Source organism: Oryzias latipes, chromosome 9 (assembly GCF_002234675.1).
Source record: "Oryzias latipes chromosome 9, ASM223467v1".
NCBI lineage: Eukaryota > Metazoa > Chordata > Actinopteri > Beloniformes > Adrianichthyidae > Oryzias > Oryzias latipes.
The window spans coordinates 19,396,452-19,540,630 of NC_019867.2; the positions used below are offsets into that span (position 1 = coordinate 19,396,452).

The following is a 144,179-nucleotide window of genomic DNA, read 5'->3' on the forward strand; positions in this document are numbered from 1 at the left end:
TAGGACAGCAGTAGAAGTTGTATTTGCAGACTCTGTCCAGCAGAGGAGGATGTTGTTTTTCTCAAAGCTGCTTTTTTCTTGCCTCCGAATGCATCCGTACTCATGGGGCAGATATCACAGGAAAACAGACCATCAGATGAACCTTTAAAAGGAAAAAAAAAGTGCTGCATAATGACTAAGACAACAATACAACAAGCAAGTGGAGCGTATAGCTAGCGTATATATATATATATATATATATATATATATATATATATATATATATAATCTCGTTATTTGTGCAGCTGGTGTGGTTATTCTGCCAGGCATCTTTATTTATTTTTTTATGTCTTTGCCTGTCAGAGCGTTTTAAGCAATATTATTCAACGAAATATATATATATTGAGTTTTCAATCTTTACTCAACAATTTTACCATTAAGTGGTATTATTTCACACTCTTTGCTTCTGCTATTTATTCATTTTATTTGCATTATAAACATTTTCTGTTCATTTTAAAACGTGATAAATAATTACATATCAGTTGTACTGAAACAAAAACAAATGAGTCAATAAATGATGTTGCGATCCCATTTTATGCCATATTCATCTGTTGCACTTTTTTTTGGTACATAAGAGCTGCACACGAACACTTTAAAGACTATTTGAAGCGTGTGTGTCAGCGTGCCCGTCACACCGTGTCCTGTCAGGCCATTTGTCAAGAACTCAATAAATTTGACAGGGGAGATGAGGAGGGGAAAAATCCGAATTCAATAAATCATAACGTAAACAAATCTAGCCATGAGTTGACAGTGCTGTATTATACTTTGCTCTAATCCTCTGGGAGCTGGGATTATCCTGCAGTATCATTTTTTTTTTCTGGCTGCCTGGGGAAAAAAAGAAGAGTCGTGTGCAGGGCTGAGGCTGCATGAGTGAGAGCAGAGGGAGATGCAAATAACTGCTCTGTTTGTCTTCCTCTTTTTGCATCAAAACTTCACTGAGCCTCCAATATTATGCTGCTGAAAAGCCTTAAAAATACCGGTGATCCCTGAAAAGCAAATGGAGCCAGTTGGCGACACCGATGATAATTTAGAATCAAAGCTGCCATGCACTGCGGGGCCCGCAGGCCTAAAAGGGCCCCGGGCAAATCTCGGAGTTTTCCATTGCGTCTGCGCGCGCTGCGTGCGTAAAAAATCACAGCATTTTTGTAAGGAAAAAGAAAATCCAAAGATACAGGAAATGCCAAGACTCAGCGATATCAGATTAAATGGCATCTGATTGGTTGGAAATGTCGATAAGTCTTTCAATACTGCATTAATTATGGACAAGGAAACTTCAAAAAGTTTTTTTTTAATTATCAAAAAGAAAAAAGAAAGAAATATATTAAATGTTTTTACGGGAGATAATGTCATTTTCATGACAAGCTGGGCAATTCAAACTACTGTTTTTTTTATGCTTCAAACAAAAATTGTTCTTAAAATATCTTTGACAAACTAAAAACGAAACTTATTTTTGGCTTGCTCGAGGATGCGGGTTTTATATATAAATACATATATATATATATATATATATATATATATATATATATATATATATATATATATATATATATATATATATATATATATATATATATATATATATATATATATATACACAACTATAAAGTTGTATAAATGTATAAAGTTGTGCAGGCCTGACCTTGTTCCATGTCTGCTCATAGACCACGCGTGGGTTGCATACGATGTAAATGTTGTCACAACTCACAAATAACTGCATGAAAATACACACTTTCAAAGAATTATCACAAGCTGAGGAAACTGCATAGATGCTGACTTCTCTGTATGTAAAAACAGACTCGTTGTTTTTACCCCTCCCCCAGAAGATAATATAATTAGATACAGATTACACTTTCGTTTTTTTATATATATATTTTGTGCCAAAATTTTGCACTACCCCAGTCTTCTTTATTTATTCTTTTTCTCATCGCTCTAATTTCATCCTTGAAGTTTCTGCAGAGGCCTGTGGCGTCTTTTCCTCCTAAAACTCGCATCTTTGCAATGATCTCTTACCTTTCCGATGGATGCAACAGCTCTGCTTACTTTAAAGTCACTTTGCTTTCTGTGCTGCACACCTGCTTTGGGGTTTTGTTCTTTTTAGTGTGTTTTTTTTTTTACTCCGCCATGCTGAAGGTGAGGGAGGTGCGGTTATGCAGCGGCTCATTAAAACACCACAGGCTGAAAGTTGGCGGATTGATTTATTGGATGAATGTTTGATGTTCTCCCTCCGCAGAGCGACCTGACCGATGGCTCCTCAATGAGAGGAGAGGGATGGATGGATGGATAGAGGGATGGTGGGGGGTGCAGATGTTTGTGCGTTCTTTAAAACAATCAATCGATTATATTCCATCGATGGCGTTCAGCTCATAATGCTGCTTAGTGGTAAAATAATCCAATGAGGAGGTGATTGACCCCGCGCTGATGGACGGAGGAAGAAACGACGCAAACTACGGGGGAGTCGCCACAAGGGTGGCGCTGATTTTGTTGTAACAGAGGAGTAAAAATGCAGGGTTTGGGTTTTAGGACATATATTTCTACAATAGCAAGATCCATTTCGAGATTTCCTTTTTTTTCTAACCAACTTCATGCTCACGCATGCCATTCTTTATTTGACCAGCAGAGGGCGACGGCAACAATCTGCTCTCTGTTTTCTGAGTGGACTACAGGTCAAAGCCTCCATGCCGCTCAGAGACCTGAACACGAAAGTAAACGTTACTCACGGATTCTGCACCACTTCTCAAGTTTGACTATTGCATCTATTTATTTTTTCTTTTATTATTGAATCACTTTGAAATTGTGCGCCTTTCATGTAAAAACTACATTACAATTATTATTATTATTATTATTATTATTATTATTATTATTATTATTATTATTATTATTATTATTATTATTATTATTATTATTATTATTATTATCAGTTACTTTTTTTTAAATATCACATGAAAAAAAAAGTATTGAAAACAGGCAATCTTTACGCAGACGCGTTCTATCCATGCGTCCCCAATCTTTGGCCTCCATTATTTTCCAGACACGGGGCGAACATCCGCCGCTTGTGCAGCGTGCCACGAACAGATACGCACAACACAAGAGCATTTGAAGACAGGCCTTGGTGCGATGTGCAACCTGACTAAATCATATTTATAGGGAAAAAAACTTTTTTTTTTTCATGCGTCAAGTTCATAAAAAAATCTGTATTTGAGTGAAGTGTATTTGGGAAAACGTCAGGATTTTATTCTTTGCAGTTTTGAGTTATTTCTAAAAAATGAAAAATAAAATAACCGATGCTTAAATAAAAAAACTCATTTATTATTATTATTATTATTATTATTATTATTATTATTATTATTATTATTATTATTATTATTATTATTATTATTATTATTATTATTATTATTATAGACTATTTACTTTCCTGGTGGAAAGCTGGACATCCGTGTCCGGAGGAGGCCTCCTCAGAGCCGGCCTGGGCCTGAGTCCTTTAGCTTCCAGCGGAGACGGAGCACAAAAGGAGCGGTGATGCTCCAGGAGATACACAACACTTCAGTGCTTCTCCCCTCTCATGCAAATTATCGCAGCGCGACAACACACCTCAGTGCGCATTTCCCACAAATCATGACACTGCGCAAGCTCATTATTAATATTAACACTATTGTTGTTTTTGTTGTGATGGTTGTCAATGTTTAGGCTGATGTAAAGTATCACGTTCCCACACAGTCTGCTGTGGTGTCGTGGTTTGAGTGAGCAGCTCACACACTCTTCTCCAATAGCATCCCAGTGGCGGTGAATGGGGCGGGGGTGCAGTCATCCGTGCAGCAGTAGGAGGATCTACTCGCTTCAATCTTGATCTATTTTTTTTTTTTTCGTTTTTTTTGCAGCGACAGGGGCACAGGCAGCCAACCATCTCTTTTACATGCACAGAGTTACTGGCGGGACATCTGCATCCCTTCTCTCCAATCTGTGGATTTCTTGTCAACTTTTTTCCTCGTTCGGTTTCATCGCCGAGCAAGAAGAACTCGGATTCTTTCCCTCCTCCTCCTCCCGTCTTTCTCTCTTTCTTTCACTTTTTCCCGGGGAGGAGAAGAAGATCCCGTGCGTCCTCGCTCGTCTAATCATAGCAGGTGACTGTTCCGAGACTTTTCCACCTTTAATGTCTGCGCCTTGTTTACGCACCGCTTCTCTTCCCCTCCTCTCAGTCAGTCTTTCCACCTCCGCGTCTTTAAGCACGTTTCCAACAGGTCTCCCCTCCCTCCCTCCCTTCTCCCCTCCTAGCGCCTCAGCTTCAGCTCCGTGTGCCGGGGATCTTCCTGCCGGCTCTGACTGTATATGTTCTTATGGATATCGCAACAGGTCTGGTGTCACTGCAGCGTCTCTCTGCGGGAGAACAGACCGACACGCGCATCATGCTGGACGGCATTAAAATTGAGGACCATCCGCTGCGCTCTGGGCAGGCCACTCTTGGAGTCATGCTCGGTGAGTTTACGCGCAGGTTTGGCGCACATGTGGATACATATTCTTACATTATATTATATAATATCAGTGAACATTTAAAATCGGGCTTATATAGGAGCACAGGAAGATTGATATGTGGAATTTTCCGAAGAAATGTTGATAAAACACAATAGTAAATATATATATTTTTTAAATTCATTAGTATCCCAGGCAACATGATGTGGTTGTGGGCCTCCCCCCGCTGCCGCTGACCCATCTCCTCTGCCACTCCACAGGCTCTGACTGTCACCACAGATCCGTGTGTGAAGGATGCCAGCGGCCCATCTCCGACCGCTTCCTGATGAGAGTCAACGATTCCTCGTGGCACGAAGAGTGTTTGCAGTGCGCCGTGTGTCAACAGCCTCTCACCACCAGCTGTTACTTAAGAGAAAGGAAACTTTACTGCAAACACGACTACCAACAGTAAGCAGGGCGCTCACATGCGCGCACGGGGGAGTCTGCGCCCTTCCTTTCACACCCTTTTCTGCACTTTATAGTGTTTCAGGTCGTGCGTAACTTTTAGAGGAAAGGGGGACAAGTAGGGTCTTTGTTGTTCCTAATTTTTGTGTTGGTTTGGAGTTCTTCGAGTGCGAAAAAAACATCGAAAAAATGTCATTTGGATGGATTTAGAAAACAAACATAAATAAGATAAAATATATTATATTTCTGAGTAAATATGTAACATAAAAAACGTAACATCTTTTGATTTTTTTCATTCAAAATAGATATAGAAAAGGGCGACATACATTTAAATATTAGGGCAAAGGATAGTCTAATGATAAAAGACGATTTAGGGCTGGCTTGGGGACCCGAGCGCCTCATAGGCTCTATCCTCCTTGGGCGCAGAGGCCCACGGTGTTTCCGAGGCTTGCCTCCGCGCCGTGCTGCCGCAGAGAGGACGTTATCCCGCACAGGCCTGAGAAAGTGTGGGCGAGCTGTGTCAGCTTCATGTTTTCTGGTTGAATCAAGTGGCATTCCCCCCCATGGTAGTGCAGAAACTCAGAAAGGATGGAACAATCTGTGTAGGTTGAAAAAACAACCAAATCACTTTTAGCGCGTGATGGATTTATTTGCCAATGAACGTTTTTTTTTCTTTCTTTTCTTCGTTTGTTCAGTAATCACTCCGCTTAATAAACCTTTTATGTGATCACGTGATTTTTTTAATCCCGCAAGCTTCGGATTTTTAAAAACTTTAAAAAATATTATTTAAATTGAAATATTACACATTCAGTATTTTATTTTATCCATTTCTTTTTGAATAATTATTTGCAGTGACATGAAATAACGGTGACATAAAATCACGGTGACTAATCAACCGCTCAATTACTAGTGACATTTTGCTCCAAGACAATAATATTAACCGCTGAGGCTTCACTGAAAAATGCAGACGCACACAACACAACATGTTTCAAAACCCCAACAATATTTATTTTTTGACTGCTGTCAAAATTATTCCTGCACTTTTAAAATGTAAAATATTTATTGTGTTTGACTTTTGGCAAAATATTCTTGCAGTTTCAAACTGTTATTTATTTAGTCAGATTGCTGCATCAGACAAACATTAAATAAGATTTACTAAAATGATTTTTATTCTCTGGATAAGCATTTAAAAATAAAATAAAAAACGTCATTTTTCAGAATTTCAGAAAAGTACTTTAGTGAATTTAAAATTAACTTTTGTTTTTTAAAAAAAAGTGTTTATTTATCACATTATTATAAATTCCCTCCCCCTTTCCTTTATGTTTAAGTGTTTAAAGTGTTAATTCAATTTAGGAGGTTTAATTTCCCTGTTAAAATAATTTTAGCTCTTCTAATATTCACCACAGGGAGAGATGATTTAGTGAATTGAATTAGTAAATTATCACATAAACCAAGCGGAGATGGCAGATAAAGCAAGCGCTGAGGCTAAGTAAGCATCACAGGGCTCCTGTTTGGCCTGTGAGCACCCCGGGGTGCCTTGTGTTTCTCCTCACATGAGCGCTTTTCATGCTTGTCACCGAATTTTCAGCTTCTTGTGTCCGCTCTTTTTACCAATTCTACTTCGATTACCGGGACATTATGGCTCTCTGCTAGATATCTTGCAAGTAACAAAGAGTTACATCCACTGCCGTGCGTGCCATTCATCCAGCTTTGTGACAGCAGTGTAGTAGGTCTGTAACAATGGCAAATTCATAGCAGTAACTAGGGGATACCAGAGTCACGGCGTCACGGTTCAGAAGAACCCAGACCATCAGGCAAAAATAGAAGGGTGTCTTTGCTGCCCCTCTTGCTCCACTGTCTTTTTTCCATTTTCATTGTTACGTCTTTTGAGTCAAAAAGTGACGACAAAGATCTGCATGCAAAGGAAGGCTATAGATGTGGCAGCCAAATGTGTATTTTCATTCTTTGCTCTTGGACATCCATATTTGGAGCACAAGTGACCAGTTGCCTGCTTTTTAAAGTCTCCGCTTGCTCCTTTGAATGCCAAAAGTTCCAGATCAGCTAAGCATAACAAACTGCTGGGCACTATCCTGCCCTCGCACACCATTATTCCTCACATCTTTTAATTCTTTTCCTCAGCACCTCCCAGGCTGAATTAGCTGGTGGCTCCCTGCATCACACCTACATAACTGCCCCTCTCCTCTTTTTTTTCTCCTCCTTAAATTGTTTATTCCATTTTCATTGATGGGATACTTAAAGATGTAATTGGCACCTTTTTGACTTTTATGACATCCATTTAAGATGCATTTGTCAGCCCACAAACTGCTTTGGGCTGGGAGGAGAGCGCCAACCCTTACAGAGATCTTCTTGCCTAATTACATTCCTACAGTACTTGATTCATACCCCGTAATCAGCTCTCTCTACCTATAATAAATCAAAGAATTGGAAAGCTACATTTTTTTCCCACAAGTTTGAAAAAGGGTAAAAGGCAGGTGTGTGTGTGTGTGAGAAGGGGGGGGGGGTATTAGTGTTGTGTTGTTAAAACTCCCAACAGCAAGTTGCAAAAAAACACTTAGCAGGAGGGATTTTTGCATTGTTTCTTAGCTTTTTTTGTTTGCTCTATCTATTCTGAAACAAATCTAAATTCCCAGATGTTTGTTTTAAAGAGATCAAATGCAAAAAAAAAAAGATTTTAGAAAAACATTGCCGATTTTTGTAAGAATCTTTCACGCACTTAAAAAAAAATTCTCTAAAGGTGAATAGGTGGAGGTGTCAGCTGGATAACAGCCGTATAGCCGTAGAGGGGGGACAAGCTCGAACGAGACGGGCGGCATGTAAGAGCCAGAGTGGAATTACACCATTCCGAGAGAGTTTGTTGTGCCCTGGTGTTTGGAGGTCAATTATACATCATTAGAAAGAGGGAGATCTATTCCCCACAGGGACCTTTCCTTTAACCAAGCAGATGCTTTGAAGGCAGCCATGTAATAAGGCCTATCATTCGACCGAAGTGTTAGACAACACCCCTGTAATGGACTGCCTTGTTAGAAACTGCCACAGGCTCCAAGCACAAAACATAACAATTACTAACAATATTTCACAGCTCGCTGTCTGTTTTTGGCTTTTATTGCATTCCAAAATGTTTCTTTTTTTTCTTTTTCATTATATCACTGCAAATGTCATTTTGGAAGATTTTATTTTGAAATGTATACAGGAAATACAAGATTTTAAATTGAAATAAATGTAGTTTTTACTTTTTAAAAAAAAATATTTTATTGTAATTCTACAAGCCTGGGTGCACAAAAAAAAACAGAGCAAAAAATCCCAGCAGTGATGAAGCCGTAAAAGGAGAGCTCTGAGAGTGCGCCTCACCTTCCATGCATCCTGCAGGATCCCCCAGTGTGCTGAGAGGTGCTTTTTAGAACTGTTTGGAGTACCCTCCTGTGAAATTGTTGTTTTTTAATTAGCTGGGCTCGGGACGCTGCAGCTCTGTGTGCAGGATAGATGCTGACGGCTGGGTTTCTGCTTTGGTTCAGGCGGTCATAAGTGTGTGTGTGTGTGTTCACTACAGGACACTCGTAAGGCCTGGTGCTGTTTGAACATTTACATGCCCGCTGACAGTAAAAAAAAAAAAAAAAAAAAAGCAAAGATTGAGCAGGGACTTTTAAAGTTAATTAAAGACTGTCCTGAATTCTGCTCAAGAATTTCAAAGGCAGCTCTGACGATGAAGCTCTTTGTTGTCCTAGTTTCTCACCATCAGCCATACGTTCTTTTTAAAAAAAAATTTTTTTTTTCCTTTTTAATCTTTCTAAAAATAATAAGCAGATGTCTTCAGCCACTGTTCTTAAGCATAAAAACAGGAACTCTGCTGAGAGATAAATGTAACTTTAGAAACACAAGCCAGATAATGTTGCGCCTGCTCACTGGGTTCTTTAGTGCTCTGGAGGAGCTAGCTGAATCTGGCCGTGCTCCTCTGTAAGGAAGTATTGGGTTTTATGTCAACATGGCTTGGCCTGTCCCTGCAGCATACTAGGATGGATCATCTGTCATCTCACGGTTTGTTAACTGTGCAGATCCCCCTCATCCCAATACATAAAAAAGAAAAAGAACTTTAAACTTGATTTTTTAAACCATTTCTCATTTCTTGCTTTTGCAACAAATGTTGACTTTGACATAAAGTCTGCGGGAAGCTTTGTCCACTAGTTTGGAATGCTTATTTGTGGTTTTAGCAAATGGCTAGTGTCCTTTGCTGGTTCCGGTGTTGGTGTTTACTGTGTGGTGGGAGTGTGGCATCAGTTGGGGCACAGTGCACACGGGACTACACAGGAGGCCGCAGAGGCCCAGGCGCAGCGATGCCCATTGCCAGACTGTTGGCGAGGGATGTGGAGAGAGGTCTCTGTGGTCTTTGTGTGGGGGAGCTGTTGTGCAGGGGAAGGCTCTGCAAAGGGATCTGCCTGGTGTGCTCACATTACGCTGGATGATAGCAGAGGAACTCAAGCATGCAATTTGTTGGTAGCCACAATTTAACCTCATCTCTTAAAGCCGGCTGTTAGGCAGCCAGTGGGACATGTCAGTCAATCGGGAATGCTAATCAGTGAAGAGAAAGCTCAGCAATGCACCGATTTTGTGTGCTGGCTCCACATCCTTGGGCTCACAGGTTTATTTTTGCAGCATGACAGCTCTTCATAACAAGAAGCAAAGCAACCACTGACTATTAAACTCAATTTACATGTTGGTCAATGGGTAAAATGGTCAAATATTTTGCAGGCTTACAGGAATCAAGCTCAGCAAAGACTTTTAATAAAGAATTTCCCTGGTTATATGTTGGAAATAACAGTAAATTTGCATGCAAAAATCCTTTCGAGATCATATCTTAGTTTTGATTCATGGTGTGTAGTTCCTAATTTATTTCTTTATATGAGTATTTTTTGGGAAAAAAACCATCCCTGATATGTCACATTCCTATGTCATTTGGAAATCTGCCACACTTGTTTCTTCGGCAGCTCGGTCGAATGTGCATGAGAAATTGAGACATGGCCTCTGCTGCTGGCTCGCAGTGTGGCTGCTGGCCCCAACTGTGTATATGTGATCCCACTCTGGAATGTTTTTCCAACACGTAGGCTTTTCACAGATACACTAGAGAGGACTGGCATCATAGTGGCAAGTGCTGCACTCAAACTGCTGTGTGCCCAAGGCTTACTCTCACACCCAAGTCACACATTCTAGCTCTGCATGCGAATGTGACGGGCAGCGTGTTTATCTTCATACACCCCGAGTTCCTGGGAGGGTGTGGGCTGATGCACACTTGCCTCTCCTTGTTGTCTCTATTCTAAATGCATGCTCTTTAGTATAGTTGTGATCTGATGTTTTCTGATTTAAATTGCAGAGGTGCATTTTTTTCTTTTTTATTTCTTGCAGAATGAGTCAAAACACATTTTTTTGCCCCCTTTTCTCCCCAACCCTTTAATCTCCGTCAAATGAGATTAGCTACCAAGTACCGTTTTTTCTGCCCAAAGTGACTGACAGAGATTTGCACTTTTATCATTAAGTGTGACACTAAGCTGGCCGGAGCTTTGTCTTCAATGGAGGGTCTGACGGAAACAGGGGCTCCTAATCCTTTTATTTGTGTCGGGCCCAGAAAGAGGGAAGAATGGTGCCGGGGTGGGTTGGGTCTGCAGAATGTCGTGGCCCGCGGTTCCCCTGAGGCCCGGCCTCCACAGCCAAGTAAGCATGAGTCCCCCGTCTTATGTGGTCCATCCAGTCCAGCACACATGCAAAGTCTTGCATCACAAAGATATGTTTATAGACAGTAACAAAGACATTCATATTCATTTCAGCACGTGCACGGTCGTTTCTGAGTGTGTACCTGCACACAGTCGTGGCAGAGCGAGTGCGGTGGCAGGAGGCTCAGTCTAGGATGGGATTAATAAAGTTTGCCGGTTCCCTGGTCGTGGTCCAACATGAGCCTTTTGTCTGCGGCTCACACCGGGTTGCAGGGTTCCAGCTCCTTTTGTGTGTGCCCCCTCGTGGTAATCCAGCTCCAGCGGGAGTCCCCTGGGGCACTTTATTTACTCATTCAACGGTTTGGAAGTCTGTTAGACTGCAGATCAGATGCAGTGAGACCAATGTGATTACTTCAACCAGCACTTGCAGATTCCTGCCCAGCACCTCCTCTCATCCTGAGCCGCTAGGCTCGGCAGGTGGGATGGAAGGTCCACTCAGACTCATCTTCTCAACCTGACCTGCAATGTGATTCTTTCTTTTTAAACGCCTATATATTTTTTGGTTTGCTATAACAGAGAAATCTCCCATTAAACCTGCGACTTCTTGATCTTTCGCTACGTCGTAATTCACCACCATCGAGGATCGGTCCTCTCCATGTAAAAACCAATATGTTTTATTGCAAACAGTGAGAAGGATTTGGTTATCCATCCATCAATATAAACCCAGAACTATGTATTTGGGACTAGCCCCTATGTTAAACCACTGCAGGCTGTCAGGCTTTCTGAATTTACTCTCCATCCCTGTTCCTTGGTGAGGCTGGGGAATAGGGCTGAGATCTGCGGCCAGGACCGGCATGTACAGCAGGAGCTGCCTCAGCTCACTGCTCAGAGCTAACCGCTGACTGGTGAAGGCTGTCTTGGCAAGAAAAGTAACTCTGAACGAAAACAGCGCAGATTCGGTTTCTGTGCGTCTGACTCACTCCCGTCCTCTTTGTCCAGCCCCCCCACTGCAGGCCAGCATGATTTGTGCATGAGGTCTCCTGACCCATGGAAGCTTCAAAAAGCAGCGAGGGGAAATATTTGGATGATCCTGATGGGGGAGTGGAGACGTGGGAGGAAAGAAGAGATGACGGGGGGCTCGGTCAGAAACTAAGCTGTGGGGTGTAAAACAAGGCAGATGTGGAGAGTCTGCAGCTCTGATGACAGCAGAGTGTTTGTGGGGATGACTGTCCGCTGCCTCCCACCTGGGCACCACCACCCGTGGTGTGTCCCCTCAAAAATGAAACAAAAAAACGCCTGCATCATGTGAAAGGAGCTGAGGTTGTCGTGCACTGCTAGTTGGAAAGAATGGCAATCGGGGAGACATTTTATCATCAGGTGCCATGCCTTGATAGTGATCGTCTGAACCAACCCCCCCCCCCCCCGCTGCACACCACCAATCCCCTCTCCTCTCCCTTTACCTTTCCTCTGCAGCCTGGATATTAATATTTCCCAGAAAGCTGCCCCAATATGTCTTCTCTGGAAATTCCATGTCTCATGAACACTGGAAAATGATCTGGTGTCTATGAAGAGGATGGATAAGGGGATGAAGCAGAAAATCTTTTTTTCGTTTTTGTATTGTTTGAAGGGAAGCATCTACCGGCATTGATAAGAAACCAAATTCCCTCTGCACGTGAAGTTTACTGTACTATTTGAATTGTTCCCTTAACCCCAAACTCTGAGGTTAAAGGCAGAAAATCTGTGGAATGAGGCAAACCCAATCAGTCTTTGGTTTCAATGCTTGTCGCTTCCTCCCTCTGAGAGTGGGTGGGTCGGCTGACCCCCTGAGTGTCTGTCTGCCTCAGCGTCGGCCCTCCGAACTCAGCCTCAGAGGGGAGTGCTGTCCCAGCCCCAGGCTGGAGTTGTGCTCTGAAACCAGAGCTCCATGGTTGCGTTGTGATCCCAGCTGGAAAGGCAGCTCTGGCTCTTAGAAGAGCCCTTTCGCAGCGGGCAGTCAGGGTCAGCGCTGGCCTCTCAGGCTTCAGCATTCATCACTCTTCTGAGCTTCTTTGGCAGCTCAGACTAAGATTAGATTATTTATATGTTGTTAGTTTGTGGCTTTCTAAAGCACTGCCTCCCAACAGAAACCAAGGAACCCGACTCTTAATTATGACATCTTAGCTAAGTCTCCACATGTTAAACCCAACATGTGAGGTCTGTTAAATATAATTTTTTTGGTTCATGTTGCATGATGACACTCTTTGTATTTTTTCATTCATTTCTTTGTGAAATGGTTTTGTACACATGCAGACAGTCACCTGCCCAAACATTGCAGGAGTAGGACGCACAAACAGTGACGTGCATGCCACTCAAACCACCAGCCACTCGCCCCCTTTGCTCTGTCATCAGTTGTTCAGCTCTCCTAATGCTCTCCCTGCTCTTCTATTGCTGCACCCCAGAGTGTGGGCTGTGGCCTATGGATGAGTGCTACATCCTGGCTGTCAGCACAGGGTTTAGCTGGGGATTGCCCTATGGTGGAAGTGCAGTATCAGGCCCTGTCTGTCAGCTCCTCATTCTATTTCCTCCTCAGCGCGCGTTGCAGTCAGTGACATGAACATACGCGGAGCCCCCTAGACTGAGTCAAATCTCTGACTTTAAAATGAAAGAACCACCCCTTAGAATAGGCATATTCATTGCTTTAGCAGTGAAAAAGGGGCTGTTTAAGTGCTGCAGTGTTGTGTTTTTAAACAGACCGCAAAAGCTTTGACAGACGGTTTTCTGTTTCACCCCGTATTTCATTTCACGTTCTTCTAACCGTTGCTTTCCAACTTCTGAGGAAACTCCTTTATAAATCACTGCTTTTAGAAAATGCTCTTTTCATTGATAACTTTACGAATGCCTTCCATTTTCTGCCCAGAAACTCTGTTTTTTGTGCACCGAGGTGGAGTCATACCTTCGGCTGATCACATCTACACACAGGTACATAATTGTTCACACACACATGGATGTGCATCTGCGCGGCACATGGTTTCGGACAGCCAACACATGTCAAAGGATTTGAGTCTATAATCAGATTAATTGGTCCATCTCTCCTTGGAAACATCACATATACACATGAAGGCCTCTGGTAGCTTTCAGCTGGATGAGGCTTACACTAACCAGAAGACAGGCAGCAGGCGTGAGGTCGGAGGGGTCACAGCACACTCCCTGGCGTCAGCGATTCTTCATGGCTTGCACTCATTACAGCACCTATAACCCTTTTTCTTTCTGTTTTTCAAAGTGTTCTAAAATACTCTGCATTTTTTGAAACCTTTTTTTTTTCTTCTTTTTCCTTAAAATTCCACCCCCAAAAAAAAAAAATCATCTTTGTCCCAAAGCAAACACGAGCGTCAGTGTTGCTTGGCAAAAACCTCGACCTCTTCAAAGATGGTGGCTAAACACACTTTGGCCTTTGCAAGGAATATTAGAAGCACATTAACCATAATCCTAATAACTTTCCCCAAGCTGCATGCAAGGTCACTGCCCCAAAATGCTGTGTTTTTATTGTTGCCCACAAGTATGTCTATGTGAGGGACTATCTACACACACACTAATGTGTATGATTTTATTATAGCTTTTAGCCTCACCACAATTTATACATGAATAAAAAAAGTAGTGCCCACTGTCTCTTGCTTTTTTGGTTGGCTCCAAACTACAGACACTCTACTCGGAGTGCTTTTAAGCTTTTATTATGTCTCGTGGGAAGCTGTGGGTCATCATTATTGGCAGAGAACACAAACATGCAGTGCTGTGGGGCAGTGGCACTCAGTCGGTGAGCAGACGCAGATTGGAAGATTGGCAAAGTCATTTGAAAACATGGAAATTCTAATATAATTAAAAATATGCACATATTCAGCGTGAAAACAGACAGCTCAAAGGGTTCGTCTGTGATTGAAAGTGCTAATAGTTCATACGTGATAAATGGTCAAAATAGCTTCAAGTTGCCCGCGAAGCACGGAGTGAAACGCTGTCAGCTAATGCATTTTTATGCAAGTGTGGACTCATCCCCCTACCTCCTGCTCACACCAAAACAAGGCCTGCTTTGATTGGCAGTTTTAACAAAGAACTTCTGTCCATCTCATCTTTTGTTGCAATTTCTATTTGAAGTCAAATTAAAAGAACAGGTATCTGATTAGTTAAATTACTGACAAAAAATCTCATTTATACCTTTTGAAAAAATCAACTTTGGACAGTTTCTGAAGGAAACAGGTGACAAGCAGATTTTTTTTTCAAACCTTTTTTTAAAAGCATAAAAATATATCATGGACCTTTTAAATTGAATAAAACGTTATGTATATGGGATAAAATTGCCTAAAGACAGTTGCAAAAATCTGCCTGTTATAGATTTTCATCTTTTATTATACAAAGTAAAGAAATTAATAAGGCAAAAAATAGAGTTGCAATGAAAAATAAGGTCTATCTAACACATTTTTCAGGTCATTAAACCTGAAGGTTATGAAACTAGTCTTCAGCAAGCAGAAATTTGATATTTATGCACACCAGCACTTACTTCCATCAAAATGTAATGGCCGATCAGAATGGTTGTATACATTTTTCTATGTAATTTATATAATCCAGCTTCAAATATCAATATGTTGAGGTTTATGGAATCACAAAAAGTCATGAAACTTTGATTTTGTTATTGTCCACGTTTTTTTACTTTGCCTTAAGTGATCACCTTCCCTCTGCTGGTGCTAAAGGCGACTAAAAGGAACCATAAAAACACGTTTTGCAGATACAGTTTCACCCAGTTCTGCTTTTTTCACGCATTCAAGCACTAATCAGCTCTGACACACCCTAAACAACCCCGCTCTAAGAGAGTACATCCAATGTAGGGCAGCGGTTTGGTGTCCGGGGGGAAGCCTGTGGTTCTGGAGCCAGAGAGGGTGTTGTGCCCTGCCGTCCCACTGAGATGACAGGAAGATAAGAAAGAAAGGTGGCCCCTCCGCACAAAAACATCCCACCAGGAAACTGCCCTAACCACTGGAAGAAACAGGGGCCTTTAAGACTTGTGTCAAACGTTATCCTTATAGAGGGAGAAAATACATGAAAAAAATACAAATCAAAATTAGGATGCCATGATCAGCCTTGATTGTTTATCATCTCAGATGTTCTTGTGGTTTTAAAGAGTCTCCATCCCGCTTTTTCTTCTTTTTACAACAAAATGCCTTTGTGTGACACAACTTTCTAACATGACTTCTTCTTACCACAGAGTGAAAGAGAGAGGGAAAACTAAGCAGCAGCAGCAGCAGCAGCAGCGACAGACTCTTGGCAGTAGTCGCCTCACAGTTATAACTTAGAAAAACACTTATAGTTTGCAGTGTTTGAGAAGGCGGAGTGAAAAAGTAGCCGTCTCTCTGAGACGATGCGTAATGAGGGAACTGTAGGGAAGCGGGAATCGGCAAGCAGTTTCTGGAAGCGACACTTACACAGGAATCAGCGGCATTAAAAAAGATTTACTCTCCCTGCTCTTAAACAGTTTTCTTTTTCCTGAATGGCTCCTCTTTTACAGATATTTCAAAGAAGCAATAAACTGCACTGACAAACGTCTAAGTAACTTTGAAATATCCCTCATGGGCAACCAAGCTCCATCATATCACAGCAGCCTTCTTGTTTGTTTGGTTTCTGTACATGTCAGCCTGTTTTCTGTTGAGCGCATATTACCTCACCTAGAAGTTGCAATCAGCTTGTTGGTGTTAATATTTCCAAAAAAATGGTCCTGTATCCAAGTGTAATCCATCAAGCAGTATGCCCTCCCCAAGGGTAAGTCAGTTCAACATTTATCTTGTTGTGAGGGGTGATTTTTGCCGCACGGTTTAGACCAACAGACTGTTTTTCTTGAAGGTTAAGTTCTTTTGAAGCTGTCTGCATGGTCCAGAATGAGGCCCTGCACAGTGTAAGATGTCATACTCCCACTGTGCTGACCAACGTGCACTTTGGGTCTTGATGTGCCCATAACATTTAATGGGACCTTGGCAAACACGACTGGAAACTCTTACATTGCCCATAATCGCATGTCATTCCATTCTCCTTGGTTTCTTTCCTTATTTTAATTTATCCAAATTTTTTCTTAGAATTTTTGATAAAGATTTAATAGTGAATTCATAGCTCACTGAAATAAGCTGTTAATTATTAAGATGAAAACTGGGAGTGTAGAGGAACATTTGCCTCAGGTGAGTTATGGTTCCTCCCATTTTGTGACAGTACTGCACAGGCCTTTGTGGTGTCTCACGCAGCGTCTGTGAAGGGTTTGAAGCTGAAGATACTGAAGAGGAGGAGGAGGAGGGGGAAGTTCATGTCGTGGCACATGCAAGTCTTGGGGTGGGGTGAGGAAACATCTCAGCCCCGCACAGGTTCAAGAAGAAACCGCGTGGTTTTGATTAGTCAGTGTGATCTGCCGCGATAAACAATTCCTGTGGTCTCCTGTTCGTGGAGACATCACTGGCATCCACTGGATGTTCACTGCTTGGCTTTTATGTTTACATGTATGCAGGCCTGTGACTGTAAATGCACACTTTGAAGTCTAAAGTGCAACTTGTATTTTCATTGGTTTGTATTGTTGTCCCGAAGTTTTTTAAAGTGAGCTATTTCGACGGTTTGGAAAAACGTAAATATCTCGTAAGGTCTACTAAATTAAATCTTAAACTATGGGATCTAAAAGTCTAGAAGTAGTTTTATAGCATTTCCCTCACAGTCTGGTGTCCTCTCTGCCCTGCCTGGTGAATGGCAACTTTATCTGTTGCTGTACTTCCGCGCAGATGCCTGGCATCGAGCCGCGGGGCGATAAAAATGTCTTCAGGAGGCAAGTGTTTATGGTGAGGATCCATGAGGTTAGCAGGATCAAAGCTTTGTTGAAAGGGCATTAGGCAAAGACACAGGCATTATAAACAAAACAGTCAGTTAGTCATACAATAGGATTTATGACAAGCAGAAAAAATGTTGGGCAACGGCAGATTTCTGTCAAGCTGTTCTTTATTGCAACGAAAAACAGCCTCTGTGTCCAAAAAGAAAGGGGTGTGTGGATGCAGTGCATTGTAGAAGGCCAAGTTATGATGTCAACATCAACAAGAAAAGAAGAAAAACAGATTCACAAATGCACCACTGGTAGTTACTCTTTTTGTCCACGAAGTTGATGAATTTTGTGTCATGTACTTTTTCTTTTTTTTTTCTTACCCTTGAAATATTTTCAGCAAGCAATCCTTCATAATTTGGACGGGCACTTGTATAGCAGCTCGCATTTTGGCGTCCGTCTGCTACGTGAGCTCCTGCCTCTCTCTCTTTGTCTGTGGGAGTCCTGAAGGAAAAGGAGTGGTGTACCACCCGGGCCTGCAGCTCCCACCCTGCCCAGTCATTTGCTTGCGGCTACAGCTTTGAGTGGGAATTATTGCAGGGGAGATAAGTATGGAGATAAGCTGGTCTTTGCCTGCAAGATGTATGAGGTGTCTGAACACGGCAAGAGGTGCACCTGACCTGGAAATGAATGGTGTGAAGGTGCAAGTGCAGCACATCATCTCCCTTTTTCATCCAGCCCCTGTCACACAGGCACAAAACGCCTCAGATCCTGATATGATGGAGTTTTATATCGACAGGATACTTGCATTTTTAGATGATCATATGATTTCCTCTGGCTTTAATCAGACTACGGCTAAAATACTAGAGATTGTGGAAAACTACTGTTGTATATTGTATATTTTACCTTAAAAAACACAGGAACCATTAATATTTTATTGCAATCCCCTTCTTAACTTGTAAAAAAAACTCCAACACCTCCTTTCATCAACAAACTCTTTTGTACTTCTCAATTCACTCAGGAGGCAAAGGACACATAATTGTAATAATTAACCACTATTTAAAAAGTGCAGGTGAAATAAAAATGAGCTCAAATGAAAAAAGTTAAATCATTTAAAAAGTTAAAAATATATTACATCTGAAAAGAAAATGTGCAGCAGATTTTTCGTCAATGACAACACCTAAACTGATAAGGCTACTTCTTTAAGGTGTGTGGGAGATACTTTCCATCTGCCTGGTATGTTAATTCTCAGCTTCAGGGCATTTATGTGCCGGCCTTCACACTTTGAAGTTTGTCTCGGTGTAACCGACTTTCCATCAGTTGAACTTGTGGCCACTCAGCAAATTATGTCTTTTTTTTTTCTTGACGGGTCGTCACAGGTAAAAGTTGCTAAAGTTGACAAGTTACACGCAGCAGACACTCTGGAGCAGTGTGCAGAATGCTTTGTTTAACGCCCCAGCAAATTTGAGTTTTAAAATTAATGACACCTTTACATGTCAGAGAAGCGTTACCACTGGAGGTCTGCCAAGAGAAATCATATTTATTCTTTTTTCTGCCGTTGTTTCTCTTTGGGTTTGCCTGCACATACTGCACATTTTGCTAATATCCGTTAAGGTGAGCTGCAGCAAGCAGTGATGGTTTGACCCAGCACACAAAGAGTTTTCGGTGCCGGTCAGCTTGTCAGTCAGGTTGCTCCATTTTTTAATCATTTCATCTTTGCTGTGGGGCTCTCCTGAGACCCCTGCAACGTTTAGCAGTCTGCGGCTCAGGACCCCGGGGCTCGTCTAAGCCTTGCCTGTATCCGAGCTGCCATTATTAGCTCTGCTCTCAGGAGCATGCTGCTCATCTCTCCCCTGAGAGCGCTGCTGAGAAATGAAGCGTGCTGGCTGGGCACGGCAGTGGAGGGCCAATAGCCCGACATGGAACAGTAATTACTCCATTGATATTCCTCACACAATAACACTGTCATCTCTCATTTGCATAACCTCTCTTGGCTCGCAGCAGCGGATGAATGCATATGGTGTCTTCGGGAGGCTGCAAGACTATCCACGGTTACAGATCTAAATGTTTTTTTGTTCCTTATTAACAGGATGAACTGTTTAATTATGATTAGGTTAGCAATGTAAAACTGGAAACCCAATTTCTACTCATACGCTTGCTCAGTTATCTTTTGTGAGAAAATAGAAAGGATGGTGTTTGCAAGAGTGCACATGTGAGTGTGCCTTTTGAGAGTGACAGTGTTGAGGGGGTGGGATGTCAGTGGATGTCACAGGGCTCTGTCTCAGTCTTTGGTTAATAGCGATTGGTCATAGGCTGTCTCCCCTTTATTTCTTTTGCTCTCCTGCTCTATCCTCCCAGGTTTCCCACTGGAGCAGCGCCCTCAGGCACCGCATCATTTATTGCTGTCAGGAGTCACAGTGGAGAGGAGGAGGAGGAGGAGGAGGAGGAGCGGGTGGGGTGGGGAGGTATAGGAGGAGGGGAGACAGGGAGAAGATGTGCTGCAGAGAAAAGCCAATGGAGGCAATGGGGAGAGGCAGGCATGCTAGGCTGTCAAATCTCAGCCGTTGAATATTTAATGGAGCCTGGAGTGTTTATTTAGTTAGCCTGTCGATTTTTACCGCTCTGTCAATAGCGGCACCCGTGTAGCCTGCTGATGATCTTTAGTGTCTCTTCCCCCCAGGAGAGGCCAGGCACTAAATGCAATTATGGATTTTCCTGCACCGCAATGTGTTTGATATTTTTACTGATCTAATTTGCAATCTGGTAGTTTATTGTTTGGCATTTTAGTGGCGCTCAAGTGGCGAGGCAAATTTGATTTCCTCTCATAATTCTTTATAACTTCATTAATGCTGTTAGAACATTGGCACAGATCTTAAATAAAGCTCGAGAATCATCCCATGCATGAATGCATTCCTCATTTTATCGTCTTCATACCCCACTCTTTTTTACTGATTCTGGTTCTAATTAAAAATCATCCTAGTGGTCTTTGTGAAATATGAAATCATAATCGTATTTGAATGGCTCCCCTTTATAGGGGCCTGTGCACTCAACCTTGAGATGTTGTGGGCAGAACGCAACAGAATCAAAACAACTTTCTCTCGGCGTCTTCCGAGACAAATGAGGGCATTAGCTGCAGAGCAGCAGAAGTAACGCAGGCAAAGTAATGTGTGTGATTGTCTCAGAGAGACAGTGTGGCTCCACGCGTTTCTGCAGAGCCGTAGGATTTCCAGCTCTATGACTGATGTGTTAGTTAGAGGGCCAGCATTAGCCGTAATGCTGTTAGCATGTAGCTGTGTGAGTGATGTGCTAGTTAGATGCCCAGCAGTAGAGCTAATGGTGTTAGCGTGTTGAGCCTTCAGAGGGATGCAATCGGTTAGGCTGTGATGGATGAGCGCCGTGCTCCAGAAGCCTGCGAGCCTTCTCATTCGCCAGGCTGTCAGCTTCTTAAGTGGACGTGCACAATTAGCGCTGAAATCAGAGCTTGCTTAATCTGATAGCAGGCTTAACGTTCAGTAGGAAAAATGGCTCATCTAGCCTCTGTTGAGTGAATGATGGCCGCTATAAAAGGAAGACTCAAAACTCTGTAACAGAGAAGGTGCTGATACACATCTTTGTCATTCGGAATTCCTGGAAATGCTCAGCACGTCACTGCAACTTTAGGACCTATCATCATAGCACTTATTTCCATGTGAGTTTTCATTCATCCAAAAAACTAAATCGACATTCAACTTTAAAGGTGATGAGCAAGACACGCATCATTACCACTCGTGTGCGCTTGACCTGAAAAATTAATGCACTAAGTTACCAAAACAAACAAAAGACACATGAAAAGAAAAGTATCTCATTGAAGATTGGCTCAACCTGTTCTCCTTCAGCCTGTCAGCACGCACAGACACTTGGCTGTCGTTACTGCTGTAATTATCTGGTAAGCTTTGATGACAGCAACAACAGATTCAGCAATCATTGCATTTGTCATGATATTATGCTAGCTTTTGAAATTTGGTGTCAAATTTTACAACCCAAAGATAAACAAGACTTTTTAATGCTTCCCCACCTACACACATTTGTCAAGCTCTATGTATTTGTACACAAAAACATTGTTTGTACTTGTAGTTTCTTAATTAGCCTTCATAAACATGAATGTGAAAAATTTAATTCAAAACAATATCAAAAAAAAAAAAAAAATAGAACCAACATGGGCTCTTTCTGCAAAATCTTAATCATGAGTGCACATGAGAGATGATTGTGCTTTGGCCATCTTTGAAATTCATTGTTCTTATCAGCTGGGATGAGACGGGGGTGAAGCTGAGGAGGAACTCTCTCAAAGCAGAAAATGCCATTTTTCTGCAATAGTTTACGACTTATCCCTCCACCTTTTGACTAAATAATGAGCGATGACAATTAGAGCGAGCCGTGGGAGTGGAAATCAAAGAGCTGAGATTCCCCCTGCATGAGTCCAGCATGTCTGAGAACGCTCCCAGCAAATTAGATCCAGATGCTGCTGCTTCTGTCACAGCCGCAAAACAGGGTCTTTCTGCCAGCTACCCTTTGAGCAAGCAGTTTAAAGTTCTACCCCGATCATCTTTTGATCTATTTTGAAAGTGTTCACAGTGGTCTTTTAGTTATGATTATGTTGTTTTTTGGGACTATAAAAAAAAACATGTTATTTTCTTGGACATAGTTCCTGCAGAGCGGCAATAGTTTTTTAGAGATTTGCCTCTGAGTTGTTGGCGGAACTGTTGGCGCAGAGTAAGCCCACCATCCCATTTCCCATCATCCATCTGTTTACAGTCTCTCCCACTAACTTAAAGCCCCTCACACCCCCAACCTGACATTAACAAAAATAGTGCATCAAAAAAAAGCAAGCAATTTTGAAGTTATCCTGCCGTACAGTTTGGAGCAAGATGTCACATCGAACTAGGACAACCAAGACATACACAGATCTATTTGTCTACAAGCAGATGGATTAGAATGGCGCGATTGTCGCACTTACGTCACACCACAGGCTTTTTTTTTAAACAGTCTGCTCCTGATTCATGACTATTTGAATTGAATAAAGGCATAATCAGAAAGACAATTTAAGCTATATATATATATATATATATATATATATATATATATATATATATATATATAACAGAACCTTGTTCTCACATCATCACATCATCACAAACAACAGATACCTGGAAAGACCTCAGACCTCTCAGTCCAGAAAAGCGCAGTGCTAGGAACAGCTAAGATACTGTGCAGGACCCTCAAGCTCCCAGGCCTCTGGTAGTGGACCCGAGCTTGGAGGAGAAACCACCCGCGGAGGGTGAGAGGGGCGTTTTTTTTTTTTATAAATATAATGAGAAAAAAACGCAAGGGCATGTAAAAGCACGAAAGGCATCATTTTCTTTGGAGTGGGTCTTTAATTTGTGTTTCAGCCGTTGAGCATGCCAACATAATAGGAATGTCTCTTAATGATGGACAGGGGCCAGAGCCTCTCTGCTCTTATCTCAATGTCCTCATAGAGCTATCCGAAAATGAACTGTGTTTTTTTTATGCAGTTTTAAGTCTTTAGTGTATTTGTTTTTTGTCTGCTGTGCATGCAGGACCTCGTAGAAAAGATAAAAGCACCAAATGTTTTTTTATGTGATATAAATTCACATTGCTTACTAAAAAATTTCATTATGTGCTCTTTAATTAAAATTGTGGTTGCTTGAATAATTCTGAGAGAGTAGGGGATTTTCTGCGTCACTTGAAAAGAGAGGGAAGTCAAAGGGTCAGGTGTTGTCACTCATCTCTGTCGCTGAATCAATGTTCCAATGCGGCAGAGAAAAGGCCAGCAGAGGGCTATTGATATGTTTAACAAATTAGCCCTGATGACGGCAGGTGTGATTGTGCGGCTGTGGGGTCAGCTCGTCATATGGTGGCTAACAGACACGATATTGCTGCGTGTCCTGATCTCTCCATTCCCTCACAATAGCATTAGGGGCACCCCAGGGAAATAAAGAGTCCCACTCCCCTATCCCCAGTGCTCTTCAAATTAACTCCCCAGAAGGTTAAGCCTTTCCTGATTCATAATTATTCAAGCCCACCACTGCAGCCACCAACAGCCCACTCCACATCCACTTCCCGGCCCCTCTCTTTTCACTCTCTCTGCCACTTCTCCTGAGTGGCACTTGGCTTTTTGTGGGAAATCCCAGGAATTAGATTAAGTAAGCCTGACCTGTGAATGCACAGCCAGATGACGGGAGCGGAATTGGACTTGATCTCTGCCTGTCTAGCTGTCTCTCTATTCAATCTAGCTGTCTTTCTCTCCTATAGTGTGTTATTGCTTGTGAGTCTCCCTGTGGATGAGACATTTTCGGCTGCATCTATTTTGCAATTGCATATATGGGCCTCAGAGGAGCGTCCAGTGTCAAGAACATGTCTCGCTTGCATGGACACAATTTGAATGATGTAAGGTGTGAACGGCCTTCAGTTTTCCCACCGGCGAGCTGGTGACTGTCTTAAAATGGTTTGTCATTAGATGAGCTCAGTTGAACAAAAGACTTGTTGGAAAAGACAGAAGCAGGTGAGTTTGAATACCAGCTCCTGATGCATTAGAGCAAATGTTTGCCTATTTTTTTAAAAATTATTATCCCCCCTACAATGGTCTTGAACATAGAGCCCAAAAATGAACCTAAAACTTGTGCAGTAAAGTGTGAACGTGAGAGTTTTGAACACGGAGGCCTTAAACGCATATGTACATGCATTTACATAGACTTTTCATTAAAAATGGTCACTTGGATTTGGATTTGCATTTGAAAAAGGTTCATTTAAAGCAATCATAGCATAAATAATACAAAAACAAGACAAACAACAGAAATGTATATTTATGCAAGAACATATCAAACATAGAATAATTAGTCCTGAAATTGATTGGAAAATACACATATGTCCACACTAGTAGATAATTCAATTATTTCTCTCAATCATGAATAAAAATACTAGCTATTTTGCTTATATTTCATGACAAAATTAAATTATTAAATGTAAAGAAAATCAAAAAGCGTACAATAGATTGCTTGAAAGGGAGTGGGAGAACTGAACTTATATAATACCACCCCTGCTTTGCCTTACTTACCTTTTATTTTATTTATTTTGTCTTTACCTACACTTGAATGAGCATTTTTGAACCCGGTGTGAGTGTAGCACAATTCAAGAAGATTCTGAAGTGAGGCTTTTATAGAAACCTTTTTTTATTTTCTGCGACAGAATCAGCTGATTCATGTTGATTGCATAAATGGTCCAAGAGTTACAGTTTCTGATAACATCTCCCATGGTAAAGGTTTAACCTGCTGAAAAATGGTTAATGTCCAAATAATAAATGACCACAAATCATCAGCAGAAGCTTTTAGCTGTTGTTTTAAGTATTAAAAAAAATCTGTTTCCTAAAGTTTGGTGGTTGAGATTTGACGCAAAAGGTGGAGTAATAGTGTTCGTTGTTGTAGCCTAGTGTTAGGAGGTAGTGACATGTTCCTATTCTGAAATCTTTAGTTTTCATGGTGACAATAATAAATAATTACAACAAGCATGGCCATTTTTTCTTCTGCTGCTATTAAAGACCTTTGAGGAAGTCCATATGTAATACTAGCAGACAACTGGAGTTTACAGTAATTTCTAATATCACTAGTTTGATAGTGACCTGCAGAACTGATTAAAGGACCTTTAAATGTAAGGGCAGACATTGCAGACTATTTCTAATTGTCACTGTTCTCAATCAACGTACAGCTTCTATGGAGAAGCTGTGTGACTCTGAAGTCAATTGGGCTCCTCAGTAGGAGGTAATGTAATGAGGGACCGCTGTGACTGAAGCCCGGGCTCCCTGCTCTGCAATCACATAATTAATCTCCTGGTTCTACCACTCATCACATCATGACAGATACGTTTGTGTTTGGTGCATAATGGTGAAGAGTTGTGGCCTTCCCACACGCCTCTGTTTTGGAAAGTGGTTATAAAGCGCATTCCTTTACAGGCTACAGAGGCTTACATACAAAACAACACTCCCTTTGGGCCCTATTAGGAGACAAAGAGAAACACACACTTCTCAAAGCAGGTACCCTAATAACATGTTGGCAATTTAGATAATGACTAAGAGTGAGATAAAGTTTAAGTGTGTATTATAGGTAATTGGATCTGCAGTGTGTTGGCCACCTAAGTATCCATGCTGTGCTGTGTTTTGGTCTTATAGCTTACAAGGGACAGTGAAACATACCCATTGAGAAGTTTTGGAAGGTTTTCCAGTGTGAGTAGCACTTTTGAGATAGTCTGGTTGTCCACAAACTCCGATAACGCTCTGAGCGCTCAGCTGGATGATTCCGACTTTTCTTCTTTGCCTCTTCCAAGCACCTCCATTTAGTCTGAGAATGACAAATGCATCACCTGTGGCTGTCAGAACGATCATGAGATAACTTTTCTTTTACACAAAGCCTGAAAAAGTTGCAGCCTTAATGAGAGTTGTCAAGCTTGTGGTGCGTTGTAGGCAGTAAGAGCAATGCTAAGGTGCCTTTGGGGCCCTGGTAGGCTGGATCCACCTGCCCTTTAAAGAGATTACCTTGGCAGTGTAAGGAGCACATGTACCCAGAGGACTTAGGGAGAGATAGGCCAACCAGCCCATTACCAACACTGCCGGGGATCCTCACCAGCTTCATTAATAAACTGATGATGAATCACTCCTTAAATTGGACCTTTATAGCCCTTTCCTGATCTCTCCTTCCATTTTCTCTACTCCGTTCTTAACGGGCAGGTAGTTTGTTTTTATATCTCACAACAATGATTTCTTTAATTGATTAAGTTTATCTTTTTCATGGGGAGGGGAGTTTGAAGGATGTGAAATGATGTGAGTCTGACGTGATGGCTCTTTCCAGAGTCATTCCTGTCAATCAAAAACGATAATTCCACATTTGTTTGCAGAAATGTCCGTACAAGTCAAAGAAATGCAGTTTTTTAGACAAGACACGAGGTCAGATTTCTCCCACTCTTAATCTAATGAGGGGTGGTCTAATTAAATCAAATTCATTATCCCCAGCTCTAGAAATCAAGAAGCTGTATTGGAAATAAGGTTAGGCTCCCCCTCATCCATCACGGCCTAACTAACCAATTTACAGGCCAGCCTTTTGCATGAAGCATTATTACCTTGTCATAAACACTTACCTTTAAAATCGTTGAATCAAGCCCTGATATGCTAAGCTTTTATCACATTAGTTTGTGCTACTGTGTCAGCCTCTTTCTGCCTAAGACAAAGTAGGCCCCAAATAATTATATTAGCCACAGAAGGCGGAGACAGTGCAAATGACTGCTATTTAAATCTGGCTGATAATTCTGTATAATTAAGATATAGCACAGTTCTTCGAATGGAAGAGGCACTGAGGGCTTTTTTACACCGAGACAAGAAAAAATGTTGGAAACAGTGCAGTTTAGAAGGCTGCTTTTAGGAAAAATAATGCAAGACGGAGAAATTGCTTTGGATTTGAGGTTTATCCATAAAGAATTCCAGCTTCGGTTTGCTTTGTTCGCCATAAGAGCAAATACGAGTGAAGAAACGCTTTGCTGTTGTGTGTCAACCCCGCAGCTGCATCCTTTGTCTTGGACGCATAAAACCCTGCCGTGATGATCATTCACTTCGAATGATCCATCTGTGTAGACGAGCGATTCATCAAGTGGCTCGATGCTTATATTACTGATTTAAAAAATGAATGTGGTTCTCTTTTAATAAAAATGTTGCAGCTCTGTTTTGCAGTCCATATCCAGGCTTTTCTCATCTCATTAGCGCAGGTTTAGCATGTGAATAGTGTTTTAAGGAGGTAAAAATGCAGTTGCTTACAATTTACAGCAGTCGACCGTCAGGAGGCGAGACCTTTAAATGCCAGTCAGTGATGGAGCCATATTCTGAAACACATGAGGCCTGTCCTCTGATCAGTGTTATAAAGTGAATTAGTAAGCCCCACTCTAAGGCTGCTGATAGAAACGGGCTGGGAGAAGTGATTTGTTGGCAGCGTATATTACAGCTCATGGAGAAGGAGGCGTGTGTGACGGATAAGACAGGGGGCCTTATCACTCAGTGTTTACTCACAGTAAATTGAGTTGAAATAATAGTCTTTCTCTGAGGCCAAACAATGAAGCAGGCCGCGAGCTGAGGGCCTGGGCTTTTGCAGAGCCGGTGCGCACCGCTTCAAAATGAAAGGGCTGAGCCTCAGGCCATTGGGAGGGGGGGTCTTTTATGTTCATTGCTACACCAGTCGTGGAGCAGACACCCCTCTGACAGGCACCTGGGCAGGACAACGGGGACAGAGGAGCTGCGAGAGAGGGGTGGTGGTGGTTGGGGGTGGAGCGATTAGGCCTGGGGCTCTGTCATTATGGAAAAGGAAGATGACTGCCCCGAGGAGAAAGATGCGACAGGTCCCGATGGTGCAGAGACCGCAACCTCCCATTCCCATGGGTGTGCGTGGGGACTGGTGGGACGTTTCACCCTGTTCACCCCTCCCTTGCTTCAACACGCTGTCGTAACCTCTGGCTATGGGTGAGCTCCGGGAGTCTAACCTGCAGAAGGGGCAGAGTGCATGCGCCGGAGGAGACACAGAGAGCGTGTCTGTGCACTGCGTGGACCCTCCTATGCTATTGTTCCTGCCTGTGTGCGCTTCAGCTGCACCTCAGCTCTGCCTCTTCCCCTTCATTTATCATGAGACAACATAAAATGCTGCCACAGTGTTATAGAAACAGCTGCTTTTTCCAGACAGCCGCAGAGAATGGGCTGCCCGCCGCCACACAAAGACACTCCTGGACCCAAAGAGTGTGTAAAATTGGTGGGTGAATGCAAACCTTTTTCCTTGCTGAGAGGGCTGACCGCGGCTGTCACTGTGGCAGCAGACATTGTCATTGCATCACAAGACAAATAAAGATCCATATCGACCGAGTTGTGCGTACAAAGAGTTGTGGGGGCACCAGTAAGATTGGCCCCGTTCACGGCCAAATATGCATAACTACAGCTGCCCATGCATCATACCCTCTTAAGAATTTGTATTAGACTACTTAGTCAGGCATTATATGCATGAGTGATCTGAGTGGAAGCATCTGTATGTATCTGTGTGCATTTGAGCACAATGCACTGTCGGTTTATTGAGTCCAGGGCCAAAGAGAAGAAAATAAACCGTGTCAGTGCTCTGTTACGGGTCATAATGCAGTCACGGAGGGGCTGTGGTTAAAGCCACTGAGCTGACTTGAGGTAAGTGCCGCGGGGCCATGCAGATACACCGTCAGTGGGTGTGTGGGGAGTGCAGACGTGCTGTGCCATGCTCCACCATTCCACCCCGTGCCTCGGAGGCTCCACGTGAAGAAAAGGGAATTTTGTCGAACCTGTTCTCTTCCAGCTGGAGAGATGGGATTTTACACTTCACCACCCACATGACAGAGAAACGGCCAGTGTCGTCTTGTGTGAGTGTGTGTTTGTCGATCTGTGTGGGCGTGTGGGAAAGGCAGACAAAAACAGAGATAAAGAGCAGGGAGGGCATCGCACAACTCCTATGCCAGACCTCCTGCGGCAAAAAGCATGCTCGAAGACTTCAAGACATGAAGAAAAATAGTTTCACAGTAACTTTAGCTGCTGCAGCAAAGGGAAAATTTCCCTCAGATGCAATGCAAAAATGTACACACAATGCAGGTTGCAGCAAGTTTGCACAATTATTCTATTTATCTGTGAGAGAAAAAAGCGAAGACTAAAGCAAAGTGACAGTTATTTTTTTTATTTTTTTTTACAAAACGTAAAATGTAAAAAAAAAAGGGCAGTCAAATTTTCTAGCATGCTAAGAAGCATGTAGCATATTCACAACTGTTTATTTTATAGTTTTTTTGTGCTATAGTAAACAAACACTCTTTTTGCTTTTTACAAATTAGCATTAAACTTATACATTCAGTGGAAAAAGAAAAAAAACGGAACTTGTTCTTGTCAGATAGCAGTCCACACCTCATTGCCTCCAAACAAGTGATTTTGTTTAACACACAGTAAATTAAATTGAACGTTTTGCAGATAAAACTCTTATTCAAAATATTTTCAATTCATTATGCATGATCTGTGATTTGATAAAAGATTGACAGATCACTTGTTTTCACATGCCTCAGAGCGACTGTGGTGACAAGTTTATCGACAGTAACAGTTGTTCAGTAAGAGTTTAGTTACATGCCATAAAGCTTTGCCTCTGTTAACAATGAAGGTTCATAGTGACAGCAAGGTTGCTAAAAAAATTGCTAGTTGACAGAATGTTCTTCTTGTGCAACCATAACTACTTCTTTGCATTCTGGTTTTAGCCAGTTAGGCCTATTTTAGTTGATATAACATAAATGATAAGCAGAATTTAGGAAAACACGTGCATAAAATCTGTTATTTTCTCTTAATTTGTTTAAAATAAGTCCATGTAGAAAAAGGACCTCACATAAAATCAGAATCTGTTTTGTCCTTATCATCATACTGGGATAATAAGTATCTTTGAGGGCAAAATAAATAATTTTCTAAGGATAATTTATAAAAACAAAAAAAAGAATAAAGGGCATGTTCTAAAATGACCTTTAAGCTATATGGCATTTGTAGGTGGTCTCGATAATGTAGCTGATGCTCTTTAGTGAAACAGCAGGATTTTGGTTTGGTCTGCGCTGCGTGTGCTCCCCTCTCTCTCTGTTTGACACATTCCAACACCGCACCCCTCTCCAAGGATCCTAACTACCAGTCAGTCACCATGGTTACAGCCATGCATCCACGCCAGCTCTTCACACTCAAAGACATATTTGTTTGGCTAGTGTAGCTACGTTCCTGACAAAAAAGCACAGCTTTTTAGCATAACACCTGCTAATCTCTGGATTTGGGTCTTTTAAAGGGACTCCTGATCAGATATTCAAATAAATTATTTGAATGCTAAGCCCAGTGTTAATCCATGGCCCTCGGGTCTTAGAGCATCCTGTCTTTTCATAACAGTGTTTATTTTTCATTTGCTCTCTCTTCTTCATTTTCTCATCCTCCATTGCACACTTAGATGTAGAGTTTATTCACTCAGGGAATGAAGGACTCATCTCTGATAAAATGCAACTAGCTTCTCTGATGTAGAGTCGCTGAGACAGGCAGGCTACACGTTATCTGTCCTTTTAAGAAGAATTAAAGGTAACTGCTAAGCTTTATTTCTATCCTTTCATAGACAAAAAGATTCACTGTCTGCTAATTATGTATTAGGGTCTATTTTAACATATCCAAATATGGGGTCATTTTCAGCACTTCCTTTTAGAATAGTAAAACATCTAAATAAGTGCAGTCATATATTAATTATAATTTAAGGAATATTTTTTAGGTTTTAATGCAGGTAATCAACTGAGAAGTCCTTCATGTCCTAAAAAAGTTGAAAGCAACAGCAACAACTAAAAAAACACATCTTCTTTGTATTTTAACTTTTTACTGAAAAAATAAGCGCTGTCCCAAATGAATACCCGATCTGCACATTTATTCTACTCATCTATCCTCTTCTTGCACCCTAAGCGGTGCTGTTTGTGTTCCGTCCTCTGCATTTCTTGGGTTATTTTCTTAGATGTTATCTGGACAGTCGTGTATCTGCATGGGCTGAATGTTAGTGTCTGCAGGAGATGAGTGGGTGGCTCATGGGGTTGTCCTTACAATTATGCCTAGATTTAGAAAAACAGATCATATAAAAATGAAGAAATAATAAACATCGACCTATGTGGCTATAAATCTGTTAAAGCCATTTTTTTTTGTTTTAACATGAATCACATAGCCAATAAATATTCTTATGGTCAGTCAGTGGACCTTTGTGAATGCAGTCCTCTTAATATCTTCCACAAAACGAAAAAAAAAGAGGGCAGAGGAATCCCAAACACAAATCTGGATCTTGCGAAAAAAAGTCTAATTCCTTGTTTTCTCACATTCCCCCCCTCCAAACTAATTTTGTGCTTACAATGCATCTCTGTAAGATAAACAGAGCCCCCTTCGTCCAGCCATCCTCACTCACAAGGATCATCTCTTTCCATTTAAACCTGGGCAAACACTTTACTTCACATCAACATGCAAAAAAAAAAAAAAAAAGCAGATTGGGATTCACATTTTTTCAGACTTTCCCATATTGTTTCTTTTTCTCTTTTTCTACTCTTTAATCTAGTGTCTTTCAGTGCTGGTAAACTCCTCAAGATGGACATTGCTTGGTTAAGGGTGAAAAAGGGTCAAGCTCCATTGGCCTCTACACAGAGCTGTGGAATTTTTCATTAGTGCACAGCTGGGTCACAAGTGGCTCCAAAGCCGTCTTAATATTGTGTAGGCCCACAGATTAGAAGCGGAGAAAAGAAGCCCGTGCATGATGCTCTCCACCAGACCCTGCCTTTGCATATTTGCAGACTTTGCCTTAGAACACCTCATATTACTGTTTGTTTTATTTCTCAGACCCAGAACCTCTAGGTCAATAGTAATTATAGAGTTTTCCAATCCAAATGTTGTTTTTTAACTATTCCGGCACTGAATCCGTGAAACGAGTCAATTTATTTTTCTTCAGTAAAGCATCGCAGAGGTAAATGAAGCAAATACTATTTTATGACATTTTCTAACCCTTCACTGGATTTATTGTTGTAACAATTTTCTTGGATCTCATAGATGTTGTTTCCTGTGTCAGTCTTTATCTGCACATTGGTTTAAAAGTGTAGGACAAATCTTTCAAACATAAAAAAATAGTTTAGATGAAAAACAAGTATTTCTTTTTTATTGTTTTCATTGGGGTTAACACTTTATTCACTTAGCAGGCCTTTTCTTTCTACTTCTTGGCCTGATTTGAAAGTAAGTGAAATAATCTGACACCAATAAGGAAAAAACAATATAATTTCTTCACAGATGCAGTTATGTGGAGTGTGTACCCATGCTGTTTGCTGTCGGCTCTAGAAACTGAGCCTAAATGTGATGTTGTGCTCATTTTACATACTTAGGAACAGCAGCTGTCCAAACAGCATCATGTGTGCTCGCCTGCTTACTCTTGTATTTAGATGTGTACTTAGCCTCCTCCGTTGCCCAGTACACTGTCCTTTTCACTCCGTGAGCTTTGTTCTACCTGTGTGGCTGGTAGGATTATTTCCATGCTGTTTTCCTGTAGCGGGTAATTACGACACACATGGAGGAGGAGCAGCGGGATGCTAGTTGCTGCAAAAAATGTATCTCCAACACAAGTTTTATGTTCATTCAAAGCTTTGACACAAAATAATCCAAGTATGCAAAATATGCAATTTTCTGTTTTTTCTACCTCTTAAGTCCATTGGAGCACATGATCAAACGTTTTCTTGAGCTGAGATTCAGGTGTTGAGTTATATGTGAACCAAAATGAGATGATTTGAATAACCACTCCAGGTTTAGGATTTCTTTTTGCAGCTGTGCAGTGTAGACGCATGTGCAGGTCTGCGTGGGCTGTCTCTCTGACTAGGGAGTCATTCACATTCCTGCACACAGGAGCTTTTGGTGCCATAGAAATAAATCTTTTTTTTTTTTTTTCCAAAAAATGATCCAGGAAGCACTTTGCACCACATCAGCGTCCTCTTTCAAATCTGTGATGGTTTTGTGCAGCAGCTATAACGAAGCGTGCTCCCTCTGTGGGGGCCGGGCAGGTGCATTCGCACACTCTGACGCATCAAACTCATCTCTGCTATTATCTTTTCATGCCAAGTGCAATCAGCTTTCTTCATTCTTCCCATGTGAGCTCGCAGCCAGTAGGGGCAACACGTCAGCCCGGGGAATAGGCAGAAGCCTGTGGCCAGAGCTGTGTGATGAAGAAGGCACCTTTGGGCCATTAGTGGTGTACACTTCTCCCTTTAATGTGTTTTACTTTTACCTGCTGGGAGTTTAATTAAAAAACAAAGAGCCTCAATTTAAAGGCCATTATTATGCTAATGTGGTAAGCAAGGGATGGTGATTAAGCAGCTTTTAGAGCTGACTGGAGCTGGCCCTCGGGAGCAGAAGGATGGCACTTTTTATTTTGCTTCATTACTCTCCATCATCCTATGTTCAAGAGAGAACTGCTGATACAATGAAACAAGGACGACCTATGAGATTGTTCATATGCACGGCATCATCGCTACCATTTTCTTTTTTATAGTCTTGGTAGGGGCTTTTATAGGAGCAGAATGAATATCGCTTACAGATTTTTTTTTTAAGTTATGTTCACAGGAGTTTTAAGCACAGGTTACCTTCGGAATGTGCTTTTATTACCAGAGCCTCTGCAAGCAATCACACACTTGTACAGGCAGAATTCAGGTTGCCACTTCCAGGGTAGTGTGGTCAACATCCAGCGCCTGCTGCCTGATGAGGACAACAGTGCCGTACATAACAAAGCAATTTTCCCGATGTTGAGACGTTGAAAAGGTTCGTTCATCTTTGTGAGGAGAAACATCTGGGGATCAAATGCTTCTTTTTTTTTTATAAGGCTGAAGCTTTTGATACTGTTGCTAAGACGTGATTTGAATACAGCCAGGTGTGTCATATGAGGAGCTGAAAACGGACAGAGAAAATAATGATTACTACTCCAGACATCAAATGGAGCAATTTGGAATTAGCTTTGCATCAAAAAAAGTCAAACACTCTTTATTTACTGAGGTTTCAAACTACTAATCTTATGCAGAAGCTTCAATGTCTTTGTTACCAAAGCTGAATTACCAAAAATACCTTAAGAACATTTTTTTAAATAGAAATTTATATTTAGAAAATAAAATAATTAAGTATTTTAAGATGCATCTTTACTTCATTAAAATTTGAGTTTTACAGATTTTTAGGTTTCTTTGTGCTGGTTAACATCTGGCGGGAATTATTTTACTGTTAGAAAATTCTTTATTTCTCCTGACATTCTATCAGATTGCTTAATCCTAGGCACTTTAACAGTGGGAGTTGGGTCATCTAGACCCACTAGACAGTGCGCTGAACCTTTTTTCTTTTATGATTTGTGATCTTCACTGGTGTCCATGGATTACATGAAATCTTTCCACCTTTATCCACCTTTGTCATGGTAGGGAGAACACGTCAATGGAAGGGTGGGGTCATCTAAGAAAGCACAAGGGTTAAAGGATTTACAAAAACAATTTTCTACTAAAAGCTAAATGATAACAATAATAATAATAATAATAGTCACAATAATAATAATTCTGTTGATAAAAAAATCCTGGCAAAACTTCTTTTCTAAAATGTTTTGTTTTTCTTCTTAAACACATTTTAACAGGCAAAATAAATAATTTCATAGAGTTTACACACATTAAGATTTTAAATGTGAGCAAAGAAGAAGGAAACTAAAGCCAAAAGTACATAAAACTTTCCTATAAACAATACTTTTTAAAGTGAACTTCTATCACTTGGATCTTGTTTTTAGTCTTACCTCAAAAAATGTCATGAAATTTGTGTTATTTTAAAATCAACTGTTGGGTAAGATAAAAGATGCAGGACAGCTACCCTTAACCATTATAAAAAAGACCAATTTGTACCCTTCCACGAGATGCCTCACAGGCCTCATCTCTCACCTCGGCATGATTGACATGGCCACAGGTTCCAGTCTTTGCAGTAATAGCTTACAGCTGCTGCCTGGGTAATCCTCATCCTTTCTGTCTTTGAAGGGATGCGGTGACTTAATAGCCCCTGCTTTTCTTCCCTGAAATTGTTGTGGCGTTTCTCAAAGTGTTGTTCAAAAGCAAAAGGGGAGTAGGTGAGGCACTTGCACGTGTAGCTGAATGTAGCGCGATTATAAAGTGCTGTAACCCCCACCTTTCCATTCGCTCTCTTTTCTTGGGGCTTCTTTCAGGTCTAATGCTTATCTCTGTGGAAGGAGCAGTGAACGTAAAGTCTGCACAGGAGAAATCACTGGCAACATGTGGTCAGAGCTTAAAATGCTGTCACACTTTAAATTGCTTCTAATCTGTTAAAAGGAAAGCACATAGGTCTGCAGAGTGCCTGGTAAATCAAGGCAGGAGAAGAGCTGAGTGTTTATCAGACACAACAACTCTCTGTTGGCATTTGCTTTCTTTGTTGTGCTTTTTTTTTCAATCCCCGTCTGTTATTTTTTGCATTTGCCAAAGCATTACAAGCCTCAACAGTGTGATAATCTGTCACAGAGAGGGAGAGATGAGCTGAGATGATGTAAGAAAGAGCAGACAAGGGATTACAGGTGTGGACACAGGATTAAAACGGGGAGATGTAACGATTCCTCTGGGACAGAGGTATGTGCTGAGATTGGCTTTTTTTTTTCTTCATTTATGAGTCCCGTTCTGGGAGGCCTGGGTAAATATTGACTGGCTTCTCTGCTTGAGATGCAGCCATTGATCCACACAGGAGGGTCTCATCACTTGATCTGCGCGCTCAGGTGTGGGAGGAGGAAAAGCAAAAGCTGGGATGTAGCTTGTCACGCTGGTGGTCCCTTTTGTGTTCAACACTGGGTGTCATGTTACCGAAGCAGCTCAGTGTCCAGAAAGTGGATTTACTGTAGACCTTCGCGTCCGCTGGGATCAAGCGGATGGGGTAAACAGGCAAACCCCCCCTCACACGCTTACAGCATCTCCTGTGTATCAGCAGATTTGATGAATTGTGATCGTTTCTCCTTTTTGGTGGATCTTTATGAAATCATCATTTACATCATCGTCCATCTCCTGTTGTTATGTTGACCCCGGCAGCCTGCTCCTCAAAGCACTAATCAGGTAATGTAGGAGAGGTTGAATGGCGTGCCTCCCCCTGGTCAACCTCCACTGCTCACACAGTGGTGTTGTTTTAAAGAGCATTCTTTAGCAGCTGAACTTGGAAAGGTATTAAAGTGGGATTAGGCTCCTCCACAATCCACTGCTTGTGTCATTCAGGGAGTTTGTGCTCCCTTGTCCCTGCCGCCACCTCCCCACTCCTCCTCTGTTTGATTGTGGCTAGCCGCAGGAGTGGGACTGACTGTGCCTTTCAAAGGAGAGGGGTAGGGTTAAATCCCTAGTCCACTGCTCCCTGCTAATTCTCCTTGTTCCTTAGAGAAGGATTTACTTCTGCTGCCAGCCTCTCAAAGGCCTTCTCTGCCCATCCGAAAAGTCGGCATTGCCTTCCTGTGGAGGTGTGGTTGCCATAGAAGGGGCGTCATGCATGGTTATTCCATCTGAACCCCACTGAGAATGGGGACTGGGGACTGAAAACAGGCAGAAAGTCCGGATTAGATCGGAGGACAAAGCAAGACAGGAAGATTCCAGAAGCGACGAATGGGAATTACAGCAGCAAAAATAATGCAAAGTGACAGAAAGAGGAAATAGAAAAATAATGGCTTACAAGATTAAACCCAACAAGAGAAAAAGAAGAAAGGAAAGGGGGTTGAATGAGAATGTTTTCATCTAGATGAGAAGATTTGAAAGGGCAGTTGTAGGTGAATGCAGAGGCTCGGACGTATCAAAATCGCGCTAACAAGTCATTTCCTCATCTTCTTTTTGTTCTCCTTCTAAGCCTCCTACCATTTGCTGAACATTAGAAGCAGAGCTGGGAACTTGTCTTGACAGATTCATCACCTCTTCTTCCTGATCAGCACACGTAACTCAAATCCTTCTAAAAACTCAAACTGAAAACGTCCTCAATATTTAAGATCTACAGAAATGAACCACCTCTGTCTTTACTTTTTGCTTTAAGATACATTTGTGAAACATCTTTTTTAGTGGATTATCATTTGTGCTTTTCCATAGTTCACTTAACTCACAGAAATAAACGAGAAATTAAAAGATCTTATGAACCCTCGAAGTGCCAATCTTAACATCTCTGCTTTTTTCAAGTTTCATAATTGAAAAACAATGAAAATTTAATGCTAGAAGTGACTTCTGTTGACCAACGCAACTTCTGATTTTCATTATACTGAATGGAGAAACTAATAATTATAATAATTAAGGCTATTAATTGCTCAGATGTAATTAAGACAGAATAAACTGTAGCTCTCCTGATTCCAATCTGACGAGCTATTATTTTTGGAGGCTTCAGAGACAACAGTGAAAAGCACACTTGTTTTCAGCACGCGCGCAGCTGCTCACACACGTGAACACACACATCAGTACTCAATCAGTACCTATAACATCATTAACATAACAAAAACCCATCCTTTGGTGTCCCTCCTTTCATATTTACACATTATATTCATCGCTATCGTTCATCCCTGTCCCAAACCAGCAGATGATGTCAACTGCTCCTCTCGCTGCCTCCCTGCCTCGCACAATGAAATAGATGTTCACCACAAATAGATAGGCGGTTGCCAGCTGTCTTCCAGACCAGGGCAAACAAAGAGGCCACTAATAAATCCAGCTTTACGGCTGGACAAGATCAACCACACTCCCTGCCTTCTTGCTCCATTTAATGTGGCTTCTTCTGAACAACAGAGGATGAATTAAATGCTTCTTGGTCACCAATAAAACAATGCAAACATCTTCCCTGAAAGCATATAAAAGAAGATGGAGGTGTTGTCAAGGAAATGGTGATAGAGGCAATGCTGCACCATAGAGGCATGATATTAGACACTAAGATGAGATATGAACAGTGGCCAGCAATGAATCATGGCCTCCGATATGATATCTGATGCATACAGAGTACTGAGGATATGAAAGAAATGTGGAAATTCTCAGCACAGGTTTGATGGGGATCACCAAGTCTGCCGATTGGCCCTGACTGGGCTCCCTTTGGAGTGATGCAGGGCTGGGCCAGTCCCCGAAATTTTAACAGATGAGTTGTTGCCAAAGGAGCGGAGTCTTTGTCTGCCTGCAGGGTCAACCAACCAACTTCAAAACCCCCCTTGATGGCCAGCTAAGGCTTTACTGAACTGTGTCCAGTGAGGATCAAAATAAATAAATGACAAAGCTCCTTTGTGACAGTCACATTGTGTTGCTTACAACCAGCTTCTTCTTGTTCCCTCTTTAGGCTGTTTGCGACCAAGTGCAGCGGCTGCATGGAGAAGATCGCCCCCACAGAGTTTGTGATGCGCGCTCTTGAGTGCGTCTACCACCTTAACTGCTTCTGCTGCTGCGTGTGTGACCGTCAGCTGCGCAAGGGCGACGAGTTTGTCCTGAAGGAGGGTCAGCTTCTCTGCAAGGTGGACTACGAGAGGGAGAAGGACTTACTCAGCTCGGTCAGCCCTGATGACTCAGACTCAGGTGAGCCGGCTCACACAGGACTGAGAACAGCACAGAGGTGCCATCATCACATGACACCGAGGTGTTGTATTTTGTCAGCTCTGTTCCATGGCAGTGTTCGCCAACTCAGATCTCCGTCTTACCTACAGAAAGATAATATTCCTAAAATAAAAGGAAGAAAAACTTGAGTTTTTTTATTTAAGCAGTAAAGTCTCTGACATGGCTGTTCATAGCTTTTTTGTGGTGATTCTGGTAAAGGCAGGAGCATTATAGTACAGTAGGAAGTGAAAACAGGATGAAGCCAAGCCACCTCTTATTAATGGTCCTCTATGCGTGGGCAGGATACAGAGCTGGAAAGAATTAAATCACTGTATCTCAATGAGTGACAGGGGGATTTGGGGCCTTTCTGCGGAGAGCACGCTCCTCCACTCTTATCAGCTCCAGCGTTCCCCGTCTGAAGCCTGCACACACCGAGGCAGGTCGCCAAGCCCCACTGTTCACCACCATCTGGCTCACATTTTAACATGCACAAAAGCAGGGAATTTGTCAAATACATCTGTGCCTGTGTCAACTATCGTCAACTTGTGGGAATATTGGCTCCACGTCCCCTTTGTTTGCTTGTGTCCCAGTGCAACCCTTCTCTCAGCCGTCCACTCTTTGACGAGGGGGGAATGTCGGTGTGAGCTGAGGTTAACCTCGGCCAGAGGAAGACGAAACGTGGGTTTGTGCTGAAGAAATGTAGGTGCATATCAGAACCAGATGACAGCAGACAGGGAGCCACCATGTGTGAACCTCTGCTTCCAACCACTACACCCCCACATCATTAGCATTGCTGTTCAACATTTGTACTTGTTTGCGTTTAAACTCATCGTGGAAAATACTTTATGTGTTGACATGGTTTTACTTGGCTGGTGATTTCAGCAGAGGATTACAATTCCTTCAAATTCCAATCATGGCTCCTCTATAAATAAATAAAAATGAGTTAAAGTACTACAGAGTATTGCTTTTGTACTAATAATGGTGGAACTTAAAAAGCTTTTCTGTCTGATGGGGTCTATTTTATAGCATTGTCCAAAATCCATATTCTGTAACCATACTAAACACTTAAATACCGTAATTTCTGAACTATAGGGTGAATCAGATTATAAAGCGCATTGTCAATGAACGGTCTATTTTTGAAAGTATATGATATTTTATATATGCACCAAACTAAGGAGTCTTAAGTGAGACAAAATAGTAAGAGAGGCATCAGAAACATTACCGTGTTCACAATACCTGCACCTTGTTTGCTACACATACAAGAAACAAACTATAACCGCAAAAGCAAACGTTACTGTCACTAACCAAACCTTGCTAGTAACACGCATGAAAACACAGTCCAACACTGCTACATGTTAGCCATGTTAAGCGTTAGTGTATTCACAACACTCCACTGTAACTCCCAACCTTGTTTGCAACACGACCAAAACAGACTTGTACCACTAAAAGAAATGTCACTGTGACTATGCTAACTCCCAACCTTGTTGATATCACGTAGAAAACACACAGTCCAGCACAGCTGCACATTCGATGCTTTAGCGTATTCACAATAAGCACCCAACCAAACATTTTGGCAGAGCGCTGTGTACCTCTCACAATAATTTCCACATCAGTAAGCGCCTCCAGATTTGATCTATATATAAGTTGCTCCAGATAATAAGGCGCAATGTTGTTTATGGGAAAAAAAATAAGGCCCTTAGATGTGCCTTGTAGGAAAATACAGTAACCTTCTACACCTCTGGTTATTTCTTGCAAATGTCTTTAAGACAAATTTATGAATATATTTCAAAGTTTTTTGGTTTTTTTTTGACGGCTTGTTGGAAGATAAAAGCACAAATGTGACACCGACCCAAACGGCAACAATCCAGACTCAGACACAATCTGTCTATATATCCAAGGTAAAAATCAGAGCAAAACTTCTCTTTACTTTCTTTTGTTCCATGGGGAAACTTTTGCCTCGTGAGTCTATATTGCTTTTTTCATCTTGCACTCGAAATGGTATTCTTATAAAAGATTGATTTTGTGAAAATCAAACAAAGCTGAGGGCGATAAATAACTCATGGCACACTGTCCAGTTCAGTGACAAATGGACATATTTCACAGTGCTCTCCACAGACTTTTGCAAGCCTAGTCGTACATGTGGCCTTTTCCTTTTGTAATAAATTGATAAGAGAGTATCAGAAACACATGTGTCTTCTTTGATTAGGGCATGTGTGCGGCATGAAGCGCCCAAAACAGGGAAGCATAAAAATGTATTCATCAGCTGACTGTCACTTCCTAAAAGGATGTTGTCAATTCAGTGTTGCTCTGGTGACACCACAAGAAAGAAAACAAATAAAAAAATGACTCTTTCTGCAGAGAAAAGTGATGATGAGGAGTTGGACATCAAGCCAGAGAAAGGCATTGGAAGCCAGGGGAAGGGGGATGATGGAAAGGATCCAAGGCGGCCCAAAAGACCACGGACTATTCTCACCACTCAACAGAGACGGGCCTTCAAAGCTTCCTTTGAAGTGTCTTCGAAACCCTGCAGAAAGGTGAGGAAACAAGGAGAACTCTACTTTTTTGTTTTGTATTAAATAATTTATGATGCAAAGGTTTTGGTACAGACCAGCGTTACAGTAGTTACACATCAAATCGTCAGAATGGCAAAGTCTCCACTAATTTCTAAGCAGGGCTTTGAAGTGTTGAGCTTCACTCTGTTTTGTGTTAAGCGGCGCAGGCTGCTATAACATAGTCTGAACCAAATGTCACTGTGAGATAGAAGAACTACCTCCAAAGCCAGGGCCTTTGAGACATGAACTGCACTCAGTCCAAGGCTTTGAAGAGTCAATAACTAAGAGGTCCTGCACTGACTCAGCATACACCGAATTCAAAGCAAATCCAAGCATGTCTTAAAAAAAAGTCTGGCAAGGATTTTAAGAAGGCAAAATGGTCCAGGGTGTATCAGGCTGTCCAGGTTTTTGTTTGGGATGATGAAGCTTTATTTTCCTGGATGTTTGCAGGTGAGAGAGACTCTGGCTGCTGAGACAGGACTGAGTGTTCGAGTGGTCCAGGTGTGGTTTCAGAACCAGAGAGCTAAGGTAAAAGCTACCAACACAGAAAAAGATTATTTTTTTTGGTTTTAAAAAAAATATCTAGATTGTTCAAAAGTTCAGTCAATAAATCAGCACCACTCTGTGTGTTAAACTTATCACTGCATTCCTTTCACAAATGCAAAGAGCAAAGCAAGGAGTTGCAGAACGAGCTCGCTCTCACATTAAATGTCTCACCCTCCTCTCCTCTGATGATTATCTTGCAAAAACCTTTGATACTTGACAACGAAGTGCTCTCCAATACAGATTTCCTGCGGTTCACTCAAGGGTGAATGGCGAGGGCCATCCTTTTTAAATTAAAGGCAGCATGTTAGCTTTGGGAGTTGCTCATGACTTTGACTCTTTGGTTTCAGATGAAGAAGCTGGCGAGAAGACAGCAACAACAGCAGGAACAACAGAACTCTCAAAGGCTTGGCCAAGGTACGACACAGTACTTTTCGTTCTGTTTGTAAGTCAGATGATATCTTGACTCCCAGCGGTGATGACCAATAGCATATCTTGAATACACACACTATTCTGAGTAGCAAACTTCTACCATTTGAAGTTGGCAAGCGATATAGTATTTAAGGAAGACTGAGAATTTCATTTGGAAGTTATAGTCCCTCTTCGATCATCTTTTTATCTATTTTTAAAGTGTTCACAGTTTTTTATTATTATAATTATGCTGTTTTAGGCAAAATAAAAAAAACCTGTATGGTTTTCTATAGGAATTAAATTCTGCAGGGCAACAGTAGTTCGTTAGAAATTTGCTTCTGTCACATTCTGAACACTCTATTCCAAAAGTAGTTGTGTGATTATTCCACAATTGTCTTTGAAGAACAGTTATATTTTTCAGATTTCAGTTGTAGAAAGTACAAAAAGTGATGTTTTTCTTTTATAATAAGAGCTTTTTTCATCCCTCTGCCTTGCAGAGGTGATGTCTAACCGAATGGAGGGAATGATGAACTCTTTTACGCCGCTGGCCCCGCCCCAGCAGCAGCTGGTCACCATGGATCAGAACGGCTACAGCACAGACCCGTTCCAACAGGGACTCACTCCGCCACAGATGCCAGGGGACCATATGAACCCATATGGTGAGCACCCACCACCTATTCTGTCCCACCTCCACAAACACATTCACATGCCTACCCCTTGATCGTAGCTCCTTGGTGTGGGACACGTGCAAGGGCCGCAGCTGCCTGATCTAAGCTGCTGCCAGGGGGGAACGAGCAGCTGCCCCTCCCACACCAGATAACACAAGTGTTCTTGTGGGCTCTGGGGTTTTGAAGTGTGTTTCCAAATCTGCGTAATATGGTTTCAAATCCTTTCCTCCACTGCTTAGGAAACGCCTGAGTGGCGAGGATGTTTGCTAACCTTGGTTAGAGCATGTGGTTGGTGAGAATAAACAGTGAGGATTGAGGGATGTGGCCTCGTAAAGAATCAAAATGAGAAAAACAAAGTCTTTTGATTTCTGTCTGACACAAGAAGAAATTAAAATGCAAGGAAGGGAGATGGGGGGCAATCAATCAAATGTTTGTCCACAGGATGTAACTGAAAGAACACGTTTCTGACTAATGTCCTTAACATGTCCCAAAGGGACCATTTCCAGAAGTTCATAACTTCCCTATAATTTGCTTCCATTTAGCTCTTCTCAGTAGTAAGAAACAAAATCCCCCGTCTCATCACTCTCCTTTGGTTTGGGGAGCAGAGCAATATTGGCAAGACATTAAAAGATATGTCTCAAAACACTGTCCCCATTTTGTGCAACACTATCATTAAGATCCAGAGTGTAATAAAGTTAACTATTCCCCCCAGAGAAATAACACGATGTGGTTTTATGAAAGGCGTAAACAGTTGCTATTAACCAGATCCTTTAGGAGGATGCCCCCTGTTTACATGCTCCCTCGCAGACCACAATTGTCCCAGAGAGGGCAGCAAAAAGTGAGCTTTGATGATATCTACCAAAACTGTTCTCACAATTGTGATGACACACAACAGCCATTTCTCAAAGTGACTATTAGTAATTATAATTTCCCAGCCCTTGAATAAAATTGCAAGACTGAGTCAGAGAAACATTTTTGATCTGCTCCCTTCAAATTGTAACAGCTCTCCTCCTCTCTCCATAGGCAACGATTCTGCGTTCCACGACATAGACAGCGACACATCTTTAACCAGCCTCAGTGACTGCTTCATGTCCACAGAAGTCAACTCCATGCAGGCCCGCGTGGGAAACCCCATCGACCGCCTCTACTCCATGCAGAACTCTTACTTTGCGTCATGAAAGGAGCTGAGCGATAGGCATCAGCACAGAAAACAATGATAAAAACTGTCCATCTCAAGCTGAAGCGCCATGGCTAAGAGTTTCTGCAACACTGTGGACCGGACCGAACCTTGCAGCAGCTCCTGGTTCTGAGGGGAAACTCATACAGAAATAGTAAAACCACTTGTTGTAGGAAAGTGATGAATCAGTGGGAGGATTGGTAGAGATGACTTGTTAGGTTTGCTTATGTCTCACAGGAGATATGACTTTTTCTGTTGTTCACTTAGAGAAAACATATAGAAACCACTGATTACACAAACCAAATAACACAGTGAGTTTATACAGTGCATGATCGACTGTAAACCTTTTGTAAGCCCTTATGAGCTTCAGTTAAGACCTGGTGTTTGGACTGTTCCCTCTGTTCGGACTACTCGGCCTGTCATGTTCACCGTTCGATTTTTGATCACTTCCCATAGGTTTTAGATGTCGTGTTGATAGTAAATAGGTGCAGCATGTCTGCGAGAGTGACTGTACATTTGTGTATGTATGAGAGTTTGTGTCAGGAATGAGTTGCTTTTAAAAGATTACAGAAAACGTGGGCGAGTCGGTGGGCGATAGGATCAGTGAAGTGTAAATACTTTCCCCGGTCAAATTGGATGTGCATGTTAAAAATGGAAAGCATTCTATTTATTTAACTATAACAGGCTCTTGAAGGTACATATTAAAAAAGTGAAAAGCTTTATTTAAAAAGGAGAGCATTTTGTTTTGTTTTGTTTTGTTGAGCAGTTGGTGAATCCATGAGTATCACAGCTCACCTGTATGCATTTCCAATATGAAGATTAACCTTTTTTGTTGTTTTTTGTTCCTTTTTGTTTTGTTTTGTTTTTCAGCCAAGCTGTAAATGAGCAAAGTTGCTATTTATTTGGAACAGATCACAAGTCTTTTGTTGTCATTGTCCGATGTGCATTCTCAAAATGTTTAAAGTTGCTAATTGACCAAAGTTGACTGATTTGATGAATAAATAATGTCTTTTTCTCCTGATAACATTAAATAAATACCATCAGTGACCATAACTATCATTGAGTGATTCAGCTTTAACCTTCTGAAGCTTCACCAAAAGGCTTTTTTAGTGTTTTCCAGTTCAAAGAAAAGCGAGCTCAATACTTGTTGACTGAGTTAGAAAGATGCCATCTCCAAATGTTGGATGCAACTGACATTTATTACCACATCAGAGTGATTTAGACGGTTCAGGAATTTTTTCTAACCAGTCCTGCTACCTGTTTAGAAGAAGAACAAAGAAGCATCTTGTTGGTCCAGTTTATGTCAGATTAGTAATAAAGTGAAGGCACGTAAGCTTTTTGTGGGTACCCAGCTCGTAAACACACCTTCATGATTGCACCTTCACACCTTTATGATTGCAAGAGGTGAAAACAAGCCACACCTTCATCCTCAAAACTGACAAAAGTTTTTTCTATAAACGCCTTTCACGTTCTGTCTCTCAAAAAATGTTATGGTCTTGTAAATTGTGCTGTAAATTGTGTTATTTTGTGATTGGGTAACAAATGTTAGGCTGAGCTCCTTTTGAGTCAAAAAAATTAAATATAAGGCAGACTGACAGTTGTTTAAAAAATACCATATTGATGATGCAGTGACTGTGTGTGCCTATGTGTGTGACACAGCTTTGTGGGAACAATGCATGGGGTTTGCGTCGGGTTTCTGGCATACATGTGGATCGAAGTGCCAAAGCCTGAGCAAACAAATGCAACAAAGACTCCCATTTACAGTAAACAGGGATGAGGTTTCTGTGCACATACAGTGTTTGCAGGGAAGAGACGGTACAATTGTCAGGAGCTCACGCTTTTCACGGCAAGCCAGGTGAGCCAGCAGAGAGGTGTTCAGGTGGACTACAGGCTAGAAGGTCCTGCTGCTGATGTTGTGGTCATTTTGTGAAAGTAAACCCATTCATTTTTTTTAATTCTCCACCACAATTATTTGCCATTAAACTACCCTCTCAATGTTTTGAGTACTTTTGTAAAACAATAAATGATGAACTCATTTATTCATTCATTCTAGCATTGCAGTATCTATAACAGCACTTCGAAGAGATACAGTAAACAAAAAGAAGAGCTGCATTGTTTGTTGACTTTCGCATTCATTTCCATGAGTTGGTTGTAGAGGAATTAGCTGCTATGACTGAGCCGTTTAGATAAACTCAAGATAAGACACGAATGGCGTTTTTAAATAAACATGCCAGCTTCCCTATTGTGGAGGACATAGATCCTTTGAATTTTTCTATGGCGATCAGGATGAAAAAGTTTTGAATTATGCTGAAGAGGCGTTCAAATGGACATTACATACATTACCATGAAAGATTTTATGGTACCAGACAAAAAGCAGACATGCACATAAATGTGTGTGAATGTTTAGGATTGGGCACTGATGATCCTTAGTGTTCAATGGTAAGTAGTGAGAGGTGTAATGTCTTTAATGAATTTCAGTAGTTTGTGACAGATCCCAGCTGGCATAAAAAGCTTGCAGAAACATTCATAAATAATGTCATCATGATCAATGGAATCACAACAGCATTGACTTTTTTTCTGACATGACAAATCCCAGTATCACACTTAAATTTTTTTATCAGGTTTTAAGGGATTTACCATTAAGCCTTGATTGATTGATTGTTACATTTGTAATACGTTACACCTCTTCACCACTGTATCATAGTAATAGCAGAGTAGACTGGTCTTACTTGTCTTATTGAAGAGTTAAGGTTAACTGTCAAAGAAAGCCTTCAGGGGTTTATTTTCTAGGTAAACCATTATTGCTCATGCAGCAATTGAGTTGTTCACCTTTCAGCACATCCCTTCAGAAGTCGTCACAGTGAATCAGCTTTTACAGATTTGCAGACGTGGTTTGGCAGAGATTTCTACACCAGTAACCTTTCCTGATACAACCCTGTATTTAATCCGGGATGGAGACCGGCACAGGGAGGCCCAGACTGGAAATTTCTTCTCATGACTTCAGAGTAAATGTGAGTTAACAAACTTTAGCTGCACTGTTCAGTACCCATGTATTTAATTCTGAGTTATACTGGTTGAAGTCTTGGCCAAATATGTCCCAGATTAATTTGAAGTCAATGAATCGGATCAAATTATTCAACATGAACCAATATCCACAATGAATCACACTGTCAACCATAAATAATTATATCAATTGAATTGTTGTTAAAATCAATTGCTATACCCCAAGTGTAAAGGATTGAGTTATGCCCATAAAGAAGTATTTGGCATACATAGGTGGACACAAAATTGTTGGTACCCCTCAGTTAAAGAAAGAAAGAAAGTAAATTACTGATTCATTTTTTTCATTAAAATGACTATTGTCATTGTTTTAATCCTGTCTCTGATTTTTAATCTTGTTACGGTGAATTACTTAAGTCGGAGCAAATGCAAATTGTGGAAAATTACAGTGGTGGACACAAAATTGTTGGTACCCCTCAGTTAAAGAAAGAAAGTCCACAACGCTCACTGAAATGACTTGAAACGTTCAAAAGTAACAATAAATTAAAATTGTTTGAAAATTAAGTAATCAAAATCAGCCATTACTGTTGAGTTGTTGATTAACAAAAGTATTTAAAAAAACTAAAAAACCCTAATGAAATAGGGCTGGACAAAAATGATGGTACTTCCATAAAAGACTGAGAAATATTTGCCCTGGGTGTCATGATGAACTCAGGTATGTCCTTTAATTGACATTACAGCTGTTTTCAAACCCATAATCAGTCAGTCTGACTATTTAAAGGGAGACAAACAGTCACGTTGCTGTTTGGTGAAAAGGTGTGTACCACACTGAACATGGACAACAGAAAGCGAAGGAGAGAATTGTCCCAGGACATCAGAAACAAAATTATAGACATATTATAGTTTCGTGGTGCAGCATCAACAACCTCAAGCTGAACACCCAGAAGACAGTGTCAACTCTCCCATCACCATAGTGGACTCCGTCCGTTTCCTCTGCACCACCATCACGCAGGACCTCAAGTGGGAGCCGTCCATCAGCTCCCTGCTCAAAAAGACCCAGCAGAGGAGGTACTTCCTGCGGCAGTTGAAGAGAGCCAAGCTGCCGGCCCAGATGATGATTCAGTTCTACATGGCCATCATTGAGTACATCCTCACCTCTTCCATCACAGTGTGGTATGCTGGAGCCACAACCAAGGACATTAACAGACTGCAGCATATAATGCGCTCAGCTTAGAAGGTGATCGGCTGCAGCCTTCCATCTGCCCAGGAACTATATGTCTCCAGAACCCGGGGACGTGCAGGGCGGATAGCTGCAGACCCTTCCCACCCTGGACATGATCTACTGGAACTACTCCCTTCACGCAGGAGGCTAAGGTCCATCAGGACCAGAACCTCAAGACACAACAACAGTTTCTTTCCCTCTGCAGTCAGACTCATGAACACCTTTTAACTCCTACCCCCCTTAAACTTCACTTCTATGTCCAGTCAGTCACCAGCCCACTACCTGCACCTTGATCATTCTCAGTTTGCACCGTTTTTGGCACTGTTTTGCACAACTTACTCTATTTATTTATTGTTCTGACCATTGTGTCATTTTACATTTTTGCTTACTGTAGTTCTTTTGTTTTATGTTGCACACTGGCACCGAAGCAAATTCCAATTCTGTGAAACTTCACTGAATATGGCAATATACACTTCTTGAATCTTGAATCTTGAATATGAAACCATCTCTAAGCAGCTTGAAGTTCCTGTGACGACAGTGGCACATATTATTCAGAAGTTTAAGACCCAGGGGCAATAGCCAACCTCCCTGGACGTGGCCGGAAGAGGAAAATTGATGACAAATTGAGGAGACAGATGGTTGGAACTGTATCCAGAGAGCCCAGAACAACCTCCAAAGACATCAAAGGTGAACTCCTAGATCAAGGTACATCAGTGTCAGATCACACCATTCATCGTTGTTTGAGCCAGAGTGGACTTCATGGGAGACGACCAAGGAGGACACCACTGTTGAAAGGAAATCATAAAAAAACGAGACCGGAATATTCAAAAATGCATGTTGACAAGCCACAAAGCTTCTGGGAAAAAATCCTTTGGACAGATGAGACAAAACTGGAGCTTTTTGGTAAGGCACATCAGCTCTACGTTCGTAGACTCAAAAATGAAGCATACAACGAAAACAAACACTGTCCCTACTGTGAAACATGGAGGAGGCTCAGTTCTGTTTTGGGGTTGCTTTGCTGCATCTGGCACAGGGTGTTTTGAAGTTGTGCAAGGTCAAATGAAATCTCAAGATTATCAAGGCATTGTGGATAGAAATGTGCTGCCTAGTGTCAGAAAGCTTGGTCTCAGTCGCAGGTCATGGGTCTTCCAACAGGACAAAGATCCAGATCACACAGCCAAAAACACCTAAGAATGTCTTAGAGAAAAGCTTTGGACTATTCTGAAGTGGCCTTCTATGAGCCCAGATCTGAATCCCATTGAACATCTGTGGAAGGAGCTGAAACATGCCATCTGGAGAAGACACCCATCCAACCTGAGACAACTGGAGCAGTTTGCTCATGAGGAGTGGGCCAAAATACCTGTCGACAGGTGCAGAAGGCTCATTGACAAATACAGAAACCCTTTAATTGCAGTGATTGCCTCAAAAGGTTGTGCAACAAAATATTGAGTTCTGGGTACCATCATTTTTGTCCAGCCCTATTTCATTACATTTTTTTTTAATAATTCTGTTAATCAACAACTCAAAAGTAATGGCTGATTTTGATTGTTTAATTTTCAATTAATTTTAATTTATCGTTACTTTTAAACATTTCAAGTCATTTCAGTGAGCAATGTGGACTTTCTTTCCTTAACTGAGGGGTACCAACAGTTTTGTCCACCACTGTATATTCAAAAATGTAATTAAATTTAATGTGCCAGTATAAGGATTGATCTTGAATAAAACAACATTTGAGCTTTTTCATCGCTAAGACATATAACGAATTTTCCTGCCAGTTTATCCATCTCCAGCCTCGATTCCTGCGCAGAGAAAAGGGTTGTGTGGGATTCACCTCTCAGTGCTCAGGGGAACAAACAAAGACCCGAATAGAGCTGAATAATCCCCTTCACTATTGGAGTCCATCTGTTTTGGTTTTCATTTTTCTGCATTATTAGTGCTTATTGGTACATGGGCTAGGAATGTAGCCAGGGTGTTTGAAGTCAAGGAGGAAAGTAATGCCAGGGGCATAAGCTGAAGGAATGGTGACCTTAAGGTCTAACAAAAGCCAGTACTCCTAACCTCCAGGAGCCTCTCCCTTGATGTTGGAATTCAAAATCCTGCGCTGTTTCTGACCCTAGGCACCAGGGACATTGCAGAGTTGGCTTTTTGTGAAGTCATTGAAAACAGCCCTTAATAGTGATACATAATCTACATGTAAATCTCTGCCATCACAAGACACACTCATAGTACTTATCCCAATGATTTTTTTTTTAGAATAAACTGCAGCCACATCCCATTAATGTCCTGCTTGCTTATCCCTAACACAAGGAAAGGTTCAAACTCTGAGACGTAAAAATCTTGTAAATGTCTGCTGCCACATTTGTAGTGTCAATAGGGGGCGACCCCCCTGGCTTCCGGAAAAGCAAGACTAAATAGACCACAAAAAAATAAAAAACTTAAGTCTTAGGATCTTGTTTGGAGTTTTTATCCACAGACATTCCTAGAAACTTCAAGACATATAATGATTCTACCTCTGTTTTATAGTAAGGTGCACATATGTGTATTGCACCGGGCGTCCGTAGTGCAGCGGTAGGGCAGTCAACCCATGATCGTGAGATTGCAGGTTTGATTCCTGCTTTGCAAGACACTGAATCCCACCATGCCTCTGGTGGTGCAAGTGTTTGGCAGCAGAGCCACCACCAGTGTGTGAATGTATGGGTAAATGGGACTGTGACTGTAAAGTGCTTTGGGCCTTTTATAAGAAGCCAGAAAAGCACTATATAAGTATTTCCCATTTACACCTTTAAAACTGATCACTGAGTAGAGGAGTAGACTAAAGCTAAGTGTAATATTATTTTATTTTTAAAAGTGTAGTAAAAACACAGTAATTTTCTCTCAAAATCCAGAGTTTAAAGGAGAAAAATATATTTTTATAACCTGGTGTGGAAGATGTCCAGTACCAATGTCAATTTGTGATATGATTTACGATCCCTGATGTTTTCTTCTTAAATATCTTAGTTTTAGTCAGTCACAACTGACAATGAAAGTCTGAATAGATCATTTTAGAAAAACAAAAAAAACAATAAATTGTTGGATAGTCCTTAACTATTAGAAAGGATTGCAAGTATTTCTATGCCTCTTCTATAAATGGTATTTACAGAGAACAGGGTGTAAGCAAGTACCCTTGAAAAAGATGAATAGAATGAACGACCTTGGAAGAATTCCAGGCAGCTCATTGGAGTGATAACCTGTTTACACCTCACAATGGACTGTTCAGCCCAATTAACTCACCTGTTCTGCGACCTATTTAAAGAACCAGGCATGTGCTTTACATCCTCTGTCATCCATTTCCGCGTGCGCTGCATTTTGCATTTGTCGCCCCCACCCTCCTCCCCGGCTCCCACATGTGAGCTACGTTAGGGGTAGTTTTATACCCAAAGTTTTTTTTATTTTATTTTTTATGGAAGACCTTGTTTTTATTGTATCTGAACGGAGCCCTATGCCAAACTAAAAGAATTCTAGAAAATAAATAATTCTTTAATGCATGAGTTGTCTGACTAATATGATTTTATCAATCATTGTCTTTCTGTGTCTTATTTAGGACAATAGGGAGAAGCTAACACTCAAAATAAAAATTTTTACAGCCAGCCTTCATTTAAATGTTTATTGTGTGTGCGGGGGGGGGGGGGGGGGGGGTTGAATCAAGTTGAATCAAAAGCTTGAAATTGCACAAATATAAGTTGTGTTATACATGGCTGGATATTTTTATGAATTTCAGAATTGCACAAAAGGCAACATGAATAAATAACAACTTCAAACAGTTTGTTTAATAACAGGTTGATCAAGTATTTCAATTCTTTCTTGGAGGTGTTCCCTCTGTTCTTAATGACTCAAGCTTATTTGTCTGCATCAACGCCATGCTGGAACACATTGTACTTCCACATCCTTGTCTGCTTCCACTGAGCATAGTACAGCTGAAAGCGATGTGTCATTTTAAAAATGGCAAGAAATAGCCAAATAACTGTGGAAATGAGATATGGCATCAGATTACTGAAAATTGTTGATTTATTTTACTGAAAAACTGTAGCAAAAAGTCAAGGTGTCCATGACAACCCCTTTTTTACTATCAAAAAATAACCCACAAACTTTGACAGAAAGAGATCTACATTCCTGAAGTCACAAATGAATCAGAGGACTGGTTCTCTGAGGGTTAACATGTAGATGATAGCTAACTCACAGGGCTACAGCTTCATGCGCAATCTAACAGTGGTCTAAATGAAAACTACGAGCTGCAGGGTTGACAGGATGAGTTACAGAAAGAAAGACATTGTTGAGATGTGAAAAAATGAGACAAAGTGGCTTGCCAAAGAAAAAAAAAACAAGGTTACTTGACCACTGAAGACTGGGAGAAGGTGTTGTGGACAAATGAATCCAGACTTGAAATCTTTGGTTCAACAGTGAAACACAGAGGAGAAAGTGTAATTCATTATAAGGGACTGTTTTTTTGGTTCCAAGGTTGGGGACCTGTTTAGCATTAAAAGCGATTGAATTGTGCTTTGAAGTACTTGTGCTGTATGGTGTGTTGTTATGTAATGTCAAATTGTGAGTTTTAGTAAATGTATTTATTTTTGATACATTTCTATTAATTCCTTTACTGAATTACTGTTATTTTTTTTATTTTTTTCAACACAGAAACCACAGCAAACTTCAGGTCTGTGAAAGCTGTGGCCCAAGAGGCAGTTGACAGCCATTTGGCAACTTTTCCTTACAAACCTTAATGTACCTTTTCATCCACTAAAGGATCATTAAGTTGTTATCTCCAGTTAAAGCATCTAAAACAAAACTATCATCTAAAACGGAGCTCTAGCCCATCAAACTTAAAATAGGCTTCACTGTGGACTGATTAAAATGAGATCTGATGGGTTAAAAAACAATATCCATTGATTGAGTCAAGTTTGCTGCTGGACCTGTCACGGTGAGGAGGCTCGAAAGCCGGTTGGACCCAGATGCAGAGGCAGGAGGCAAGGATCAGGGCTAGTGGGTTTTAATACACCAAAAGAACAAACAAAAAGCGCTGCAGAGCAGGATGACAGAACCCAAACGAAAACTCACTGTGGCGTGGCGAGGAACAAGGGACTTGACAGCAAGACATGAACACCATAACAGGGGTAACTAATGGACCAACACTGGAGGAAGGCAGAGACCAGACTTATATACAGACAGGGCAGACAAGACACAGGTGGACACGATCAGGGCTGATGGGGACCAAAGGAAGTAAAACTCAAGAAAACAGACAAGACAGGAGACTTTCAAAATAAAACAGGAAACAGAAACAAGACAGAACAAGGACCAAAAACAAGACAAGTTCAAATCATGACAGGACCAACTTAAAAAACAATTAAGGACCCATGTCAAAATTGGCTTTGTGCAAATTGAAACTTGAAGATTTCGTTATTACAAAACTCTTTGAGCAGCCAGGTGGAGGTGAGAATTACAAAGCTGTGCTGCACAAAACAATCAACCTTTTTTGTTTTTTGGGTGAAGCTATGTTCACACTGCCCTCGTCAGCTCTTGTTTAAGTGGCCACTTCCAATAAAAAGTCTATGCAAACACCTGTGTTTGCTTCTGTGTTCAAAACGTTCCCGTTAACGCTGAGTTACGCACATTTTAAAAATGGTTTTTGGGCTCAACAACAAAATGCACTGTGGAAAGTTAAACCACATATAACTTTTACCAATCATAGACTAGGATTTGTTAGTGATTTATGGATCATGTCTTTTTTCTTTCATAGAAGTGCAAACCGCTTCTAAACACCAGTACAACACCAAACACAGTACCTTAATTTCTTCCTTCACTGCATTCATAAACCTCCTCTTTGGTCTTCCTCTAAAGCTCTTGCCTGAAAGTTTTAGACTCAGCATCCTTCTACCAGTGCAATCACCATCTCTCCTCTGGAAATATCCAAACCATCTCAGTCTGCTCTGTCCGACTTTATCTCTGGAACCTCTAACATGTGCTGTCCCTCTGATGTATTCATTCCTGATCCTTTCCACCCTGGTCACTCCAAAAGAGAACCTCAGCATCTTCATCTCTGTTTTGTACACCTTCACCACAGTTTTGTACGTTTCCTTTGATTTGAGCAGAAACCCTTCTTTTACACGTCACACATGACATTTTTCTCTACCCATTCCAACCTGCCTGAACTCACTTCTTTATTTCTTTTTCACACTCTCCATTGGACTGTTGAGCCTTGATACTTAAAATTCTCCCTTTCTTTAATTAAGTCCCTCTCATTCACACACATGTACTCAATCTTAGTGCGGCTAACCATCATGGCCCTCCTTTCCAGAGCAAATCTCCACCTCTCTAGCTTTTCCTCCACCTGTTCCCTACAAATCACAATATCATCTGCAAACATCAAAGTCCATGGTGATTCCTTTTTAACCTCATCTGTCAGCCTGTCCATCACTATTGCAAATAAGAAGAGGCTCATAGCTGATCCCTGATGTAAGCCTACCTCCACCTTGAACTTATCTGTCATTCCTAGAGAACTCCTGACTTTCAGCCCTCATACAAGTGAGCATAAGTCCCTTTTTTGTTAGACCTTTAACACTTCAACTTTCAACTTACGCTGCATCTCCCTGTACTCCTGTCTACTCTCCGCAGTTCTCTCAGTGTCCCACTTCTTCTTACCTAGCCTTTGACTCTATATACACTCCTACACCTCCTCATTCCACCACCAAGTCCAAATCAATCTAATGCCCTACACTGGTGCAGCTGCCTTCATAATGTCCTGCTCACCACCACCTCTCTGCCAGAACATCAGAGATTAGTCTGCTCTCCTGCTTGAATAATTTAAAACCCTTTACTTACCATCTTACTCACCTGTGTTTTCCTTCCGGGTTCCAACATCTGGGTCTGTCTTGCCTAGCTTGCCATGACAAGGGGATGGCATTTTCGTTTTCACATCTCCCTCTCAAAAAGTGTATCATAATTCAATTCCAGTCAGCATTTCCAGAAGGAAGGTGTGATTACGTCAGTGCTCACTCTTCTACTGTGTTGTTAGACTACCTGCAAACAGTGCTGCCAGATTGGGCGTTTTTTTTTTTTTTTTTTTGTATTACTTTATTTTTATTCGTTTTTGTTACATGTAAACAAAATACAAACCACAACAACAATCAAAAACAAGGGTCAAATCTAGATGCCTTTTATGTCAATTTGTTGTAAAGTGTCCATTTTTCCCATTTTCGGTGTAATTGTGCCTCTTGCAGTCTCAGCCTGTATGTTATTTTTTCTGTTGAATAGATGTTGTTAATTGTTCAGATTGGACGGTTTTGGTTCTAAATTGCAGGTAAAGATGGCTTTGGCCAGGGACCCGTAATTTAGGTTAGGTGGGTTTTATTTTCTCATGAAAATATAGTAGCGGACTAAGTTAGGCTGGGTGGCTGTTGGGGTTCCACTAAGCTTCTCTGTACTGGAGGTCCGTGAACGCACCGTGCCGCGTATGGGAAGAGCTACCAGCTAATTTTTTTAGCCTGATCGCTACATGAAGCGCCGTCTGTGTTAATCCCACTTTTGACACCAAGCAGCTGGACGGACTGTGGTCCGAAGCCTCCTCCGGAGCACACATCGTGACAAAGCACCTTCCCCCGCCTGCAAACACGAAGTTACGAGTCCAGCTGCACTGATCAGAGACATGGTTCACTCGTGCGGAGCACCTGCCACACCGAGGTGAAAAAACATTTTGAAGGGTTGATTTTTTTTTTTTGAATTTTTGAGTCATTTGATGCAGTTACATTGTGAACATGAAAAACCATTTCTGTTAATCCATTTTAATTGTCAACTTAGATATTTCTAATTGAATTTTGTTACACATGTACTAGAGAACCTTTGGAAAATATAATGTCAAACACCATTTTCTTTATCATTTTGCCTAAGTGACAAAATAGCGGTGAAGAAAACGAAAAAGCGGTTTGGCGGATTGCTTTTTAATTTAAAACTTGAGTCAACGAATGCAGCTTCATTCTTAAACTGAAAAAGCATTTCTGGTATTGACTTTTATTTTTAATTATGCAACAGAAACGCTTTCATACTTATTTAGTTTGGCAAAGATATTACATCGGATGCCCTTCCTGACACAATCCTCTGTATTTATCCGGGCTTGGGACCGGCACAATGAGACCCTGGCTTGGGCCCCCTCGTGGGTACATTAAACACAATTTTCTCTGTGTCTCCAAAAGGTCTAAATCATGTCTTCAAAAAGTGCATTGCATTTTTTAAATAACTGGTTTTATTGGAGTAACCTGAGGAAGAAAGACTCACTCACAAGTTCTGTCTGACTGGAGTTCAACTCTGATGTTGCAGAGTAGATATACTTGAGCTGTTAACTGTATACATGTATATGGTTTGACAAAACCCGCCTGTGAGGGGGATAAATCACTTGCCAGTGTACACGGAGAGTGGAGCGAGGACAGTAAATCTGTAAGTCAACAGAAGTCTAAACCAAACCTTGAGGAATTATGTCTTTGGCACACATCCTGTCAACTGAACCAATTTCACTGTAGACTCTTAGGATCCGCTGAGTGGTTTTAAAGTCAGCATGGACATTTTTTAATGTATATACTTTCAATTTAATTTTAGCCTACGTTACATTAATTATCTGTTTGGTCAAATTATGAACCAGTAAACTACGGCAGACTATTAGGGCCACCATAAAAGATAAAAATGAAATGCATATACAAGAATAAAGTGGTAGAAGGATGTGAAAATTAAAATTTACTAAAATAGTTTAAATTATGATTTGCTTCGCTTTTTCAAAAATAAAGTTGGTTGTGTAAGCCTCCATCCACATTATGTGCCAAACAAATCAATGCAGCCATTTATGGTGATGCCACAGGCCTTCAGTTTATTATAGAAGTTGCATTGAGTCATTATTTAAAGTAAAATGCATTTCTCAATTGACAATTCAATTTGTAATTTGATCATGCAATTTGAAAAGGCAGATAGAAAAAAAATTATTAAAATCAATTGCATTTTAAGTTTACAATTCAATGGTTTGCTTAAAATTTATTTTAAAATGACTTCAAATCTAATGCTTTGGTGTTTTTGTATCAAGGTTTAAATGGAATTGCAAAACAGCGCCCCCTTTGTGCAATGCAATTTTATTTGCATAGCATTATGCTTTATATATGTAAAAATAAAAATTGTAATGCAAACTGTCAGACGCTCATCAGGGTAGAACCATGAAATCAAAAACCCATGGTATTTTAAAAATGCAATGGTGGGGTGGGGGGCTTGTCGGCCCTGTCCTGTGGGGGGGCGTTCTGGGGGGGAGGGGGGGCCCATTATTAGTACGGGTCGGGGGGGCTAACGGGTCGGGGTCTCCGCTGAGGCAATCAGTGGTTGCCTCGGCCGGTTGGCCTCCTCGGTCCCGTCGAGGCCTGACCAGAGCTCTTCCAGGGCCGGCGTCTGGGGGTGGGGGCCTGGGCTTGCTCCGGGGGGGGGGCGACGCTTTCTGGCTCCTCTCTCTCTGTGTGGGGCGGGTGGTGCCGGGCCTAGGGTGTCGGCGCCTCCGGGGGTGGGCCCCTGGGCTGGGTGGCCCTGGCCCCTTTGCTGGGGGTGGGCTGGGGGACGGCTGTTTGACCACCGGGGGACAGTCTACCAGCTGTCCCCAACTTACCCCCTTCCTTATATAACCTCATATTAGGGTGAGGGGGTGGGGGGTCTAGCCTGCGATGCGCCTTGGGGGGGGGCTACTTGGGAGTGGCCCCCCTCCTATGGTTGCCGTATGGAGTGGGCCCCCCCTCTTTCGGTTTTATTTGCACCTTAGACATGTAGGGTCCTTGGTAGGGGGGGTGCTTGGACATCACTGCAAGCAAGCAGCAGATGTCCTCCTGGCACCCTACCCGCCAATTTTAACCGCACCTTAGACATTTAGGGCCCCTTGGTGTGGAGGGTGAGGGGACATCACTGTGAGTAATCAGGAGATGTCCCCTTAGTGCCCTACTCGCCAATTTTAACTGCACCCCCCTTAGTACACACACCCCTCCCCTTTCAATATATACATTCAAACATAAACACACACACATGCACACAAACACCCTCTCAAGCACCCATACACGCACACACATTTTACAAGGAAGGTGGGACCTGGGTCCATCTGTCCCCTACCCCTTCCCTGGTGGGGGGTGTGGGCCCCTTGGCGATGGCGGCCGTGTCCCTTGGGTGCCGGCTCCCTGGGCCCGGCGGTGCTCTCTCCGCGCGGTGGGGGGGTTCATATTACACCAGAGCCGGGGGTGTTCGTGTCCCTGGGGGGTGGGTCCTGGTCCTTGCCCCTGGGCGCTGGGCCCCGCCAAACTTCCAACATGGCCGAGCCTGGTCGGGCCATATTTATAACACCCCTTGTGGGCCGCCCTTTTTTCCCCGGGGTTCCCCCCTCCTGGGCGGGGGCGGCGGGCCCCTGCCTTGCTCCTACCTGGACCAACCGTGGGCCGGGTGGGTGGCTGCCTGGAGTGCGGAGCGGGTCTCCCTTGGGGGGTCCTGGCTCGTACCTGGGGTCGGGGCGGGGGGATGCCCGCAACTCCTGGGTGGTGGTGGGGTGCTCGTCTGGGGCTGTGGGCGTCCCTCTCCGGTGGGGCCCTGCGTTGGGCTCTTCCGGCGCGGCGGGGGGCTGCTTTCCTGGCTGGGCTGGGGCGGCGCTCTCTTTCTCTCTGCGCCTCCCTGCTCTCTGGCTCTGGGGGCCTCACGGCGGTCCTGCTGGCCCTGGCCTGGGTGGCGGTCTTGGTCGCCCGGGGGGCGGTTGTTCCCTGCCTGTTCCCGTGTGGCGTTGGGGGAATTCCGGCTGCCACTGCTGCTGTGGCGGGGGTATGGGTGTGGGGGTGGCTGGGCGCTCCTCCTCCTTCTTTTCACATTCCACCATCCATTTTAGAAGAACATAAACACTCACCTGAGCACAGGTGTTGGCTCACCTTTGCACTAATAGTTTGCATGATTGAATGAATGAAAGATTTCACACTAGTTGGTTTAAAGGCATAGGTATGCGTTCGTGAACACTATCTGTTTTGTGTGCATGTTGACATGTGGACATTTTTGCGGCTAGCAGGTGTGTTGATAATATTTGAGTCTGTGTGAACAGGCCCCGCCCTTTTTGTACTACATTTGAACCGTACCGTAACGATAAACAACCAGTAAGCCTGTCTGCTCTATGCTGCTTCATGGTCTTACCCCCTTTCCCCTCCGATTATCACCCTCCTACCCCCCCCTCTCTCTTACGTCCCTCTCTCTTCTTCCCTCCTTTCTTTTTCCGTCCGGTCCAACACCAAAGATTTTCAAACATGATTGAAATTAATAAAGTTTGGCCTCAATTACAAAAGGGGTTTATTCAGACATACCTTTGGTTTGTCTGAAGATGAATAACCCCTCTTGTTAAAATAAAATATGTCCAACACATATGGAGTTATTTCAGTCTCAATAATCAGAAATGCACACAACCGGTTTCACAAATACACACGCTCCGATTCACAAATGTCATTTTATGCAAACGTGAAAAATAAATTCGGAAATACACACCCTGTGTTTCACAAACACACACATTGTGTTTCACACATGCACACTAAATGTTTTACAAATGCACAATGAGTGTTTCTCACAAATGTGCACACTGTTTTTCACAAAAACATTTTAGAAATTCACAATAAATATATCAGAAATGCACAGTAAGTGCTTCACAAACGTGATTTTTTGGTACACATGTGATGTGAACTCACAGATCATTCGAATTGCAGACTGTGCATTCAAAATCCCGTTCTCGTTTGTGAATCTCCCCGTGTGTGTGAGAGATTTTTCTACAGTGAATATTGAGACTCATCTGACGGAGCGGGTCGACTAATCTCACCATTGGCTAGTGAATCTGTCAATCAAACTCATCGGCAAAGCAGGCGGGTTCGCTTTTAGCCAATCGAATGGCCCCTTACACTTTCTCTACGCTTTCTGCAGGTGGCAAAAGCCCCGCCCATATTTGATTCTGTACCAGTCGGTCGTTAGCGTGTTAGCCCTAGCATGGCTTGTCGGTTTATTGCCTTCGGTTGTCAAAAATGACTGGCTTGTGCAACTTTTCAGTGGACCTGGGAGCAAGGCAACAGTGGTTGAATGCAGTTGACATAGAATCCATCGAACTCTGTACTGGTCGTGGGATTTACAATGAACGTTTCACTCGGGATCGTTTGTACGTTATTCTCTTAGCTTTCATGCTAGCGTCATTTCAACACTCAGACACGGTTTGGATCATATGAAGGTGGAGGAGAAAAATCTGCAACTTCCACAGAAGGTTTTGTGGAGAAACTGGCATCACTTTGCTCCGTACCACGCAGTGGGACTACATTACCTCAAGTTCATCTCACTGTCAATCACAGATACCCAATACACCTCCCCTGCTCAGCCCGAAGTCACTTTGCTGGACCTTAATTTTACTTTTTTAATAACACAAATGTCATTGATTTTATATTGTAACCATATACATATACACCTCTTGACCAGGTCACCCTTGCAAAAAAGATCCTCATCTCTCTGGGTTTTATAGCTGGTTAAATACTACACAACAAAAGATGGTCATAGAACAACAAAGTGCAAACATTCACCCTTTATTGCAGAGTAAAATTCAGAGAAAACATGGACAGATTAAAACATCAAAATTTAAGCAAATGTGGGATCTCTACTGATTTGAATTTTATTTAAACTGGAACTAATTTTCATAACTTCCTTACATACAATGAAGTCCCTTGAACAATACAGCAGTATTGATTTGAACTCTGTCTTCCTCCCCTCAGTCTCTCTTCTTCTGTATGTAATTATGTCGCCTAAATTAAGTTCTAAACAAACGGGACAGTAAAGATGTAATTCCACTCCCAAACGGTCTGAATTAAACAATGGGTTGATGTCGTCTTGCAGTTCCAACATTTGTGGACCCAAAAGGTGACTGTCCCATACCAGGACATTGATCCCAGGATGAGGTTCAGCCATGGATCCACTCTCCTCCCATTCAATCTCTGGAACCAGCATACCCTGACAAAAAAAAAAAAAAAAAAAAAAAAACTGTTTATGAACAGCACTGTTTTTTTTTTGTGTTTTAGATTATGTAGGAACAGACACCCACTAATAATAACTTATATTGTTGCTGGCAGGCAGACCTCATATCTCCATAACTGATTATAATTTGCAAATAAGTGATCCTTAACAAAGTAGTGACATTAGTACATATGATGGCTCATAATGCCATGCATTGTGATGCATTTTGAACTTGCAGATGTGCTATTCTTCCTACAAACAAACAATTTAGGGAAATTGTTTGCACCACACAACAATAATACTTTTCATTCATTTTTGATGAAAATTCCTTGTAGTCATTGTGATTTCATCATACTGTTCTTGATACTTTCCACTTTAGTCGAACTGCACACAAATCAGTTGTCCAGTACAGTGAGATTAAATAAAGCAGTGTTTTTCAACCAGTGTGTGTGCCGCGGCACAATAGTGTGCCGTGGGAGATGGTCAAGTGTGCCGTGGGGAATTGCCCTACTTCACTGATCTAAAACCATTTCCCATCTCCAGGAAATCAGCTCTTTGTTCATCCAAACAGGCACTGATAAAACACTGAGTAGTTAAGAATATGAGAGATCTTAAAATGACTTTTTCTTTGTGTTTATTTAATTCTATAAAATACATTTTGATAAGGTTGACGGTGCCGCGATTTAGCTGCAGCTATAACTGTGTAAGGAAAAGTCCCGCCCCTTTAACTGTCTCCGCCAATCATTCTTGAAGGCTTAATCACATGTCATCAGTCTGACAATCAGAAGTGGTTAAAGTCTTCACTTCCTTGTTCTTAATTCTGCTGGTAAAGTCTCTCAGTTCTAACAAAAATACCAGCTAAAGCTCGTCTTTAGCGGTGTAACTTTCCACAGATTCCGGTGTCAGACCGTGGAACAAGAGAACAAAGGTTGAAAAACACTGAAATAAAGCACTTACCCGGGGATCAGAAACAGGGTTCTGGGTCAAGCCCAACTGCCACAGCTGATTTGGTGTCATGCTTTGCTCCGTCCTGATTGGATGGCTGTCCCACGCGTCACTAAACACATCCAAACTGGCCTGAATGCGTGGTAGGAAAATATAGTGGCAGCAGAATACGTGATGTTACTGATATTGAGCAAGTCTTGGTCCTCAGGAGAGTGCAGGATGTTGTAATATAAACCAGTAACACTCATGAAGACATCACACCAGAGGGGCTCAATCCTGTATTTGGAAAAAAGCAAAAAGAAATATTATATTGTCAGATTTATTTTTAATACATCATTCACTTTTATGTATATATTAAAGCGTCTAAAACTAGGTTCAACTCACCGTTGATTGTGTGTACACTTTTGCTGCAATGAAGCTGTTTGTGTCAGTTCTACGTACTGTGAGCATTTACTCGGCTGTGCCCACATGTTCTCCTCCGTGATCTCCTCTCACCCTGACAATAACATGAAAATCATGTCTCAAACACATAATTACAAATGCATCGCCAATAGGGTACACATCAATTTAAAATGTAATGTTCTTATGTATGATGCCAATAAGTAGAATTTCTAGGTTAGATAAATTGCAGGAGTGGGTTACATGTATCTCTGGGGGAAACATTGAGGTGAGAGAGACTGTTAAGGGGGGGGGGGGGGGGGGGTGTAAAATGTTATCCATGAGGGGAAAGAGTTTTAGAGTTGCCTTTGTTTTCAGAGGAGTCTAAAAAAGTTATTTTATTTTTGTACAAATAACCAAGTGCTTATACTGCCTGATATGTGAATGAAATATTTCTTTATGAATAACATGAATACCTCAGAGGAAAGCCATAAACGTTCACAGCGTCACTGAAGAAGGCCAAGTCTGCACAGTTGTTGTCTGCTATCTTCAGGTATAAGATCTATGGAATACAAGTACAAATACTTTCAACTGACAGATATTTACAGGGGCAAAAATGCTAAATTCCCAATTGATAGGTAAAACAGTAATACAATAGGATGATAAAATATGAAATAGAAGGGTATTTAATAATCCCTGAGGACATTTTTTAAAAATGGCCATCTTAAAAAAACACATAAACACACATGCATTACAAATAGAAATATCACAAAATAAAAAGATTGATAAAAAAAGGTAAATAATTGGAAAATCAGTGGGTAAAATTGAAAGAAATTACTTGTAAGATGCCCTGCCAGAGAGTTGTATTGCCTGATGTCAGGAGGAACAAAAGATTGTCACGCTGTCACGCTTCAGTAATTCCTGGAGAATAAATAAAAACACGACAAACATGGATTAGATCATTTAGCTGTCTGAGATTAAATTACATCATTTTCAAATATTTGAAAGGGGAATTTTTTAAAACACTCTTGCTATGATAATTTGAGCTTGTAGTAAAGAACAGAGTTAAAAATAAACAATCACACTGATCACAGGAAGCCTGTGTGTAATACAGTAACTTCTACTCAAATCACTCTTGACAGCATATTTCTCCCATCCACCCTTTCTGTGACTACTTATCGACTACAAAACAGCCTAAAAACATAATGTTTGGGATTCTTGTCATTTCGTCATTGAAAGTAAAGATACGGGGAATTTAGTGGCTGTCACTCTGACACAATCTCACAGGGCTGGTCAGCACAATACGCGTTCTAACGTTAGAAACTTAATGAGGCTTCTTTCATTCAACAGTGGATTCACGTCTGTTATATTTAAAAAATGCCGTTTTCATGAATGTCATATGAATTAACTTTGTTGCACAATCCACCCCATCTTAAAGTCTGGGTTGTGAAAAGACTGTGTCTAACTTTAACCCGGCTCGCGTTTACATAAAGGCAGCACACGGAACAGCTAACTAGTTAGCATAGCATAGCATCAGTGTTTAAACAAATCCCCGTCTCTAAATCAATACTTTTTATTAAACTTTCTGTGCTGCTGTAAATCCGGCATGCTTTTCCCCTTAGTTCTATCTGAATCATGGTAGAACCTACAGATCATTGGCTACAGGCGCTAGCTTGAACCGAAACCGGCTTGAAGTTCACCCACAAAGGCAGACACAACTTGAGTCGAAAGCCGGCTAGTTTCGAGGCCCCTGGTTGGTTGTAGTTACTCGTGTTGTGTGAAGAGCTGGTAAAACTTGACAAAACCATAAGTCCTCCCCCGCTTTAAAACCATTAAAAAACTATGACCGCACAGGCAAAGCAAAGCTAAGCTAATTAGCGGTGGGGGTACTCTGCAAACGACTCGGCTGAAATGTTTATAAAGCATTCACACATGTCACTTGGCTAAGGAGAACGCTTCAACTTAGTATTCAAGAACATTACAGGATGTACAACGAGGGAATAATAATCAAATAAGTGCATTACTTACGGGCTGAGACTGATCCCGTTCGGAAGAACTCTCCGCCATGTTTGCCGCCCGCGTCCTCCCAACTGCTGTGCTGAACAGCTCCCTCCCTCGTCAGTTGAGAGTGAAGAGTGTAAGGGGCCATTCGATTGGCTAAAAGCGAACCCGCCTGCTTTGCCGATGAGTTTGATTGACAGATTCACTAGCCAATGGTGAGATTAGTCGACCCGCTCCGTCAGATGAGTCTCAATATTCACCGTAGAAAAATCTCTCACACACACGGGGAGATTCACAAACGAGAACGGGATTTTGAATGCACAGTCTGCAATTCGAATGATCTGTGAGTTCACATCACATGTGTACCTAAAAATCACGTTTGTGAAGCACTTACTGTGCATTTCTGATACATTTATTGTGAATGTCTAAAATGTTTTTGTGAAAAACAGTGTGCACATTTGTGAGAAACACTTATTGTGCATTTGTAAAACATTTAGTGTGCATGTGTGAAACACAATGTGTGTGTTTGTGAAACACAGGGTGTGTATTTCCGAATTTATTTTTCACGTTTGCATAGAATGACATTTGTGAACCGGAGCGTGTGTATTTGTGAAACCGGTTGTGTGCATTTCTGATTATTGAGACTGAAATAACTCCATAAACACAAGAGGCCCTCAGCTCTCATCTGTTTGCCTAGCTGTTGGACAGGACAAGTTAAAAAAAAAAAAAAAATGCAATTGATGTTGTTGCCATTTAATGGTTTCTTTTTTAAATATTTTCATAATAAATTGTAATTTTTAAAATTAAATTATAAACTGCAAAATGTATTTTCATATTCCAAGCCTGAATTGCATATTGAATTGTCAAATGAAAAATGCATTTTCAAAATACATGATTAAATTTCAAATTGAATTGTCAATTAAGAATTACACAACACTTATTATTATTATGACTCAATAAACCTTCCATAGTTTATCATATGAATCCATGTGCCAAACTGCATTTGCTCTCTGCAACTATACTGCTGACGATGTAAACGGTACAACCGTGAAAAATCCACTCGTTGGGGGGGCAAATTCTTTCTCTGAAGAGGCCCAGTTTCCTGCAAAGTCTTTTCAACGTCCTTATACTTTTAATAAAACGACTTTATTCTTATAAATGTTTTTCGTTTTTTAGTTTAATGGTGGCCCACTATACTGAGCTATACATAACCTTTCAGTAAGAGCCACAATGTTATGTTGAGCACTTCTGAAGGGTGTTTGTTTAATTTTGACTCACTACTTGGCCATCTCTTACATAATAATTATTATTTTTAGAAGTCAGAGGTCACTGACCTCAGCAAGAAACAGCAGCACAATCATCAGCTCATGATGATGATCCATACGGCTACATAAGAATATGATTTGTTTCTCCTATTTGTCAGTCCAATTCCTCCAGAGACAGAGCTCCTCTAATTGAGTTTTGATATGCACCGCATTGATTAGCCTCCTGCTCCGGCACACTTAACGGCAAGCAGACATTCTTTTGTGCGGCGCTCAGCCTTTTGGTGTTATTTTGACAGTTTTATTATGAGGAGCAAAACGGCCCAAACAAACACAGGATTAACGACCATCCCTCACCAGCCATTCAAAAGGTTAGTAAATCTCTCCATATGGATTTTTTGGTGTCTCTCCAAAATGTCATGGCTTAATTATTAACCGTGGGGCCATTTTGGAAAGAGATTTGCACTTTTACAATATTGTTGTGCCTCCGGATGTTAAGTGTTAAGAGTTCACTGAAGGCTATTGTCCTCCCTGTGTGTTTAATGAAGATGGATTTAGAGATGAAATGTTGAGTGTAATAAAGACAGCATGACCTTTAAGGTTTTGTCACAAAGTAACAAAACATAGGAACTTTAATTAAAAACAGAAAAAAATGTTTTCTTATAGAATTCAGTTAAGTGAATTTAAAATAGAATTAGTTTTGAGTAATGCAGTATCAGAAATATCTCCTATTGATAAATTCATTTAATAGGATTTTTCATTGAAAGTATCACTCTTAGTTTTCAGTGGATCACCTCTAACCAGCCGTGAACAACAAAGGTTGTGACCTCCCAGTGTGGCTGTTATGACTAAATATTGATTACACAATGGTAGGTCAGCTAAGTGGAGCCACCAGAGCTGAACAAGACCCTGTATTGTGGTGTTTTTTAGGAGTAATATTTGCTCTAATCCCAGTCTTAGCCCTGCCCTCTCCCCTGTCGACTAACATCTCTGCCGTGCACATCAGCACTCAGGATCAGGTTTCTCAGAACTCACTTTTACGGTGCAGCAGAACTAGCTTCTGGCATATTGTGGTTCTCCTAGTGTCGCCTCCTCTGGGGCACCAGCTGGCCGAGTCCCTGAACGACGCAGCAGGATCCGAGTTCATATTTTCCTCACTCCCACTGTCATGCATGTCATCAGACTCGCTGTGCCCACCTCCGTGAAGGCGCTCAACTGACTTCCTTTGCTGAAAAGCAAGACCTTAAAGGCTTTGAACCTGGAGACGGACCATGAGGAAAAACAGGTCAAGAACTTGAAGAAATGTACTGCCCCTCCTGGCTTCCACACCTTAGTTTTGATCTCCTATCCTTTTTTTCAAGATTTCCAATCAAAAGCTACTACATAATATTATCTGCTTCATTGAGCTGTGTCTGTTTCAATTCCTTTCTCAGTTGTAGTTATTTGTGCTGTTTAAGATATGTGTGTTACTAAGCAATCACGGATGCAGTTTATTTTTCTGGAGGCAAAACATAGCAGTGGTGATTCTTACGAAATGCAGGGACTTTTTATGATCATACATAAAAATGAAACTGATACAACTACAAAGCAGCTAGGGAGTGCTTTGAACTAGATTTTGTTGCTGAAACTGGTAGGTCTGTGTGTGCGTGTCTGTCTTGTTTGTGACAAACATTTAGCTTCCAAATAACTTGAACAAAAGTTGAGTTAAATTTAATCTGTCAAATATGATCAACAAAAATGAAGAGACTTTAGTATAAATTAAATCTTGATTACTTTAGCAAACACAGCAAATCAGACATATAAATATTATCATATATATCAATATATAAAAATACACATACAGGTATGAGATACTGTTTTTGCATTTTAAGAAAGTAAATTACTGATTCATTTTTGTCATTAAAATGACTATTGTCATTGTTTTAATCCTGTCTCTGATTTTTAATCTTGTTACAGTGAATTACTTAAGTCGGAGAAAATGCAAAATGTGGAAAATTACAGTGGTGGAAACAAAATTGATGGTACCCCTCAGTTAAAGACAGAAAGTCCACAATGCTCACTGAAATGACTTGAAACGTTCAAAAGTAACAATAAATTAAAATTGTTTGAAAATTAAGTAATCAAAATCAGCCATTACTGTTGAGTTGTTGATTAACAAAAGTATTAAAAAACCAAACTAATGAAATAGGGCTGGACAAAAATGATGGTACCTCCATAAAAGACTGAGAAATATTTACCCTGGGTGTCATGATGAACTCAGGTATGTCCTTTAATTGACATCACAGCTGTTTTCAAACCCATAATCAGTCAGTCTGCCTATTTAAAGGGAGACAAATAGTCACGTTGCTGTTTGGTGAAAAGGTGTGTACCACACTGAACATGGACAACAGAAAGCCAAGGAGAGAATTGTCCCAGGACATTAGAAACAAAATTATAGACTAACATCATAAAGGTAAAGGTTATAAAACCATCTCTAAGCAGTTTTAAGTTCCTGTTAAGACAGTGGCATATTTTATTCAGATGTTTAAGACCCAAGGGACAGTAGACGACCAAGGAGCACACCACTGTTGAAAGGAAATCAGAAAAAAGCCAGACTGGAATTTGCAAAAATGCATGTTGACAAGCCATAAAGCTTCTGGGAAAATACCCTTTGGACAGATGAGACAAAACTGGAGCTTTTTGGTAAGGCACATCAGCTCTATGTTCGTAGACTCAAAAATGAAGCATACAACGAAAACAAACACTGTCCCTACTGTGAAACATGGAGGAGGCTCAGTTCTGTTTTGAGGTTGCTTTGCTGCATCTGGCACAGGGTGTCTTGAAGTTGTGCAAGGTCAAATGAAATCTCAAGATTATCAAGGCATTCTGGATAGAAATGTGCTGCCTAGTGTCAGAAAGCTTGGTCTCAGTCGCAGGTCATGGGTCTTCCAACAAGACAACGATCCAAATCACACAGCCAAAAACACCCAAGAATGGCTAAGAGAAAAGCGTTGGACTATTCTGAAGTGGCCTTCTATGAGCCCAGATCTGAATCCCATTGAACATCTGTGGAAGGAGCTGAAACACGCCATTTGGAGAAAACAAATTGGAGACAACTGGAGCAGTTTGCTCATGAGGAGTGGGCCAAAATACCTGTGGACAGGTGCAGAAGGCTCATTGACAAATACAGAAGCTGTTTCATGGCAGTGACTGCCTCAAAAGGTTGTGCAAGAAAATATTAAGTTGTGGGTACCATCATTTTTGTCCAGCCCTATTTCATTAGTTTGTTTTTTAAAATGATTCTGTTAATCAACAACTAAAAAGCAATGGCTGATTTTTATCATTTAATTATTCAATAAATTTTAATTTATTGTTACTTTTGACCGCTTTAAGTCATTTCAGTGAGCATTGTGGACTTTCTTTTTTTAACTGAGGGGTACCAACTGTTTGTCTATAATTCTTTTATTCTTTAGACCTACTTTTCCATGCTGTTTCATAACGTTTTCTTAAGAAAGAATTTGGGGAAGTAAAATGCATACCTTAAGGTGTTGTTCACCTTTTGACATTTCGCTTTAGTGAATCAGTTTTCACTTATTCGCACAGGAGGTTTGAGAGAGCTTTACGTCGGAAATCGTTCCTGTCACAACCCTGAATTTCATCCGGGCTGGGGACCAGCACAGGGAGACCCAGGCTTTGGTCCCTTCATAGCTACATAGTAGGCAGTAGTGTGTAGGGCCTTGTCCAAGGACCCTCACTGGATGAAGAACCCCTTGGGAATCAAACCCTGATTTCCCATGAAGTAGTGCATTCTGTAAGTGACATGTTAAAATGTAATGATATTAAAGAATAATTGAAAAATAAATGAAATTAAAATAAAAAGGAAATAAGGATATTATAGTTTAGCATTTGTTGCTTTTCTCCCATTCATTGTGTAAAATTATAGTTGGATTCAAATAAAAACTCGGATGCAAAACAACAGATTCGTGTAATTAAATCCACAAAAACTTGATGAATCATTTTTTTAAGACAACTGTATGGTGTTTCATGGCTGCCATTAATTGAAAGAGCGCAAAGATAGCTGAGCGAGTGTATTTAGGAACTAAGTGAGCGAACCTTACAACTGCGCCACTCAAAGTACAGGAAGCGTGGATAAGCATGTGGTTAACTAATGCTAACAATGGAGCAGCATCTCACTGTTGTTGATCTAATGTTGATCTATTTTCCTTCATTACATAAGGTTTACTTCTTTTGGGTCTGTCATTCCCAGACCTGGGAAGATGATCGTGTGGACAGAAATCTAAAATTAAGTAATACACCTGTGTGTCTAATGAACAAACAGATATAACTGTATGTACAGTACAGACCAAAAGTTTGGACACACCTTCCCATTTCTTTGAATGAGAAGGTGTGTCCAAACTTTTGGTCTGTACTGTATAAACATACAAAAATTAAAAACTAATAATTGAAACAGAATTTATAACCAATAATTAAAAATTAAGCAGTAAAATGAAGATTCATTTTATACTTCATGTGTGTGTCAGGTAGGGAGGGCTGGTGAGCATGAAGAACCCAAAATGCAGAGACGGGAGGCTCAAGGTTCCAGGGCAAGGGGTTTATTAAATCAACAAAAGGCGCTGCAGAGCAGGGAAACTAAACTAAACTTACTGTGGGCAAAACATGACAGAAGACAGTCAGGGAAGAGACGGTAATGGACCAGCACAAGAGGAAGGCAGAGACAAGACTTAAATACAGACAGGACTGACAAGACACAGGCGAACATGATCAGGACAGATTGGGACAAGGGAAGTAAAACTCAAAAGCAGGACAAAACAGTAATTGACATACAAATGTTGGCCAATCAGATCAACCAGAAAGGTTAACTCCCCCAAGTAACAAACACACCCTCTGAACACTGCTTGCAAACCCAGCAAGCGCCCAGGAGAGCGGAGTGCAGTCGTGCAGCTGTGAAATGCGGGGTCGCTCGGTTAGCATTGCGCTTGCGCAGTTGTAAGGTTCGCTCACTCAGTTCCTGAATACACCCGCTCAGTTAACTTTGCGCTCGTTCAATTAACGGCAGCCATGATACGCCATACAACTGGTCCCTAAAAGTAGTAATCTGCTACTTTTCTATTTATTTTTGCATTTACCAAATCTGTTTAAAAAAGAAAGAAGTCAAGCGCTTCAACTTGTGAGAAGAAAAACAAATGATTTGCCAATAACTCCTTCCTAATCCGAACTAGAACCTGTCAAATGTGGTCAAAATTTCTTAATGTGTTTCATACCTTCCACTCTGTTTACAAATGAATACAATCTGCTTTATTTTGGCATTATGTGGCATTAAGCTTTAATAGTCAAATACTATTAGTATTGAAGCAGGTTATTATAAAGGACACTGATTTCTGTTTGACAGCATTCAATGATGTGGGATAAATATGAGAAAGAGATAAACTATGAATATGCAGTAAACAAAGGGCTGCCATCTGCAGCCAGTTAGTTTAGCATTCCACAAACTGATGGAAACTGATACTGCCAATGTTTGTTTAATAGAAAGAAAACAAAAAACACAAAGAAAAAAAGATTAACTGATGGAAGAAAAGTCTGCCTCTGGCCTAATCAATTCAGCTATTTGCACTGGTAGCACGAGGCGTATTTAACGTTTGCCATGTGCTCTTAAACACAGCACTGAGAATAATTGAAGCTTTTTTTCTGTCTTTGACACACATTTGAGAGCACCACAATAAGCCTATTCTGCAGATTCTTCCCATGTAATCAATGCTTCCCCATCACACTGACGCAGAGGCCACAGCGCAGGTGTCCCACTGAGTGTTGTAAATGCCTTCACCTCTCTGAGATGTATGGGGCTTGCAAAAAGTTATTCATTACAGCAAAAGTGATGTGTATAGTGATGCCTTAAGAATACAAATATTGTAGAACTGCTTTTAATGACAGCAGAGGATTTAGTTGATAAACATTTGATTTGACGCTTTTTTTTGTTTGTTTTCTTAGTTTATCTTTTAACCCTTAACCATCTAATGTGGAGCTGGAAAATGACAAAAATGCAGCACATTAAAACAATTATCAAAATGTACAATTTAAAGAAAATAAAATCAGGCCAAGTTTACACATTCAATTGTGCAAAATTGGAATTTCACAAAAATGTATTTCCCTTCTTCTTCAGAATATTGGCCAAAATATCTCAGGTTGCCATTACAACTAAACAAATGAATGGGGAAGGTGAGGATCGTGGGCTATTTCCTGTTTTCACGGTGGGTGAAAAACTCATGAGTTATGCAAAGGAGTGTGAATCATTCCTGGAACAACACAAAACTATGGAAGAAAAGATACATAATATGAAAAAATAATCTGTTGTTTGAAATGCTCCTTTTTAACTGTTTTGTTGAGAACTTAAAACAAATGTCATTGTGATGACATTTTGTATGCTGCAGAAGTGAATCATATTAAAGATTGTTGTTTTTCCTGCTGTCTTGTTTCTCTTTAAATTTGCCACATGTTACAAGACGTAATCAGGCCAGAATATGTTTTTACAATGCAGTTACTTCACCCTTACCAACAAGTTAGCATTGTCTCATTTGGTAAGATCAGAAGACCAAGTGTGTACCGTATTTTCCGGACTATAAGTCGCACTGGAGTATAAGTCGCACCAGCCCAAAAATGCATTATAAAGTAGAAAAAAACACAGATGAGTCGCACTGGACTATAAGTCGCATTTTAACTTTCACAACCTTATATGACACAATCATAGCAGACTGTTTATCTAATAATTTCACAGTAATTTTTTCTCAAACTTATTTATTTATTCTTTTCATGAAGCATCATTGGCTAACTAATACTCTGTTTTCATCCTGTATTTGCAGAAACAGTTTTCATTTTTATTGCATTTCTGAATCTATGAAATCATTGGAAAATAGAATATTATGTTGTTAGCCTTCAAGATCTTACTGTAAAAAAAGTTTGCTGATTCTCTGAGTCACTTAACATACTCTTAACACTTGACATACCTCATACATCAAATTGACCCAGGAACATCATCTCTGTTCCTCACAAATGAACATAACAGGAGGGTTAACAATGTATTTATTTCAATTTAGTTCTAATATAAGTCGCTGCGGAGTATAAGTCGCACCCCTTGCCAAACTATGAAAAAAAGTGCGACTTATAGTCCGGAAAATACGGTATATACACTGTACGGGAAGGTAATACGCGAACATACTCGTGATTTACTACTGAAATTACCAAGTAATAGAGTGGAAATAGGGCTCACTTTCTTCTTCAATCCAGTTTCATTGTACTTAAGGGGAAAGTACCAAGTAATATTCAAGTGAACATACCCAGCATTTACTACTGAAAGTACCATGTAGTTGAGTGGGCTGACTTTCTTTCACAGTCCAGTTTCATTGTACTTAAGGGGTAGTTTCTGTGGTAAATTCATGGTAAAGACCATGAAACATACAACGAGTGCAGACTTAAATTCAAGGTTACTTTATTTGTACTTACCTTGTTCTTACATGTGGTAAGTACCACAAAAGACACCTTTGTACAACATGTAAATACCCAGTAAGTATATTATAAATACCCAGTATGTACCACATAGGTATGACCCAAATAGTACCACATAAATACACAGCAAGTACCATGTAAGTACCGAGTAGACACAAAAAGTACCATGTAAGTATTCAGTAAGTCCCATAAAAAGTGCCATGTAAACACAGTGTAAGTACCCAATAAATTCCATAAAATATATATATATATATAAATACCCTAAAAGTACCCAGTACTTACACAACAAGTACCATGTAAATACCACTTAAGTACACTGTAAGTACTATACTGTAAAAGAAAGTGTTACCCATGACAGTAAAAATTATTGGAGCCACTCCATGGAGAGGAATTTTTTCTCACGACGGAGGACATATATAAAGAAGATAAACTTAAAAGTGCACCTATGAGTATTTATTTATTCTAAGCAAATAAGGAGCAGACAAAACTATGTCATTGGAAAAAGCCTGTAGCAGTGATGTAGGTGCTACATTCAGTAAGCCACAAGCTACCTGCTCCGCTCCATTTTGATAAATTCACTTGCAGACAAATAGATCCAACTACGTCTTAATTTTTCTCATCTGAGCTGGCATCTGGCTCAACTGGATAGCTCAGATATATGGAGTTAATTCAGTCTCAATAATCAGAAATGCACACAACCGGTTTAGACTGAATTAACTCCATACAGATATTGCTCTCCGCTTTTGTTGCACCAGTAATGATAGGTTGGGGTTGTAAGGGGCTGTATCAAGTGGGAGAGGAATGATGGGCAGGTCACTCTGCGTCAATGGTTGCACGCACATCTCTGAGTCAAATTTTCAGTGAACTCCTGCAGTTCTGAAGAAACTATTACCTAGAAAATAACAGTTGTTTTTTTTTTTTCATTTTGGATTAAAACACTGCAATCATAATTAAAAGACATCTGGGAACGCTGAATGTGTTTGAAATATATTTTGGGAAGTTTCTGTTAAACATTTTTTTAAGTTTTATGTAATTTTGTTACAGTGTTGATGTGTTTTTTTTTAGTTGTTTGCATTGGTTCTGTATTTCCTTAGGTGATATATTGATTATGATTATTATTAGTCTTTAGTTCTTTTTAGTCTGCATTCTTTTCTTAGTGTTGAACTATTTTGTTTTTTACAGTTTGATATGGGTGAGAGCGAGGATGACCCTTGTTTTCAAACACATGTTCCAGGGTTTCTGTCTCCTTCCTGTCCTCTCATTGCTAAAGTTCCTAACTCGCCTTTGTTTGTCCCATTTCTGCGAATTAAGGTTGTTGGTTTTTGAGTTTGTTTCCCTTTTGCTGAACCCAATGTGTCACTCCTAACTGACTTTTTTTCTGTTCCTGAAGGGTAAGTTTCTTTTTCTCCTACAGTTGCTCTTTGATCCACACCAAAAAGGAAGTGGCTTCTTATGAAGAAACCTGAAGTGAAATGATTTCTGTTCTTTGAATTATGACAAATCAGTGTGATGTTTACATTCATCTGTTTGAGAGAAAATGGGTTTCTGTCCTCAACTGGAAGAAAATCTTTCGCTGCTCACTTGAGTCAGATATTAGATGAACTTTTAATGTTCAATTGCCTTGAGGGATTGGACTCTGATGATAACATAAACTAGATCACATGGCATCTAGGTCATGACATAGCACAACCCCAAGTTTGTTCCTAAAAACAGTTAAGGGAGGGAGAGCCAGTATAAAGGAGACAGGCCAGTTATTAACTGGTTTCTATATGAAAGGCATTTCTGTAGAAAGTCTCACCCTCTTTTGGACAAAACCTAGAGAGGGAAGAACATTTTTGGTGAGTGAAACACAGGAAAGACACAAATCAGCTTTTCAGGTTAGGGTGGTTGGAGCAGTAGAATTGGTCAATATCGCAATCTTATCTCACTGAAGTAAACAAAAGACTTAGATTTAGTCTATTCTATTGTGAAAATTATACTTTGCACAATCTAACAAGACTCAAACTCCAGTAGTGATGGACAGGTTGTCAACTCCAAATCTTAAAATTCAGCAAAAAAGTCAACACATGGCGAAACAATAATGGCTATGATGTGAAGGAGAATTTAGGGATATGTACTCCCATCACACACTTTGAACTATTTACAGGTTAAGTGAAAGACCGAAAAAAAGCCAAAAAGGAAATGGGTTAAGAAATCATGACAGAAAGAAAAAACGGCTTGCATGACAAGAGCTGCTTCTTTTAGATGACCTAGTTGCAATAACACAGTTTAGGTGGCTGCAATACTAGGAAGACAAATTGAAACAATTCAAGTTATTCATCTGCTTCCTCAAATTAGGACAAAAGGTATTGTATCATAAACAGAAACAAAAAATACTTGTTTATTCCTCATGGCCTTTTGGAACTGGAAGCACAAGGAGCCAGCAAGCCCCGACAGAGCTACCATTTCACAAAAATCTACCCACAAGCCCTTGCCTGTGGCTTTGCCTTTGAAAGTGCATGTCTCTTCTTGACATTACGAGTCCGTTTGTGTTGGGAACACTGAATTCTATGTACGTGGCCCAATGTTTTCAGACTAAATGACATTATTTAAAAGATAGAAGTAAACAAAAGGAAACGCTTGATTATCTTTCAGGTTCTGGGTGAAACAAGCTTTTAAACCTCAAATGCAATTTTCAAAAACCGATGAATGCCCTGAGCTTTTTAGTGCGGTGGTTTTACTTCTTTAGGTGATATTTAAACTATTGTGATGCAATTTATTTGCTGCTGCTTTTAAATTTATCACAGACTTTTTTCACTAAGTCATCCTTCTAGATCCTCTAATGTCGAAACACTAGAGCTGGCAGGGAACATGGCACATTTGTGTCGCTCAAGCAACTGGAACAGAACAACATTAATAGACCATGCTGGAAGTAATACAATTAAAAAATAAAAATGCAAAGTACATTGGGGTACCAATGCTGGGCTGCATATGCAGAGACAGGTGCCAGGCATCTTTAGTGTTTACAACAAAGATGCTCCGGCAAATAGAATCACTGTGATCGGGCTGGATTAATTTTGTGATGCCTGAGAGCTGAAATTTCAGCATGACTTCAACGGAAAACAATATAAAAACTTCATGATCTCAGCAGGAGTAGGCCCTTGACTGAAATGGTAAAGTAATCTGAGCTGCACACATAGAAACCGCCTCACATCTAAAGTTGGAAGTGTCACCGTCATGGCTGCCTGACGCGGTAGGGAAAAAGTCCCTGTTTTATATCTCATGGAAAGGTGATGGAATTACACAACCCAAAGCTAATGATCATTGCGTCTGTGTTGTGATTATCTGAGGTGTGAAGACCAGCGTGCATGTCTGAGCAGAGAGGTAATTGCTGTGAGGCAGCTGCAGCAGAGTCCCTTTAGAGGAACCAACTCCGGCCTTCTGACATGTCCTGTCTTCTTGCGAGGTATTTGCTTCCTTTGCCCGTCTTTTTCTTGGTGGTCCTGTTTTTAATCTGACTGATTGAGGCACCAGTTTCACTTGCCTCCAGGAAAAGAAGTGCCGCGGATTCACAACAACTGCCAGACAGGCTGCTCAATAACGGAGCCCCTACAGCCCTGTGTCCAAGTACCTGTACGCCATTATGGAGCTATTACCAGTGAAATCCTTGTCTGGAACAGTGGAGGAAAATAAAAGTGTTGGTTTGATAGAAGGTTCTTGCTGGATGCATCAACACTCAATTTGTGTAAATAGCATCAGTTTGAAATGAAGTTTTGCAGCTGTGACCACAGTGACTTGGTTGCTAAAAAAGTTCTCATTAAAAGAGAAAGTTTGTTTGCAGCAGCGCTTCATATTGGATTGCCAAGCGTTTCTAGGATTTTAGGGGACATTGCTATTCTGCTTAGAACTACAGATTTAAATGGAGAAGCCAGTTTCCTTCTGAAATTAGCCTGATCGTTGCATCTACTTTTGAAGAAAAAAAAGTCAGTTAACAAAAAATGGTGCGGGGTCGAACTGTTTTATTTGAAATACTAAAAGTGTTTTTAAAACATATCATTTTGCCAGAGTTAGCTAAAATAGAGTGCTTACATATTAAAATGCTGTCCAGAAATTGTGTGAAATGTTATTATTTCAGAGCAAATTTACGTTTACTGTATTTTTCGCACTATAGGGAGCACTGAATTATTATAAAATAAAAATTGTTATTCACCTTTCAGCATATCCCTTCAGTAGTTGCCACAGCAAATCGGCTTTCACTGATTCCCACATTTGGTTTGGCATAGGCTTTTACCCAGGATTTCCTTCCTGAAACAACCCTATATTTTATCCAGGCTGGGGACCAGCACAGGGAGACCCAGACTTTGGCCCCCTAGGCAGCAGCATGAAATTGCCCAACTTCCTTCACTGTATAAGCTTGATTAAGCCCTGGTTTCCCATGCATCAGTCCTACATGCAGGTAACTGATGGATCCAGGCTCTTGTGCACCGTCAATGAATGGTCTACTCTTTTTTTGAACTTATGTACCAATCTATAAAGCACATTAGCAAGTCAAACGAGCGATAAGACCGCCACTCAGTCAAACTGTTTTAACTTGGTCCAATGATGCTATGTTCACACCGGCCTCTGCAATCCGTGTTCAAGCCGTCACTTCCAGTGAAAAGTCTACATAAACATGCAAAAATGCGTGTTTTGAGCTTCTGCCTTCAAAACACACGTGCTCACGCATTGTTACGCACGTTTTTAAGTTTGTTTCCGGGCTCTACGTATAGAACGCACGGCCAGTAAACACACATTGAAGATTAAATCAGTTGATCAACTGTTTAAAAAAGTGATCATGAAGGTGAAATTAATAATTGCAGTTCCTGCCTGTCTGAATTATGTGACACCAAATTTTTTTTTATATATCTGAAAAGTTAACCTGGAGCAAGATTTGCACTGTTTCAACATTTCTCACCAAGACTCTTCCAAACATTGGGTAGCAACAGTCCAGTGCGAACACAATATGTTAAAAGCGTGCTGAAGAAACTGCGTTCAATAACCCGTGTTCAGCAAGTTCTTCAACGCACATCACATGGCCGGTGTGGATGTAGCTTAATTCTTGAATTTTTTTGTAACATGCAACACATTAGCTATGTTAGAAGGGTTACCTGCGTTAATATATTTCGTCCTGTAACTTCCAAACTTGTTTATAACATGTAAAAAAAAAAAAAAACATGTTAGCTGCATTAGTGTTTTTACAATAAAACCCAACCTTGTCAGCAACTCATACAAAAGAACAGACTGACATTTGGACAGGCAGTTTGACATTAGTCTATATATGAGGTGCTCCAGATTACAAGACACTGTCAGTTTTGAAAAAACAAATTTGGGCTTTTAAGTGTACTTCTAAAATACAGAAAATACAGTAGTCCTGTTTTTTTAATCTCCCTAAAGGTTAAGGCAGTAAATATGGTTCCAAACTATATGTAGTATTTATTTCCATAATGAAAACACAAACTCCATCAATGTACCTCTGCATTTCCTTTCATTTCATTTTTTAAGTTCTCATGCAGGCTCTTTTGATTTGAATCTGAAGTGTTTCACTTCTAGAAGGCATGGCAAAACAAACCCCTAAAATATACCCCTAAAAAATTTCATATAGATATATGCCATTATCAATGCGTTTTTACACACACACTGTTTTCACTCTAACATAATAGAAATGAACACCAGAGTTCGAGGAATGTTTTTTAAGCTAAATAACCATGACGTCTCAGTGCAAGCGCTCACTCCTCTGATGACCAAAGCAGGATTTTTCATTCGGACAGGGAGGACCTTGTGTCTTGGATTAATTAGGCTGAAGGAACTCCCAGTTTGGGGAGCTTAGCATGTGCAGGGTGATGTTTTCTTCAGAGCCTTTTCCACAGGGATAGGTTTGCACTCATCTTTGATAGTTAACCCTGTGTGACCCTTCCTCAGAGTCAGTGAGCCTCCCACTTTTCTGCTCCTGCTTCTCATTAGAGTCTGTCCACTACTCTGGTTTGGTCTAAGCAGAACAGCGATGCCCTGTAGCTATAAATACAAGCAGCGAAAAACTGTGTTGGCATTTTTTAGTTCAGGACTTGGGGATTTGGCATGGTGGTTGAGGGGAACTGAATAAAAAAAAATTAAAAATTGCAATATGCTTCATAAAAAAGGAGAAATAATCTAAATTTCAAACAACCAAAATAATAACAATTAATCCAAAAAAGGAAAAAGAAAAGAAAAAAGACAAACAAAGCAAACAGAGAAAGTTAAATTTTACTCAAGACAAGATAAATGTATTGTTTTGGGTGGGATATTACATCAATATGCTAGTTTAAATTAATTAATCATTGACTATAAAAACTATAAAGCCACGCCTATGTGGCCTTCACAAGAAAACAAACTTTAAAGTTTTTTTGTTTTTTTGTCAAAGCAAAAGTGCTGCACGTTCATTTTTAAAACATTGACGAATTCCAAATGGGAAATACAACATTTCCTTGTGATTTTTCAAAAGGCCAAGCACAATAAGCTGCCTAAATATTTATTTTTTCAAAAGGACAGGTGACAAGAGTGGAAACTGCAGCTGAGTCATTATTCTGTATCAGTGCTATCTTGCTGTATGACGAGACAAGAATTTGTCCAGTCTTCTCAGGACAGCACAAAGGGCTGAATTCAAAGCAGGGCACCTAGAGGCCAAGCTGGCGGCCAGCCCAGCTTAGGGGGGACCAGCCAGTCACCACCTGCATACTGCCGCTCGCCCATTCTCTTCCTACTCCCCCAAGCTACTCACCACTTCCCCCAGCTCTGACAAACCTCATCTGCATCCCAGCCATACCCTACTCCCACTCCTAATATCTGCCCAGTCCATCTCATCTGTCTGTCACAGCAGCTAAATTTTATGCAAGCGAGGGAAGCACTGTGGCCTCAGCTGTGCTTTCATTTTGTTGCTGCGCTGTTGTCAAGCTGACTTTAAGATCCAGAGATGTGATTTAATGTCAAACTTGTTTAATGTCCAAAGATTAGGATTTGAAAAGCAATATTGACCTTTTGTCTCGTTCCTCCGCATTTAATAATCTGTAAAAGCAAAAGACAAAAGGAAAATTTTTACCTAAGAAAGGGAGAGTAAAAAAACTGCATTTAAACAATGTGTATTTTATATATACATATACACTATATTATTTTACTCTATAGATTATATTTATAAATTGAATGTTATTAATTGTTTTGTCTAATCATTATTACCATTAACATTAAAATGAATTTGTCTTTCCTGTGTTTTTATTTAAAACTTTATTCAAAGTTTGTCACACACTGGGGCATTGTAACCTTTTTGTCCAATTGTTTTGTCCAAGAACCGTGAATACTACAAAATTAACAACCAAATAACCGACCTGTGGATGGCTGCTCTAACCCAGAGCTCCAGTTGCTCTTTTGCATGAAAAATGGCTGGTTGTATTTCATATAAAATTCTAATTATGACTGCTTGTTGCTTCTATTTTAGCTGATTATGTAGAGACAAAAATTCAAAAGATCAAACTGTGAAAAGGCTTTGTGATTTCTTTTATCTTCTGTGCATTTTTTTCAGGCTCAATTCATTTTCAGTTTCAAGTGGGGTTTTTTCTCAGCTCAATAGCGCCTCCTGGAAAGTAGTTTCTGCACTACAGTCAGAAAATCCTTGCAGAGTAAAACAAGAGGCAGACTTCCGATCAGATCATTCACTCCATCTGTATCCAGGGATGTGGTGGCAGTGCAGTCCTTAGCACACTTTGACTCACAAAGGTCCTGGTGCATGTTAGACCACACACATGGCAGAAAAACTGATCACGTTTCCATGTTGAGGATTGTTTTTAATACTTAATGTGTGATATAGCTCCAATTAACACACTTGCTAAAAACAAAAGAGCTCCTCATCTGCACTGTTTTTTTGTCCGAGTCAATCCAAGTTTAGATTTTCACCTCCATCGCGATCGCTGTTTGCAATTCATTTCCCGTCAAACTCAGATGTCACAACCCAGCTGACCCTTGCCCTTGAGCAAAACCAATCTCAAAACACTGAGCTGGGAGGATAGGAGAGCCAGACAGGGAACACTGGGATACCAATTTCAGACAATAAAAGGGCAAAATGAAGGATGGTAGAAATTCTCCTCTCAGCTGTAGCCCTGGTAGGCTCCCTGTTCTAAATTCCTGAGCTTTTCTGGAGGAGCCCTCGGGGTGAGCAGAATGGCAGGTTGTTTTGTGGGGGTCTGTCCTGTTTCTGTAAGCCCAGGCAGGGGGCTTGGCGCAGTGGCAGGGATGTGTGTTTGATAACACCGCATTTTTGACCCCCCCATGCTCTCACTGTCTCTTGTCAGCCGTCTTGTCGGCCCTCTAGACCCTACTCGTCTACTCGATTCATGCCAAAACTAGTTTGCTGGCTTGTTGTGGGCAATAGAGTTTGACACCCAGCATCAGCTTCCAAGGGGACCAACGGGAGAGTTCACACAAGGTTAAAGGCTGAGCACGCTTTACTGCAGCTCTAACCTTGATCACCAATGTAATTAGAGGAGCGGGAGGGGTTGACAATATGCCCCAGGATTTGGTTTACAGAAGAGCAGAAGAACAAACAGCTGTGTGTTTGTAGTGCAGGTGTGTTTACACCGCTGTCACAATAAAAATGACACAGACGCATCTTTGAAATGTTCAAGGCACTGAGCCAGATTGTGTTAAGAGAATGAAAATAAAAGGATATCTTACATCCTGAATCACAGAATTAATATTTGTCTGTGGTGTAATTTTGTCTACATGACTTAATGCATTGAAGGGTGTATTCAGATTGGACACATTTGGTTCCCTTAAAGTGAACCAGATTTCTTATCCCCCGATAAAACAGAAAACATTTTCAGTACACCCAAGCAGATCCTGGTCCGGTCCCAAAAACCGCGCTTGGACCTATCTTTGGAGGTGGTCTCGATTAGTTTCCTGGACTGAGCTTCGGTTCACTCTGGGATTCCTCAGTCTGAATACAATCTGTTCCCGGAGCGGAACAACTGAACCAAAACGGCCACTGTAGCCGACGTAAACAGAGTAGGAATGAAGCAACAAATGAGCCACGGACAAATGGAAAGCAACGATTGTTGTCCAACTTCTGTGTCTCGTTATGCGACACACGTGCAGTTTCCTTAACCCTTGTGCTATCCTAGGCACGTTAATATTGGGAGTGGGGTCATCTGGACCCCACACGACAGTGTGCTAACTTTTTTTCTTCAATGGTTTGTGATCTTCACTGGTGTCCATGGATTACATGAAATCCACTCCACCTTTATCCTCCTTTGTCATGGTAGGAAGAACATGTCAATGTAAGGGTGGGGTCATCTAAGACAGCACAAGGGTTAACAGAAGTATCTTCAAAACAATGCCATAACACAACGATGAGACACAGCAACTCATTCAAATGTAGTCAGATTAATGCATACTCATTATAACTACTTTTAACGTGACACACATTGCACACTGCTTTCCCCACAATCTAGATGTCATAAACACGTCATACACAATGTCTTAACATCACTGCGGGTGATCCTCTGAGTTAAAGCACACAGTGGTCCTTGCCAGTGACCACCTTGCAGCATGGCTCTGCTGTGCCAAAGTAACAAGTAAAAAGTGTTGTTCCCAACGTTCAAAACTTTTATACCATGGTCCGGGTGAATACTCGATTCTGATTGGCTGCTTGGTGTGCGTTAAAACCTGAAAACCGCACGGTGAAAAAAGAAGTTCCGGTCACCTAGCTTAAATGTTTTGTATCACTGCGCCGGCTTTTTTGAAACAACATTTTGCTTCGTCATTTGGACAAAAACAAGCGGGAAGAGGTGAACTTTCTCTCTGAACTGATGCTTTTTTCAACCCATCGGAAAGATCAGCATATACATATCGCCGAATCTTGACTGCAGCGGTGGCGCGACGCAAACTATTTTTACGTGATGTGTGATGCATCTATTCAACAAATAGTCTATTCAAATAGTCCACTTTCTGTGAGAAAAGCGATCCAAATCGGAAAAAAAAACAAGAATTGAGGACTAAAAACTGGTTAATATGTACTACCTCGCGTGGGACGGTTCAGGCTTCCACTGCTTACGTTAAAAAGTAATAATGCACACTTCGTCGGCCATTAACCCTTACGTAATCGACAAGTTTTAACAAGTTAACTGTGCCGATAAGGATTGTAGCAGCAGCATATCCATCATTTTCTTGTTGTTTTGACCCGTCCGTGTAGTTACTGGCCAATGACTGAATAGATCTTTAGTCACGTGGTTTCGTTTACAGGCTTTGGTCCGTAACAGATTGGTCCACTTGATGGCAGTCTGAATACAGACCAAAGGCAAATTTCTGGACTAAATCCGGAAAAAAAAGGATTTTTCCAGTCTGAATAGACCCAAACATTACCTTCTCTTTTGCTCCGTAAATAAGATAAAGTTCTAATATATTTTTTATCAAAATCAGAGAGAAAAAATTTGAAACTGTTCTTTAACTTCTTAAAAAAATGTAAAAGATGAAGGTTTGTTGTGAAGTCTGTTATTCTTGAAAGGAGACACTACCGCCAAAGGAGGCCGTCACGTTGCATAAAAGTTGACATGTCGTATCATGTGGGTTTATCAATGTGCCACTGCTCCCCTGGGGACACAGACTTTGCCAATGAGTGCAGGACCAGTTCGGCCTGGAAGGGGGTGGTTCTGGAGGCGATCCATTATCAGTAATGGGTCAGGGTCACACAATGGGGGCACTTTGTCAGATCAGTTGGGGATGCACTGCGGTAGGCAAAAGGGTAGCTTTGATCTTTGCACGTATGTTCATCGGAGTGTGCCATGTCTGAAAAGTGATCCGCTCTCTGACATTGCCCTCCCATACCAACTCAACTATATATTTTTCCTCTCAAAAGAAATAAAGAACATACCTTATACTATTTTAGTTTATGACCAAGAGCAAAATTTCAGCAAAGTTTGTGCAGGTATCGTTCTCACCAAAGCCTTTAGAGATAGGACATTTGGTTTGTATGTGGGTGTGCACGCGTGCATGCAAGTGTGCATCCGCGTGCCTCAGATAGGACCTGGACAGCCCAGTGTTTGTAGTTTTTGTATTCTTCTGGGCCCCCGGTGGGTGTGCTCACTTTAAAGGGCCCAGTGAACTGTGAGGACTTGAGACATGAGACTGTGCCGCCCAACTGGCCCAGAGGACACAGGTTCACCCGGAGAATGCGAGCCGGGCAGGGGTACTGGGCCGAGACAAGCTCCCACAAACCTTCACTCCATTCCACAACACGGCAGTCCGGGCTTAAAGCCTCTGTCCTCGTACGTCAAAGGGAAATTTTATACATGTCTGGTAACTAATCTAAATCCAACTTGTGTTTTGGTAAGAAAAGCTAAGTTACAATACAAATGAAACTCACCTTTACTTTCCAACCTTTGGAGCAGGTTTTACAAAAGAAACATGAATGACAGTGACAGTGTTAGGAGAAAAAAAGGTAGCAGCAAACTATTTTGCTAAAAGAAATATATGCTATAACATCTCAGCCATATTTAAACCTTTGACACCAGTGTACTGTATGTGAGATTTATTTTTAGCAGTGCAGCAAGTTTAAGGAAGCCCTTATGGATTGCACCCTCCTGGGAGAGAAAAACAAAACTCCAGAAGTAAAGGGATCCCCAGCTGAGTGTTGATATCAGGTTATGATGTTTGCTGTTTTAACATGAGCCTCTTTTTTCTTTTCTCTCTGTTGTTTTTTTCTCCTCTTCAAGGGCAGACGGGCAGACAGAGCCTGTGGCTGAATCTCCCCAGCTGGGATCTTAAGGTTAAGCTCCAAACGGAAAAATGCCAGTGATGTTTTTTTTGTTTTATGCATTTCCTTCATCGCCACTCTGGACAGTTCCCATCAGATGGTTTTGCTGCTGGATTTTGAACTGCGGTTATGTTAATCTAATTCATTTTGGCTCCGGTTCACTCTGAGGTAAAAGGGTAGAAAAACATTACAGGCTGTTGAGATGTCCCACTGTTCTGGGCTGGTTGACATTCCCTTCAATTCTGTAAACTTTTAGGATGCAAGGCATTTCACTTTTTCACTTCTAAGAGGCCAGATTTTCCCATAAACCTTTACATTTTTTTTCTTTTTCTATACTTTACAGAGCCATGAAAACTAGTGTTTAGAGCCTTCAGACAAGGCGTGTTTAAGAAGACTGTTGTAAACTGTCTTTTGTCCGTTTGAACGTCAAACCACAGTTTTCCTTTTCAAAGCTTTTCATAATTCTAAATGCAAAACATAAAAAATTCAAAACACTCTGCAACACTATGAAAAAATTAAATTATAATAAAGTAAGGATATCCTTGTCTCAAGCAACATTGACTTAGTTTCCATCTTGCAAGAAAATGAATATCTAGAATATTTTTTTCTATAGCAAAATTATTTTAGTTTGAGATTTTTTCTTAAAATAAAAATTCTTAGTAAAAACATTTTTTTAATTCAATTGGCAGACAAAATCTACTAATAGGGCAAGAATTTTTGACTTAATTCTAAGGTGCCTGTTTTTGAAGTGTGCATAACGTTTAGTCATCTAGTTCTACAGCACAGGAAAGCAGAGCTAAGAACATCTACACCAATAGGATTTTTGAACATCTTCAGTGCTGCAGTGATTAGCTTCAGCAGTTTGAGCGATGTCAATTAAAGGGACATTTAAATATTTAAGCAACAAAGTTTGCAAGACATCCCTTGGGTGTAGTTATGAGGTGGAGGGCTGAGGAGAACGAATGCAGCCTCAGCTCTCTAAGGAGCTACTGAATGCCATGCTCACTGCGTGGATAGTTGGGAGGCATCGCGGCTAGGGTTACAGTGTGAATTAAAGCTGACACTAAGAAGCGCTCCTCACAATGACCTGCAGAAAACAGCAAACAAAAGAGCCTATTTTGAAGCTGGACAAAGGGGAGGTTAGAGGAGATACCTGAGACTGATCTGGCCGAGTCAGCGTGTCTGTGGAGGACCCGAATGGCCACTGCAGCGAGTCGCCACAACTACACCCAGCAGGAGAAGAAGCAAAGCAGAAATCACATTCCTCTGTACACGAAAGGCCCGCTGCCACACATGTGCACATACAAGAAAAAGAAATCATATATTTTTTTTTTATAATCATATTTTTGAAATTGATATATGTGTTGTGTGTTTTTAAATTTCCATGTGTCCCGATACACTGTAAATTATTTCAGCAAATACTTTCACTTTTATGTCATTTCAAAAACATTAATTTCTCTTTGGTTTCTGTTGAAATAGCCCTTTAGATCTTTTGTGCTAAAAATTCATGTAAAGAAAATACTTCAGCAAGCACTCTGGCACTCTCGTAGCAACCACCTATGCCCCCCGCCAAATGAGCCTATGAAAGCTTGTGAATTCCTCAGGAGTTTGTGTTATCTTCCTTCATCTGCTGTCACTATGGTCCTCAGCATGCTTTCACCTCCATCCTTAATCCCCCACTTCATGTGAGAGTCAGGATGGATGCTTTGGCTCATGTTCCGTCTGTGTGGGTTGCACTCTTTCGACTTGTGAAGCATCCACCTGTTCTTGAGGATCGTTTCTTGTTTTCTACAACGCGGATGTGCTTCTTACACACACACACACACACACACACCTCTCCCACAATCTGAAATCTCATAAGAGCTAATAAACTTTTTTTTTTCCCCACAGCAGATCATTTGCTTCAAGCCAAGTTGAAAGCATCCTGGTTGGAGTAATTACTTTCTGCAGACATCCCCCAGGGTGCAAAATGTCCAGACGACAGAGATGTCTTCACAATGGCACTTGGAGGGTCATTGTGAGGACAAAGCTCACTGTGCTGCTTAGGACACCAGTGGGTCTTTATTTTGCTGCTGTTTGCAGAACATATTCCAACTGCAGTTTTTGAGGATTGAAACAGACAGAAAAAAAAAAACATAATGGAAAAATACAAATTAAGAGAGAAGTAAGGGGCATTTAAAGTAATTGCTTTTCTTTCTATCAAAAAAAAGAAAGTGGGCATTGGAATATGTGCATTGTTAAGTGGTCATATGTAAACTCTGTGATTCATTTGTTATATTTAATTTAGCAAAAAACACACAAACTTTTTTTTTTTTATTATTTAAAGGTTAATAAAAGCGCAAATGGATCATTTTACTTTTATTTTTACTGCAAAGATTATTGCAAATGTCAACAGACTTTTATGCATCAAGATATTCAGTGCCGAGACATACATGAAACTGTAAATTTGGTATTGAAGTGTCTCCGTTCCACTCGTGGTTTTGCAGTTAAAAAAAACGATGCAGGAGGTAAACCGAACAAGTTCTAAAACCTACAATTCCCTTCATTTTATTGAACACAGTTGCATCTTGCGGTTAAAAAAAAACATTCAAACAAAAAAGGTAAGCAATGCTATCATGGGTGTCAGTGCAGAGTCTGCTAAGTGCTGTTAGACAGACAGAATAACCCCAGCAGGAAACCAGAAGCTTATATGTCTCCGGTCTGCACTGATTAACATGGATAACTTTGACCCACTGAACGGGTGAGGATTCCTGTCTAATTGAATTACTGTCAGTCTTCTAGCCTACAAATATTGTCTTGAACTTCTACCCTTAAACTATATACATTATATATATGCAAAGATGTTCTTCCTTTATGTCATCTAAGGGTGTTGGAAGACTATGGAAAGTGCAATTGACTACAATTTTATAATTTCCAAATAACACGACTTTTATGCAGACTTGCATATGATCACATCATGGGATGCAGTGATGAAACCTTGTCACCTTAAATGTATTTTTAGTGAAAATCCATTCCTGAGTTTAAGATAGCACATTTAAAATAAAGCTAGGATGTTAGTAGTTTAAAGTTTGTGATTGGATTTCCAAAATTTTCTGTTGGACTGCAGTACTAAAACAGGATTAATAGGAACATCTTTAAGGGCCAAAATTGGTCAGCCTCTAGCAAAATGTTTATTCAAATTTTTGAAACAAACAACTTTCCAAAGTTTTACTGGACAGAAAGTACTTTTTACTCCCATTTAGAAAATGTAAGATACAAACTGGATTTTTTTTTAACAGTCATTATGAACCGTTATTTAATCATAAATGTTTTACTTGTATTAAAATCACTTATCTGGAGGTAAAGTCACAAATATAACTTTAAACTGGAAAAAGACAAGGTTGGATTGTATCCAGACACGCACCCTAGAGCAGGGGCACAGTCCAGCAAATCAATTCACTTTTTTTTTTTTATTTGAACCACCACGGGAACACTAGAATATGCTATTTCTATGTTAAACTCTAAGTTGTGTCACTGATTGCATTGCTTTTGGATAATAGGAAAAAATATTAAGCACCATGTTGCACATTCAGCAAAATGTGTCCACAGCTGAAGAACAGCTTTGTGCTCCCACATACAGTGTGCACAGAGTGACAGAGAGCTTTGAGACAGTCTGAAATGATTGTTCCATAAAATATGCATATCTCAGTGTCCATGTTGGACTCAAAAGTGGACAGGCAAGGATTTATAGCACCATTGACCCTGGTTTCTATAGTGCCTCCTCAAGAGAACTTGCCACAGGCCATGTGCCAAATGCTTTAAAATTTAAAGAGGTGATGAAGAAACTATCCAGAAGAGACAAAAACACATCAGTTCTTCGACATAAGGACTTTTCTCTTCCTTTTCTTTTCTAGTTGTTTTCTGCTGCACTTAAGGCGTTTTCCTGCTTTTTTTGCACTGAGTCTAGATTATGACAACAGACATTTCTACAGCTTAATTAAGTGAATAAACTCACAGTCAAAAGTCGATATTCATAACTCAGAACAGCTTAGTATGTCTGGCTTCTTCAGTCTACTACAGGATGAAGGAGGCTCACATGGCGATATGATATGACTGCCTTTGCCTCTTTTGTTTCAGCAAAGCACATCTGCATTCTGAAAGCCTTCACTGCAAAAACGAAATCTTAAGAAAGTAAATAAAAAAAACCTTGTTTCACGAAAAAATGTCTAACTTTCTGTCTTGTAAAAAAAATGATCTTATCAAGAAAGTTTTGAAATATCAAAATAATCTTAATTTGAGAAAACATTTCTTAGTGATTAGAATGTTTTTCTTAAAATAAATCTTTTTTCTTACCCCTTATTTTTTTTAAATCTGCCAATGGGGTAAGATTTTTTCCAAATCCAAATCCAACCGTTTTCCAAACATAAGAGTACAAATTACCAAATTTCCATTTTTCTGACAGTATTTAAACAAAGTCTCAAATAAAGATACATCTTCGTAAAAGTGTTGAAGCTGTCATTTATCTTAAATGGTGTCGAAAAGAAAAAGCAATTTCTGTTTTTAGAAACGAATATAGAATCAACTCAGTTAAATATTCCTGAATAGACTTTACATACAAATATCTAAAATAATCAACAAAAATAAAAAGTTTTAACTAAAGCAGCTTGGTATCTAAACCCCTTCTGTAACCAATTTTTCAGTTGAATAAAGAGCTAAGCTGTTTACCAGTGGTCATTTGTTTGAGCTGAGTTGAGTTTAAGTTTAGTTTCCTGTATACAAAGCTGTAAAAAAAAGAATGAGAACATTTCAAACCAAAGCTTTTTCAAAGAAGTACTGACTGTTATATGTTGGTCTGTTTGTACCTTAATATAGTTTTGGTGTGCACATTATCATCATCAAAATCAAACCAATTTCTTTCAAGAGCAATCATAGTTTATGATTTTCCCTGGTTTCATCAGTCCTACATCATTCAAACATTTTTCTTTATGCTGTTCAGCCTATTGCTTTTTCGTTTTCTTACCTGATGCTTTTCTATTCTTCTTGTCTGTCTTTCACTTTAACAGGGTTCCTGTGTTAAACAGTTGCTCTCTTATAAAACCACAATATTTGCACTGCCGTTTTTGTGTTTGTTACCACCTCGAGGGAGTTTCATAATCATTACTCTTGTGTCAGCAGGCAAATCTATCTATTTCACACAGAAAAATAGAAGAGTACATTAAACTCTGTAAGTGCTCATTTAGAAGCAGGCACATTTTCTTGAATTATTGTTCCATTAAATCTATTTGATTATGAAAAAAACTACATCATTTTGTTTCTTATTTGACCATTATTGCATTTATTATTTTTATTTTTCATAGTTTGTAGTCCACAAAATCATAAACAGACAAATTAAATTTTGAATGAACTTATTTGGTTGCCACAAGTTGAAGACTTTTCTGACAGTTCCGATTTTCTCCTTACATGAAGGTAAACCACATGACAAAAATCCTGACATTGTGTTTTTGAATGTTTCTGAACGGACCTTGTAGCAGTTGTTCCCAACACAAAAGAGCCATGAACAGGTGGACCTCTGATGATTTTCACTGACAGCCATACTTGTCTGGCGTGTTGAGTTGATCCACCTCCCTTTGCATCAGCCCTGCAGCCTGAGGCTCTCTCTTGTCCGATATATATTGGGTTCAGGGAGCCTCTCCTCTTATCCTGGGACTGACCCAGGCCAGGTAAAGAGGGCTTTCATTGGGGATCACAGGTGCTTATATACAAAATGGCAATTTTCTTTGTCCATAATTCCATGTTACTGCATTACCAGATCTTATCACAAGGCCAGTATCTCATTCCTGAGGTTTTAGACGTTAATGAAAGATGTTTTGCCTCTGGCCACTGGAGGCTAAATCAACAAGCCTTGGATTCCTGTTGGCCTTTGCATGGGAAAACCAAAAAGAAGATGAAAATGCTGCATCCAAAACCTATTTTGTTCAGTCTTCAGACAAACTTGACTTTTACAACTTGAAGTCATCAGGGTAGGAATTTTTCTTGGTAAAATGCTTTATAACATCTTTTTAATTTTGGTTTTTATTAACTTATAAAATCTTGTCAAAAAGTATTTCAAGCTCTTCCTTTCTGTAAAGGACCCTGTCGAGTAACAATCACCCTCAACAGCAGGAAGTCAGCTTAAGAACGTCACCCACATCACTCCCGAGTCACACAAGATAATCATCTGTCATCATGTATTATTATATAAACAGAAATATTAAAATGACTGTCCCGCTTTCATGCACACGGAGGTATAATAAATCCAAATGAATGGCAATAGTATTATTTTCTTTGGAGGACTGAAACTTTCCGATAATTATCTTTTATGCCTTCAGTGTGCTCTGGAATAAGACTGAATCAGCCTCAACAATATGTGTTGGGGATATGTAATTTCACCCGCCCAGGATCATTAAAAGGAGATCATATTGAATATCACTTCTTAAAGGGAAAAGAGAAAGCGAGAAAGAAATAAAGAAAAGATTTGTTTGTCAGTCAATTCTGACCCCCTCAATCTCCTCGGTCTCGTGGAAGACGGGGAGAGAATGGCTCGGGGTCAGCTTTCTGTAAATCTTCTGATGAAATGTTGACAAAACAGCCAATTTTCTGTAATTTTGCCACAGCGCTCTTTCAGCAGCTTACTCACTCAGAACCCCTTCATTTCAAACAGCAGCGCGCCGCGACCTCTGACATGCATCTCATCCGCGGCTTCTCTGGCTTGGCAGAAAGACGTAACAGTTGTGCCTTTTTAGGTCAGGTGGATGCCGTTTAAGGAGCGAGCTTCATAAAGGACCCCTTTGTCCTTCAAACAGACCCTCTTGGGCCCCAGTAAAAGGATAAGAAATGTAGTTAATAGCTCAAGAGTGGCCTAATCATCACCTGCCATTACTGCTCCAATATCAGCAGAGATGACAGACTTATCAATAACAAAGGCCCAGCTGAAGCCTCCACCGTTCTGTCATTTTGATCTGTGCTCCACTAATCAGAGCTTTCATTTGAGCTAAGCACTGGGCAGCACACCTCTCATTCTCTTCATGCTGTGCCAGAAATCATTCATCTTTACAAGCCACTCTGTATTCCCCGGACCCCCGGCCACCATTTCCACAAATTGGCTTAATTTCTCGGGCAACGATACGACACATCTGAGAGCTCATTTTCTCTGTGATGTCAGTAATTATTGTTCTCACTGGTGAAACTCTTTTAGATTTTTGTCCTTGGATGGCTTTGGTTGGAATCCTGCTGATTTTCTGGAGTGTTTCAGATTATTGCAGTGAGTAAAGTTTTCACGATCTTCACTGGTAATGTCAGGGGAAGTTTAAGCAGAAAGTCACATTTTTCAAACACTGGGAGTTTTAATATACTATATTTGTCTTGTTCATTCTACCGCAGAAAGTTCCTCCGTGAAGGAGAAACCTGGGGAGGAGCTCCCGCACCTGGACGAGTTGGCCCTTTCATTTATAGTCATGCCGGGGATCAAGTTCTGACTGGCTCAGACACCTGCGATTTGGAAATATGTTCTCCATCAGTGAGCTATAGACTATTTCTGGAAAGCAGCACTGGGAAACTATTGTTCCCCTCAGCACTGACAGCCAAGGTATTCTGGGACTCCTGGCGCACACAGGAAACAATGTGCTATTCATGACAAGCCTGATAACTGGGCAAGTTATTGAACATGAACTCAAATTTGGATGTTGTTTGTTGATTGTAGAAGGATTGTTGACAGATTCCCAATTTATTTTATAAGTTATTAAAATAATCTTTGCATATTATCAGTAAATCAGATCAGTTAGTAATAATAATCAGCGTAAGCAGCTTATTAGAGGACTGCAACCACATGGATATAATCACCTATCTTTAATATTAGCCATAAGCTGTGGGGTAAGGCTTAAAACAAAACAGTGGAGCTCCTTATTCCTTTAGTTTGATACATGATATCCATTCTTTTCACAAATCACCTGCTGCTTACAGGGGTGATGGGTTTGGGGATTTTACATTGTCATCTGGGATTAAAAAGGAGCAGCACATCAGAGCCCCCCCGCAGCACCTGCAGTCTCTAAAAAAGTGTATAGCGCACCTTTAGTCAAGACCCTCAATGTTAGTTTATCACCAAATAAGTCTAACCAGAAGACACAGAGTCAAAAAAGATAAAAATAAATAAAACCTTTTGCCGCTGGTTTAGTAAGAAACCTTATCAATATCTCCATCACTCCTGGATCAGCAGAATCCCCATCTCTGATCGCCATACTTCAGCTCCTTCATTTGTGCATCACTCTCCTGCAAAAGAAAAAAAAAAGAGCTGAAGGACCGCAGAGAACAGAAGAGTGACTTGTTTAACAAGAAGCACGTGCAATGACAAAGCGATTCCTTTCTTTCCATGATCACCCACCTGCACACAGATTAGGTCAGATATTCACCTGAGCTGCCAAGCTGTCGCTCACACTTGATAACGGAAAAAAAAAAAAAAAGAGACAGAAAGAAAGAAAGACAGACACACAGCACACATTCATTCTTCTCCACTGCAGGTAAAGGCAGATAAACTCCTTCAGGGAGTAATGAAGGACAGTGGTCTGATTGTTCCTTCACTAGAAGAAAAAAAACAACAACAAATTTCACTTGGATCAAACACACCAGATAAAGTATAGTGTTTATGCACAACGTTCTATCTAAATGAAAACTTAAGAAAATAAAGGTTTAAAGATTTTACCCCATTGTTACTGTACAGGTGAAAGAAACAAGTCCTCTGTCTTGATGTTTTTAAAAATCCTAATTTATCAAACACTATCAACAAACTAATTTATCCCATAGCAACATCCAATTAAATCCACAATGAAGGCAAATATATTTAGAATAGTAAAATTAAAACTCAGTCAAATAAGGTTTTATGCACTATAACAGAATGCACAATTGCTTTGAGCAAGACATTCTACTGTTTAGTTTTCTACTAACTTTTTTTTCTCATTTTATACTAAATGCTTCCAAAACGCAGATTCATAAATTGTATAATGTAAAGTTGGCGAACTTTCTTTTTATTGAGAAGTCTGTTCTGATTTTCCTTCATTTTGGTCAATGGCGCCCCTCAGTGGTATCAGTGCAGAAGTGGAAAATGAAAAAAAAAATGAAAAAGCTTTTTTTTCCCTCTTATACAGATATAAAAACATATCAATGATACAATTGTTTCACAATAATCGAATAATCGCAAGCAAAGTTTATGACTCAGCTTAGATCAATTGAAAATTGGGTAAGAGGGTAGACTACTGTCGATGTAAACCATGCAATTCTGTCTACCATTATGTCACTATATGAGACATGACCTACACAGAAACTGTATCTTTAAAATATTTCAAATATGGCCACGTGGGGTGGGATACATATGCGTGTTTGTAGAATAATAAGAATGTAGATTTTAAAGAAGCAGAAATGGATGATTACTGTACTGTTACTTCATTTAATGGCTATTGTAAAGTTAAATTAAATAACATGGCAATGTTTGAATTACTTCCAATATGTTTAACAATTTGTTGTTGTTTTTTTGCCACTTAAGAGAAATGGTCATTCATTGGGATTTAAAAGTAAAACATCCACTTCCAAGTTTGTTGGTCTTTTCTTCTTTTTTTATATTTATTTATGTTCAGTTTTGTATAGATTTTGGTGACTGCATAAGTCCGCAATATTTTAGGGAGGAGCTGCTGCCAAAGCCACAGCCTGACTGTATGCATAGCGCCTAAAGAACACTTCCTGTTGATGTAAAAAAAAAAAAAAATTGCAGCAGCAACTGTCTGACACATCTGGACTGGAGAGGGGGGGAGGCCTGGCTGTAGCGTTAGCGAAATACTGAGGGGAATGGACCACATCTAATGATCATTTGCAAGACGGTGAGTTTGCTTGCTCTATCCTTTAGCCAGGAAGTGATAACTATAATATTATAGTATGTGACGATACATTGGGGCTTTTTTTAGGTGCAGAAAACTGGAAACAGAAACCCGCGAGCGATCTGTAGCTACAGCACCAGCTAGCATTAGCCCCTGTGCTGGTACAGTATGAAAACTAGTTAGCCATTGCTAACTAGCCACCTCAGCTGGGAGCCGACACCATTTGAACCAATGTTCGATGTTTTAACTTTACGTTTTAGTCATTTAAGTTATTCGAACCTTATTATAAAGGCTGAATAACTGACCTGGCCGCTATATTAATAAACGTCAATTCTGATAAAGTTGCGCATTTAGTGAGGGGAAACTCGAGGATAGGCTAGCTAGCTTGTGTAGCTACTTAGTCACTGCTACTGTGTGAGACATGATAGCCGGTTGGTTCGGCTCTATGAGTTAATCAACTTTTAATAAATATCAATCAAAGTCTAAAGATACACCCGTAGTTCTTGCAATTAAGAAGTTAAAAAAGCAAAAATTACCGTAATACATTTTTTTAATCTGTGAGCCAATATCAGCAGTTTCGCTTAGTCTTAACCCCTGCTGATGAAGGTGCAATAAAGTTTGAGACACCTCACTTAACTGTTCACCCTGAGGTATGTGTGGCTAAATCTGACACTTGTGTATAAATCTCTATTTAAAATTTTAGTTTTGAATATATATTTAAAAAAATAAAACACTTCTATTCAAGGTGTTTGCTCCACCGCTGAAAAGTACACAATGTTTTAAACTAAACTCTGTTCAATGTGTGGAACGACAGTCTCTAAATATGTCTATTTAAACAAAACTCCTTTACTATTTTACTAGAATGGGAGTCAAAAGGGTAAACTAAAGGAAACAGTGAGGAAGCGTACTTTGTAACAAATTGTACTAGTAACGCTAATTGAGTTTAGATAGTGACAGTGCAAAGTAAAGAACATGCAGTCCAAAACTTCTGGGTTCAGTAACCAGAGACTTTCAATCAAGACTTGAAACGAAAGAAAAAAGTTCAATTTTAGTTTATTTTTTTAATTTATTTTCATTCACTAATACTGCCAACCGATTTTGACAAAAAAAAAAAAAAAAATCACAAAAGTTTAAGTAACAATCTCGAAACAAACCCATTTTAGCTGCCAGGCTTGTCAGACCTGTGTGCAACCAAACCAGTTCCATAAGTATTATGGTTTTGCATGCGTGCATGTTAAAAACACTCATGCATGGGTATAGCATCAGTGTGAAAACCTAACTGGAGACATAAGCATTGTTCTGCATAAATATTAAGGTCCACTATTACTTTGTAACAAAGACACTATTCCAGCATGACCCAAGAGCCATTTTTTATTTTACAAATATTAGCTTTTTCTCAAAACACTTATATATCCTCAGATTACTTCATGAGCCTGTGTTGCTGTAATTTTTCTGTATTTGAAGGCAGATGCCAGGGCTAAATCAACAATTGTTTAGCTTTATTTGCCACAAAATGTCGTTGTTATGTGATGAATTTTAAATATGGTTCTGGTGGTGACTCAATTCTCTACATCGTTTTGACGAGGGCTCTTTAAAAATGAATACAAATGGGGGAGAAAGTATTAAGCCACTACCAATGTTTTTATTCAAGAGATGAAGCTAAAAAAAAAAAAAAAGAAAGAGCTTTATGTTTTTTTCTAACAAATCAAGCTATATGAAGCTTTAAGTGTTGTGTATTGACTTAACTTTAAAGTAACCTTTCTCTGTGTTTTTGTTACCACTTCAGCTAATCTGGGGGGAATTTATTTGTCTGCATTTCTACATTTTTTGAATTTAGAAGAATTTACGCTCAGAAATTTTCTTAATCTCCAGGCAGTGTACAATAAAAAGAATGGATCCTAATGTTTTATATGAATGAATCCTTCAAAGAAAGTGTTTCATATAACAAATAAAAGTTACAAAGTCCCTTCAATGATGAAAGCTTTTTCTACCTTTTTAAACCCTGTTGGTTACTAAGTAGTTTTGTATAGCTTTGTATCTTGTGCACAAACTCTTTTGTAATCATTTCATAATAAGTTTTTTTCTTTCTTGTCTTTACTGAAATCACAACTAATTAATTGAAAATTTGTTTTGTCAGCATACACTCATATTTTTTGACGTTTTTTTTCAAACTGAACTGTTTTGCCAGAGTAACACATTTGCATTAAACAGCTTGACTCATATTGATTTTTGGAATAAATGTTTTTTTTTTTAAAGCTTTTTTGATACTCTCAGTCTGCATGGGCATCTTAGCTATTGAGATTTGAGGTTTGCCAGCCTGCCCTTCCCTTTTTTGGCAGCTCTGCTGGTATGTTTAAGTCTAATAGTGTAAATAAAGAAGGTGGTTATGTGGAAGCTATGGTCTGGTTACCATTACCCTGCCAAATGTAAACATTTAGTTATACGCTTGACTTTGAGTTCATCGATTCGGACGTTTGTTTGTTGTTTTTATAGTACGAATTTCTGCAAATCCATACTGTATTGTCTTCAAGTTACTTATTACTTTAAGGTTTGGTAAAAAAAAAAAAAAAAAAAGTAGATATTTGAGGCGAAAGGTGAGAATCATGCTTTTATAAACACAAAAGAACCATTTGCAATCTCTTTAGGGTTTTGTTGATCACTTCTTTTTAGCTCACGCAGATAAAGGTATTTGTGAACTTGCGCCATATTTTAAATAAGTTCTTTGCATTTTGACATCAACCCTTTAGCAAGATACTGGAGTTTAATCTGTACCAATACAGGTTTTGGCTTGTTATGCACCAGAATTGTAAATATTTTTGACATATATATATTTATATACATAGATACAGTGATCCCTCGCTATAATGTGGTTTACTTTTCACGGTTTCGCTACTTCACGGATTTGCATGGTGCATTGTGTTCTGCATTCTGATTGACTCCGCTTCTTCTCTACCTGTGCGTCAATAACGTTGTATTTTAATATGTACACATACGTAAATCAGCTTGCCAAATTTACATTACGTACGTGCAAATTCTTTTGCAATTTTGAGTTTCTCTAAAACCCATAGAAAAAGAGCAACAACAACTGCCTATCACTATGTTCTTCTCCCGAACAAACATACCTGCACCGCGGTCTTCAAAAGAAGAAAACACTGCAGAGCGGAGTCAGGATGCAGCGGCTCAGTCTGAAGAGCATTGAAATACACCTGAGTCACTATTTGTCTGACTTTACTTTGTATTTTTTTCATAATCATTTTAAATTTTCTCCCGTTTAATCCAATGACTCGGGTCGCGGTGGGCGGGGCTAATCTCCGCAGTTTGAAGCCTTCTGTTCACATTGATGATTGAAATTATTATTTGACAGTACAGTACAGGTTGCTTTCTTTTCAATGTCTAATAGAGTATTTAATTGTATAATAATTGTAGGTTCACTGTATATATATATATACTGATATATTGATAAATTATAGCTTAAATCTTGTGTTATTTTTCTTGTGTTATTTTTGTCTTGTTTGAAAGAGTAATGTATGTGAAACATATGATAGTCAATGATAAGTGAGCTTGTATGCCCCTTTTTAAGGCAGTGTACTTCCTCATGTTTATTTCACTAGCCCAAGAGATTATCTTCAAAGCACTTCTCAAGAGCAGTTGATACATGCTCACCTTTCAAGCTTTCATGCCAAACCAGAATTTCCGCTTTCTTTGCCAAATGCAATATAAATATATATATATATATATATATATATATATATATATATATATATATATACACACACATATATATGTGCAGACATGCATTCACACAAGAAAACTCACTCAAGTTAGTAAAGGAAAGACAATTGTTTCCCTGACAACTGTGAAAACATGGGACAACTACTGTACACTTGTTTTTTAGTTTAGCATTTCATTTTTACGGACCAATGTCCTCCGCACACCAGCATAATGCAGAAAGAGATGCTGGATAAACAAACAAAATTCTGTCTTTGGCCACACATATACCAACAGAGACTAAGGTCATGCTTCCTTGCATTTCGTTGTGCTAAAGTGCATAGAATACCTGTAACTACATGATTCTGTGTGGTCTGTTAAGTAAATGTTGCCACTAAAAGTGTGCTACCAATTGCTTTATATTTTAACTTTAAATTCTCCTCCCACTCAATATCAGCCATGTACTAACAAGAGGAAATTTATATGAAATGAAAATATATGAAGTGGAGGCCTGGGCAAAAAATCGATTTAATGAATTAATTCTAATTTTTTGTTACGGGCGATTTAAAAAATTACTAAATCGAGTTTTTGTGTAATGGCACATTTTTGGCTCCCCAGAGCCTCCGTAGCGTTAGTTTCACACGGCAGTATGGCAAGCGTCAAACAACAACATCATAGCACACATGAAACAGCAAGCTACATCATGGCTACCGGTGAGAGTGGAAAGTTTGTTCCAAAGAAAAGAATAAAATCATCTGTTGTTTGGAACTGGTATGGGTTTGCTTCCACAGACGTGGAGGAAGAGACCCCACGCTGCAAGATTTGCCTAAAGCCTATCGCAGTCAAAGGCAGCAGCACCACAAACCTTTTCCAACACCTGGGGGAAACATTTTATGACTGTTCTCCTTCACTCCGTAACTCCAAACATGAACGCGCACGCACCCCCAGCACTTGTGCACGCTCTCACTCACTCTCGCGTGGCACGCACTCTTTCCTCTTACACACGCAACGCCCTGACACACATACACTTACTCATTCTACAACACCTAAATAGTTAGGTCATTATGTAGATAGTTAGTTGTTACTGTTATTTGTTAATAAAGGATACTGCGTTGTAATTATTACTTGTACCAGTTTTCAATTGCGACGCGGCCGGCGGCGGCGGGGGTTGACCGTGACTCCTGCTGCTTCATCAGCGGGGTGATCAAAAATCCCACGCCATCACAGCTCTAGTTTATGTCTTATGGGATACATTTGCATATAGCCAAAGACATGGTACCCATATATACTGTGGAGAAGACAGGGTTTATTAATTATATTAAAACCTTAGACTCCAGGTATGAGCTGTATTGTTAATCCTTTAGAAAATGGTGAATGTTTGTCTCCTTTTAGTCTAGACTACAAAGTGTGACTTAAAACACTTTGATTGGACTTTGATTCCAAGAGTGTGTTCATTTATTTATTATTCATCATTACATTTGTCTTGTTTGATTAAATCAAAGCAAAATTAACTTTAAGTTGTCTGCAGTTTGTACTTATTGCTTTCCTTAAGTGTGTGGGTGTGTGTGTGTGTGTGTGTGGGGGGGGGTCGGTAAAAAATCGGAAATCGAAAAAAAAATCGGAAATTTTATTTTTAGGCCACATCACCCAGCCCTAATGAAGTGTATGAAATGGGTCCCAGAACAAAAACTGCATTCAATAGGATTTAAGTTGTTTTACTAGTTTCTGGAGCATATACTTTGAAAAATTGTTTTTTTTTTAATTATTTTTCCTGATTTCTGTTGATTTCACTTAACCTGTTGTCTATAGATACTTTATTTATTTAAATAATGGGGAACATTTCTATGAAGACAGCTCTCTTTTCATCCACATATCCCCCTCTATTTGTCTCTTCTTCTTGTGTCCTTTTGTTCACTATATCATGCTTCACCTTTTACAGTCTTGCTGTTTCACTTTTTTTTAGTGCTACTTTGCATGCTTTCTTGTTTTCCTTTTTATTACAGTGCACTGTGTTCTGTAGATTGATTGGTCGTAGACCATTTCGATCAATCAATCTCCTCCGTGCTGCGTCTCCTGTACAGAAAGCATTCTGTTTCCCAAACCCACTTAATTCTTTGATCGTGAGCAGATTGTTGTTTTCATTCTTTAATACTGGATTTATTTTGGAAAGTAAAATAGTGAAAATGTTCAATTCTGTCAAAAAAGTGTGTAAAGTTGTGTAGTCAGGGGTTTTACAGCCTTAAAACATTTATAATAATACTTAGCGAATTTCACCTATTGAGGGTTATTTTTAGAACACTGTACTTGGTATCACATGCAAGTTTGCCTTTTAATTAAGTACTGTTTATGTTGTCTGCTTAATTAGTGACTATGCTATGTTTATGACATTACTTATTTTTTACTCTAAGGCAATAAGTGAACTTCGTCCTGCAGACTCTTTTATTACTATATAAGCAAGTTCCACATATACTTGTGAAATAGCCCAAACTACACAGCAGAAATGGATTGCTACAAATGTCTAATTGTTCTTTTGTTCTTCCAATCTCGTCAGGCTGCCATCAAACTGGAGAAATATATTCAAGAGATGGACGACGGCAGCTACATCGAGTTTGATGTGCCGGAGTTCAGTAATACTGTTCTGACTCAACTCAATGAGTTGCGGCTACAAGGGAAGCTTTGTGACATCATTGTTCACATTCAGGGCCAGCCGTTTCGAGCCCACAAGGCTGTTCTGGCAGCAAGCTCACCCTATTTCCGTGACCATTCAGCTCTCAGCACCATGAGTGGCCTTTCCATTTCTGTCATCAAAAGCCCTGAGGTGTTTGAGCAGCTACTTGCTTTCTGCTACACAGGTCACATGTCCCTTCAGCTGAAGGACATAATCAGTTTCCTCACGGCAGCCAGCTTTCTTCAGATGCAGGCGATCATCGACAAATGCACCCAGATCCTCGAGGGAATCCATTCTAAGATCAGTCTCCCAGTGAATGTGTGCAGCCCAGGGAAGGAGACGTTAAAGACAAGTCGCAATGGTGTGAATGACAGCAACCTCTTCATTAACCCCACCCAGATCTCCCCCCCTTATTACTCCCGTCATCTTCAAGCAGGGCCCGAAGCACGGTTGGAGGTGACGGCTAAAGCCCAGGGCCGGGTACGGCAGAACCAAGAGGAGGCCCAGTCAGACCGTGGAAGTAGTGACAGCGTGTCGGAGCATGATGCAGCGGTGGAAGTTGAAACGGAACAGGTGGAACTGATTGGCAAAGATGGTCAAGTGACAGATGTACATGTGAAGATAGAGAAGGTCAGTAGGCCAACATACTCTGACAGTTCCTCAGCTGGAGACGATGGTTACCACACAGAGTTGGTTGATGGAGAACAGATTGTGGCTGTAAGTGTGGGCTCCTACGGTCCTGTAATCCAGCCTGCCGCCTATTCCTACTCAGGGCTTTCCTCTCAATGCTTTGTCAACCTTAGCAATTCAAGTCCCACTCGCTCCATGCTTAGCGGTTTCAGAGGCGGACGAGCCAGAGCCAAGCGTCCAATGGCCATGCCGTCAAGTGTGCTGAGTCACATCAAATCCGGCTCAGACGATGCTGACTCAGCTGTTGGCCCCACAGGTTTGGAAAACGATGTGCGAGAGCGCAGCTTGCGCAGTCAGTGGTACCCCTACAACGAGAGACTGGTTTGCATTTACTGCGGAAAGACCTTCAATCAGAAGGGGAGTCTGGATCGCCACATGCGCCTGCATATGGGAATAACCCCATTTGTTTGTAAATTCTGTGGCAAAAAGTACACAAGGAAAGACCAGCTAGAGTACCACATCCGAGGCCACACGGACAACAAGCCCTTCCACTGTCAGATCTGTGGCAAGTGCTTCCCGTTTCAGGGCACCCTCAACCAGCACCTGAGGAAGAAGCACATGGGAGCATCAGAAGTCAACAATCACATGGACTCCCCAGAAAGAACGGAGGGGGAAAGCTCATGCCAAAAGGAGCCGGAGGATGCATCGGAGGGAATGGTCTTTGAGACACAATATGCAGAAGAGGCACCGGCCAATGATATAGAGGAGAGTTCGAAATGCAGTCCGGAGGAGACCCAAGCATCAAGATGTGACTTTTAGGTCTTGCTTCATGTTAAGGAAGCTTTAATTACAATTTATTTCAACACATGTTCAAAGTACTAACTTCTTTCTGAATAAGCTCCCTCTGCTACGGACTTGTCTTGAGTCTAGGGTTTCTGACGATTTTCTGAACAGTAGATGCATAGAGAAAATGGGTGCTTTATAAAAATTCTTTTACGCAAAGGGAGTACAAATTTACTATTTTTAGGAGGTCCCAATAATCAAGACCTTCTGGTTAATTTCTCTTTTTATCTTTCCATGTTTTTTAAAACATATTTACAGAGTTATATAGGCATGTTGCAATAATGAATAATGTGAAAGCTCTGGTAAGATGCTTGTCATATCACCTTTTTACCTGATCTGTTTTTGCACATGTGGCCACTGGAGGTCACTTACTCACAAGGAATGATTTTTTTTTTCTCTGCCAGTGCAAAGCTTCGTGTGACATATCTGTTCAATACCTCATGATGCAACTACACACTCATAACAAACAGTATTTTAACTTAAATGAAACTCACCGGGTTCTACCTCATAGCCAAGAACCTACCAAGCACAGATGTTCTAACAGTTTGAAATCAGTTTATGGTAGTATGTACTAACAGTTTGAAATCAGTTTATGGTAGTATGTACAGTTTATCTTATTGCCAAACGCTGTAAAAAAAAATCTTTATTTCAACACAAAGCCTTGATACTTCAAGGGGAAATATTCCTCACTGATTGTCGGGATTTGGGACAAAGTCTCCATCGGCCGTCTGACGGTCAGCAAGGTCACAATGAGGATTAAGAAGGTGCTATGATAGGAGTGCATTCAAATTGTCAGCTCCAGCTTTTGTGCTTAGAACACATGGAGAACAGAGTAAGAACACAATCCTGCTGTGTTTTTAAGATACACTTGTGTTATTTTGTTTTTATTATTTGTTATACAGAACACTTAAGGATTTTATCACTTACCACTACTGCAAGTTTTACTCTGTTGGCCAAAGCATTGTTATATGTTCTCCCATCAGGATGATGGGAGAGTTACACTCATACAGTCAAGTCATTTCTTTCTTTTTTTTTTTTTTTTTTTTTTTTTTTTTAATTTGTCTGGAATATTGTGCGCGGAGTTTCAAAAAATATCTCAAGGTGGGCTTCTAACGTAATACTCAGTATCTCCTAATAAGCTTGTGGACTCATTGTCAGCTTAGCACAGATGGAATACTCTGAGCAATATGCAAAATGAAAAAAAAAACAAAGGAATCTCAGCCATTCTGACATGGTTTATGTTGCATTGAACAAAGAAGCTTTTGCCTATTTTTTTAAGCCACCTTCCCGACTCAGAACACGATTTTTTAGTTGTTATTTCAGTACTACTTTTATGTATTTTCATAGATGTGGAAATAAGGTTTAATTGAGATTAACGTTTTGACAAATAGTTGGCGTAGTGATTCTAAGAATAATGATTTTAAGTAGAGATGCACTTTGTGGTTAGTTTGGGGATGGGTGCTGCCCTGGTGATTTCATCTTTGGTCTCAATCCCAATAGTTTCCCAGTGGGGCTTATTTCACAGCAGCAAGGTGAACTCAATTGTTGTTGACTTTGATTACATTCTGCAATGTCTTATGCTATTAGATAGAAATCACGCAGAAGAGGGTTTTATCCAGGAGTTACAGGCTCAGTACAAAGGAGAGTTTTGTTTCCTGTGCGATTTAAAATAAATGGAAAAAAACAACTCAATATCGTAAAAAGGCACTTAAGGATTTATTCCTCAAATGGTTTGTGCTATTTTTACCTCAGACGTTTTTTTTTTTTATTTCCGTGCTTGGCCCTTACAAAATCTGTTGCAATAAACAAATTAAGATTTAATTATTCTAAATAGTTTTCATATAAGTTTTATGTGGTGTTTATGTGGTGGGAGGATATTTAGCCTTTTCTGATTTCTGTTGAGGATGCAGTCCTTTCTGATTTTTTTTTTTTTATAAGTGTCTTTTTTTAATCATTGACAATTGTTAGGGACTTTTGCAAAGAAAAATCAGTATAGCTTGTTTTATTATTATTTCTGTACAAATTGATCACACTCAACAATAGTCTGTCAACCAGTAACATGCTTTGTGGATAAAAATATAGTTTATGTCTGGATTATCAAAGGTTCATGCAGATCAGATCTCACCAAAATCAGTTACTGAATTCATTTAAACCTCACAGTGATTATGTTTGTTTTTACTTGGACAAAAATTATTGCTTTTTAAATATTATCTGTTTTAAATAAATGACTTATAGGTACATACTGCTAAATTCATTTAGGTGCCAAGCTATGCCAAAGAGTAATAGATGATTTTGAATCATGGCATGTAACTGATCGCTCATTAGAAAGTCTAGGTTTTCAATTAGTACTTAATCGCCATTCACTAGTTCCATTTATTTCCCAGCTTCTACAGCCAAAAGTGAACATTTTGGACAATTTGCTTAGAAGAAATGAAGCAGCAAAAAGCATAGCTCCCATGATTTCTTAAGCCATAATAAAGCTGATAACAGAAAAAGTGCAATAGGAATCGTAGTTTTTCTCAAAGCTTGTGCAAGAACAAAATAGAATTGTTTGGGGTGGCATCTTTAACATAGTGCCTTGCCACAAGCTTTACATTTTATTCCCTTTGGCACTTAGATTTTTGTGCCTCGTCATGTTTGAAGCTATTACAAGCTGATGTTTTAAGTAGATTATGGCCAGATTGTTGGTTTTTAAGCAGTGCCAAACGCAAATCCAAGGTATGCTTTTCTTTATTTGGATGTTCTGCTTCAAGTGTGTCATGAAATTCAAGCTGCAGTTTTGTTTCGGCATAAAATGAGCATCTGGTTTGTTGTTGAAACTGGGTTTTGTAGCAGTGAAACACAATCAGGCATACCTGTGCCTCATAGCTTGACTACTTGGGACAATCGGAGCACGCTAAGCAGTATCTACCAAACGCTGGGGACGCATGGCAGGAATGAAATTGGCTTCCTTTTTGAATTGTTGGAGCTTTTCACAGGGAAATTATTTGTGCCGGAAAAAGTTGACCTTTAAATACTGTAGCCAAACGGCGTGTACAAAACCATCAAATTTCATTGAGGTTTTTATTTTTTTTTAATGTTCAGGTTTTCTTGTTTTTGATTTGTGCACTTAACGTGATTTTTTTTTTTTTCTGTGTGTGTGTGTGTCCAAAAAAAACAAACAAACACAAACTAGTCCATCCAAGTCTTTATTTACACATATAGTTACAATTCCCTCCATGATGGTGGAAGGAAGGGACCTCTTTCTTTCTTTTAAGTGGTGCTTTTAAACTTGTGTCATTCGCCCACCCCCTTCTTTTTTATTTGATTTTTTCTGTCTTTGGAGGTTCAGAAAGCAAGTCCATGTACCCATAACTGGGGGACGGAAGCAACATTCTTTAAATGCTCTTTATGAACTCTACTTACTTCTGTCATGTCATAAATTTACACAAAACTTGAATCAACTCCCGTCAGTGTTGAGTTCCACCCCTCCTTCGAGTAGCAGGAGATGCATTCTGGGCCGCGGCTATCAAAGGAAGTGTTTACATGGAAGGCTGTCAGACTACTTTCTGAAATTGCAGCATGTGCTTTTCCTTTTAATATAATGAATTCACTTCAGGTAGTTTATGAACACTGATACAAAAACAAACAAACAAAAAATCACGTCTTCCATAGCTTTTCTGTCAGCTTCTGTCCACTGTGTATTATTGAAAGAAAAGCAATAACCTTTTTTTTTTTTTGGTAAAAGAGGTATATAGGGATCATAAAAGCTATTACAATATTGACTTGTCATCTGTCAAACAAACAAAACATCAGGGAGCTTTTGAATTAGGACCACAAATAATTGGATATTGATTGATTTCGAGATTACTTTCTACAAAAGTGACAGGTCAACTTCAAAAAACTTGTTGTAATAAGTAAACTGTAACATAGAAACTCGTTTTCAGTCATCGAACTCAGCGACACTGTTCCGAGTCGCACCTCCAGCTGAGTCGAGTAAAGAAAGGGATTTTTTTGGGCCGTATTGCCACTGTTTGGGAGCGGGTGTCCTGTTGGCATGGTGATGTTCAGGGATCCCTATTGGTTGTCAAACTGTTTGGGATCAGAGATGATTTGTTTCTTTTACTTTTAAACCCTGCACTATACTGTTTCTTGGTTGTGTGTTGTATTTGGTAACAAGACAAAAAAAGTAACACGGAACTCAGGGTTTTCAGCTAGTGCAGCCGTGCTCCTCAGTCAGCGATTGGCAGCCCTTCCTCAGTGAGCCTCCACAGAGGCCCCCCCCCCCAGAGACCATGAACGGAACCATGACAACACCAACACCCCAGTCCCTGTTTGTCCACTCTACACACAACCTCACAACTCAACTGTGAACCTCAGAACTCTACTGTTTTTACAACTATGAAGTAAATGAAGCTAGCTAGAGCTGACGTATCTATTGCCATTTATGAATTTATTTTATAGCATGAAATAGATATATTTATTCAAATGATATATTTTACTCATAATCATTCTGTGCTGCTTCATTTTGGTTCTTAAGCTTGTAAATTGCCTTTTTATTATATGAAAAATGTCCATAGAATAATGCGTTTATAAAATAAAGGCGCACATTTGGCAACAATTTGTCTTTTTATTGTGCTTTCATTTGTTTCTGTTTTTGTCTGTGTCAAAAGTCTTCAGCTACCATCATTTAGGTATGGGATCTCATACTTATTTTTTTTCCAAATATAAGTATCTACACTCTGGTTTCTCGAAGCTATATAACCTCTTTTTGTGATAGTAAAACCTGTCCAACACAAAAAGCCTTCAGCTCTAATCTGTTTGCTCAGCTGTTGGACAGAACAAGTAAAAAAAAAGGTATGGGATCTCATACTTATTTTTTTTCCAAATATAAGAAAACGCAACACATTTTAAAATATAACCTCTGGATGAAAACGTAAAGTATGTACTGTTGTGAGCCACCAGGGGGAGCTAGAGCATGAAAAAATCTTTTCTTAGGATGACTTGCAACACAATGTTGCAAATAGATCAAATCAGAAAAAACTACTTGATGGAACATCAGTTATTTTTGCTGAATGAATTTAAAAAATCTTGTCTCAAGGATGCTTTTGCAAAATTTTGCAAAAATATATTTTTTTTTTACCTAAAACTGATGTAAGCAACAAATTAAACTACAAAAAAGAAAATCCAACCTTTAAATGAAAATGACAAAATGCAAACTTGAATAACCTTTTGAGCAGTGTTTTTCATTTAGCTAAAAATTCCTTTAAAAATGAAAAATAATATTTTATACAATAGCATATGTAAGCAACACCTGTAGAGTACATTTTGAAGTATACTTTAATAAGGTTTTAGAGGTCTCACATGAAAATTTTTCATTTTTGTTGTCATGAGCAGTTGAACAGTTTGTTCAGAAGGACTTCTTGAAGACACACCATTAAAACGTTTTGGCTGCATCAAACATGATAGTTTTTCTCTCACAGTGCGAGAAATCCAAATGATCTGAATGTGAAATGACAGCTTTATGGTACAAATATTTAAATAGTAAAACTAAATCATCTCAAAACCTTTGAGCGTAAAGTAAAGTGACAGTGTCCTTGGAAGTGAACTCCACACTGCTCCTGAAGCCTGGCAAAGGGAACATCCAGCAGAGTGTGTGTGAAGGGACTTCTACTGGAACGCCTTTAGGGCCTCAAAGACCAACTCCAGTGGAAATTGGTTATTGAACTCCAACACATAATGCTTCTTGTTTTTAGTCAAATTTGGGAACAGAAAATGGGGACTTGGCTGTAAGCAGCACACTTTAACCAATAATAAAGACAAGTTTAATGGCATTTTTGAGACTTAGCTGGAAGAAACTTTTTTATATTTTCTAAAATTAAAAATAATCTATAAAGTGTATAATTAGACCACTTAAAATTGTGAGTTTGTGTAATTGGCTGCTTTTGAATACCATTGTGACCATACCACAAAGAAAAAAAATGTGATTCTGAGAAATTGCTCATTTTCCCAACAACCCCCTCTTATGTAGTTCACTTTCCTTAAATGTAACCACCCGAGAATGGTGTTCTGAAGCTGATTTGTGTTCTGGTCATTTTGAGTCACATACAAGTAATGAGTTCTTTGTGTCGGCTTGTTTTTCAAGTCTGTCAGGCTGTGACCTTTTCCTTAAGGATTTGAGTTAAAAAAAAGTTTTTAAAGTGGTAATAGATATTTTCAGTTTGTTTTCTGACAGCTGATGCAATGGATAGATGGAGGGATCAATCCTGACTCTCATTTTGCACATTACATATCATTTAGATGATCAGGTTTGCAAAGAAATCCCCAAGAATTGAGTAAAATTTTGTCTCCATATAACTTATGTTTTCTTAGATAATACCTTCCTTCATTACCTTTTTAAACACAGGTACACCTTATAATTAACTATTTCAGTCCCTGGAAGACAGCGAGTTCCCTGCATATGACATGTGCAGACAGTCTGGCAGAACATGAAAGGGTGACTGTGGTGCGTGTCTGTACTGCAATAACCCGGTCTGCTCATCTCCACATTTGGGAAGAATCAGAGTTTTTGGGTAATGGAAAAACCCTCATTCAATAGTTCCAGTGTGTCAGTAATAAACAATAAAGTGATTATTTTCCAGCAGAAAAGCCTTGTATCTCTATTCTAAGCCTTTAACTTCAAGATGCATCAAAATCATTAATAGCCGAAAATGAAAAGGTTCCAGAAAAAGATTTCAACACTTGTGTTTTCTTCTTTTATTCTATTATATATTTATATATATTTATACATTTTTTTTAGCCATTAACTTAAAAAATATCTCAAACTTTCCCTCCTTGCAGTGTATGCTTTTTTTCTGACCTGTTGTTGTACAATGCCAATTACAGGGTCTGCTAAAGTCAGTGCTGGATCAAATCAGTCAAAGTTGCAGTGCCAAAAATGTCAAGCATGTTGTGATTTTAGAGACTAACTGCAACAATTGCATTGCTCCCGATGGCAGGGTCACAATATTTACTGTGAAGTTACTTTGTTTTAGGAATTGTGCACATTCACGGCTTGAAAATCTTAAAAATTCTCCCTAAATAGGTTGTTTGAGTCATTAAAAATGTTTGTTTTTTTTACTTAATTCTTGCATTTGAATTGGGTACCAATTATTATCCTGTTTGCAGAAAACTACTTTGTTAAAAATCCATGTTCAAATCTATGACAGAAAACACATGTACTACAGTGAATCCATAAAGTACCTGATAGTTAGGCCCATTATGTAATTTTCTGTCTTCTATAGGTTAAAATGGGAAGATCCTTTTACTGAGCCGGTTCGGTTTGAACTCTAACCTAATTATTTAAAAAAAATACGTATCTTTTCATTGAAACTTTGAGGCTTTGTGTAATCATTTGCTTTTGTGCAGATTTGTTTTTTATTTGGTATTTGTTCCTACAGTAGCTTATTGCTGATTTTCTCATTTACATTTTCTTAAAGACCCGTCAGTCATCTTTTGATCTGCTTTAAAAGCGTTCTCAGTGATCTTTTAATGATCATGATGCCGTTGTTATTGTTGGGCAAAATCCAAAAACATGTGGTTTTTCAGGACACAGTTTCTGCAGAGCTGAGTTGTGGGTGGGACTGTTGGGCAACCCCTTCCCATTTTTAATCTTCTTTTTCTTTAAATGCATTGTCCATCATCAGAAAAATGCTAAAAGAATGTGTTAAGAACACCAGAAACACATTTTTTATCCGAGTGGCTCTTGACTTCTTATCTATATTTTTTCCAGTATTTGCATGTTTCACTGTACTCTTCACAAAGCATACTTTTTCCTGTACTGAGCTGCTGCTCAGCATTGCAATAGATGCAAAATTGATGTGTTTCACTGTAAAATCTCTGGAACACAAGTTGCTATTTGGAAGAAAAAAAAAAGCAATGCGCTGCTAGAAATAGAATACAATATTTATTCCCAGCATGCAGTTGATGAGTCTGTTTTTAAAAAGAGGAGTTAAGACTGACATCTACCCAACAGAGATATTATTTGCTCTCCATATGTTTTTGCAGATCCATTTTCTTTGATGTAATTGAAGCATTGTAGCGTGACTTTTCCCATACAGATAGATTTATCTCTTGGTTTTGTTTTATTTTTTGTGTGCGTATCACTATTACATCATATTTATATCATGCATTTTTTTTTATCCTTCCCACCACTTATCCATGACCTGGTCCAAAAAGGCTTCTCAAACAAACCTCTCCACATTTCTATCCCTTCCGGGTGGGTGGGAGGTGCCAATTAGAGGATCCCAGACCAGCCAAAAGATGTCTCCATTGAGCCCTGTCTCCCTGTCCTCCACAGGGAGGCGTCCTCCTGACCAGCTCATTCCTTTAATACAGAGGAGCATCAGGACTGGTCTGAACCATTCCTGGATGGCCTTTCCCCATAAGGGGAATCCAGCTGCTCATGGGAGTAATCATATTCAAACTCTTCGTATTTACAAAGTAAATTCTGGGATGAATGAACAATTGAGAGACAGGGTCCACGTGGACAATTGCTGCTGTTTTTCCTCTTGTAAAAGCTTGAAATATTTGTGGTCTCCTCCTGGTGGTGATGCATTCACCCCGCGCTGTGAAGTCAATCAATTTAGTGAAAGCGCAGGAAAGTTAAAAATGTCTCTCTTAACATGCACAGACAGACTTTTACAGATGTGAGACAACAATGTGAGCCAGCAACAGGGCCAGGTTGGAGGCCTCAGGAAATGCGGTTCCCTTTGTGCTGACTGAGCGCCGTGTCTGCTCAGGGTTTTCCATTCGAGTTGAGGAATGGGTGCAGAAGAGGCCACCCTCACTCAACGTTTTCCATCGCGGTGAGCCATCGGTCCGTCGTCTCTGTTTACGGAGACAATTAGACACCATCTTCTGTTTAACCACGATAAGGAAAATTGACAAAGCAGACTTCAGCTGGTATTGAGATGAAATGGGCATTAATCCTTGAATGCTTGAACATTTTATTATTCCATTCATCATCCACAAAAGCAAAGCTGCCAAAAATCTTGAAGAAGGTCATCCTTTGTGCTCTCCAAAGCCTCTGTCATGCAGGAGAGAGCTTCTCCTGCTGAATCATTGGCCAGATCCAGCAGCCTGTGTTTGTCATGGTAATGTAAGACAACTCTTCTGTCACACATCCTCCCAGCAAAGTTTGGACTGTGTGTATTTGAATGTCACAGCACATTTTTCCTTCTGTTCCATCGACTTTCTTGACCCCCAGATGTTCTCTAAGTTTGAACCTCCAGTGCTGTGTCAAAAGAAGACATGAATGAACTTCGGCTCAATGTCCTGTCAAACCATTTCCTTTCAGTTTCCAACCACATTTGGAGTCTCACTGACACCATGTGAAGAGTAGGAGTTTTCCTGCTGTCAGCAGATGAACTGCTGGATGCATTAGTGTTACCAAGCCGTCACATTTCATTAGCCATCCTCGGGTTCTTTAATTCTACCTTCAACTTGCATAATGTAGAGAAGCAAAGATAGCGTTTTTAAGCTTTGCTTCTATACTATCAAGTTAGCTGTGTGAGTTTCTGCCATTGATTGTTTTGAAAAACAATCGAAAAGTCATAATTCAGCTCTCATTTTTAATGGCCTTCCACTCGGGTGTTTTGGCACCCTTCCAAAGTCCGCTGCCCCCCTCCTGCTCCTTATGTATGATGTTTCAGCTCCGTCCCTGAGATGACTTGATTTGTACAATTTTCATCTGACTTGGTTTGGTATTGTCATTAAAAAACAGACAAACATTATAAAGAATGAGAAACAATATGTGTTCCTTGTATAATTCAGGGAAATAAAATGTTTCAAAGTGCCACAACTGCTTGTTTGAAAACCACAATCAGGAAAAAAAGAAAAAAAAACTGTACATGTTTTATTGCAACTTAACATCGACAAAAAGATTTCAGTACATTATATTACAAATATCTTATGTACAAAAACATTGAATCGGATCTACTGACATCACACTCTCAATTTGTACAGTAAATGCAGCATTTGATCCAAACAAGCAAATCATTGGTATCTTCTAAAGCAAGTCATCATTTTTGTTCATTGTGGGAGTGCATTTGGTCATTACTTTTCTCTTTTTTTTTCAAATTCATAAAGTTAATGCCTAAGACATGATGTTTAAGTTCAAGGAATGTATCTACATCGGTTTTCCAGTTATAATGTTTTTGCAGCGTACCAAAGTTAAAAGCACTCGAAACATTAACTTTTGCACACAAAAAAAGACTTTCCTTTACCGTGCATATGTAGTTCTTCTGTGCCAAGAAGAACTCTTACTGTGAAAGTTTGAAGACACATAAAAGCCACGTTCTGCTTTGGGCAAACTTCAAAGAAGGATTTTCCATCTAAAGATGCTAAGGACCATATGGGGTGCCAGACAGCAGGACAGTAAAAATACTATTTTTTGGCAGTATGTCTTTCTCTGTAGAAGAAAAATGACATCCTGCCATGAAATATTAGAATTTTATTCTGAAAAAATTGGTAGAGGATCTTCGAAATTATGGTTCTAAAGCAAAAGTCCAAACTGAACAGTAATTTTGACTTTAAAAAAAAACTTCTGATACTATTAGGAGGTTTAGATACGTTCATCCGCTGCATTCACTTTTGCTTTCCTATTGATGAAATAATGGAGTTTTTCTTTTTTTGTCATTTGTTAGTTCAGATAGATCAGATTTAATCTGAAATGTGTCTGAATCAACCTGTCATATCAGTGGACCACAAACATCAGCGTTGAAGCAGAAATCCGGCTTCCCAATGTGTAAATGAATTTTAGTTTTAGGCCAAGAAATATTCCAGGCACAAACAATCTTGTTCCAATAAAAATGGGTGATTTTAGTAAAGATTAAAAGGGCCTGAGCAGTTTCTGGTGCACTGTCCAACACGTTTTCCTTATGTTCAAGCTCTCCTAAATGACATACCGTGCCTTTGGAAAGTATCCGGTCCCTTTGAACTTTTCAACCTTTTGCCACATTTGAGGTTGCAAACATAAATATATAAAACTGTATTTTTTGGGAAGAATCAACAACAAGTTGGACACAATTATGAACAAAATTTATTGGATATTTCAAACTTTTTTAACAACTAAAAAACTGAAATATTGGGGGAGCAAAATGATTGGGGGAGCAAAATGATTCAGTCCCCTTATTTGTAGCGTCACCTTTTGCTGTAAAGGGGTGAGTATGTCTCTATCAGTTTTGCACATCGAGAGACTGAAATTTTTTGCTCAGTCATCCTTGCAAAACACTTTGATCTTAGTGAGGTTGGGTGGAGAGCGTTTGTAAACAGCAGTTCTCAGTTCTTTCTACAGAAACCTGATTGAATTCAGGTCTGGACATTGACTTGGCAATTCTAACAGCTGAATATGCTTATTTGTGAACCATTCCATTGTAGATTTTGTTTTATGTTTTGAATCATTGTCTTGTTGGAAGACAAATCTCCGTCCCAGTCTCAGGTCCTTTGCAGAGTCTATCAGGTTTCTTCCAGAATGCTCCTGTATTTGGCTCCATCCATCTTCCCGTCAATTCTAACCATCCTCCCTGTCGCTGCTGAAGAAAAACAGGCCCAAACCATGGTGCCGCCACCACCATGTTTGACAGTGGGGATGGTGTGTTCAGGGTGATGAGCTGTGTTGCTTTTACGCCAAACATAATGTTTGGCATTGTATCCACAAAGTTCAATTTTGGTTTCATCTGAGCAGAGCACCTTGTTCCACATGTTTGGTGTGTCTCCCAGGAGGCTTGTGGCCAACATGAAACAAAACTTTTTATGGATATCTTTAAGGAATGGCTTTCTTCTTGCCACTCTTCCATAAAAGCCAGATTTGTGCAGTATACGACTGATTGTTGTCCTATGGAGAGACTCTCCCACCTCAGTTGTAGATCTCTGAAGTTAATCCAGAGTCTTCACGGGCCTCTTGGCTGCATCTCTGATCAGTCTTCTCCTTGTTTGTGCTGAAAGTTTAGACAGACGGCCGGGTCTTTGTAGATTTGCATTGGTCTGATACTTCTTCCATTTCAATATTATCGCTTGAACAGTGCTCCTTGGGATGTTTAAAGCTTGGGACATCTTGGGACCTGCCTGGTGTGTTCCTTGTTCTTCATGATGCTCTCTGCGCTTTAAATGGACCTCTGAGACTATCACAGAGCAGGTGCATTTATGCGGAGACTTCATTACATACAGGTGGATTTTATGTATCATCATTAGTCATTTAGGTCAGCATTGGATCATTCAGAGATCCTCACTGAACATCTCGAGAGAGTTTGCTGCACTAAAAGTAAATGGGCTGAATCATTTTACACAACCAATATTTCAGTTTGTTAAAAAAGTTTGAAATATCCAATACATTTCGTTTCACTTCATGATTGTGTCCCACTTGTTGATGATTCTTCACAAAGAATTACAGTTTCATATCTTTATGTCTGAAGCCTGAAATGTGTCAAAAGGTTGAAAAGTTTAAGGAGGCCAAATACTTCCGCAAGGCACTGCATATATAATCGGGCAGACCTGGGTTTTAGCCAACAATCCCACTAAAAGGTGCTGTCATAGTGGCTCAAAGCAAGTGGAAAGAAAATCCTGAAGTTTGGTTTAGTTTTTTAGCAGTATTTTATCACAGGTGATATTTTATGTGGGTAAACCTAAAGGATTGAAACCGATATAAACTCATTTTATATTTGCTGCTTCTGTGGATTTTTTTAAACTACAAATGTAGCACAGAACTCAATTAAAGTCACTGGATATGTTTCCTGTGTCTATCTTTCATTAATTACTAAATACATACAGTTGGTTTCCTACTACAGCTACTTATCTAAATGTCATGTTTGCCAAAGAATATTTTAAAATATCTCCTGAGCAACAAGTATGTATGTACATGTTGGAAAACAATACAACTAGGAGGCTGCTAATTTTTAATATTGCACTTTCTTAATCATTTGTATTTTTTTCCATCTGGTCTTGTCACTAAAAAAAAAGAAGCCAATGTTGTGTAGAGGGAGAAACAATGTGCATTTCCTGTGTTTAAAGGAAGGTGTTTGGGTTTGGACGGATCATCATGACTACTTTCTTGAGCGAATAGGCTTCTCCTCTGAACTCTGACCAGTAGATTCCATTCTGGTGGTTGCTGCGGTAGTGACCTCCTCTGTACCAAACTCCATTCAGATTTGAATGTGCACAAGCGTTGTACCACCAGCCTCCTTTATGGTAGTGTGCACAATTTCCTTGAAAAAGAAAAAGTGAACACAAGCGGTTAAAGGCATGAACATGAAACATCGACAGTATATGAGGACTAAGTGACCCTTTCTCACTAGTGTTCCAAACAGGAAGTACACGCTGGCTGCAACAAGCCAATATGTCATTGGCTTTCTATTAAAAAATAAACAGCTATTACTCAGTCATTCTATTTGTCAGAATAACCATTCTTGCTCTGATTCCTTTTTCCAACATGCTTGCAAGACTCCAACAAAACTCAGACCAATCACTGGTTACTGACGTTGTCTGGTTCCAACATGGCAGTGTTCGTATTGCGAAAAAATGGCGACTGAAATAACTTTATTTCATTGGAGCTTGAATTAAACCTATTTTATGGGTGACATCACACTCAATCTGTCCAGTTCTTATATAAAGTCAAAGTCTCAAATGAGGTCATTTTTTTAAATCTACAACAACCAAATGGAAAATTTACCTGGAAATACGTCGTGGTCTCTGTCTAGGGTTGTGAACTGCTTGCCGTTGTGCCAGGTGAGGGAGTCTTTGGCGTTACCATGGTAACGACCCAACCTCAGCCTGTAGAAGTCTGCTTCATTCTCTACCCTAAAGCTGGCGTACTCTGCGAACACCTTCTTTCCGGACCAATCTTCCAGCGTGACGAGCAGCTTGTAAGTTCCCTGGTTTGTCAGCCAGTAGATGTTTTCCAGACCCAGCCAGTACTCCCCATTAATATTTCCAAATCCTTGCTGTAAAGCAAGGCGATAAGGAAAACATTATCAGTAGAATAGGGAAATCTTTCCTGAATGTTCTTTGATAAACTTTGAGCAGTAAGAGTTTTCACTCCAGCACTTGTAAAAAATTGTTACCGTTATTACTGAAGATATATTTTTTAATCAGCCCCCTAATATGCAAAAAAGTAAGATCACCAGACTAGAAAAAGGTTTTGCAGAAAGCAATGTTTCCTCAAAGAGATTCAAACAGCTATGCGCCTTGATCTGGCGGGGATCCAAACTTGGTTTTATGTGCTTTGAACCATGGGAAAACTCTCTTTAATGACTACACAAAGTGGATGGAAGTGTGCAAAACAGTTTCCCTGTTTTTATTTTTTTTTAAGAAAAAAGGGAATCTTTTGATTGGTTGGCTTCAAAGTAAATGTTTACCCGTGAACTCCGTTTGCCACTGGGAGAGGCTTTCCAGGAGATAAAGAAAATAGTTTCCATGAAGGAAAAAAATACTGTTGTAATGTAATATTCAGAAAGCAGAATAGTTCTGTGTTAAATAAGATTCCTAACAAATAAGACTTCAATTCCCATTTATTTATTCTCATATTTCCTTTTTATGTGAGGAAATTTGTTCTCAAGAGGAGGACATCGGTGGAAGTAATGAGTCACGTTGCTGTGACTGAGGCAGTTGGATTGGACTAAGGTGCTTTGAGAGCCAAACAATAATCTTTTCACAGGTTGTTCACATTTGGCTAGGCTCAAAACACCTTTATGTAAGACATGCCCTGCCCTCCAAACTATGAGGTCTTTGATTTGGTGTGAGGTTGGAAGTACCTTGTATGTTTCCCAGTCCCAGAAAAAGTTAACTGAGCCGTCCATTCTCCTTTGGATCACCGTCCAGCCTCCGGGGTCGTGTCTCTGGTTACACCAAACTTGCATAAGGCGGTTGGAGTTGTCTGGCCTCACCAGGTACATGCCGCTGGCCGTGTTACCGTCTTCCAGAGCGTGCAGACAATCTCTAAATGGACCTGAACACAGGGCATAAAGTCACCTAAAAACTCAATCAAATATTTTGTTATAAGCTACAAACAGCAAAATAAAGATAATAGACATTGTACTCGGCAACAGGGTATTCGTTTTTCTGCAAAGGGGTTCATTCTAACGCTGAAATTGTCTTTGGCCGCTGCTTTTGCTAGGGAAATGAATGACGAGAGGGCAAGTGGAATCAGATACTGAATGATGAAACAGCAGCAGTGAGCTGAATTATCATTCCCTGCTTTAGAGGTTTATCCTCAACAATTTTGCAGATTAATTTTGATTTCATTATTCATCATTCAAATTATATCTTCCATTCCAGTTATCAATGACTTCTTTGGCTGTTAGGCAGTCTTATAAAGCGGGCATGTAACAGGCGTTCAAAAATGCCCAAAACGCAGGTTTTTGAACGAGCATGTAGCCCATAGTGTTCAAACTGGACAAGCAGGGAGGGGCTTCTTTTTTTTTTTTACTATAACATATTTACAGTGGGAAGAGAATTGGTGTGAAATGTCAACGCAGTGCGAATTCCCCGAATCTCGCTCCAGGCTTTGTCTTTCATAGTTCTATTCCGATATATAAAAGACTTAGAAATAGTTTTCAGTTTTCAAACAGTTGTCACTTACATTAATTTAAAGGGACGCTATCCATACATCACTACCAAATCCAAGTCTCTGATTGGTCAAAGTTCAGCCTGGTTTAACGTTCAATGGCTGTACTTGTGTAGCTACGCATTAACAAGAGTTTTGAATGCAGAAGCCCAAAACCCGTATTTACATTAACTTTTCAGTGAAAGTGGTCACTTGAACGTGCATTGCTGAGGGTGGTTTGGATGGCAAGAAGGGTGGGTGTCTGAGAAGGATTAGAAATATATGTGTAGGTAAAGCAATATTAAAATAAGGCACCTATTTGATGTAGTTTTTGGTTAAATTTGGTTTTGATTAAATCTTTAAAGTTGCTGTTTGTCTTTTGACCCGTGCAAATCCATTGTTTTTGATGTCAGGAATGTTTCTGTTGACAGATGTGAGCCAGAGAGCTGCCCTGCCACGCACTGCTCTGTTCTGCCTGATTAGATTTTTTTTTTTGGTGGAACGTATGACTTTTGCAGCTGGAACAAATGAGATCATTTTGGTATCTCTTTCTGTTTGAACTTGCCTTTTCCTGTTATTTTGTAGACTCCATCCCACCCGCTTTGCTGCTTTTTTACATTTATGTCTTCTCAACTTTTTCCCTTTTTGGTGTTCAACTCTCTCTTTCAGGTACAGTAAGGCTCTGTGTCATTTTGGGGTGTTAGTTGTAAGGCTGTGGGTAGGAAATACTTGCCCCTTTCAAATAATCCATACAAAGACTACTGTTCTCACGGCAAGCATTTAGTGCCAAATGCCAAAATGGAACAAGCTCCCACTAGTCATCTTGTAAATGATGTATTCGTTTTTCCAGCATTTTCCTCCAAAGAGCTGTTTCTAATGAAAAGAAACTGAAATAGGCCGTGCAAACCCCCTCTTTACATCTTCTTTCAAAATCTGCTCAAGTGCTGAAAAGACTGTTAGGGCTTGAGGCCAGCTGTCCATCCAGCTGCACAAGTTTACTCTACAAATGTTTTGTCTTTTCTGAGTTAAACTATTGCAATTATAGGATAAGCATCTTTTCTGACATCAACCTCCTTGCTCAACAACTGAGGGAGATTTTTTGCTGGTTTTTGGACTTACCAGAGGGCTTGTCGGTGTTGTGTGGGCTGTGAGTGCCTATGGACATTGTTGGTAAAAGAGGTGGCATAGACTTTTGGTCACTCTGGATCTCATTGCTGATTGGATTGTTTCTGGGAAGAACAGGCGGTTGGTACGGTCTGCTGAGAGGTGGTGCCTGTGGAAGTGGCTTTGGAGGCGGCTGCGGCCTTGGCTGGGGGATAGGCAGATGATAGCGGGGAGGGGGTCGACTCTGGCACTGCTCCTCCAACAGGGCAATAACAGCCGTTTGATTTGTGGCTAAAGAAGCCAAGTGCTGATACTTGTGTTCAAGATCTTTGTATCGACCGGTGAGCTGTTGCATCTCGGAGGTTTGGTTCAAGATCTTGGTTTCCATCTGAGCCAGCTCCAGAGCATTGTCTCTCTTCCTAATGATCTCATGAAGCAGCTGCATGTACAGCTGAGTGACTCTTGAGTTCATGTTTCGGCTCTCCCTCCTCAGAAGCTTGACTTCATTGACAATGCCTCCATCTACCTCAACCAACTGTTGCAGGGTCTCAATCTGCCTCTTCTGTTTCTGTAGCTCAACATTTAGCAGCTCCAACTCTTGTTTGTAGATCCGGTTTTCCAGTGTAGTCTCTGGGTCCTTGGAGTTAACACAAATGGCTCCGGTCACTTTTTGTTGAGGCACAATGAAAGTGTAGGAACACTTGTCCTGGGGCTGTTCAGCCGGAGCTCGCTTGTATCTTCTTCCAGCATAGAGGAACTCTTTCTCCAGACCGTCCTCGCTGCTCCCAAATTCTTGAGTCTTGCTCTTGGCATGGCCACTGGCTGCCAGACTGCCGTGTGTCTGATGGACGCCAATAGTTAGTCCATGAACAAGAAGGACCCCCAACAGGACTATTGAAGGGGCCTCCATTAGTTAGTGTCCAACTCACCAAAGCCTTAAGAGAAAAGCAAGAAAAGAAAAAAAGAATAAGTTTCAATAATAGGTAAATCACTTTTGCAAAAGAATGCAACTTTATGAATGCCACTTATTTGACTTTTGCTATTTTAACCCGCAAGGATCAGATGTAATTCTTATTTGACAAATAATAAATGGAACCTTTAACTGATGCGGTTATTGGAAAGACAGGGTTGTCTGCCAGGATACACAAGCCTTCATTAACTTCAGTTAAAAGCCTGGCAGAGTTTATGTAAACATCTGATAAATAAGGTAAGAGGTCATTTGTGCTCCTTAGGATTTAAGGTAACAAGAAAAGATTCAATTAAAAAGGTTGTTGCGCCTTTTTCAGAGAAAAAAACACAATGTATGTATGTATGTGTTAAAAGGAAACCTCTCTGTTGCCAGGTTTGACAATATTCTAACACATTAAGCTTTTAGTCTGTAATATTTCAGTCAAACCTCTTACCAAACGTCAACACAAGCTGTTTCAAACCCAAGAAAAACAGATTAAATTGGATTTTAATGTGATAATTGACTTAATAAGCTACAATTCTGCTGCAAAGTGGATATGTTTTCTTTGGGCGATTTCCACAACTGCAGCTTTACACTCTTATATATTTAAATCTGCACCCCCAGACATAAAAAAAGACGTTTTATGTTGGTGTTTGCATGTTTGACCCAACCTTCATAACTCCTTAAGAAATCAGAAGAATTAGAATTGGTTTTGTAATACCAAAACAGGTATTGATGACAGGTTTTTTAGAAATGTTTCATCAAATGCATAGGAAGCACACTGTGGCTACTGTAAGCTCTGTTTGAGGTTGAAGAGGCCTTGAACTCCAGGAGCTCCATAATTAAAAGCTGCTGCAGATTGGACTACGCTAGGCTGCTGTGTAATACCTCCCCAGAAACCACAAAGACCCTTTCTGATCATGCAGCAATACAAGGAGCCATTATAATAGGTGTTAATAAGCTCTGCCTTTCCCTTTTGCCCCATTGCATCCTTGAGTAAATGACCACTGTTCTTAAAGTGATAAGACAGAAGTTGGTAAAAAGTCACAAGTGTCCATGCCTGGTTAGTCTGGGCCTGGGGCCACTACATTAGGTTGCAGATATGGAGAAGAGAAATGGACCACTCTCCAGGAACATGAGCCTTTGCAAAAAGAAAAAAAAAGATTCTCTTTGTATCTGTTGAGAATTAGGATACCCATTGGGACAAATCTCAAAAATATGTTTTTGTTAAGAAGTTTGAGAAAAGGTTTATGCAGAAATTATTGTGCACTAAGTTCTTTCTCATTAAATCTAGTAATCATAGATCATTTAGCAATTATAATAAATTGGGAATAGCTTACATTAAAGTCCAAACTAACATGCTTTAGTCATTTTCTGTTAAAGTGTTGCTGACTGCATTTGGCCATTTTCTCTCCCTGAGAAATTACATGTTGCCCCATCAAGAATGAGCTTTTACTCTGGAATCTTCTCCTTCAGGCTTTTTTTTCCTCAAAGACTATAGGAAACCGTTTGCATGTGATGGAAATACATTTGTAAATGTACGCAGTGCGTGTCTGCCACCGTTTTCAAATAACACTCAGCCTCCCAGGGACCTCAGAGAGTTTCCATCTGCCCAGATAGAGACACCCTGTTATTAACCCACCCACATTCTCCCAGAGGCAACAACAAATGAGCATTCATCTCCTTTCCTGCAGCTTTTAACAGCTCATATTGCTCATTATACTCAGGTGTTGCTTGCTGGAACAGGCGGCTGTTGAGTGGTCACTTCTTGCAACGATTCTGTTTGTCACTGCAGTGCGGAAGCGTCCGGAACCTTTGATCTACTCCGGCTATGAAGAAGGGGAATTAGGTGGGAATTGTTTAAAGTCTGCTTCACACGAACATGTTATGGTTTGACTGTCTTCAGGTGGTAAGTCTGTGTTTACACGACTCTTCGATCTGGATCGTGCTCAGAGTTTAATGAGGGATGAGAGGCTGGTGCAGCGCGGGAGGTCACCGTGGTGCTGATCAGCCATCCTCTCAAACATTTTTTGGGCATGCTCAGCACGTATTAATTAGGAGGTGGGCAGCCGTGCTCAGACTGGCGCATGTCTCTAACTTCAGCCCCTCTCAGTTCAGCGTGAGCATGGCATTCTTCGCATTCTTTGTCACCTCATTAGAGCGAGTTGCCGCGCTCACATGGGGAGCCAGTGGCAGTGGTGGACCACTCCTCCCCATCCTCACCATCCCTAGGAGATGGATCTGCTGACCCAATTTATTGCCAGTGTCCTACTTTATGTGAATACTTCTTCAAGGCATCATATCGTTCACAGCAGGAAAGCACAACACTTGTTAGCGCTTTTGAGATAATTCCTCCTCCTTCATTCATGTGATGGATCCAATTTTCTCCTCTGAACTCCTTACTTGGAGGGTAATCTCCTTCTTTCCTCAAGCATGTCATTTTTGATTTTCCCTCAGTGTGCAAATGTCTGTTTAATTCAGTATTTCTCTCACTTCTGGATGTTGTTTTTTTTTTCTACTTCAGTTGCAAAGTCAAACAGGGAGGCAGGAGGTCTCTGGGAATTGTTTCAATAAGTTCCTACATTGTACCTCGAAGCTTCCTTATCCAAACACAACCTTGGCAACAGAGACAAAGACAGGATTCATCCGCCTGCCTCCCTGTCCTTCGGCTTCCAGGGGAACATCCTGAAGCTGCTTTTTTGTGTTAGAGAAGCAAACTTGTCCTTCTTGAATAAGAGTAAAAACAATTCTTCAGGGATGCCATGTAGCATTTAAACTGACTTTATTAGGGAAGTCACATGAAATGCCAAGAAAAGTCATCCCCATCTTTCTTTCTGAATTAAACACCTTGAGCTTAATGTTCTATGCAGAATGAATCTGGTTCCCCTTAAGAAACAGAGTTGCCAAAAAGTGAGTCAGATGCTGCATAATAATCATTTTGGAGCTTCAGAGTGAGGAGCGACTTCAGACAGTGAGTAACCTTTGTGTCAGCAATATTGTTTGACTGAGTTGAAGTTTATCAGAGTGTGGTAAAGATCAGGATCATCACGCACAGACAAGTTTGTGACGTAGTGTCACATTTGAGCCTTCCATGCACAATAAACAGACTCAGATTTACAGGAAAAGAAATGAAGTTATAATGCTAACAAAAAGGGTTTTGCTTACAGAATAAGTACACTGATCTGATGAGGCTCCTCTAGTCGTTTCTCCTGGTTGTCAGAGGTGTTTGAAGTTTGCTCTGGTTGAAAGTCATCCCAAGTTTGCAACCGTCGCTGTTGCTGTCTTCCTGTCCTCTGCCCAATGCAGTAACTCGCTCTTGGTCCCTTCAGTTCACTCCAGCAGAGGAGAAAATTTTAAAATCTATTATCAAAAGACCCACATTTGTCCAACAAAATTCCTGCTTCTCCAAAAATCTCCTGCAAACATCAGTCAAGTTGTTCTAAAATCCTCTTGAAACCTCTGCTTAGACAGATGTTGCCTCTATTTGTGTGATAAAGGCAATTTCCTGGTAAACAATGTGAGTCCAGGGCAGATTATGTTCTGCCTGTGGCCCGTCAGGGGAAGAATGTCACCTTTCCGCGCTCTGAATCCATCACTTCTGCCCCACAGCTCCAAGAGGCTGTGTCTTTCTCAGCTGCACCTCCCTCACTTTTGCTTTTTAAATGATGAAAAAGCTGTTTTTTTTTTGTTTTTTTTTTTGGGGTGGGCAGTACCCCCCCACCCCCACCCTCGTCTGCCTCAAAATGAACGCATTCTTGTTTAAAGCAACAGCCGTCTTTCCCCACCCCTCTTCCCCATGGCACAAAAGACATCTACAAGCATGCACAAAACACACACACACACATATTACTCAAATTTCCGACCCCCTGCCCCCTTACCACCAGTATACCAGCACCACTATGTCTGGCTGCTGCTGATGACTTTTTGGTAGTGGACAGGGATACTGATCTTATCCTACCAGGTCATGAATGCACACTTTCTCACAGTGACAGAAAGAGAATGATGGGAGGAAGTAGAATCTTGTGATTGACAGAAACCTGCTGCTGCTCCTTGACTGCTGACCCAGGTTTCTATCCCAGAAGGGATGTCTGAAACAGACTGGATCCCCACTCGGTTGACTCAATCATGACAGGGAATGATAATGTGATTGCCTCCAAAGTGGTGGAGAACTTACACGCATCCATGTGTTTTTATTTGACAACAGGATATGAAACACGTCAGTGGAGTTTGGTCGTTTCTGCCAGAGATGTACTAATTTTTTCAAGAAGAGGCAAAAAAGTTTTGTTTGCTTTTGTTTTTTCCATCCTGTTTTTAATAAGAGTTTGGATTCTGCCCAGACAGTAATGCTGAATTTCCTGTCTGCTAAGATTATTTTGTTCTTTTCTTTTTCAGACACTTTCTTCAAATTTCTTGAAAATAAAATTTTAAATGACCTTTATGGAAATAATGCACCTTCATTCCATCAGGCAAAGTCGGATCAACTATGCTTTAGTTCTGGAACAGCTGCTGTTCTGTTGGTTTTTTTGTTTTGTTTTGTTTTGGGTATCATGTAGCCACACCCAACATAAGCCATGTTGTCATGTTTTTAGTTCATCACAAAGTAGAGTTGGAAAAAAAAAAAGCTGTGCAAACATTACTTCACCTCTTTTTTTGTGTGCAGTTCTGTTTCAAATAGGAGCTGTAGAGCTTCTTTTCTAATGCAGTGGATGAATGCTTTCTTCCATTTGGAGCAATAAATCTCACAAATGGTGGCAAACCTTTAATCATAAGATACAGTACAGTAGAAACTCTAGACTTTAAAATGTTTGGTTGACTATAAAAGAAAAGAATGCCTTCTTTAGCTACATAATTATTATTTTAGAGAATAAATAATAGAGATAAGTTGCTGTATAAAAACAGTAAAGACCCACTCTGCAGAAAAATGTGTTTTTAATGTTTTAAACATGTGCTTGTAATAGTTTTCTGATGATGGAGGACATACTTAAAGAAAAAAATTAAGTTTAAAACTCCATTTCTGAGTATTTCTTTATTCAAATCATTGTGAAATTAGGAGCAGGCTATTTGAAAAAGAGCTTATTTGTGACGTAGAACATACATTGGGCGAGACACATGCTTCCTGCTGTGAGCACCCAGAGATGGGGTGGGGTTGCTCCACGCCAATGGTCCGACCCACGAATTTCAAATGAACTTTTGTTTGAACTGTTTGAATATTTGCTACTACTACCAAGCTCAGCAGAAGCCATGACCTAGAAAAATGACAAGTTTTTTCATTTAGCCTAAAAGTAACATAATCATAGTTAAAAGACCACAAAACCTGTTCAACTAGATCAAAAGATTATGATCAGACTTGAAAATGTTTCAAGTGTTCAAAGTGTTGATGAAGCTGATGTTTAGAATTTGTCGTGGACTCAAAATCTTACTTTATTCATAAATGACATAACTGGACTAAAAGCAAAACTTTAACATTAAAAACACTTTTTTTAAAGAACAGAACCATAAGTAAATAAAAATACAACAACTTGACATGCTTAGCGGAAAACCAATTACCATCTAGTTATTTGAAGGTATATGTCAGACATTATTCAGCTGTGAAGCTTAAAACCTGAAGCCTTGTATGAATATGAGGGAAAAGCAAGAACTTAACCCTTGTGCTATCCTAGGCACTTTAACATTTGGAGTTGGGTCATCTAGACCCACTAGACAGTGCGCTGAACCTTTTTTCTTCAATGATTTGTGATCTTCACTGGTGTCCATGGATTACATGAAATCCTCTTCACCTTACTCCACCAGTGTCATGCTAGGGATAACACATCAATGTAAGGATCGGGTCATCTGGACCCCATAGCATAGCACAAGGGTTAAACAGATCCTGCTTATCAAATATGACAAAACAAGAAAATTAAAATGAAATTCTTATAACTGCCTTATAAATGCCTGTACTTGACCCTGAAAGACATAAAAATGCAGAAATATTTTGAAAGGCACCACCAAATGTAAATGCAAATAGATCAAGGGTGAAAATGACACCTAAAATATTAAGCTGTCATGCACTATATATGCATTTATACATCTGTAAAACTGATCAATTTTTGTTTTAAATATTTTTTAAATTTGCAGTTTGCTAAGAACACTAAAATTTGAAATCCAGCTATTTCTCTTAAATCTCTTAAAAGCTCACATTTTGCGTTACATTACCACAGTCATTGATTGTACTTAACTGGGGCACTGTCAAAAAACAAAAGCATAGCAAGAGGTTAAACAAGATTTGCAAATACTGTTCTCAACTTTTTAGAATTTTTCATTATTGCAGGAGTAACACCTGACAGCTGTTCCAACACAGAAACCAATGTATTCTACTTCATAGGGATTGTATGCAGACTCCAGAGGGCCTTACATAAAATTTGTTTTCTTCTTTTCCAATGTGTTTTATCACAAATCAGATGTAGTTTAGTGTTTAAAAGCATGCCGCTGTTATTATTACTTTCCGTTGTCAATCGAAGTTTTTATGAATAGAACTGTTTAGCTTCCCCTGATGACACTGGAAGAATGTACAACTGACTTTATGGGATAAATTCCTGGCAGAGGATGTTGGATCAGCGAGAAGCGAATAAATTCACTGCCTGACATTCATGATGGAGGTAGGCGTTGGAGAAGAAATATTGTTTTTTAACAGACTAATCCTTAGAAATGCACTTTTTTCAAAGCAAAATAATCATATATTTTTGTACAATTCACGTTTCTCAAGTCTTTCTCTGTCTCTTTAGTGATGGCTTCGCTGACCAACAGGTTAACCGATCTTTTCCATTTTATGGCTAATACACAAGTGTTGGTGCAGGGATTAGTTTAATGCTTAGCAGACGGGAACAGTGGACAAAAAAAATAAAAACATTAGGAAAATGTTACTCTTCTGAAATGAGGGGATAGGAAATATCGAAGAAAACAACGTCAGGTTTCACAGATCTTATGTTCGGTGATGAATGAATATGTTGGGAGAGCTCACTTATTGCCCAGCAGAAGTTTGCCCTGTAATCTTTATTACAGTATCATTAAAAACCATTCAAATGTGTTGAAGCGATTAGACATAAACACATTTTTATGAACTAAAAAAAAAAGTGTTGGCAACTTCTTTAAAACTATACGTATTTTATGTTGAGTTTTGCTGCTCATTTTGGCTGACACAGCTGCAGTATCCCACACTGCTGGCTACATAAACCAGGTGTCATAGAATGAAAGATAGCCTACATTTAATTGTCCTGATGTAATGTTTTGACAGGAACGTGCTCTCTCAAAAGGAAAAACATGAAATCATTTTTGAAAATCGCTCCTGAGGTAATTGAATCAAACCATAGTTGGCTAGAATTAAAACAGCATTTTGTTAAAACCGATTCACAATATACAAGGGAAGGTTCCCCCTGTGAAAATAAAGACAGCCTTAGAAAAACAGAAAAAGAAAAAAGAAGGAGAAATGTGTAATTTGACCTGAGGAAACTCAGCATATGATGTTTGGTTGAGATGGAAAAACTACTTTTCTGCTCATGTTTCTCCAAACTTATATTACCTTCTATGCCTGTCAACTGAATTTAAGTTAAAATAAAAACAGTCCTAACTTGAATTAATTTGGGCACTTTCTTAGTTTTCAAACAAACATCTCATCTTCTTCTGGTAATTCTGTTAGATTACATATTATACTGATTAGCAAAAAATTACTGGATTTAAATTTAAGAACAGTAAACTGATGTTAGTCTACATAAAGTGTAACTCAAGTTATACTGGGACTAGGTTCAAAAGAATTGATCTTAATTTTTACATTAATAAATCTTTTATTTTTAAAATCTATTAAATCCGTGCATCAATTTTCCTCTGTTTTTTTGTTTTTCAGGCTAAATCTTGCTTCCAGTTGATTTTGATGTTTGTTTGTTTTTTTATGTAATTAAGATTTTACTTTAAAAAGTTCAATTTTTGTTAATTTGATCCCACTACTTATTCTAAAACTTGTTTATGCTGCAACATTTTTAAATAATAAGTATATATAATGGATTGTAATATTAATTTAAAGTTAATTTATAATATAAACATTATAATTGGAATATAATTTTGATTTAAGTGTAATTTTAAAAAGAAGGTGTTGATTTGTAAATCAAATTTTATTAAAGCTACAAGTAGCATTTAGCGGGCCCGAGCACGTGCGACCGCCTGGCATGAGCGACCGCCCCGTGAGCAAAGCCCTGCTCGAGCCATTCTCGTCGTTCTTTCTTGTCCATTCTGGAGCTCCAAGCTAATGTTAATATGAAAGCAGCCTGTGGGGGGTGGGGGGGGACTGTAATCTGTTGCCTTAAGGGACAAAGACTTTTGCATATAGCATGAACGAATGAGTGAATCAGCAACGCCCTGCTCGAGCCGTTTTGTGTCGTTCTTCCTTCTGCATTCTGGCGCTGCAAGCTACATTTAACATGACAGCAGCCTGTCGGCGGAAGGTGGGGGTGGGGGGGGACTGTAATCTGTTTCGTTTAAGGACTGATATTTTTTCATATATTGTGAAAAAAAAATTCAAACAAAGCTTTGTTTAGTCCTGCTCATTTTCTCATCCAGAAGGCCTTTTCAGATTAAAAAGTTGTTAATCAAGCAATGATGATAATCACTAACACTGTACCTAAAGATGTGAAAAATAGAAGTGATCTAATTTCCACTACAATGTCTATACAAGTGTCAGCTATGTTTGATAACTTGGCCGATCAGGTGGACCGGGATCTTGCAAAGCGCATGTGTTTTTGCATCCAGTTTGAAGATTCTCTAGACAGCAACAGTGCAGCGCAGCTGTGTGTTTGTTTGTTTTTTTGTTTTTCTTTACATCAAGAGAAGAACTCTTGACAGAACTGCCCTTACAAACAAATATAGGAGGAGTTGAAATGTATAACACGGTAAAGAAGTTTTTGTGCAGAAAAAGATACCATTAGAAAAGCTGGTAGCAGTGACTGCAGACGGGACTCCTGCTATGATCAATAGACAAACAGGTTTCATCACTCACTGTAAAGCTGACCCAGACTTTCCAAAATGTCTGCATTACTGCTGCTTCATTCACCAGTAGGCCTTAAGTGTAAAAGTGATTGGCTATGGACACTAAGTTGGAGATATGTAGGAGGCATCTCATTCTGAAATCTCAGCCTCGTGATACAAACGGCTGATTTTTTATGAATTTTTAATTATCCAACTGCAACGCAATCAACCACTTCCTGTTTGGCGGTGGCTTGCGCAGGCACCGTCAGGTGTACACCCATGAAACTTTAAACGATGAGAGAACACCCTTGTTAGTATCTTCTGTTGTAATTTTATGAACATCGGACAAAGCACAGAAAAAATACAGGAATGTGCCCCATGCAATATTTAGGTGGCGCTAAAGTTGGCATATCCATGGGTTCAGAATGGAAGCTTTATCATATCCATTGAATTTCAGTGTGCACGTGAGAGCAACTTTTGTACATGGCGAGACGCCCAACTTTGCCGCTCTGTCACGACCACACCCCCGCATTGAAAGTTATGGTTTTTTGTCAGAGTAAACTTCAATGGTTTTTCAACAGGTGGACGTCATTTTGAGGTGTGTTTGCTCATCCTACTTGGAGCAGTGATGCTCCAAGTCAAACATGTCATTTCCTTTTGCCAGCAGGTGGCGCTACACTTTTTCCGGATTCTTTCACTGCAGACGTGTTCAGAGTCAGACTACAATTATGAACATCAATTTTGGATCAGATTGGATTATGCATGGCTGAGTAATGGCCATTTTTCTTTTCATGGCGTGTTTTCGAAATGACATCCATTTTCGACCCGCCGCCACGGTTACAAACAACCGTAAAAACTTAAAAGCTTCGCAATTTAACATCGGACATGTGTTTAGTTTACAAAACCAAAGTTTGGAGTCATTATTCACAAAGCTCTAGGAGGAGTTCGTTCTAGAACGAGGCCTGCGAATGACCAAAATACACCAAAAATGACATATTGACACCAATATAGCAGACTTCCTGTGCAACTGACAGCTTGGTCCCAAGAGACTTTTTTGTAGGTTTTCATCTGATGAACATGTCCTGTAAAAATCAAGCTTGTATGTTAAAGAACATGGCGGGGCTCTCAAAAACAAACATGGTAGGTGGCGCTATTGAGCCGTTTTTGTTCACCCATACAAGTGCTGTATATCTAAGTTGGAGATATGTAAGAGGCATCTCATTCTGAAATCTCAGCCTTGTGATACAAACGGCTGATTTTTTATGAATTTTTAATTATCTGACTGCAACGCAATCAACCACTTCCTGTTTGGTGGTGGCTTGCGCAGGCACCGTCAGGTGTACACCCATGAAACTTTAGACGATGAGAGAAGACCCTTATGAGTATCTTCTGTTGTAATTTTATGATTGTCGGACAAAACACAGAGAAAACATAGGTCAGAATGTGACATAAAATGTATTTGTCAATATCTAGGTGGCGCTATGGAGCTCGTCCAAGATTGTCATATCCATTGGTTCAGAATGGAAGCCTCATCACCTCCATTGAATTTCAGTGAGATTGGACAAGGAATGTGCACGTGAGAGCAACTTTTGTGTGCATGGCGAGACGCCCAACTTCGCCGCTCTGTCACGACCACACCCCCGCATTGAAAGTTATGGCTTTTTATCAGAGCAAACTTCAATGGCTTTTCAACAGGTGGACATCATTTTGAGGTGTGTCGGCTCATCCTACTTGGAGCAGTGATGCTCCAAGTAAAACATGTCATTTCATGTTGCCAGCAGGTGGCGCTACACATGTTCTGGATTTTTCCACCTCTGATGTGTTCAGAGTTGGACTACAATCATGCATATCAATTTTGGATCAGATTGGATTTTGCATGGCTGAGTAATGGCCATTTTTCTTTTCATGGCGTATTTTCAAAATGACCTCCATTTTCGACGCGCCGCCACGGTCACAAACAACCGTAAAAACTTAAAAGCTTCGCAATTTAACATCGGACATGTGTCTAGTTTACAAAACCAAAGTTTGGAGTCATTACTCCAAAATCTCTAGGAGGAGTTCGTTCTAGAGCGAGGCCTGCAAATGTCCAAAATGAAGCAAAAATGACATATTGACCTCAATATATCAGACTTCCTGTGCGAGTGACGGGTGGGTCCTTTCAGACTTTTTTGTAGGTCTCCATCTGAAGAACATGCCCTGTAAAAATCAAGCTTGTACGTTAAAGCGTATGCGGGGCGTCGGGACAAAAGTCACTGTAGGTGGCGCTATCGAGCCGTTTTTCTGCGCCCATGCCAATCTCCTATAAAATACAAAATTTTTCGCGACTCCTGATGTGTGTGCCAAATTTGGTGAGTTTTGGGGTATGTTAAAGGCCTCAAAAAGGCGACTCTTCCGGTAGAATAATAATAATAATAATAATTAAAGCTACAAGTAGCATTTAGCGGGCCCGAGCACGTGCGACCGCCTGGCACGAGCGACCGCCCCGTGAGCAACGCCCTGCTCGAGCCATTCTCGTCGTTCTTTCTTGTCCATTCTGGAGCTCCAAGCTAATGTTAATATGAAAGCAGCCTGTGGGGGGTGTGGGAGGGGGGGACTGTAATCTGTTGCCTTAAGGGACAAAGACTTTTGCATATAGCGTGAACGAGTGAGTGAATGAACAATGCCCTGCTCGAGCCGTTTTGTGTCGTTCTTCCTTCTGCATTCTGGCGCTGCAAGCTACATTTAACATGACAGCAGCCTTTCGGCGGAAGGTGGGGGTGGGGGGGGGCTGTAATCTGTTTCCTTGAAGGACTGATATTTTTGCATATATTGTGAAAAAAAATTCAAACAAAGCTTTGTTTAGTCCTGCTCATTTTCTCATCCAGAAGGCCTTTTCAGATTAAAAAGTTGTCAATCAAGCAATGATGATAATCACTAACACTGTACCTAAAGATGTGAAGAATAGAAGTGATCTAATTTCCACTACAATGTCTCGACATGTGTCAGCTATGTTTGATAAATTGGCTGATCAGGTGGAATGGGATCTTGCAAAGCGCATGTTGTTTTGCATCCAGTTTGAAGATTCTCTAGACAGCAGCAGTGCAGCGCAGCTGTGTGTTTGTTTGTTTTTTTTGTTTTTCTTTACATCAAGAGAAGAACTCTTGACAGAACTGCCCTTACAAACAAATATAGGAGGAGTTGAAATGTATAACACGGTAAAGGAGTTTTTGTGCAGAAAAAGGTACCATTAGAAAAGCTGGTAGCAGTGACTGCAGACGGGGCTCCTGCTATGATCAATAGACAAACAGGTTTCATCACTCACTGTAAAGCTGACCCAGACTTTCCAAAATGTCTGCATTACTGCTGCTTCATTCACCAGTAGGCCTTAAGTGTAAAAGTGATTGGCTCTGGACACTAAGTTGGAGATATGTAGGAGGCATCTCATTCTGAAATCTCAGCCTTGTGATACAAACGGCTGATTTTTTATGAATTTTTAATTATCTGACTGCAACGCAATCAACCACTTCCTGTTTGGTGGTGGCTTGCGCAATCATTGTCAGGTGTAAACCCATGAAACTTTAAACGATGAGAGAAGACCCTTGTGAGTATCTCCTGTTGTAATTTTATGAACATCGGACAAAGCACTGAGAAAATACAGGGCAGAATGTGCCCCATGCAATAACTAGGTGGCGCTATAGAGCTCGTCCAAACTTATCATATCCATGGGTTCAGAATTGAAGCTTCATCATATCCATTTATTTTCAGTGAGATCGGACAAGGAATGTGCACGTGAGAGCAACATTTGTGTGCATGGCGAGACGCCCAACTTCGCCGCTCTGTCACGACCACACCCCCGCTTTGAAAGATTTGGTTTTTTATCAGAGTAAACTTCAATGGATTTTTAACAGGTGGATGTCATTTTGAGGTGCGTTTGCTCATCCTACTTGGAGCAGTGATGCTCCAAGTAAGACATGTCATTTCCTGTTGCCAACAGGTGGCGCTACACTTATTCCATATTTTTCCACTGCAGATTTGTTCAGAGTCAGACTACAATCATGCACATAAATTTTGGATCAGATTAGATTATGCATGGCTGAGTTATGGCCATTCTTTTCATGGCGTGTTTTCGAAACGACGTCCAATTTTGACGCGCAGCCACGGTCACAAACAACCGTAAAAACTTAAAAGCTTCGCAATTTAACATCGGACATGTGTTTAGTTTACAAAACCAAAGTTTGGAGTCATTATTCACAAATCTCTAGGAGGAGTTCGTTCTAGAAGGAGGCCTGCAAATGACCAAAATACACCAAAAATGACATATTGACACCAATATAGCAGACTTCCTGTGCAACTGACGGCTTGGTACCAAGAGACTTTTTTGTAGGTTTTCATCTGATGAACATGTCCTGTAAATATCAAGCTTGTATGTTAAAGAACATGGCGGGGCTCGCGAAAACAAACATTGTAGGTGGCGCTATTGAGCCGTTTTTGTGCACCCGTGCGAGTGCTGTATATCTAAGTTGGAGATATGTATGGGGGAATTTCATTCTGAAATCTCAGCCTCGTCAGAAAAACGGCTGATTTTTTATGAATTTTTAATTATCTGACTGCAACGCAATCAACCACTTCCTGTTTGGCGGTGGCTTGCGCAGGCACCGTCAGGTGTACACCCATGAAACTTTACACAATGAGAGAAAACCCTTGTGAGTATCTCCTGTTGTAATTTTATGAACATCGGACAAAGCACAGAGAAAAGACAGGTCAGAATGTGACATAAAATGTATTTGTCAATATCTAGGTGGCGCTATAGAGCTCGTCCAAGATTGTCATATCCATTGGTTCAGAATGGAAGCCTCATCACCTCCATCGAATTTCAGTGAGATTGGACAAGGAATGTGCACGTGAGAGCAACTTTTGTGTGCACGGCGAGGCGCCCAACTTCGCCGCTCTGTCACGACCACACCCCCGCATTGAAAGTTATGGCTTTTTATCAGAGTAAACTTCAATGGCTTTTCAACAGGTGGACATCATTTTGAGGTTTGTCGGCTCATCCTACTTGGAGCAGTGATGCTCCAAGTCAAACATGTCATTTCCTCTTGCCAGCAGGTGGCGCTAAACTTTTTCCAGATTCTTTCACTGCAGATGTGTTCAGAGTCAGACTAAAATCATGCATATCAATTTTGGATCAGATTGGATTATACATGGCTGAGTAATGGCCATTTTCCGTTTCATGGCGTGTTTTCGAAATGACCTCCAAGTTCGACGCGCCGCCACGGTCACAAACATCCGTAATACTTTTAAAGCTTCGCAATTTAACATCAGACATGGGTTTAGTTTACAAAACCAAAGTTTGGAGTCATTATTCATAAATCTCTAGGAGGAGTTCGTTCTAGAAGGAGGCCTACAAATGTCCAAAATAGAGCAAAAATGACATATTGACACCAATATAGCAGACTTCCTGTGCGACTGACAGCTTGGTACCAAGAGACTTTTTTGTAGGTTTCCATCTGATGAACATGTCCTGAAAAAATCAAGCTTGTATGTTAAAGCATATGCGGGGGCTCGGGACAAATGTCACTGTAGGTGGCGCTGTCGAGCCGTTTTTGTGCGCCCATGCCAATCTCCTGTAAAATACGAAATTTTTCGCGACTCCTGATGTGTGTGCCAAATTTGGTGAGTTTTGGGGTATGTTAAAGGCCTCAAAAAGGCGACTCTTCCGTCGGAAGAAAAAGAATAATAATAATAATAATAATAACTCTAACAGATACAATAGGCTCCTTGCACTCCGTGCTCGGGCCCTAATAATAATAAACATTCGAATTACAATAGGGTCCTTGCACTCCGTGCTCGGGCCCTAAATATAAAGTTGTGAATCAAATTCAAATACATGATGATAAACTTGCAAATGTTTGTCTCCGACAAGTTACACAATCTCTAAACTCAGGGAGAGACTTTAGCTTTTAAAAAAAAAAGTCCTAAATTGGCTTTTGCTGCACAAATGACATAATCAATTGTTCAAATTTGCTTTGTATGTGATTGGACATGTTACTGGAAATCTCAAATCAAATCTCAGAGGCACAGCTGTGTTCTGACAATAACTCAATTAAAATTTGTGATATAATACGGGAAATCGTCACGGCTGAATCAAAAGTCCAGCACATGGAGCAATAAGGGAATACAGCTGATTCCTATTATAGATTTCTTCCTGCAAAGATAATTTTCTGACCATTTGGTTTTATAGACAAACATCTTTTCTGCACTAATCGCAGTCGAGAGGTTTTTAATTCATGCAGTTTCACGTAGCATGTTTTTGGTTGTTTTCTTTTCTTCTTTTTTTGCTGTGGAGAGACAAGTTTCCTGCAGCATGCATCAAATATTAAAGAGAAGAGAAGAAATCTATTTTCTGAAATATTTCCAGCATTATTTCTATTTGCAATGTGATATGGGAAGAGTTTTTTTATTTGTCTTTAGACTTGGTTGGCAGAGCTCTGTGCGCCTGATAAAGAGACCCAAAGGACTGGTTCTGTTGGGAGAAAATGTTGGAGTTTTATGATCTGAGTGGAAAGAATGAGGCCAGCTCAGGATTTCGTCAAACTCCCCCCAACAGTTGCAGAAATACCAAATGAAAGCAGTAAATGTGTTTTGTGTGAGGACTCAGACTTCATTAGTCTGATGTTGACAGCATGAGCTGCATGTGTGGCCTTGTCTAATATGTACTTACCACTGTTGGTGCAGTAGATTTCCGGTGCATTATTAAAAATACCCAAACATCCGGAGAATCTTTCTGTTGTTTTAGCAATTTTCACCAAGTGCTTTTCAGACTTTGTTGGTTCAGAATTGTAGAAAAAAACTTTTGCTGAAGCCTAAAACAAGAAAAACCATGTTATGGTAGTCAGTTAAAATAAAGTTATTTTCAAGTGATTTGAGGGTTCTTCCTGTTCTGGAATTTTGACATCTGCAGCCAGGTTCTCTTGTGTGCGTCTTCTAAACAAAAGGCATCAAATAAATGTCATTGTCGCTCCTCCTCCTTCTTTTCACATTCCACCATCCATTTTAGAAGAACATAAACACTCACTTGAGCACAGGTGTTAGCTCACCTTTGCACTAATAGTTTGCATGATTGAATGAATGAAAGATTTCACACTAGTTGGTTTAAAGGCATAGGTATGCGTTCGTGAACGCTATCTGTTTTGTGTACATGTTGACATGTGGACATTTTTGCAGCTAGCAGGTGTGTTGATAATATTTGAGTGTGTGTGAACGGGCCCCGCCCTTTTTGTACTACATTTGAACCATACCGTAATGATAAACAACCAGTAAACCTGTCTGCTCTATGCTGCTTCATGGTCTTACCCCCCTTCCCCTCCTATTATCACCCTCCTACCCCCCCCTCTCTCTATCGTCCCTCTCTCTTCTTCCCCTCTTTCCTTTTCCGTCCGGTCCAACACCAAAGATTTTCAAACATGATTGAAATTAATAAAGTTTGGCCTCAATTACAAAAGGGGTTTATTCAGACATACCTTTGGTTTGTCTGAAGATTAATAACCCCTCTTGTTAAAATAAAATATGTCCAACACAAGAGGCCCTCAGCTCTCATCTGTTTGCCTAGCTGTTGGACAGGACAAGTTTAAAAAAATAAATAAATAAATAAATAAATAAATAAATGTCATTGTCATATGTATTGAAGTTATTGCAAAAAATGCCTGGAGACTAGTTCTGTTTATAGAGTTAAAATTCAAAAAGGATCAGCGTAAAGACCTGATGAACTTCCCTTAAAGAATGTTTTAGAATACATTTACAGAACACAGAACAAATCAGTAATTTGTCAACGGTAGTCGTCAACTTTCTGCATAGTCAATTGCTACAGAGCTCCAAACTTTATGTTACCTTCAGATAAACCCATTCAGTACGCAGAGAGCTTCATGAAATGGGTTTCTATGGCCGAGCAGCTGCATCCAATTCACACATCACCAAGTGCAATGCAGAGCGTCGGATGCAGTGGTGTAAAGCAGTGGTCTCCAACCACTGGGCCACAGACCGGTACTGGTCCGTGGATCAATTGGCACCGGGCCACAGAAGAAATAACTACTTATGCCTGGTTCTTTTTTTTTTCCTTTAAGTTTCAACACTCTTTTATTTTAAAAGATCTTTTATTTTTGGGATTCTGGAGGGACGCCAATACTTTTCTCGAATGTCTAGAAGTCTGGACGTCTTTTCTTAGACAGCTGCCCCCGCCACCCGCTCCCGGATGAGTGGAAGATGATGTATGGATGGATGGATGGATGGATGGATGGATGGAAGAACAGGTGGAAGAACGGGCTACGACAACATTAGGCCACCAGGAGCACTGCTTACAGTAAAACATGGATTTATTGCAACAGGTGATTTCCCACACACGGAGCCTGTTTACAGAGTACTCACAATATTCATTGGCAGAATAAGTTACTAGAGATTGATGTTCCAGTGGTGTTATCTGTTGTAATTGTTATTTTTAAAAGTTATGTTTGTTTGTGATGATCAGACCAAAATTACAGTAACCATCCCCGGCAACCCCCACCCCTTGCCGCTGGGCCGCGATAAAATCCCCAGGGAGTGACTGGTCCGCAGCCACATAAAGGTTGGAGAACACTGGGGTAAAGCACGTTGCCACTTTAGAGCAACAGAGACGCGTTCTCTGGAGTGATGAATCATGCTTTACCATCTGGCAAACTGATGGACGAGTCTGGGTTTGGAAGTTGCTAGGAGAACGGTGCATTATGGACTGCATTGTGCCGAGTGTGAAATTTGGTGGAGGAGGAATTATGGTGCGGGATTGTTTTTCAGAAATACTTGTATTTATGTATTTACGTATATACTTATGTATTTACGTATTTACTTATGTATGTACGTAGGTAGGTAGGTAGGTAGGTCGGTCGGTTGGTGGGTCGGTGGGTCGGCCGGCCGGCAGGCAGGCAGGCAGGCAGGCAGGCAGGCAGGCCGGCAGACAGATAGACAGATAATTCTCAATGCTAGTACCGTTAAAACAGCGTAACTGCTTTTACGCCCAACCGTGCTAGTAAGATGTAAAAACACAGCTATATGTTTGCTGCGTTAGTTCTTCCAAATGATCAAAAATTCCTACAAAAACAGTCCTCAACCTTGTGGACAGCCTTCCCAGAAGAGGTGATGCTGTAATAGCTGTGGGTTAGGAATGGGATGGCACTTCAGTTCATGTGAGTCAAGGCAGGTGAATGAATAGTTTTGGAAATATAGTATTTTTCTTCAAGCAGAAATTATAATCACTTGCTATCGCCATAAAGAATGAAAATTTAAGTCTCTCTTCTGGTTAGTGCTCCAATTGAGCATCTTTTGGGCAAATCTTACTTTTTCGGCTCAGAAACTGCAAGGTATTGGCGGTAAACCTGTATAAAGAACTGTCTTAGATCCAGATTTATTATTTTTCAAGTAAAATTCCCCATCAGCACCTGTAAATCTGTGTTGGTGTGATCAAAGCACATAAGGAGCTGCATGTAATAATTATAGAGTTTGATGTGTCCTAATCTGTAGACATAAAACATTCCTGTGGAAATGAGATGATATCTTCAATCCATTCTGAGCTTTCAGAGGGAATTCACACAGTTTTTCATCTTAACACCATTTTTACTGAACAGTTTTTGAGATTTCACACAATCAGATGTTTGTCTTTTGTCCTCCTTGTAGACTTTTTCTCATTCCATTCCATTTGAGGTACAGTGCTATGAGTACACTTTTGTCCTTTAACGGACCTTCCAGTGTTTTTGTCTCTGTCTTGCTCTGTCCTAATCTCAATGACAGATCGGCAGATGGTTGACTTTCCCAAGTCTGCTTTCTTCATTTTCTACTTTTTAAAGGGAGTTTCCTTCTCTGTCGTCCCCTAATAACTTCCTCATTAATCTGATGTAATCTGTTGGCCCCTACACAGGCTCTCTCTGTCTTTGTGAAACTGTGGTGTAGCTTTGGTGGTTGATAGGTTTCTCTGTGTTCTTGTTGCCCTGTCTGCATGTTGGGTTCCAGCCTGAGTGATCATCTGCAAAACTTTTCAAAGAGAGACTGTTTTTCTGACCTCTCTGTAAATGTTGACGCTGCTGCAAATACAACATTATTGGTAGCAAATTCAAGAGTTTGGAACCAAAATACATAAAAAAACTCATGGTGCAAATCTTGTTAATTTCTACAAACAGTCATTGAGAAGAGGTTCCACAAATGGGTTGTCCATCATATATAGTTTCTGACTTTTACTATATATATATATATATATATATATATATATATATATATATATATATATATATATATATATATATATATATATATATATATATATATATATATATATAAAAGGCATGTCAAAAATTATCCCCAAAGTGAAAAAAAAAAGTAAAAAATGTTGATCACAGATGCTCAGGTTGGTCAAAACTAGTCTTCTAGTCTTTTCCAGCTTCAATTGGTCAAAGACCCCCCTCTAATGAAATTTGTGTTTTTGGTGTTTTTAAAATATTCTTTTGGCAATTTTCTCAAGATGGAGGACATACATTAAGAAAATTAAGCTCAAAAATGAATTTCTGGGTATTTCTAGGTGTTACAAAATAATGAAATCTTCAGTTTTCACAGTCATGTTGTTTTGTGGTCTTTATGGTATGTTTTCAGGTAACACTTTTGTCTTCATGGACAGACTGGGCTTGATCGGACCCCACAGTGGGTATAGTCATCCTCTGTAGCTACAGATTGGCTTTCATCTTCTTAGTTTAAATCGTCTTCTAGTGTTCTATTACTGGATTTTATTTTTTGTAGTGCGCAGCTATTTAATTGCTATCTATCTATCTATCGATCCATCCATCCATCCATCCATCCATCCATCGATCCATCCATCCATCCATCCATCCATCCATCCACCCACCCACCCACCCACCCACCCACCCACCCACCCACCCACCCATCCATCCATCCATCCATCCATCCATCCATCCATCCATCCATCCATCCATCCATCCATCCATCCATCCATCCATCTATCTATCTATCTATCTATCTATCTATCTATCTATCTATCTATCTATCTATCTATCTATCTATCTATCTATCTATCTATCTATCTATCTATCTATCTATCTATCTATCTATCTATCTATCTATCTATCTATCTATCTATCTATCTATGTCAATTATTGGGTTTGAAATTCAGTTAGTCATAAATGCAAGTGTTTCCACACTTTCTTCTCCCAGTTGCCCTATCTTTTCACGAGATGTCTTTCACAGTACAAGCAGTGGGAGGAAAATGTGGATTGGAGTTTTCAATTCATTGTCCCTTCTGAGAATTTTTTGAGACAACAGCTTGCAAATCATTTCTTATGGTTCCCCATGTGGAAACAGTAGTTGATTGCAAACTTTGACTCCTGCGATGTCAAAAACAGGAGGGAATCAAACCTCTTTTAGGAAAAACCTACTTTCTTCATTTATAGTGATGGCTTCTCCATGTGTGAAGAGGGATATCTGGACCAGACGTGAAGCTTTCCATGCAGAGCTGCGGGACCCCTTGACCTATCCTCTACTATAATTGGACAGGCAGAAGGACTGTGGGGTCACATGACAATTTAAAGTCATATGGATGATACAGAAGGGTATATGTCTCAGCTAAAGGTGCAACCTGTGGGATTTGTTCCCCTCTTGTCATTCCACCTCATGGGCTGGCCTGCGCAAAAGATGGAAAAAAAAAAAGAGTAGGAAAGATGGGGTCGAGCGGTTAACTTTGGTCAGCTGAAATTGCAGACCCAAGCATAATCTTCAAATCATGGGACCCAGAGGATGGAAGAAGAAATCCTCCTTCTGTTATTGTTTCCCATGTTCTTCCACCCACAATAATATTTTCCAGATTAAAGCACGCTCCCCACCATCACTGCAATGACTCCAGTTATACAGGAAAAACCGAACAAACCACAGAAGCGGGAAATGCTTTTCAAGTGCATGAGATAATGTGACCGGCTGCCAAAGCATCATCAGTTCTGGCTTAGATTTCCTTGAAACGTTATATCTCCAGGTTCTTGTTGGATAAGTACAAAGAACAGAGATGGTCCTATCAAGATCCCTTCTTTTGGGAATCGAACGTTATTTCAAACTTCACAGTTTATTGAGCAGACGCCTCTGGAAAGATTTTATAAGGTCTTCTACCATGACTAACTGTGTGGAGAAATCTGGCTACAAAATGTTTACTGCTGTAACCTAAACATGCCTTGAGCGGAACAGAGAGGCATTTCTTGGACCACATCAGAAAACGAGACGGGCTTATTAACCCTACACGTCTGAGCAAACACATGTATGCACTTAGGATCCTCTCAGCACAGGCTGCCAGTGTTGAGGTCATTGTTTGACTTCATACTGCTCGTACAGCACATTCACACGTCCATGTAGAACTACTGCCCTTTGATTTTGAACACCAACATTAGAAAATTTACTCCAGAGGTTTAGCTTGAAATCGTTTGCAAACCTATTTCAATGTATATGTTGTTTTGTCATTGTTGATTGTTAAAGAAAATAACCCAAACAAACAAGAGGAAGGTACTAAATTTTAAGCAGATTTTGATTTAAGGTCTATAAAAGTGTTTCCTGATTGCTCCCCACCCTTTCCCTACCTGGCAGCATATTCAAACACACTATCTAGAGAAGGATGAGAATTTTTTCTGTCCTGCAGATCATTTCCTCTTTTCCCTAAGTAGAAGAACAGTGATGATTACCCCTGTACATGTAACATCCTGTTGCAAAGAATTAGACCCTGACATCCAACGCTGAAGGATACAGAAGTTTACCAGCAAATGCAATCAAATAAAAGCTTTATGACCTTCTCTTCTCATGGTTGGCAGTGAGTCTCTTTTGGAACAAACACTCCCATGAGTAAAGCACGCTTTTATTTATTTTTATCATCCAATGCAATGCAGCAGATTGAGTTTCAAGTTGTTTTGTGGCTGCAACCCGCGTGATGTTTATGCAGAAGACTGACTCCAAAACTCTGCTGTCATTTCTATAAGTGTTGATGGAAGATGTTATACTTGATCCTTTTATTAAAATTAAAGAGTCGGTCATAACTTCCTTACACTAAGTATCATGATTACACTTAAATGCCTGCCAGCATCAGCTGTTTCACCTTGTCAAGGAAACTGCTGCCATTTAAAGGTCAGAGCGGCAGACAGACAGTAACGCAAGTTGCTGGATTTCTTCATTTTTCTGTTTGTTTCTTTCTTATTTTGTTTACAGATTTTGACAGTGATGGTGCTTGTTTGAAAAGGATGTTAACTGCCAACATTTTCCTATCTTCTGCAAGTATAATTTCAAAGAAATGGTGAGAGAGATGCTATCTACTTTCTACATTCTTACTCTTAAAATTCTTTTGACCAAATATTTGGCCATGTGACCTTCTAATAATTCTGAGATGACCCCTTGCCACTTTTAGGTTTATAAGATGTAGGAGCTTGTACCCAAGTAAAAGTTCCTACAACCTCTGTCCCCTGTGAAGCTGTCACAGGGGGTCCAACAATGCAAATCTGAACTGCAGCTGTAAGAGTTGATGGAAAAGCCATTTCTGCAGAGACAAATTTTATTGCTTTGCAAGCGTTCCGTCCACCATGAGGTCATTTTGGAGGAATGTCCCGTAGAGTGAAGTAAAAGTCAGGTCAGAGCACTTGACCTGTTTGTTGTGAATTTTACACCTCAGACTTTCCATTTCTTTAAACATGAAGAAAAGCAGCCTGGGTTTCTGGGCCGTCAGCATTTCTGCAGCACTAACTAGCATGGAGCTTGTTAAAAAAAAAAAAAAAAAAAAAAACAGGGCTTGTGTCAGCACACATGGTGTGTATCAAATGATTGTTAAAGATGGTAAAGGACCTGCCTTCACAGCAAAAGTTGAAATGAGTTGGTGTAGTAAAAGTGACTCATGGACTTAAATAGGTTGGTATTGTGCAATCTGGCGAGAACATTTATGTATCGGATTTTACACATCCAGTTTTCCAAGATTCCTAAATTTCGGAGAAATATAAAAGTCTAATTATGTGATAATGTACCTGGCTAGAATTGCAGTCAGTTTAATGTTTTTTTTTTTATTTCTCAGTAGTAATAATTAAAACAAATGTTTGACCAGTATTTCTATGAAAAACTGTTACGAATGAACACTTTCTGAAAACATTTTCAATTTTTCGTTTGGTACATGTGTCTGCTTTATTTGTTTTAAATTATGCAGACCAAGAAGATTATGAGTGAATTAGCTTTTGAAAACAGATAAAGAAAGCTCTCATTACAGTTTTTCTCAGTCGCTTTAGTACAATTCTCAGATCAGAATTGAAGTTTGCAAAAACGTGTGTGCATTTCTCAAAACAATTTGTACAAACAGCAAAACACTATGGATTTCTTGCAAAAGCCTGTAACTTGCTCAAAATCCTTAGTTCATCTCTCAAAACGAAGTCTTTATGTCATTGAACATGTCAGTGCCATCAGAATATCAAGTCCTTGTGTCATTGTCTACGAACAAGACAGTCAAATTACTTAGTCATGTTGTCAATATAACTGTGTACTTTAGAGGGAGGTTCTGATGTAAACTATGGCTAAAGTTTTGATGACAATTATTGTAAAATGTAAGTTACACCTTTTTTGTTTGATTGCGAGAAACTGGACAAGATTCCCATTTATACTTTTATTGTTCATATTGTAATTTGTTGC

At 40.0% G+C, this 144,179-nt stretch overlaps 3 protein-coding genes across 6 annotated transcripts; 2 read left to right on the forward strand and 1 right to left on the reverse strand.

Moving 5' to 3' along the window:
- Positions 1-3,822: 3,822 nt before the first annotated feature.
- On the forward strand, positions 3,823-45,068 carry lmx1b (LIM homeobox transcription factor 1 beta). The gene is made up of 9 exons (XM_023958625.1): positions 3,823-4,157; positions 4,387-4,509; positions 4,764-4,950; positions 38,414-38,646; positions 41,023-41,198; positions 41,667-41,744; positions 42,110-42,176; positions 42,668-42,829; positions 43,862-45,068. Exons 1-9 carry the CDS (start codon positions 3,950-3,952, stop codon positions 44,014-44,016), a joined length of 1,389 nt encoding a protein of 462 aa, XP_023814393.1. The 5' UTR covers positions 3,823-3,949; the 3' UTR covers positions 44,017-45,068.
- A 49,829-nt stretch (positions 45,069-94,897) lies between these two features.
- zbtb34 (zinc finger and BTB domain containing 34) lies at positions 94,898-107,479 on the forward strand. Of its 4 annotated transcripts, none has more exons than XM_011479413.3 (3): positions 94,898-95,033; positions 101,290-101,767; positions 101,843-107,479. In XM_011479413.3, exons 1-3 carry the CDS (start codon positions 95,016-95,018, stop codon positions 102,853-102,855), a joined length of 1,509 nt encoding a protein of 502 aa, XP_011477715.1. In that variant the 5' UTR covers positions 94,898-95,015; the 3' UTR covers positions 102,856-107,479. The 4 variants fall into 4 exon arrangements, with proteins under 4 accessions (XP_011477715.1, XP_004072763.2, XP_023814396.1 ...); XM_020706115.2 differs by adding an exon at positions 95,118-95,191 and having other exon boundaries at positions 94,923-95,033; positions 101,290-107,479; XM_004072715.4 differs by having other exon boundaries at positions 94,899-95,033; positions 101,290-107,479.
- Positions 107,480-112,738: 5,259 nt separating this feature from the next.
- Positions 112,739-124,145, reverse strand: angptl2 (angiopoietin like 2). The gene is made up of 5 exons (XM_004072716.4): positions 123,654-124,145; positions 119,555-120,474; positions 117,645-117,838; positions 116,564-116,834; positions 112,739-116,099 (listed from the first exon to the last, which is right to left on the reverse strand). The coding sequence occupies exons 2-5, from the start codon at positions 120,447-120,449 to the stop codon at positions 115,900-115,902; spliced, it is 1,560 nt and encodes a 519-aa protein (XP_004072764.1). The 5' UTR covers positions 120,450-120,474; positions 123,654-124,145; the 3' UTR covers positions 112,739-115,899.
- Between the last annotated feature and the right edge of the window lie 20,034 nt (positions 124,146-144,179).

Excerpts from the sequence above, each read along its gene's own strand:
- lmx1b (XM_023958625.1), top strand. The coding sequence starts at position 3,950 with ATGCACAGAGTTACTGGCGGGACATCTGCATCCCTTCTCTCCAATCTG. Across the intron at positions 4,951-38,413 it reads TGCAAACACGACTACCAACA|GCTGTTTGCGACCAAGTGCA; the intron begins GTAAGCAGGGCG and ends TTCCCTCTTTAG. Across the intron at positions 42,830-43,861 it reads GGACCATATGAACCCATATG|GCAACGATTCTGCGTTCCAC; the intron begins GTGAGCACCCAC and ends CTCTCTCCATAG.
- angptl2 (XM_004072716.4), bottom strand. The coding sequence starts at position 120,449 with ATGGAGGCCCCTTCAATAGTCCTGTTGGGGGTCCTTCTTGTTCATGGA. Across the intron at positions 117,839-119,554 it reads CAACACCGACAAGCCCTCTG|GTCCATTTAGAGATTGTCTG; the intron begins GTAAGTCCAAAA and ends CCCTGTGTTCAG. Across the intron at positions 116,835-117,644 it reads GGGACTGGGAAACATACAAG|CAAGGATTTGGAAATATTAA; the intron begins GTACTTCCAACC and ends CTTGCTTTACAG.